The sequence below is a fragment of the Amblyomma maculatum genome, unplaced genomic scaffold, assembly GCF_055883805.1.
Source record: "Amblyomma maculatum isolate TAMU_Amacu unplaced genomic scaffold, ASM5588380v1 scaffold_42, whole genome shotgun sequence".
Classification (NCBI taxonomy): Eukaryota; Metazoa; Arthropoda; class Arachnida; order Ixodida; family Ixodidae; genus Amblyomma; species Amblyomma maculatum.
In genome coordinates, this window is record NW_028146767.1 from 97453 (window position 1) to 206312 (window position 108860).

General features: G+C 46.4%; 1 pseudogene; it reads left to right on the plus strand.

Moving 5' to 3' along the window:
- The first annotated feature begins 1301 nt into the window (after positions 1 to 1301).
- Positions 1302 to 105146, plus strand: LOC146170803 (uncharacterized; annotated as a pseudogene).
- The last annotated feature ends 3714 nt before the right edge of the window (positions 105147 to 108860 follow it).

Genomic DNA, 108860 nt, shown 5'->3' on the forward strand with positions numbered 1-108860 from the left:
CAACTTTCCATTTATTTTAAATAAGACTAGTTCGCTAGTTAGTTAGGTGGGGTATTATGGCACATAAGAAACTATGGCTCTGATACGCCAAACACATGGTTAGCTCGCTTATTATATGAAGTACCTAAAGTTAGGACACTCATATTCGATTCAAAACATTAGCCTTTTTTAAATATAAAAACAAGAGAAAAATAGACGAGTGCTTGTTCGGCTAACAGTAAAATATAGCAAAGTAATTTTCCTAAGCTCTTTAAGACGTGAGCACGACATTAAAATGTGATCCAATGTTAGCTGATCACGACATATTTCAGTTGGAGGTGTGTCTTCTTTTGTTAGCAGGACATTATGGGTGATGTGCGTGTGTGTCCTGTTTGTAGATGACTTAAAATTACTTAGAATAAAAGTTCCTGATGGCGGCATGATTTCCACTCTCCTAAAAACGGTTTTACAGAGCGAAGTTTATTGTTTGCTTCTTTTCCCCAAGCCGCCTGCCATTTGCTTCTCTGTTTTGAGTACGCTAATTTTTTTATTGTTTTTGGTGCGCTACAAGAAAATAGGCAGACACTGCTTGAACCCATAGCCAGCGGCTAGTAAAGGGTCCAATGGAAAAAGTACAGAGGTTGCAGGCACCCAGTTGTCAAAGTTAGAGACCTTTATGCAGTCTCTATGTTGCATGTGCACTGTGTTTCATTTTCATTCTTTTGTATCGTGCAGTGCAAGCATCTGCCCTCTCATCATCGTTGATCGCAACGCGACTGGAGAAACAGCAAAATTTCGTGGTACGTCGTTCTGTAGTGACATTTGCTTTTTTGTGTATGATGATTCCTATTAAGGGGTTGGCAGAAATTTAAGAGTTTAATGTGGAAGGTATACTCAAGGTGTATGTGTGAATGATGCATTTTCTTATGCTAGCCATTGTTTTTCTTTGACAGCGGTATAGATGGCATCACACTAAGTGGTGAAAACTGTTTCATGCTGAAGAGACTTTTATTTTTGTATTCGATTAGTGCGCATCTGACATGGTCTTCAGGTTTTACCCATCAGTGTAAAATGTCGTGTAATTCCTGTAATTTTCTTGTAGTGTGAGATATTCTTGTACTATATATACTCATGTTGTGTACGAGATTTTCTAAAATATGCTAATGTGAGGTCACACAGTGTGGAGAAATTGTGCTGCGGCGGTAACGGTTCATGACTTGAAGTAATACTTTCAATTTCATTCATACCTAAATCTTGGCATTTTTCTTCCAATCGTATGTGCAGTGGCTTAATCGTCTGGGGCTTGTTGAAAAGTACTCGTGATGGACAATCCGTGAGCGTAGAATAACTGAGGTGTTAGAGCTGCGAACGGAATTTGCGAACATATGTACAAGTTAGTGCACTGCATCGATCTCCCAAGGCAGGTTCATAGGTCTTTACTAAAGCTTGGCTACTGGCGATGTTCTATAGGCTCCTGACGATATCCGTAAACCAAGGTCATAAACTGGGTGTAATTGTTTCAAGTAAGGTGATCCTGCTGAATCGTATACTATGCAACCATACTTTATATTAAAGTACACAAGACAACAATAAATATGTAACAGGCATGCCATATAGGACCCCCAGAGTAATTTCGTGAGAGTAATTTCAGCCCATTGAAGGCTTGGGATGCTTTTTTCTTCAAGTTTTGTATGTGTGGTCGAATAGAGTTTTATCAAAAGTTACACCTAAAAATTTAGGGTCTTGTTTACCAGGTAATGGAGTCTGGTTGAGATGAAGTGAAGGGTAATTTTGCAAACAAGAATGAAACAGATACTGCTTTTTGTAGAAAGCACTTAAATCAATTTCACTTTGCTCAAGCGGACCATTTGTTTACAGTCATATGTATTCGTCTCTCGCAGGTTGACAAGTTGTAGGACGTGTACGCTATTTCGGCATCTCGGGATCACTTTTGCTGTGGAATTTATTTGAAGTATGCAAAGTGTAGTGCTTAAGACACAGCCCTAGAGAACACCGTTTTCCTGCAGGAAGTTCATTGAAAAAGTTGAGCCTAAGCGCACTTTGAATGTATGGTCAGTTAGGGAGTCGTTCAAGCATTCCAGCATCAGTAAGCGGATGTGAAACATCCACGCTGTATCGCAGGACTTGTCCAGGTCCAAGACGACTCGGATGCCTTGTTGCTTGTGGATGAATTCTTCTCAAATGATTTTTTCTATGCGGGTGAGGTGATCGGTGGCTGGACAGGCTTTTTTTAAGTCCGCATTGATGAAAGTCTAAATGTTGTCACGATTTTAGTAAACAGCCCAACATGATATTTTCAAAGCTGGTAAGTGTGTCGGTATCTGGCAGAACCCGTTGGTGAGAAGGGGTAATAAATCATTGTTTCCATGCTTTGAGTATCTTTCCATTTATCCATACCTTATTAACATTTCAGCACTGCCTCAAACGGCAGCTTCGTATAGATGGGTTGGCATGCCATAATAAATGTTATCTGGACCTGGTGATGTCTTTTGCCTAATGATAATACTCTATCTACTTCCTCTAGCATAATAAGCTTGTCTTAGTCATCATAAATGCCTATTCTAAGGGGTAACCTTAATTTTTCTGCTATCGCTTTATATTTCTGGAATGTATGTGCGTATCTAGATGAGATCGATACTTTGGCAAAGTGTTCGCCGAGTATGTTAGCTTGTTCCATTGTTATTGGCTTACCAGGAGGTGTTAACATTGGAAGTGCAAAAGTGGTGTAATACTTAGTGAATTTTCCGACTTCTTTCTACACTTTCTTCGATGTTATCGAACTATTTATATATTATGTTTACTTCTGCCGTAAGGTTATTTTTTCTTGATCGGTATTGAGTATAACGTACCGTGCTCTGGTTGTAGTCCTTTAAAACTCGAGTATATGTTCTTCAGTGGGGTACCTACGAAGGGTACTCCATGCTTTATTGTGCTGTTTTCTTGCATGTCTGCATTCATTTGTGAACCATACTTTTTGTTTCCCCTGTAGAAGTCCTAATGTTTCTGGAATGAATAATGCCACTGCTGATAAAATGCATTCACTAAATATCTGATTTATTTCATCTATGTCAATTTCTTCTTGGCATTCTTTTTTCTAATGCGGCATTTATTTTAAAAAGCAACCAATCAGTAAGAATAGTTTGTATCCTTGCGGCCTTATGAGCATGATTGGTGTAGACGACGAAAGCTTTAAACCAAGGTAGATGCTCACTGCCTCGAGGGTCATTTAAAACGTTCAATTTAATATCTATAAAATTGATTGTGATGTAAAAGCTAAATCGAGACAGCTGATTTTTTCTACGCTAGGGCAGGTGCAGATAGGTTTTCAGTACTCATGATGCATATATGACTACATAGCATAAAATATAAAATTCGACTTCTAGAATCTGCGCGATTGCTTCCCCAAAAGGAGTGTGCGTTAAAAACCCCAACTATCACACATGGCACTCGTAATTGTTGTATAGGGTCTTCGAAATAGTGGATGCTAATGGTGAGGTGGGAGTGTTGTATTTTGGCTCATCATGTGTATAGCTACTGCTTCAAAGTTTGTTTTTCATTATACCTCAGTAGCAGGGACTTCACTCTGTGTTACTACAATGACGCCTCCTGACAGTCTGCTAGCCTGCACACGATTATCTCAGAACGTATTCTGTTTTTTCGAGATATTTGTGCGCTGCAGCCTAAAGTTCGTTTCTTGAAGGCGCATTAAGGTGATTGTCACTGTTTTAAGCATGTTGTGATCCTTCCAAGGTTATTCGTCTTTCACGTATAAACACGATCATCATCTTCATCATCTCACGGAGCCACCAGGGGCACGCGCCTCGGTTGTCCATCGGAATAAACGCCAGACACGGCATTCCTTGACTTGCTGCCTCGACCTTGCCGTCTCGACCTGGCCTGCTTCCACAAGTGGTGGAGCTCAGACTTGATCCCCTTGCTGTTTTGTGCCCTGCCTATCACTGGAGATACATTCCGGTCGCTGTTTACCGCCTGCCACCATCGTTACATCTACCGAGAGTACCCACGAACCAGCAGGATCATCTACCTCGGCTGCACCACCCCCTACGACTGTGTCCACAACACAACGCGACCCGCCGCTGTTCGCTGTTCATCCCGATGAAGATGTCGATGACTGGCTGGACACCTATGAACGCTGCAGTAACTACAACCGGTGGGACAATGCTCTAAAATTTCTGAATGTTTCTTTCTACCTCATTCAGGTCGTCAGAACTTGGTTTATTAACCGTGAACCCCACTCCACTAAGCAACATTCAAGCAGCAGTTCTGCCAATACTTCGCGTACCCGGCAGTTTGGACTCAGATCGCGAAGAACAAGCTCGCTTCCCGCCTCCAAGGTCCCGATGAGTCATATGCGTCTTACATAGAGGTCATACTAGCACTTTGCCGGCTTGTTAGTCGCACCATGCCGGAACCTGAATGCGTACACCACATCTTGAAAGGGAATTATTCTGGGACCTGTAACACCCTAAATGCCCAGAATCCTTCAACTGGTGACGCCATTATTACGACCTGCCAGCGCATCGATCAGCTGCAGTCCTCCCGATTGCAGCCCGGTATCGCTATAGGCCCGACCTCTGCTGACCACGATCGGCGGGCTCTGATTCGAGCCATCATCCGCGAGGAGCTCCAAGCCCTCAAGCCTGTATATCGACACGGGCGCGATCATTCTTCCGTACCTTCTAATGACGCCGGTCTCCGCAGCATCGTTAAAAATGGGCTGGCTATAATCACCCAACCTTAGGCATCCGACCCTCCTGCATCCCACCCAGCACCGACTTACGCGCACGTCGCAGCATCCCCCTCTCCTTTGGTTCCGGCGCCCCGACTGGCACCGAGCTACAATCGCATCAATGCAATATAGACGGCTCAACCTGCACCACCCTATTACGCACCTTGGCGCCTCTCCCGACCAGTCTGCTACTACTGTGGCATTACAGGACACATATACCGCTTCTGTCGCCGTTGCCTTCAGAACAAGCGCCGAGGTTACGACGCCTTCGAAACTGATCTGCCTTCAACTTCATATTACAACGCCGGTCTATTCTCAGCCCGCCTCCTCGGTCCTCTCCGCCTGCAGTGTCCTCGTCTGAGCCTAATGGAGCCTATGTATCTCGACGCCGCTCCCCATCCCCATACCGCCGCTCGGCTTCTCCACTACGTCCCGCAACAACTCTCGCTGTCCGCCATTCGGAAAACTAAGTGATGCAGTTTCCAGAGATCAAACAGCACTCTGCGAACTTACTAAAAGTCCTCCTGATTGCCCGTACAATATGATTTGTGTTTTCGCTGAATGATTATTAGCCGAAGCTTTGATTGATACAGGGGCTGCAATTGCTGTTATTCATGCTGGTTTGTGCTACCGCTTACGAATACTGACGACACCATATGATGGACCTTAACTACGTGGAGCTAATGACGGTCCTCTGCGCCCTTCAGAAAAGTGCACTTTGCGAGTTGTTATCGACGGCGTCCGCCTCCATGTGCAATTTGCTGTGCGCTCACCTTCTGCGCATCTGATGATTTTTGGATGGGATTTTTTGTCAACTGCTTCAGCGTTATTTTCCTGTGGCGACCGTGTCATCCATACGACAGACTGTGATTTTGCACCTGATTTTTCTGAACGACTTGATCCCCTCATTGCCGCAGTTGATAATGTTTTGCCTCCTCAGTGCGAAAAACTACTTACCTTTTTTTCTGACGATATCACTGACGGAGACGTACTCATCGCACCATCTCATCGTCATCTTGCAGGCGGCATGGCCTTCCGATCAAGTCTTGTCCTGTTCCACAACGGCACCGCGACAGTAGCGGCCACTAACACTTCACGTTCGCTCGTGCTCCCAAAAGGAATTTCTCTGCCTTATGGTGGATGTTCAACCTTTGTCCCTGATGGCGCTCACTGCCCCTCTGCCTCAGCAGCGAGTTTTGACAGATGTCTTTTTTCCTGTTCTATCAAAGACTATTAATCCAAAACTCACGCCTAAAAAACCTCAAGAACTGCTGACTTTGCTTCGACATCACCAAGCTATTTTTGATGCCACTTCCCCACTACTGGGACGGACATGTGTTGCACATCACCGCATCTTTACTGAAGGTAACTCCATCGTTTCCCGACGGCCTTATCGGGTTTCTCTCTCTGAAAGAAAAGTTATTGAAGAAAATATAAATGGCATGCTCCTTCGCAATATCATTCGTCCCTCAACAAGCCCATGGTCATCTCCAGTAGTATTAGTTAAAAAAAAGGACGGGTCTGTTCGCTATTGTGTTGACTACCGTGCACTCAAGAAAATCACCCGCAAGGATGTATACCCGATGCCGCGAATCAATGACGCCCTTGACTCTCTCCAAGGCGCTGAATATGTCTCGCCCTTGGATCTCCGTTCTGGTTATTGGCAAATACCTATGCACTAAGATGACAAAGAAAAAACCGCTTTCGCAACTCCCGATGGACTTTAAAAATTTATTGCTATGCCCTTCGGCGTTTTGTAACGCACCAGCGACATTTGAAAGAATGATTGATACAGTACCTCGTGGACTAAAATGAAGAACCTGTTTATGTTACTTGGACGACATTTTTACCTTTTTGTCAACGTTTCACGACCATCTTACGGAGTTCTCACATGTCTCACTTCAGCAGGCCTTCAACTCAAAACCAAGAAGAGCCACTTTGCACAGAATGAAATTAAAATATTGGAACATCTAGGTAGTCATCACGGCATTCGTCCAGACCCTGAAAAAATTAGCTCGTCCTCAACGGACTGAAGATTTGCGAAGTTTTCTCGGCCTGGCATCCTATTTCCGCCGTTTTATTAGACATTTTGCAACTATTGCTGCTCCCCTTGATGAACTACTTAAAGCACGCAGCGATTTCGTGTGGACTGAACAGTGCGAAACTGCATTCAAGAACCTCAAGCATGCTCTGGCATCGGATCCTGTTCTTGGCCACTTTAGCGACACCGCTCCAATCGTGCACACTGATGCCAGTGGTCGCGATCTCGGCGCTGTATTTCTACAGCGCGACGCAACTTCCCGTGAGAAAGTGATTGCCTTCGCCAGCCGCACTATGACTCCAGCTGAGAAAAATTATGCCATTACCGAGCAAGAATGTCTTGCGGTCGTCTGGGCGGTTCACAAATTTTGTCCTTATCTATATGGTCGCCACTTCACAGTTGTGACTGGTCACCATGCTCTTTGCTGGTTGTCTTCGCTAAAACATTTGACAGGTCGACTTAGTCGTTGGATTCTACGCCTACAAGGGTACCAGTTTGACGTCGATTATAAATCGGGTGGCCACCACCAAGATACCGACGCGCTTTCTGGCTGCCCACTTTCGGCACCAACCTGGAGGAGGTTTTCTACGAAATGTGTTACCTCCTCTCTCAAGAGCCGATTTTCTTTACCTCCAACGCATATCAGAGCAGTTTCGTTTGACGCCTCTGACAACAAACACGCTCTCCGGTCGCAGCAACTAGCCTACGCCTAATGGACGCCGGGTCGAATCCCGGCCTTGGCGGTCGCTTTTCGCTGGAGGCGAACAGCAAGGCGCCCATGGGCTTTGCGATGTCAGTGCACGTTAAAGAACCCCAGATGGTCGAAATTTCCGGAGTCCTCCACTACGGCGTCTCTCATAGCCTGAGTCGCTTTTGGACGTTAGACCCCACAAACCAAACCAACCAAGCCTACGCCTACTGCCGTCCCATCATCGACCACCTTAACGGCGCTTTGAACCCACCCAATGCTATGCTCCGCCGACAGTTGCGCAACTTCAACCTCGAAGATGGCATCCTACTCCGCTACGTGTATTGCCCTGAAGGAAAGCATTGGATCGCAGTCCTCCCGCGTATGCTTCGCCCAAGTACCATAGCGGCTCTACACGATGACGTTATAGCAGGTCACCTAGGTTTTCACAAAACGTACGACCGCGTGAAGAGACGGTTCTGGCCTGGCCTGTCCTCCAGTGTGGCTAAATACGTCGCTTCCTTCCTCCTGTGCCACCGTCGCAAACAGCGGACTTCACCTGCTGGCCTCCTACAACCCCTTTCCTGTCCAGCCACACCATTCGAAGTAGTCGGCATCAACTTATATGGTCCCTTGCCTCTCTCTCTGATCGGGGTAACTATTGGATCATCACGGCTGTGAATCACCTTACGCGCTACGCGGAGACAGCACCTGTGCCCACTCGCTGGGCTCAAGAGGTTGCAGATTTTTTTTTTGCGATATAATGTATTGCGGCATGACACTCCACGGGTGCTCCTAAGTGACCGCGAAACGACCATCTTATCAACAGTTGTTGCCGAAGTTCTCCACGCATCATCCACCCTTCATAAGACCACTTCAAGCTACCAGCCTCAGACTAACGGTCTGACGGAACGATTTCATCGCACTTTATTGTATATGATCTTAATGTACATCACACCGCATCATCGAATTGGGACACTATTTTACCAGTCGTCACATTCGCCTATAATAAAGCAGTACAGCACACTACCGGTTAGTCTCCATTTTTCCTCGTTTATGACCACCATCCCATCACAGTTATCGACAGTTCATTGTTCTCTACGTCCGACTGTTTCTCCACGTCAGTACCTGCCCAGTTCGTATCCCGTGTGGCCAGATGCCGTCACCTTGCTCGCCTCAACAGAGAAGCCTACCAGGAAGTTCGCAAGATTTGCTACGATTCTACTTATCATGAGGTCTCCTTCCGTCCTGGTGACGAAGTACTACTTTACGCACCTGTCCGCACCCCTGGCCTTAGTGATAAATTTCATCACCGCTACCTTGGTTCATACACGGTCATCACCCAAACTTTCTCAGCGAACTAAAAAGTGACACCTATTCATTCCCCAGCCGATCGACATCACCATGGCACTGAGATATTTCATATGTCTAGTTTGAAGCCATTTGTGCGCCGCTATGCAGCAGTTGCTTCAGAGCAGCTAGGCTGGCCGCTTCCCACCTCCCGGGGTAATTGCGTGAGCCTTCCAAGAATCTTTTTCGTCACGTGTACATGCCATCATCATCTTTATCATCCCGCGGCGTCACAGGGGGCTCGCGCCTCGGTTGTCCATCGGAATAAATGCCAGACACGGCATTCCTTGCCTTGCCGTCTCGACCTTGGCGTCTCGGTCTGGCCTTCTTCCACAATATCTGTAATGTCTGAGTAATTTTTGTGTAAACCTCCACAGTTCCATTATATTCAGTAAACCAATCTAATTGCTGGGGATTGGAGAATTTAATCTCGGGAGGGGTGATTCATGGTTTTTCTCTATGTTCCAGGGAGTCTCCCCACCAGTGCAGCCGCGGTGAGCTGGGAGATGAGTACATTGCAACTGTTGTGGCACTGGACTTTCGCGGAGGTCCCGTGGATGTGGGCGTTTTGGATGCCGGCAGGATGTCGCTGACATACCTTTCCTCCACAGTAGACGTGGAAGATGTTTGTCGTGTTGACCTGTGGCCTTCGCAGGTGCCTTTTTTGTTAGCAAAAGTGTATCAGGCTCCGCTCCAGTGGCATAACTTCTTTGGACAGTTGTCTTCTTTGGTGTTTCGGAAGACAGACCCATTTCAATAGTACTCTCCTCGGATCTTGATGCTGGGGAGCTCGCCACCAAAGGTAGTGTTTGGCGGCATCCAGCACAGATCGCGTGATCTTTTAGATATTTTTTAGACACATGGTATGTGCCTGTAGCTTGTGTGAACGGAGTGGGACCTAGATATGGACACCAAATCTATCGAATCAACCGGTGCGCCGACTGACACTGAAGGCGGTTCTGGTCTCCTGTCACCAACGCAGAGTACATGCCCTTTTTTTTCAGGCAGATATGTAACGTTTTCTCGCCTCAGGTTATAAGAAATTTTCACTGGGTTTAAAGCTGCATATTTCTTTTTCCATTTTCCATATTGGGCACGACCTCGAGTATGGACCATGTAGGCCGCTCCAGTTCACGCATATTTCCGTGCACTAACATTTGTCTTCGTTTTGTTTGTCCTTTGCGCAGGTTACAAATGTGTCTTTGTCACGGCATGCCAAGTAGCTGTGTCCGAAGCACTGGCACTTAAAACACAGCCTTGGGTTAGGATTCAAAGGGCAGACTTTATAGTTTAGCTAAGCTGCATGGATGGATTCTGATAGACTTGACCTGTTGAAGGTGAAGACTTTGTGATTTGTCTTTATCTCTATGTTATTTCTCCTAATTCTTCAAGTTCTTTAATTCTTCAAATTCTTCAAGTTCTCTGTCAGTACTTTGTAGAAAATATATCAGAGATATATACTACACTTTGGCATAGTTTAGGGTGCGGTGAGAAGTCACCTTCACGCCCATTTCTCCAAGAGTTTGAAGGGATTGAAGTTTAGTGCTCTTTTACTTTGTTGGTCTAAATTTCGGTTTATTGACTTTGAAGCTTTGGCTAACACACATTTTGATGCCTCTGGCAATGATGAAGGCAGACAGGTTTTCTATTCGTTGGTCTGTCAAGGAAAGGACAATAAAAAATTCGGCAAATGCTTCTGGCTTTTATGGCATGAGTAGCTTAGATTCGGTGCGACCCTTTTCAGAAGCCGATGATTTTTTTTAGCAGATTTTTAGACATGGCATGTAATGGCTAAGGGTTCCTAAAGTACGTAGCCTCTGTTTCAGCCTTGCATGCAGAGGAAGGTTCCGAAGCCCCTCCCCGATAAACAGACGAGGCTTCAACATGACCTCGACCGCCACAATTCGTAGTTTCTTCTCTCCATCCTTCAACCTGTCGCCACGGTACGGATGACAACTTTGGTATGGGGGCTAAGGGTCCGTGCTGGCGCCAAGCATCAACACCTTATGGCACAAGGTGCCCTTTCGGGGCATTTGATAGGACATAAAAGTGCACTTAAAAAAACATGATGCTTCGAAGATACACTTACAAGTGTCTCTTCTATATCTATATCTATCATAACGACATAGGACCGATGCGGGTTCTATAGCGCAAGCCAGCCGCACTTGGGCTTGCCCACATTATTGTCCTAGGGGTCCGTCGCAGGTAATTGATGGGAAGCCCTAGTCCAAGTTCGCCCAATCAATATTTATGAACATGATTGAGAATTTATTTTATACATGTCCGCCCTTTATAAACAGCCACAATATAAATTTTACAAAAATTTATAACGTTAATCTAGCCTAAATAATTTCATGTACGTACAGCCTCGTACACTTATAGCTAGAACACGGTCACTGCTTTCAAGGTGTCATTGCATCCAACCCGGCCACGCAGTAATCTAAAGTGGCTGGCCATGTGAAGCAGCACATCCGTGTCTCTGTGTGCTTGCATCGCTTTGCATCGATATCTGCCTGCGTCAGATACAATGTTGCTTTAAAAGTAGTGACCGTGTTCTAGATAGAAGTGGACGACCCTGTACATTTGTTCACGATATGGAGGTCTGTGTTCTGAGCGATAATATTGTGCTAAGAGATGCACGCTGTCCTTAGCAACGAAATCAGAAGCAACAGTTAGCAATGCCTATGTTTTAGTATTTTTAGCGGAATCTGCTTGAGCGCGAGAACTTAAACCATGTAATATTTCTATTCGACTAAAAACAGCAACAAACTGTTTTTACAAATTATCTAAACATTGTAAATTAGGGCAACATCTAATACCAATAAAGGTTGGAAAGAATCATTACACAATTGCACACACACCTTCTAGCCATTTATGATCGATGTGGGACCTACAGTGGTTTTGTGTGGGAAGCCGCAATTGGGATGTGTGTTGTTTTTGAGCCTAAAGTCCACTGGCTGTTGCACATGCCTTCAAATTTTCCACAAGGGACCGATTTTGGTATCATGTGGGCCCGCCCGCCTTCCAGCCCCAATACGGCCTATGTGGGATATAAAGCAGTTTTGTGTGGGCAGCCCCAATTGGGCTAGGTGTTCTTTTTGAACCTAGAGCCCACCTGCCGTGGCACCTGCCTTCGAATTCCTCAAAAGGGACCGATTTTGGTACCATGCGGGCACGCCCACCTTCTAGCCTTATTACAGCCGATGCGGGACCTAAAGCGGTTTAGCTACCGTGCCTCAATTGGGCTTCAAGAGGGCTTGCCCAAATTGAGCTTTTATTCATATTTCACCAGCACTCAAGTAACCTACAAAGGGCCGATTGGGGCAGCATGTGGGCATGTCCGTTTTTTTGCCCCACTACGGTCGATGTAGGTCCCCCAAAGATTTATTGGGGGTGGCCTCAATTCCGTTCTATGACTGTTTTCCGATAAAAAGCCCACATTTATGTTGGATTGCCCTCAAATATCCGACAAGTGGCCGTTGTGGTCGGGATGCAGGAATGTGATCTGTATTAGCCCGAGCAACGCCAGGATGGGTCCTATGCAGCAGGAGCAGAGACAAGCCCAAATGGAGCTTTCCCTCCATTGCCCCCTCGGGGACCGATGCAGTTTTATGATGGTTGCCCTAGCCCCACTTGCCTACGTCGGAACTACTGGCACGCCACATCCTGTGCTACCTGGCAACACCTACATTTTTTTGTGCCCAGAAAACTGAATATTTACGCATGTATCCTCTTATGGGTAAGAGAGTTGCTTCGTTACAAATTTGAGTTCGATACTGCTAATTACGCCGATCCATGAGATTCTCCTGCGATTCAGATGTTCTGCAAAATGAAATTGTAGATATAATAAGTTGAGAGTCTAATCACTGCACTAGCAGGCGTTTCGCAGAAGATTCAATTTCCTAAGTAATCACATCTATTTCAAAGTTATTGACACTGCACACTGACATAACTACCACCCCCTATTGGCCCTTAAAGTAGAGAACAGCTTCAATAAAATATAATTACACCAGTACATCTCTATGCCTATCGGGCGAAGAAGGCATATTCCACGAAAAGTAATTCTGAAGCCGTCGATTGCAACACCACCTGCAGTAACTTTGTCGCCTACATTCAAATCAAGCCTCTCCCTGATTAAGCTATTAGTTCATATTTATTAATGTCACAAATTTTCGCAAAGCTTTCCTCTATCTCATTGGCTTTTAGCCTGCTTGGTATGTATGCCATAAATGTTTGGTTTGAACTGATATGTAAGGTAAGAGCAGCTTGAAATAGAATTTAAGCAGAAGAACACGATTTTGACAAAATAAAATGTATCACAACCCAATGAACAAAAGTGAAATACAGTGTGAAAAGTTGCAATACATTTCTAATCAATACATGATGGCGGATAGGCTAAAGCAGGCCGGGTCGACAAGAAAAATAATTGTTTACAAGTCAGTGCACGGGGCTGATTTTTCATTTGCTGCAATAGTCGATTAGTGCTTCTCTAAATTTAGTAGCGTCACGCTTGTTACAATTTGCTGTTCACTAACTCCAATTTTCTATTGGAATAAGTAGAAATTATTTATTGAAGGCTTTTGTACGACCATGTAAATGCTGAACACTCAGGGAATTGGAGAGGTTCGTTGTACTGTGCGTAGACCACCTGGTGCGCGTGCTTCTTTTCTAGTCTGGTAGCACATCGGATGGTTGTTCCTTGGAAGTGGTTTGATTGTGAGAGCCGTGTCAATGTTCTGGCGAGTGTCATATGTCGTTCTGAGGCCTCTTATGGGGTGAGTACCTTGATCTCGCGTCTACTCTTAAGGCGATGCTTAAGCGCCCTCCGAAAGTTCGTTGTCATAGTTTTGCTTAGCCCCTGCAAATGTTTTACGGCAAGCCTATGACGCAGCTTGTGCGGAGAATGGGGTATGCTTCGGCGTTTCCTCAGAACCTAATTGTTTTCCACGAGGCTTGCTAAACAGAGGTGCTTAAAGAATTTACTTAAAGGGGAAAGGGTGTTAAATCTTTAGCACCGCTCTACTTTCCGCGCCAACTAGGAGGAAAAAGTTACCGAGCCAGCGGGAGGAAAAAGACGAAAATATGGCGTCAGCTCGTGAGCGAGGACCTGGTTGAGTCGCCATATTGAGAATGCGAACGCATTAAATGCAGTATTTATAGACACCGTCCCAGACCTCAGTCTTTTGGTGTATGCTCGTGGCTCATTTTTGAACATTTTGGTGCCGAAACCCGGGACCTTTACATGGGCCTTGCGAAGACCCTCGAGTGCTCCTTCCTCATGGATAGGCTGAGATCTAAACGGACGGCTCGACGGGCTCAGAACACGCGACTTATCAATGAGGCAAGTTCTCTTTTATCATCCGATGTAACGACGCTTAGCGAACTGACGATCCTCTGCCAACGACTCAAGGCTAATAATGACGAGCTGAAGAAGATTATTGGCGAGCTCGAAGAGCACATCAGTGATGGCCCATGCTTCGAAGCAGAGTACGCGATGGTCATAGCGTATGAATACAGCGCGACGCGCACGCTGATAGACCTTCTGAGTCGTCGCAGTAATTTGATGTCCACGATGACCTCGCCACCGGACGCAGCAGATCGAGTCATAGCTCCCTCTTCCGAAAGATCCGGTGTCAAGCTACCTAAGCTCACTATAACACCTTTCTCGGGGACCCTGAGCCGCTGCACAGAGTTTTCGGAGCAGTTTGATCCCCTTCTTCATCGCAACAATGGTCTCACTGTGACAGACAAATTTCACTATTTGCGACTATTCTTGAGAGGTGACGCGGCTTTAGCCATCGCGGCCCTTCCGACAACAGAGGCGTGCTACATGGACGCCATATCTATGCTTACGAAGAGGTTCGGCGATAAAGCACGCTTGGAACAAGAATAATTCTCCAGTGTTAGGACGCTGCTAACCATACGTTCTCCAACAGACACCACGGCTCTCCGAAAGCTCTATGAGCAAAGAGCAAGTACTCAGCAATATCAGAGGTTTGGAGTTCTTGGCCGTTAGCAGGACGTCGTTTTCTACGATGCTTTGCGACAGACACCTACAAACGCTCTCACGTGCTCCCGTCATCCATTACCACCGTTCTCAAGCAACTGATGCCGCAGCCGAAGTCCACGATAACGCAGCAAGTGGATCGGAGTTAGATCGCTTACTGGCGTTCTTGGCGATTGAAGTCGAGAGTTTGGAGAACACCAACTACAAAGCCCGTGGGGACCCGGTAATACAGTCATAGACCAGGACGCAATACCATAATAAGCAATGTAAGACCACGACTGCGCAACAACCGACGTCGTCAATTCTTCATGCTCACTCTACAAAGATAGCCAAGGTCTGCGTTTTCTGCTCGTCTAGTGACAATTAACTTCTTCGTGCCGTGCAAATCTGCCGCTGTCAGACAAGAAGAAGCTCCTGTCACGGAGCGTGTGGGGCTTTCGTTGTACGACCGAAGGACATCGTGCGCGAGACTGCCGTTGCAAGATTACATGCTCCAACGGCGGGGGTCGACACGCCATTAGCATATGCAAAGCGGAAGCGATGCGGGGAGCTCAAGGAGAGGATAGAATGACCACCGACACAACCGTATGTACCTCCCTTGAATCGTCTTCTCGTACTCTGCTGCAAACATTCCGGGCCTGGGTAGTGAGTGCCGCCCCCTACTGCTATGTTCGGGACGTCTTTGATGGAGGCAGTCAGCGCATGTTTATTATAGAATCGTTGGCAAGATAACTGCAGGCGAAGTTCGTGGAATTGATAAAGATTGCCTTTAATACCTTTGCAAACGTTTCCGACCAAGCGGCCAGAAACGGCGCATTGTAGAGCTGCACCTAAAGAGCTAGTTTTTGGATGATGATATCATTTTGCACGCTATTGTGATTCCTTACATATGCAAGGACATCGAGGAGACGCCCATGAATTTTTCGTTTGTGGTGTCCCTTAAGCAGCGTGGCCGACATATTGCAGATGAATTGTTGTAATAATGTTGGCAACTGCAGTGGGATCAGCATCCTAATTGGGTCGGATCAGATGTGGACAGTTTTGACGGGGCTGGTCCGTAGATGCGACACGATGCCATCACTCATCGCTTTGGAGTCCAAGCTGGGATGGACCTTTCAAGGTGTGACAGCTTGCTTGAGAACGAAAAAGTCGACATCAGGAACGATGGTTTGCGTGCTGAGAACGAACACAACATACAGCGATGTATGACTCCTCTCCTTTTGGGAACTTGAAAATAGGAACAATGTCCACAAACAGTCCACTGATCTGCGCCGCAGTGTACCCTATCGACTCAGCAGGCAAACAGCCAGAGCACTTCCAAAGGCCTTCTTCAGGGCCTGTTATATTTCAATGACATTCTTCGAACACGTTCTGGTCGAGTCAATCAGATGGCCACAAAGACTCCTCTATTTAGACACCTGGACTGCCCCTGAGTGGCACTGTACCCAGTAAACTGTAAGCAAAACCCTGTGAATCCCTGCGCCGACCTTTATGACCACGAATGTAGGCACAAATAGAGCGGAAGCGAGTATCCGTTCGACACGCAGTCTTACTGCCACCTCGTTGTGCCAACCACGGTTGTGAAGCTACGCCGCTATTTTAATCGTACCTCTAGCCGCAGCTCAACGACAAGACGAAGGAACGATTTCTCCACCAGGTATCGAACCCGTGCGTGGACTGCATCATCGAGTACAAAGGGACGAACGATAGGCAGAACTTGCAGGGTGCCATGCGCGACATCTGCCTGCTGGAGGCCAGCCATGAGGAGAACCTTACTAGCCCACTGGGTTACCTTGACAGGGAACTGCGAGTCTTTCCCTTTGTCAGAAGCGCTCCAGCGCCCAACAGGCCGCGAGTGCAGGTCATGACAGCAGCTACACTGCTGAAAGCATGCTTCTTGTCGGGAGAGCGGCCTTCCGATGAAGGCTACAGAAGAGTCGTGGCTCGAGTTCTGGGACTCCCAAGGCCTGACGTCGGCATGCAAAGGCACGCTCAGAACGTGCACTACTACGAGTGCAAGCCGGAGAAATCCTTCGTGGGGCTCGTGCGGGCTCACAAACAGCAGACAGAGCATACCTTTTCTGAATGCCTGGGAAAAATACCACTCTTTCTGGAAACGGGACCAGTACTTCGCCGTTCTCCTGCGGAATCGAAGAGACTTTCGCATCTCCAAGCTGATTGTCAGACCCTCGGAGATACTTCCACGGCTTTCCACAGTGACAGGGGAGACTTATACATGCGCTATCGTCGACTACCTCTGCTACCGCTTTTTGACTTTCGTGGAGCCATTCCTCTCTGATAAGCTTCAGTTCCTTCTTCCCTTGGGCCACACCCACCACCAATACAATGTTCCATCCAGGCCACTTGTCTGCCTACACTCGACTGAGAGCATCTACCCTCCGGAATGTGGTTCTTTGATTCATTGGCCAACCAGGACAGCGTTGGAACCCAACTCAGGGACAAACTACAAAATATATTACTTGACTTGGCCTTAAATAGCAAGAAAATAAAAAATGATCTAATAACAGAAGACTGGATGTTGCCAGCCGGACTTGTACACATTACCGACGAACGCCGGCATCCGCACTGAGTACCAGCTAGAAGCTGAGATGATAGTCCTCATATGCTACTCCACACGGATGGCCATGCCACTGGGAAGTCATTCAACGTTTCAAGCATTTCTAATGATGCAACAGTCTAGCAGCGAGCTGTATTGGATGTCCAGCGAGGGGCAGCCCGATTTTGACGCAAGAGTGAGTGTGAGCAGCCTGGTGCTTGGATAAATGTCCCAGGAGTACCACGAAAGCGTTTGGATAAATCTTCCTACCCTAGGGCTATTCAGCGCCAACATGACACAAATATTTCGGATACCATATTCGCTAACCTACGTTATTTTGGGCTTGATGGTGCCCATCTACTCGCCTTCTACAACTGGAGGCTTCACGAGGCACCACCAAAAAATTACGAAGTTTACCAGAAGAAGGCTTCAGTAAGGTCACGTTTGGCTACGGATTTGTCACTACGTGAGCAATGCAGAAGCCTACGCCCTTGATGATCAACACCTAACATTTCGCGGCCGGGAGTGTGCTAAATCTTTAGCACCGCTCTTCTTTCCGTGCCAACGAGGAGGAAAAAGATACCGAGTCAGCGGCAGGAAAAAGAAGAAAAAGAAAGCGTGAGCTCGTGAGCGAGAACATATGGTTTAGTCGCCATATTGAGAGCGCGAACGCATTAAATGCAGTCTTTCTATGCACCGTCCCAGACCTCAGTCCTTGGGTGCGTGCTCGCTGCCCAGTTTTGAACACAGGGAACCAAAATAAGGCTCTGCAGAGAATGAGCAAAGTTGATAAGTAAGAAATACATTATGGTTCGTTCTTGTCGGGCTTCATAAATCAGTATCGTATGCTCCCAACAGGTATAGCCTTTGTCAAAAGTGTACAGATCAGAGGATCTGCTTCTGAGCTGTACAGTAGCGTTGGTTTAGCATTAGTGGAGGTATTTCCTATTGTAAAGGGTAGGACAAAAGTCTTATCAACAAAGTCAGAACACTGGATGTGCATTACAACCTGCCTTGGTAGTTCAGTAATGCATGCCCAACGACTGTGCGTTTCTAAGGATGGGAACGAAGAGACGTCCGTGTACTGTGCAATGTCAGTCCACGTTAATGATCCCCAGATGGTCGAAATTACTCCTGATACCTCCACTACGGCACCCCTTTCTCTCTCTTTACTTTCACTCCAATCTTCCTTCCTTCCTTTGGGGCGCTAATCAGGTGTCAACAGAGAGGGGTGTCATATACTACGCCTTTCACCCCAGCGGGGTAGCGCAGTGGTTACGGTACTCGACTACCATTCCCAAGGACGCGGGATCGAATCCCGGCCTCGGCGGCAGCTTTTCGCTGGGGGCGAAAAGCAAGGCGCCTGGCCCGTGTGCTGCACAGTGTCAGTGCACGTTAAAGACCCCAGGTGGTAGAAATTTCCGGCGTCCTCCACTACGGCATCTCTCATAGCCTAAGTCGCTTTGGGACGTTAAACCCCACAAATCGAATTAGGTATATGCATTAATAAGTAATAATGTGAAAGACATTTCAACATGGCAAAAGGAAAAGAAGAAAGCTTTTATCGTCTCATCTAACCTACAGTGCTCCATATTCTAAAGCACTGTATCTAAACATCTTGAACCATACACATCTTCTACATGCATTTTATGACCGTCTTAATAATTAGTATATAGGTGGGAATATTCTGATTTAACCATCCGTCAAGTTAGAAATGTTGAGTTTGCTGTTAATTACCTCCTGTTGTTTGCAGTTTGTACCCCTGTACAATGTTATGTCTATACGTACCTGAAAAACATGCTGTAACTGCGTTCGTCTGCGGAGAGCCAAAGGAATTTTTTTTAAACGTATTCTCGTGTTTGTTGCCAATTCTTATAAAACGTTACAATGCTGACTGGTGTTTCTTTATTCAGCATAGCTGAAAAAACGTGCTGGATACAACTTGCTTATTTGAGCTCTCAGACAACATGCATCCTCCAATTTGGTGGACTACTGAATAAACGGACGTTTCAATTTCTCCGGAATTCGCTAATTTGCAATTATAGCTACAAAACATTTTGGCAATCGCGTTTATGCCTTGTCCTTGATTATAGCAAACCTCACCCACATTAAATGCAAGCAATAATTATTGCTGCCATAAGCTTGTCATGTTGTATAATTTTCTTCCTTCATATAAATTATATTAGGTGACAATGTGTCCACACGTTTACAATGAATAAAATTAAGAACTGGCTCAGGCGTTTCACACTGAGCGATTGCCCCAGTTCTCCAGTGACACACCGTCTTTGCCAAAAGTAACCAGGCTACGGGTTTCGCTTCTAGGTCAGGTAGTGGAGAATTCGTACAACATCTGAAGCTGTAAATCTGTGCAACGTAAAAGAGAGCTCCTACCCTCACTTGTTCACAAATTGTGATCGTCTGGGAAGCCATGTTGGCTTTAGAATACAAGCGAGAAGCAAAACATGCAGCCTGGTTACTTTTGGCAAAGACGGTACATGGGAGTAGCAGGCAATGGCACACGGATGCGCTAATCACGTGCAAAGTGGCTTGCAGACCGTTCATTTGCACATAGAGCACCTTAGGGTGTTCGCAAACGCCCTCTCAAGATTGTTTTGGCCGGAGTTACGCTAGCGTCTATCTTATATGATGTCGCGGTTGACGCCTTTGGGCGTCCAATAAATCAAACATATTTCACACTTTAAAGAAAATGTCACCTTCGCCTGTTGTGTAAACAACAAAAGATCATGGTGACAAATGCCGCTTTGAGACGTCGCGCACCTTTAAACAGAAAGTGTCAGGACTGCTAAGTGCACCAATGCGCTAACCTGCTAAAATACAACCTTCATTGAGACCACAGCGCCGCACATACATGCGGCTCTGCCATACGATGTTTTTGGTTGGCGAAGTGGCAGATATTGTGAACATTTCTAGCTCATTCTTGCGGCCACTTTACAATCTATATTCTTCTGATTGTTCAACATTCAGCATAAAAAGCATATTTATGCTATTCTTGTTCGGTCCGGCTGGTTCTCTCTTAACACGCCAGCCAAAGCGTTCCTATATGTTGCAAAACGATAAACCGGACTTCTATAACTGTCGTATTTGCGCCTGCATGCATAGAAAGATGGGAAATTTAAATCTGTGTCCTTGCCAATAATCTAAAAGGGGACTAGGGGTCGAGAGATATTCATAATATATCCTTCCGATGCAGATTTTCCTGACTTATGTATGATGGCCCCTTTTAGAAGTCCTAAGAAATATCTTTGATGGAAAGCTATTTACGCGAATGCGAACTTTTCATATACAACTTTTATGGATTGTTTTTTTTTTTGGTGCAGAAGTGTCCGATGGGCACGCTTGTGGATACTGCCGTGGAATCTTTGAAAAACACACTGCCAGAAGTACTTCATGCTACGTTGGTGGTGTCAGTGTTAAAAGCCTGCTGACAGCCAATTTTCAAATAGTCCTCTCCCGGCCTACGTCAGGAATGACGTATCGGAGGAGGGGCGAAGGGGGCTGCCGCCACGGTGTTTGGCCTATTGGAAAAACATTCGGGTGCTGGTGGTGTAGCGCGGGGGATTGGTCTCATCTGGTGACAACTCGCTGTGTGTTTCTCAATGTCGTCAAGCGGTCATGTGGTTTGATGCGATATTCGGTCGAAGATGACTAGCGGCGTGTTTTTCTTTCTTTCGAGAAGCGCCCAAATGCGTTTTTCAGTTGTGCAAAAAGCGAAGCGGCAAACGTCATGCGCTAGCAGGCTCGATTTTGTAGTTGAGAATAAGCACATTTTTCTGGTATATTCGTGAGTTCACGTATTTCTGGGAGAACGCACAGGCTAGTTTGCTTTACTGCCCGAACGAATAGTAGTGAATGCTGACCGATCGCGCTCTACAAGCATGCAGATGGCATGCGATCCATGGCAGTGCTTTGAGAGATTCTTTCTCGGCATTGAATTTATTCAAGTTCAGCAAGTCATGTTGAAGGAGCTAGCTCTTTCACAAAATAGCTCCCATTGCAATGTCATGCCAGCGGTATGACCGCTTAGCACAGCCTCATCCCTAAACGGAATAATAGTATAGCGCGTTTAAAGGCTGCCCTGTCCTAATCGAAAAGTGGTTTTATTGGAATCATTTAAGGGCACTAATGAATATATATATATATACATATATATATATATATATATATATATATATATATATATATATATATATATATATATATATATATATATATATATATATATATATATATACATATATATATATATATATATATATATATATATATATATATATATATATATATATGTATATGCCTTGCACGACTACTATCATGTGGTAAGAAACGCGCTTTGTTACTTTCTGTACCGCGCGGGACCCATTCGCGTGATATTGATATCTGCGGGGAAAAGTCACGCTCCCTCATAACACAGCTTAAGTGACTGAATTATTCGAGAAGGCGGAAATAATTTTTCCCGCACACTCAACGACTATACCAATGATATATTTTGTTTGTCTCGACGAACATAACACAAACTAAAAATCACTGTACTTGGGAAAGTAATCACCCAGACAAGCACAAGTTGTCTTGTGCGTGCGCTGCTGTTTCCGCTCACAATTTTCCACGCTTTGTGGGGCCCAGGAGTCGGGTTTTGTGAAGGACATATTAAAAAAAACCTGATGCCTGCAATAGACCTGCATTGCTCCCTTTTCCAGCATGTTTAGGTCCTATCCGTTTCAAGCGTTTGGAAGGACTTCAGGTCGCCTGCAACGGGCCACGCCAGATCATGGAGCAGAAAAATAATTGCATACTTGCAATAATAATTGCAAATTGCTAATGGGTACGTATACTAAATAGTGTGGCATAATCTGCCAGATCTGAATATTGCTAACGGAAAATTTGAGGCAAAACTGCCCAGTAATGGGCAATTCCCCGACGCTCTTTGCAGCTGGGAGACCCGGCTGGAAAGGAGGTTTTTGCCCACCAAGCCGATTTTCCTTCGGCGCCTCACCTCGTCACGTGCCTCCGTGACCGCAAAATGTTTACAAACAGGGAGAGGTCTATGGTACGTCTCGCCTTTCGTACAGTCAATAAGTAAAATGCAGGTTCTCAAGGCTCACTGGCGTGAGGGGGGCATCTGCGACGCTCGCAACAGAAGGGACAATGATGCACGCGCATATCCATGCATGGTGTGCCTGAAAGACGCACTTAAAATAAAATATCTACACTAGGTATCGGGTGACCAACAGCCCTCTGTTTACCTTGCAGGAGCATGAAAACTACACATGTAGCACAGAATGTGGGACCCCAGCAGACTTGTCATAGGCAAGTAGGGCTGGGGCAACCATCAGAAAACATGCACCGGTCCCCGATGGGGCAAAAGTGGCCAAGCCCCATTTTGGCTTGCCCCTGTTACTGCTACCTGGGTCCTATAGGGTCGTTGCTCGTGCTAATGCAGAGCACATTTCTGCATCCAGACAAAAAGGTCTCCTGTCAGATATTTGAGAGCAATCCAACCTAAATGTGGGCTCTTTATGGGCAAGCTTCATAGATCCAAAATGAAGCTGTCCACATTAAATCACTGCGGAACCTACATCAGCCGTAGTTGGCTACAAAATCGGCATGACCACATGCTGCCCAAATCGGCCGCTTGTAGGTTACTGGAGGGCAGGTCTAATTTGAATGAGCGCTGCATTTGGACAAGCCCTCGTGAAACCCAAATAAGGCAGCCGTAACTAAACATCTTTAGGTCCCACATCGGCCGTAATAGAGCTGGAGGGCGGGCGAGCCCGCATGTTACCGAAATCTGTTTCGTATGGAGAATTTGAAGGCACGTGCAATGACCACCCGGGCTCAAGGTTCAAAAACAACACCAAGCACAATAGGGGCTTCCCACACAAGACCGCTTTAAGACCCCTATTCGCCGTAATGGGGCTGGGAGGCGGGCGTGCCCGCATGATACCACAATCGGTTCCTTGTGGAGATTAGGGAATGTGTTTGTATTTTTCTCCAGTCTATAGCGTCCGAGGAAGGAAGGTGTTTGTGTGGTGGTGAGAAAATTCTTCTTTCTAACCGTAGGCGTTCCAGCCTGTCGCCGTAGGGTCCTAGGAGAGGGGTGAGGTAGGGATGGGGATCCGCCCGGTTTGTGAGAGCTCGGGCTAGATCATTCGCTACCTCATTTACTTTATTTTATTTATTTTATTTTATTTTAAATAAGATAAGCCCAACAAAATACACGAGTTACTGTCCTTGGTGCGGTGCAAGCCCCACACTCTTTCACATCTCTTGGGAATGCCAGGACAAACCTGACCCAACGTTAATAGTGCCATGCCCGACACACGAGCAGTGGGAGGCGGCCGTGACCAGCGAAAACCTGGACCAGCAAGCCTGGATTATCCAGCTAGTCCGCAAGTTAGCTGCTGCCAGCGGAGCCCTGGACTAGGGGCACGGACCACCCAGCTCCTGCGAATATTTACTGATTATATGCTCATTAAAAGTTTTCTCTCTCTCTCTCCTTGTGGAGAATTTAAAGCGCGTGGAAAAACAAGTTGCATCTAGGTAAAAAGAAAAACACCCAGTCCAACTGCAGCTGCTGCCCAGACAAAATTGCTGCAGCTTCCAGATTTGCCTTGGTGGGCACTTCAGCCCAGACAGCATTTGCCGACTGCCGACCTATGGCAGGTCATCGGCAGCTGGTTGTAGCCGACCTGCCGGCATTCGGTGCTCAGTTGAATGACGGCCCATGGTTGGCCATGTACCAGGTAGGGCGGAAGTCGGCCATCAACCAAGGCCCAAGCTCGGGCACCCGACTTAACGCCGACCAATTCGGGCATGGTAGCTCGGCCATTGGGCGGGCCATGGTCGGCTATGTACTAGGTTGGGCAGAAGTCGGCCAGCATCCATAGCCCGAGCTTGTAACCCCGACTGAAAGCCGACCTGTTTGGCAATGGTTGCTCGGGCATTTAGCTGCCCACGGTGGGCCGCGTGCCATGTTGACTAGGAAGGCGGCTAGCACTCACGACCCAATAAGCCTGTCGTGGACGCCGATTACATCCATGGATCTACTTAACCTCTAGTACAAATACAGTTGTCAGTGAGAACGTGCATACAAAACAAAACCGTGTGGTCATAGCATGATCATGCGACATTAAATTAGTGTTTAGAAGGTAGCTTTTCTACTGCCGAGAAAGAAAACGTTGCCTCAAATTGATCGAACAAATGTCCGTTTTCTCAGCCGTTTTTTTTTTGGTCCTAGTGCTTTTTTTTCATAGGAAACTACGCACAGCAGTGTCTGTTTACCTGGGGAAAGGACCGAATACGATGTGTGTACTTTCTAGACGCAATCCCTGGAAAATCAAAAGCCGGAATTAAGACTCTCGAGTTTGCCATTTTAGTTTTCAGCATTCCCACGGTGGTAAAAAATAAAAAATGGCAGTTTTAGTGCAGACTGCGAGCATGACAAGCCCCGGTACATTTATATGGCGCACAACATATATATCAGCAATAAAAAACAAATTAGTTTATTCCGTTCATTAGTTTAGAGTCCAATCATTCCAACTGCGCTAGGCGGTGGCAAAGGAATAAATATTAGTTGAATGTTTCCACGTAAGATAAAAAAAGATTGTCGGTCGACCTTTTATATTAATTTCAAAACTTTATATAATACTGTCAGATGACTGGAAAGAAGAGATCTGCAATTGTTTTTGCTGTCAAAGGATTTTCCTGGCCACACGAAATTAATAATGAAGAGACGGAGTTTTGCGATTATCTTCTCTGCTCTTTTGGACAACTTTTGTTATGAATTACGCAAAATATCTTACAGGTAATTGAAAATTGTCGGACTAAATATATGCACGTGTAAAGAAGACAAAGAACGAAAAACGCTGCGGCATCGCCATCACCATCGCTTGTCTCCTGCGCCCATCTCTCGTGCTGAAGCTGCGCCCTGCAGCTGGCAATTCGACCCTGCTGTGCCTGAATTACTGACAGCGCTAGACGTTCAAACCAACTATTAAATCCACATTTCGCAGGCTACCGGTGAACAGCAGGGAGGCGAGAGAGGCTGACAGAGGCAAGAACCTCCTTCGGTTTCAAGTTCCAGCCATAGTACGCAGCATTGAGCCAACACGTACAGCTTAGAGCAAACCACTACGATTGCTTTTTTTATTTTATATAAAACGATGCGCCAGACAAAATTATTGGGCAAGATGCAAAGTACATTTAGAAAAGTACCTTAAACAGAAATAACCGCTGCATCGTCAGAAAAAGCGGACGTGCAGACCTTTCAAAGTGCGTGGTCTCTCCACTTTTTCTCGCAGGTGTGCGTAGCTCGCTAACACAGGTCTCAAAAGGAAGGTCGTTTTCGTCGGCCTGTGACCAGAAAAGTCTCGTAAATTGCCTCTGCCCAACTTTTCTTTATTGCCTATGCTAGTTGGTCCGTCACTTCCAGAGTGAGGCCTTTGAGCCTTAGGAAGAACGTCGAGAAATTCAGCCTATGCATGCGCGCTATCGCTTTCGGGACCCATCATAAGTAGAACATTCGCCCACAATCCACAAGGATTCCGCGACATGCCTACAAAATTGATATCCGAATCTGAAGCGTATAAGGCGTGATGACTCAGTGGTTGCGCTCCAGTTCTGAATACAAGTGCGAAGGTACTTGAATTCAGCCAAGGAGCCAGGCAATGAGTTCGACGCACTTCTTTTTTTATTCTTCCAAAAACGAGCCCGCCACTTCGTACTCATCATCCCCCCAGGCAGCACAAAGCATTGGGTTAATGTTGTAAGTATGAGGGCAAACAATGGCCCTACATTGCGCCAGCCTAACCACCATGCTCCCAACGTAGGACATGCCAGTCAACACCATGTCCAACAATAGCCCAGTCTAGCCAATGCTCTCCCGGTGTTGGCTCTGCCAGTTGCCAACACTGGCTATCTTGGGCCAAGATGTACAGTGAGTTCTCGATGTTGGCACTGCCGCACATACAGAATGTCTATATTGGACCGAGATTGCCGTTGTTCCTCTAATAATGATCGCACCGGGTTTTAAAACTGGCTATAACGGGCCAAGCTGTCCTGCGTTCATCCGCTGTTGGGTTTTCCGTTTTTTAAAACTGGCTACAATGGACCAAGTTATCCAGTGTTTTTCCGACATTGAAGGTTCCGGTTTTTAAACATGGCTTCAATGGACAATGTTATCCTCTGTACTTCTAGTATTGGATGTTCAGTTTTTTAAAGCTGGCTACAATGGACCAAGTTGTCCTGTGTTCTGCCATCGCTGGCCGTTCCTCTTTTAAAACTGGCTACAATGGACCATGTTGTCCTGTGTTCTTCCGGCGTTGCCGGTTCAGTTTTTAAAACTGGGTACAATGAACCAAGGTGTCCTGTGTTCTTCCGACGTTGACCGTTCCGTTTTTTTTACACTGGCTGTAATGGACTAATTTGTCTTGTGTTTTTCCAATATTAGCTATCCCTGTATGGAAACTGCCCCGATGAACCACTTTGTCCCCTGAAATCCCGATTGTCATTGCCATCCTAAGAACGCAGCTTTAATGGGCTGCCGAAGTGAATATTTTCCGTTGACCATTCAATCAAAACAAATTCTACATTTTTATGGTTGAATACACGTGCGCTGGACGCGAAATCGCGGCATTTAATTCTGACAACATTTCAGCCGATCGTTCGGACCTCACAGAGTACCACGTACGAGACGACAATTACTATAACCCATTCAAGCACGTACCGCTGCAGCTGTCTGGATTCGTCTTTTTGGTGCACTCATATGCGGCGCACTTTTGGGGATCAGCTATATGTGTTTACGGTTTTAGGCTATTGGCATGCATGCAGATTTCGTCGCAGGCGCATACGTTTGTCGCACAATGATATCTGATGATAGCACGACAATGCGACCACATATGTATACCCCAGACCGGCTAGCACTCATGACCCAATATGCCTGTATTGGACGCTGATTACATCCCGGCATCTACTTAACCTCTAGTACAAATCCAGTTGCCAGTGAGAACGCGCATACAAAACGAAATCGTGTCGCCATAGCATGATCATGTGGCATTAAATTAGTGATTATAAGGTAAGTTTTTCATTGCCTAGAAGGAAAACGTTGCCTCAAGTTGACGGAACAAATGTCCATGTTCTCAGCGATGTTTTTGTTCTAGTGCCTTTGTATTATCCATAAGGAACTACACGCAGCATCGTCTGTTTACCTGGAGAAAGCACCGAATACGGTGTGTGTACTTTCTAGACGCAATCACTGAAAAATGAAAAGCTGAAAGACTCGCGGAGTTACCATTTTAGTTTTGGGCATTCACATGGTGGTAAAACAAATGACAGTTTTTCGCGCAGACTGCGAGCATGAAGGCCCCGATACATTTATATGGCGCACGACATATATATCGGCAACAAAGAACAAAGATAGTTTGTTGCGCCTATTAGTTTAGAGTTTGACCATTCCAACCACGCTATAGGCGGTGGCGAAGGAATAAAAAAAACCTGTACAGGAATGAAAATAATGTGCGCTGTCGAGTCATTCGAAAAAACGAATGCAGCCCAGAAACACTGTTTTAATGAGGCAGTTTTCCATGCCATTTCCAATTCTTTCATTCTACTAAAATGATTTGGAATACGTTGCTTGCTCATTGAACGTTATCGTCTTTTTGTGCAATCCGCGTTAAGGTGAAGGTGCTTGCGAAAAATGTCTGTGTGTTGCCTGATGCCACAGTGCATCAGGACCTCGACGCGCACAAAATTGATTCCGAATCATTCATTGCTGTCTGTCACCGTCGATTTGCGAAGTCGAGACAAAACATGACCGAAGAAATATTGTTTGTGGAAGATAAAAAAAAGTACATCGAACGGGGGGCCCTCGTAGCCTGGCTCCTTGGCTGTTCCTCAATCTATATATCTTTATTCCTCTTTTGTAAATATATTTCTCCCTGTTACAAAATTATATGCCAAAATTTAAAAACCTTGAACAATTCACAAATTCCGTAGAATCTTCAGAACTGCGCGTGCGCTATAATTGGACAAAGGCTTTCTCTATGTGGCCATAATTATTTATTTGTTATTTATTTGATCATACTGCAGACCCAGTGAAGGATCCTGGCAGGAGGGGCAACAATTCCAAAAGAAAACAGAAAAGCATAAAGTGCAAAAACATGAACATAAAATTTACACAAGTACAAGCAAGACAGCAAATCAATACACGGCCTTTTCTAAGGAATCAAAGTCCTGAAGGGATGATAATAGCAGGTTATTCCATTCGGTTATGGTGCTTGGAAAAAAGAAAATTTGAAAATGTTAGTTCTGGCAAAGTAAGGTGTTAGTGATTCGGTGTGCGTATTTCTTGTTGCCCTAGACGATGCCGGTTCAGGATACAAGTCAGGAGCCATTGATAATTTATTATTTTTTAGTAGAAAGAGGAGTTTTAGCCTCTGTATTCTGTGTCGAGAGTCAAGGGACTGTATGTTATGTTTAAGCATTAGGGTAGATGGTGAGTCAGTGCTGCGATATTTAGAAAATATAAACCGAACAGCCTTGCGTTGAATTCTTTCGAGAACATTTATGTTAGTTTTAGTGTGTGGATCCCAAACAGTGCACGCGTACTCAAGTTTAGGTCTAATCATGGTGTTATATGCTAGCTGTGTGACGTCTGAAGGAGCTTGTTTTAACTTATGTCTAAGAGAACAAAGGTTACGGAAAGAAGATGAGTATACAGTGTCAATATGTTTGTTCCAGCTATGTTTATTCGTTAGTGTTACACCGAGGTATCTGAAATCTTCGACTTCTGAAAGGTATGACATGATAGAAAAACAGCGCAAAAGACGTGCACGGATGTGAAGAACGGACAGGACGGGCGCTGACTCACAACTGAAGTTTATTGAAAAAAACACACAGATATATAACCCAGCCAAGCAGCACCAAACCGCACATTAAACAAGAGAATCATGATAACCCCCCACACACACCAGGTTCAAGAAACTCAACTTCATTATCTGTTAACGGGTGGGAAGACTGTATGAAAAAGAATGGCGGTTCTTTTTGTTCGTCATCCGCATAAGTACTGTCTTATCAGCATTTAATTTCATTCCCCATTCATTACACCATTCGCTAATACTATATAAGTTAGAATTAAGTAAAATCTGGTCGCCTGGAACATTAATTTCATTATACAAAGCACAATCATCGGCAAACAATCTATTTTGAACAGGGTGAGTAATGACGTCGGTAATATCACTAATATAGATAAGAAAGAGTAGTGGCCCAAGGACACTGCCCTGCGGGACACCGGAGGTTACTGGAAGTTGGCTGGAACAGTGACCATCGATACTGACATATTGAAATCGGTCGGATAAATAAGCGGAAACCCAGTTAATAATAAATGAAAGGAGACCAATTGTTTCTAGTTTATGGATAAGTTTACTGTGCGGAACTAAATCAAAGGCTTTCTGAAAATCTAGAAATATGACGTCTACTTGGCCGGAATGGTCTAGAACCTGAGCAAAATCGTGAATGACAGATGTAAGCTGGGTGACTGTGGAAAAGCCTTTCCGAAATCCATGCTGGAATGGCGATAATATGTTGTTGTCGCCAAGAAAGTTTTTTAGTAATTAGCTATAATATGTTCAAGATGTTTGCAGCATGAAGAGGTCAACGATATGGGGCGATAATTATTAAACAATGCGGCATCACCTTTCTTATGTATGGGTACTACACGGGCAAAAGAGAGAAGCTCGAAAAATGATCGTAAGAAAGTGAGAAATCATTTCAGCATAACGATGTAAAAAAGAATTAGGTAAATTATCAGGGCCAGGACTTGTTTTGTTTTAAGATTCAACAACATTGCAAACACACCAGGTTGAGACACAAGATCATGTATGGGCAGTGAACAAGAAACAGGAGTTACAAAATTATCTGCAGGTGTGGAAAACACGCTGTGAAAATGTAAATTAAACTTTTCAGCAATATCTGTCTTGTTGCTGAGCAGCGCCCCCTCGTGCCGCATCGAAGGTAGGGATTTCTCTGTTTGCTGAGAAAATTTCAGAATTTCTGAGGGGCATTATGTATAAACTTCGGCAAAATAGTTTGAAAATAATGGCGCTTAGCCGCTGCTACTGCTTTAGTCAAGGAAACCTTCTTCATTTCGATGGTGCTGCGGGGAACCCGTGCTCTTCTTAAGCGTTTGAGTCTTCTTTTTCGATGCAAGATATCCCGCGTAATCCAGGGATTAGATTTGCCAGTTCTCTTTATTCTTGACGGAATAAATTGATTGATACAATGTGTGGCCATGTGTTTAAATTTAGACCGCAGAACAGACGGGTCACTGCTTTCAAAGCTGCTAAGACACAGATCTAAATAATCTAGCACGCTCTCATCCCTGGCACGCGAGAAATCTTTTACAAGTACGGTTTTCAACTTGCGCAACAAAATTATGCAAGGTGTTTTTAATGGTTTTGAAAGCTGAGGTAGTGCAGAATAGGTGAAAAAAGTTTAAATAATGTTAAAACTGTTTTTTTCCTAAAAATTTGCAATGTTCGCTGTTGTAAATTAGCGCGATCGTATCTCTGTATTCAAATGTCATAAAAATATGAGCTTTAGCTGTTCGCGGATAATCATGCTGAGAACATATTGCGGAATTATTGCTGCTCTACCATGAACCTTTTCTGAAAAAACGGCCTGCAAATTAGGAAATTTTTCGTTTCCTGGGCCGAAGTTGAGAATTTTTATAAAAACATCTACTCATACCCGAAAAGCGAACATTAACTGAATACAAATAAAAACATGTATATATTTAGTCAGATAATATTCAGCTAGCTAACTTGAACATAGTTTCTTTAATCTATAACCAAAGTTGGCCAGAATAGAAGAGAAGCTCGGAACTCCGCCTCTTCGAAATTATTCATCAGTCATCACGCAACAATATATAATATTTTGAAGTAAATATAAAAGGTCGAACAATCATCCTTTGTTCAATCATAGGTGGCGAACTGGAGGGAAAAGATGACGCGCGCATTTGTCGATGCACCAACTTTATGGATTTACGCAAGAATGTGGATGGTAGATGGGGAGGCTTTCTATTTTTTTAGAAAATGTTATGGCCATGGTTGGCTTGAAGAAACAATGCGTTTGCGAATGCACAAAACAAAACTATTTATTAGAACTCGGCTCGAGCGGTGCGCGCTGGCGGCCGCTCATCGGCACAGTCCGAAGTCCCGGCTGGCCGGTGCAAGCAGAAGAGGGCTGGGTAAAGGAGGAATGGAATGTTGGTTTGGTTAGGTTTGTGGGGTTTAACGTCCCAAAGCAACTCAGGCTATGAGAGACGCCGTAGTGGAGGACTACGGAAATTTCTACCACCTGGGGTTCTTGGTCGTTGGTCCTTCGTTCCCACGCGCAGCCCTTGCGAACACAACACCGCGGCGGGAATCGCTCACTTGTTGAGGGGTTCGTTGTTCCCCCTCGCCTACGCGTCTACGTGCAAGACACAACAGAAAGCATCCACAGCTGCGCTGCTGTGCGGCCTCCTCCCGAAGCGTTCATTTCAAAGACGCTACAAGACTTGTGACAGCTTCTTAAACCTTTCTTTAATTTCTTCCCTCATTAATTTTCTTTTTCATTGTGCTGTGCATAATTTTCCCTTGCGCCTATACATGTCCATGTGCTCCGGTTTGTGCTTGCTACATATCAGTGAATAGCTGAGCTGTGAAATGTCGCCGGAGTACGGATTACAGCAACGGCGGGATACCATCGGCATTATCGGACTCAGTGAACGCCGTCATCTTAGACCGATAGTATATATCTTTGCAGCATGCCATTGCTTCATAATTGGTTCTATATAATCTCCTACCAGTCCCAAATGTTCTCTTTCCGTATTCTCCTCGAAACAACTGCGCGAAGCATGACTTCAAGAACTAAGCGAATTTTCGTCCGGGTTACATGCAAGCAAGTGCGTGGACTTATTTGCTGGCTGCGATATGGATAGCATTTGCGCCGAAAATAGAGGAGCCGTGCGTAACAGGTATGTGTGCCACCAACGCGCGACAGAACACTGCAGGCAGCCATTTGCGCAGTTTTTGACTGTGCAGCGCGCCGCAATCAATTATTAACCAGATACTATGCGCCCGGCTTTGTACATATATTTTGTACAGCCTCTCTTCTGCGCGCAGGAAGTCATGTTCGCTCAGTCTTTGGATTTTGTGAAGAGTTAAGGGTTTTCAGATGTACAGACGAAGTTTTGAAAACTGTTCGTGCCGCCTGTGCAGGCGAATTTTACAGTGGGGCGGACATTATGTGCGTGATGCCGCTTGATGATTAGGCTATAATTAGGTCATAGTGAACCTCCACTTTTATAATGGTTAATTTCATATTGAGAAATTGAAAGCCGTGAACAGCGCAAGTGAGCCCCTTTTCAAAGTTTTCTTAATCGACGCCCCCCTTCTGAGCACGCGCCTTCAGTTGAGGGTGTTATCAGACAGCGGCGACAATAGGAGAGCGATTTCGCAGACGCACTTCGAAGGCGGGAGAAAATAACAATACAATCAAAAAGGCACATAAGCCGTGTGTGCACTGCATGCCTGTCACTGCAAAGTAAACAACGTGCACGCGGGACACATAGTACAAAACATTGACGGCTGGTATGAGGCGACCATATTGTCTGAAATATATTGCTTGCGAAGCGCTCGATCAGGGCGCGCACTTTCAGGCGAAATGGGACAGGACGTCAGGTCCGCCTGTTCGGCAATTACAGCTCTTTGTACCTCACATACCGTACCGTATGCACGAAGTGCACGCCATAGCCATCGTGCAAAAATGTTGAAAACGAAGCAGCGATCCACGTATTCTAATTCTATAGGAAATCATTTGGGAGTGGAAAAGAGCAACTTAATATGATGTGCATGGTTCTTTAATGAACGATATGCATAAATGGATGGTTGAATAGTTACAGTAATGGAGTATTCCGATAGAATTGTTCACGGCCGTGACCGCAATAAATATTACTCATATTGTTCTTAGCTTTAAGCTCTGGAATTTATAAGCCTATCTAAAGAACCGACTGGCAGTGACAGATTGTTTGCAGCTCTTGATCAAAAGGTAGGCCACCATGCTATTATTGCAGGCATATTTGCTCCTTTTTGTACCTCTGTTTACTAAAACTTAATTTTGTTCCCCATTCCTAGGGACGCTAAACCTCTTACAATACTCACTGTTCAGTTGCTTTTATTCAAGGTACAAAAAGGAGGAAATGCGCATGCACTCATAGGATAGCCTGTCTTTTCGTCAACAGCTGCAAATAACACGCCACTGCTCCTCGGTACCTTGGATGAGGTTTTCAATGGGATTACCTGAGATGCCTAGCAATTGCTGTAATATTTATACCAAACACTGCAGTGAAAAAGAAAGGTAACACTGCATCACTTTAACTGCTGCATGCACCTTTAAACGAGCCTTAATTTTATTGCATATTCCTATAGGCGCAGGACCTCTTGCTATAGGCTTTGTTCTGTAAGCAACCGTCTTACATTGCTTCTATTTCTATCTCTCCACCATTTTTTGGTTGCTCTGGGTGTGATCATATGATTTAATTGATCAAATCATATTGTTTTATCATGTGTGAATGATTTAGCCTACACATACATGCTTTCATTTTTTTAGATGCGCATCGGCGGCGTTTTCTACGTAGAAATGGATCGATTGAGTTGTATCACTGGTGCGAAAACCGACAACCCCCAGAAGATATGTGTCCTGTGGTTGGAAGGGCAATAAAGAAGAGGAAAATCAGCGGAGAAGCCTGCCTAAAAAAAGGTAGCACAGCATCACTGTAACTGCTGCATGCACCTTTAAACATGCCTTATTTTTATTGCCTATTCTTATAGACGGTGGACCTTTTGCTATTGGCTTTTTGCAGAAAGTAACCGCCTTTCATTGCTTCAATTCCTCTCTCCATCACTTTTTTGTTACTTCGAGTGTGATCCTTTGATTTTATTGTTCAAATCATATTGTTACGAAGCGGCAATTACAGCTCTTTGTACCTCACGTACCGTACCGTATGCATGAAGTGCACGCCATAGCCATCGGGCAAAAATGTTGAAACCGAAGCAGCGATCCACGTATTCTAATCCGCGTAAGAAGCGGGCAGTGGCGCGGGCAGGAGCGCTCGCGCTAGGCCCGCGAACATTGCCCGCTTCTTCTTCCTTGTCGTTCGTAACAATATTATTAAATCGCCGGCGAATGATTTCGCCTACACATCTATGCTTTTATTTTTTTTTAGGTGCGCATCGAGGCTGTTTTCTACGTAGAAATGGATCGATTAAGTTGTATCACTGGTGCGAAAACCAACAGGTCGGTACCCCCAGAAGATTTGTGTCCTGTGGGGTGGCAGGGGTATAAAGAAGAGAATAATCAGTGGAAAAGCTGCCTAAAAACTTACAAAGATGGCGCAAAAGCGAAATGCTGATAAGGGTTAGAGTCTGATTACTTCTATTATCCTATTTCACTTGCTAGGTGATGTGACATATATGAAGCACCTTATATATATTTTGTGGTATACTCACTGAAAATTGTGTAGACATTAAATTTTTTCTTGTTCAATTATTTTGAGTGACGCACGAATTGGAATAAAACGAAGTAATCCACACATCTAATGCCCATAGACATTAGATGCGCGGATGAGCTCATTAATTGTGTTCCTATGTGAACATGCAATAGTTTGTCGAATATATTGATATGTTAAAAGTTGATTTTTTTACTGTTAACCGGAGTAATACATATGCTCCATATCATAGCATTATTCGCCTGTAGTTTGTATCTGCTCTTTCCTAAATTGTATTCTACAAAGCATACGTGTGTCATCTCGTACGTCTATTTAGCTAGCGAACAATTTGCAATCGAATCCCTTTTGGGATGTTGTTTCAGCTACAAATAACGGATGAGAGTTGTGACAATATAGGTGGCTTTAGGTATAACGTATAGCGCGAAAATCTTTAATATATGTGATGATATTTTTATTCACCGCATTGGCTAAACCAGCCTGTTTGAAGAGACGAAATGAAAACAAATATGGATGTCTTCGGACAGGAAGAGTAATCGTGGTGCCATGACCATTTTTTTTTTCAATTAAATTTTCATATGTCGTGGGCTAATGTCTCGACACAAAGGAATGATCCTTAGGTTTACAAGATGCGGCGTAGTATTCTCGAAAAAAAAAAAATGCCTATCACTAAAGCTGGAAAACGCCGTTTTTGTCGTTTCAAAACGTTGCAAGTTTGGAGGCCGGCTGGTTGCGTAAAATTTTGTCATCCATTGTCTTTTACTCACCGCATTTGCGTAACGTTTACTTGTATAAGAAGTATTAAAAGTGTGTTTCATTGATGCAGTTGATTTAGTAAAAAATCGCGAACTTTGCTTCAAGAACAACGCGCTACAAAAATGTTAATGTTCAACCCTACATACTGGCGTGATGCGTTACGTTGTTTGCACTAAAACACTCTGTGTTTATTACGCAGGTCATATTGTTAATTTAAGGCAGAATTTGGAGCTGTAAGCTGCTATGTGTGTGCTCTGTAACGCCACCAAAATTACTATGCTGGAAAGCGATTTGATATGATTGTAATTATAAAAATCAAGCATAAAAAAATCATCTTCAAAAATATAGTATTGTTAGTTGTGGTCAAAGCTGAGAAATGGAATAATATATTAATAAACTAGATTGAATACTATTGCACCTAGCAATAAAAAAGAATGCAGGACAGAGAAAAAGTTCAGCCTTCACTTGCGTTCTGCCATAAAATTGACATAAATAGTGAAATAATACCATTTTAAGCTTTATTAAGTATTTGCTCAGAAGCAGAAAAAGGGTGTATAAGCGCTGACGAGGCTTTAAATTTTACTTCAGGTAAAATTTAACTCAATTCAACAAATACTAAATTGAAGTTTTGATGCCTACTCCATAAGGGGGAGCCATATAAGCATATCTATAGAACAAAAACAGGCATTTTTATATTTCTAATATTACATTTTGCAGAATTCAATACTATATTTACTGACTCATAATAACAAAGTACTTTGCATTGTTTCCACAGATTTTGATAAAAATTGATGTTGCTGCCGTTTCTTCAATTCTAATCAGTTTTCCTTATTTTAATATTTTATTACTTTCGTCCAATTTCAAAATAATATGCAGAAACACACACAAATCAAGAGCTTCAAATTTTTTCAGAAATAAAGAATGGAACCTAGATAATGTAGAGAAACAGTTTCTGTGCCAAGATATTATTGGATTTTGCAAGAATGCAGACTAAATTTGGCCATTATCAGCAAAAGCACTCGGTTTAATATTTAATGTTATATTTTTAACCAGTATAACGCAACACTTTTTAGTCCGTGATATTTTTGAGGTACTGAAGATTTTTGAGAGGGATTTGAATGAAAATCGAAGATGATCTTTTTTTTAATTGCAGCAAATTTGCCCTTTACTGCTGTTTTCGAATTTGAGCAATTTTGATGCGTTGTGGAGAACACACCTAGTGGTCTGGAGCTCCAGATACTGCCTGGAATTAAGAACATGCGTCAGGAAGTGAAAACATATTTAGTGCAACCAACCTAATGCACCATATGCCAGTACATAAGGTTAAAAATGAATATTTTTGCAGCTTATCGCTCCTGAAGCAAAGTTTGCGATTTTTTAATAACTCAACTGCACAAACAAAACAGGTTTCTAATAGTGTTTGTAAATGTAAAACCTGGATATATTTAGTGAGTAAAAAATAGTAGATGACAAAATCATGGTATCCAAACTTGCAACATTTTGAAATGGCAAAAACAGCGTTTTCTACCTATTGAGATATATCATACAATTTTTTTTCGAGGAAACTACGCGTATCTTGAAAAACTAAGGTTAATTCATTTTTGTCTAGAAATTCGACCACCACATATAAGAATTTCATTGGAAACGAAAGATGGCCATGGGACCTCCATTATGTTTCTTATCTAAGGCATCCATAATACGCTGTGAGAAAGCCAATATCAAGGGCTTTTCTTAATGTTCCGTATTTAGAACGGTTGTGCCATCTAAGAAAATTTGAAAGCTAGGCACACCTTAGGTGTCGCCAGCCCTCACTTTCTGTTACAGCTGCCCTTGCTAAGCTGAATTAATACGTTGAGTACTTTATTTTAGCCAGAAATATAGCGCTACTACGTGTCAATTTTAAAGAAAGGCCGCAGTGACGCGATTCCCGTAGAATTTGTAAGTGAAATCTGTAAACCTTACAAATCTACCCATATATATGATCTCTTGCAGGTTTTATTCAAGCTACATTACACCTGCTGCGCCCCATAGCTTGAGCCAAGGGTTATAAATAAACCATTAGAAACAGACGATGGAAACCAGTGGCGCATTGCTGGAAGCCACTTAGGACAACGCAGAAAATTTTTATTTTGTACGTAGGGAAGTACTAACTATTCACTTTAGACAATAAATAGGACTTACAGAGTCGGTGAGCACGTTCGGAAACGCCTGTTTCAATATTTGCGGTTAGAAACCTCATGTCCACCTTTTTTTCCAGCTGCAGATAAATTCCGGGTTATGTAGATACCGAAACCGTTACCAGCCCATTCGCGCACTTCAATTGTGCTGCTCACAACATGATTTTGAGCGGACAAAACAACCTGCCGCTATGATAGCCCCATGCATGAGTCAGAGTGATATGCTGGCGATGGTTGCTTCGCGTCGGCCCTTTGGCGCACATGAAGGCTCGAGTTACAATGAGCGCGCCGAACTTTGCAATGCGGATAATGACGACAAAGCGGTAAGGATACAAATGGGTGGAACAGTATTTTTCAGCTGTAAAATACACATACAGTCTTGTTGGACGAATGTGCTGGCGCGGACGAAGAAACCATAGGCAACTTGTAGCTCTAACGCTACACAGGGCTGTCGAGCCAAGCCAAGTCCTCAATTGTATTGTCCGGTAATCTGATTTTTGTATTTTTGTGGTTTTCTATTGTATCTGGCGTTCACAATGCAGACGTGAGGGTTCTTTATCGCAAATAATCAAACGTGGTTTGTGCCGGCACTCTTCAAAGTAGCAACACCATTTATTGTGTAAGTCATTAATCAGTAATTTAAGTAAATCATGTCAATTAAGGATTCCAAACAAAACCTTTTCTGTGGCGCTCAAGGTAGCTTCCAGCAATATGTATCTGGTTTCCTTTGCCTGCCTCCGAAATGTTTTTTTTTATTCCTTGGATTAAATTGCTTGGACAAGCAGTATATGCGTCAAAATGGTGCACCTCATATTTAAATTGACTTCAGATATCATCCGATGACTAAATCACCACTGATCCCACTGAAGGTCCTTATAATTGCTTCAATGACAGCTTTTTATCACTTTAACAGGCTAGAAAAATCATATGAATACGGAATGAAAGCTGATATTTTCTTTCGTATACTTTCTAGGATGCCTTAGGACAGGCAGCGCGTACCTCGTTGACGTCCTCTCCAGGAAGACCGCGGCAGCCATGAAGTGATGGCTCGTGACAGTGAAGTAATAGGACGGCGGGCACAACGAGCGGGAAAACGTGACATCTTCAACTCAGCCTAGAAGCTGAAAGCCGGAATAAATTGCTGTGAGGGCTCACAACCTTAGTAAGCTGTAAGTGCCACTTTTTATTAGGAGGGTTTTGAGCCTCTTTTGAATATTTAAGAAAAAACTAAACAAAGTGCTGTTTAAAACTACATTTGTGGATGCGCAGGCTTTTTTAGGCTGCATACGTTGGGGTGCTTTTCACCTGCCCGGAGAACACCATTGCTGATGCCAAAAAGTTGGAGCCCGCTTGGAGGAGCATATGCGCATCTCAAAATACTGCCGCAGCGCTAACGTCCATGCACAATCGAACTGCAGACGTTTTAATGGGTAAACCATAGGCCATGGATCAGTAGACTCCTAATCATACCTGGATAAACCACCGGGTAGCGTATACCGCCGAAGTGGTTGGGCCATGTGAGGGTAAGCCATGGCCCATGCATGACCCTAGCGCGGCAGTAGGCTGATAAAGTCGGCCATACTCGTCGGCCCGGGGTCGATTGCCGATAATTGGCCGTTCTTAGGCCATTTTCAATTCCCGACTTCGGGCTGAGGTGGGTGGCTTAGGTCGGCCCGATGAGTTTTAGTCGGTCATATTGGCAAGAGCCGAGCGCTGGCCGACTATGCGCTTGCCGCTTGGGACTGCCGTGAGACAGCTGTAGGTATATTCTGGCTAGCGATGACACAACAATCAAATATTGTTCGAGCGTACGCACCCGGCCGCAGCCATTCTCGGCAAACTGGCAGCGGAGCGATAAGCATTGACTTCAATAGCTGCAGTGTGTTTTATGAACTTCAGCGAAATTATAATAAATTGTAATGCTTAAGCACTCAAGAGCTGTAAATAAACGCTTATGCGTGACAAGTATGCAGACAGAGCTAGTGATTTCGGCGTGTCTGGAAAGCGACATTCACCAGTTTAGGTGAGATACCCACAAAATCAGCCGAAAGCGTATATCAGCTAACCAGCGGCCAGTGCAGCAGCCATTGGCTTAGATCGCTTGTGTATAATATATCTAGCCATTTAAAAAAATGCAAATGGTCGCCGAACATTTTCTTGGTAACGATATTTAGTATAAACTGTTTACACATCGTAGAAAGCGTAGGAGCGGCCAAAAACTAGTGCGCCAGTCATATGCGGAGACAGCCGACAATCAAGCACGGATTCCTTGACTGGGATGAAACACTGGCTGTCTCAGCCGTATTGCTATGGAGGCGATCAAAATTCAACAGGGCACATGCTATGCAATGTATGTGCGTGCGTCTTTCATCCTAGTAAACCAAGGCAGCTGAAACTAATCTGGAACTCATCAGTATAGTGTTTCTCATTGACCATGAATTTCGGTACATGAATCCTGGAATTTTCTACATCTTCCTAAAATAATGCGCGCGATTTTATATGCCTCGTAATAGTGTTGTAAATTTTTTTCCTGATTGTTTTTGTGCAGGTGCCATTTGCGAAAAAGTTGGGTTGGACGCTTTGGAGGCACACGCATTTATTCGCAGATGGCTGCCTGGTTCCTGTGACAGAGGGGGTGGAAGAAAAAGGCGTTATGCTGAAACCTCCCCAGCGAACCAGGAATGCCACCTGTGAATGCATTTGCAGGGTTAGCCCCCTCACTACGCCTTCGAGTGTGTCCCTGGCCCCTTCCATTTCCCGAGAGCTCGCCCTGCCCTGCCCAACCCTGCCACTGCCCTGCACGCCCCTGCTGCCGCTCACTGCCCCGCCAGCTGCGGCTGTGTGTGCCCTCAGCGCTGGCTAGTAACAACGGCCGTCTAGTATTAATTGCAATAAATATCTTTTTGTGAACCCTGGCCTTGTTTTGTGAATATCTACTGGTTGCTCATGAGCGGCAATTTGAATTATTATGGCCACTCCTATTTGAAAGGCCATTATTGTCCCAGCAAGTTCGATGTGCTGTCACGAATATGACTTGAATGAAAAAGGCTGCATTTTATGGCCTGCACCGGCAGTGCCACAAAATGTGTCATCTTGACATCTTCAATGGTACATAAATGGAGTAGCCGGTGTACTCATGAACCATTGAATGAATATTGGTATCGACAATATGCGGCATGAATTGAGTAGCCAGTGCAACTGCAATGGCTAACCATTGGTATGTTATTGGCATTGACAATGGGTCATCAATGGAATAGCTGGTTTTAAACAAATATTGGTAATACAATGATGGTATAATGCTGGACAGTATTGGCAAGAATCATGGGGCATGAATGGAAAGTCTAATATTATGCCTACATTGGTGGCTCCAGCTTGGTTGAACACTTGACCGGTCTTGGAACGAAAGATGGGCCAAAAATGGAGAATGTAGTAAAATGCCCAAATGCCAATATCAATCCAATATTGATGCCATTCTTTTCCAGTGATGAGCCATTGTTGGACCAATGCTGGTGTTCTGCTTGGGTTGTAATCTCTACCAGCCATCCAAGCATAGTATCACACACCACAATATTACGCGTGGTCCACACATCGCAGCTCGTCCGCGCCGCCTCTCCGGTGAGCATCTGGCGACTGCTAAACGGGAATTCGACCACATGATCCAGCTGGGTATTATTCACCCTTCGTACAACACTTGAGCTTCACCGCTCCATCTGGTGCCAAAAAAGAACCGGGTGACTTGAGTCTGTGCGACGACTACAGGGCTCTCAACGCCCACATAGCTCACAGCTATCCCTTTCCATACATCCAAGACTTCACTGAACATCTGGACGCTGCAAGATCTTTATTGAAGTGGACCTTGTAAAAGAGCGCCATGAAATATTTGTTGAACCGGATGTTATCTCTAAGGAGGCCATCACTACACCATTGGCCTATTTGACGTGCGTATGGCCTTTGGGCTACACAAGGCAGCTCAAACCTTTCAGAGCTTCATTGCTGAAGTGACTCGTGGAGTCCCAGTTGTGTTTGCCTACATAGACGACATCCTCGTCACAAGTCGTACAACACAAGATTGCGAGCGTCACCTCCGAGAACTTTTTCAACGCCTCCAAAAATTTGGCTTGGTCGTCAACGCCTAGAAATGTGAGACCACATAAATTCCCTACAGATTAATTAGGGAGTAGTGATTGGGTACTAGTGAATGAAAGCAGCCTTCCGTAAAAATTGTCGTGTGTGTGCCGCTGACTTTGAAGACATGTGAAGGGCTGTGATTGGTACTACTATGATGAGACTGTGTTACTTGCTACAAGATTCGTGTAATGTGTAATTACACATTACACGAATAGCCCAGTGCTTCATTTGAGGATGTGTCTTTTCATTGTAGTGCTAATCGTCGACCAAGGAGAAGTGTACACGGATGCCCTGAATGCGGAGAATAACGCTCCAAATAGGCCTTTCGACGGATCAATCGAAGAAGAAATTCCATGGTACAAATGTTTTAAATGCAAACAAACTACCGTCTCCTAAGCCAGCAAATTACCTGTGATCCTAAGCGCAGGGATGAAGCCGACCTGGTTCGTAAGGCGTAGATGCCGAAGTGAAACGTGAGCATCAAAGTAGACGTTACGCGTACTAGCATCCCAGTAACAACAAACAAAGCGCTAAGTGCTCTAACTATTACGTCTACATCTGTTGTGAATCATATTGTTCTCGTAATTTCAATTTCAGTCTTTGACTTTCATTCTTCCTCAAACGCTCAGCTAGCTTCTGCCGTGGCGCCTATGAGCACGGTACAATGTATGAAGTCTCGTCTTCAGCGCTAGCCACTAAGCGCGACCTGTCTGAAGCAACACCGTTTAATGAAGAGTGTGCGACCGCTATCCATGGACATTCGTAGCCATCCCATTCTCAGCTGTTATCTCACGCTGAAGTAATCAGACGGTTACAACCACTTCGCCTCTCTAATAAACCAACAGACACGCGGCCACAATGTGCCTCTTTTTTACTAAAGAATTTTTGCCTTCACTGCAGGAGGCAACCCTTCTCCACCATGCTGACAAGAGGTCATCTTCCGGAAACACTCGCCATTAGCGGGATAAAGGTCAATTACAGCCGATGTATGCAAGGAAAACCGCTAAATGCTAAACTTACAATTGAAAAGAGATGAATGTTATCGCACTGAAATAAAGGACAATGTTGAATGCTGTATGTGCGACTTTAAGTTTATTGTAGTACATGAAATTGTTGCCAGCATGATTTTGAAATCTTGATTATGATTAAGAACATGGTGGCATAGCTGTGAGCAGGGTGCGTAAGTCGGGAACCAAGGGTCCCGGAAGGCTCCGTTCAAAAGTTAAAATGACAACTTAAATGAGAACGCCGAGTTTGCAACATCTACTAGCGTGAGCATCTAATGTGGTCCTGTGAATTCAGTCCACCCGGTGACTATTGCTTGCATTACCACGTCACCTTAGAACTGATGCCAGCCAAGGCAAGCTCCTGATTTCTTCCTCAAAATACGCATGTCAAAATATTTAAAGAAAATGGTCTTTAAAAGTTGAAGCACAGCGGCATTCGATTGTCCACGAAATTAGTACAGCTATACGTACAGCCTTTGTCAAAAGTGCGGGGCCCAGGGGCCCGGTGCTCTTCCGTATAGTGGCGCTGATCTAGCATTAGTGGAGGTCCTTTCCCTTTGAAAGGGTAGGACCAAATATATTTTTACCATTGAGGGACTTGGAACACTGGAACTACCTCACAAGCCTCACGAAAGGGCTCAAAAGCAGACTCCCTGGGCTCAACATTTTTGACAAAGGCTGTACCTTAAAACAGAATTATTTAGCTGCAATATCCTGGCGAAGCACCAGAGAAATGACAATTGGCCATCGATTACTGCTGTTCGAAAAGGGGCGGTGCGGTTCAGTGCCTCACACGCCTATTCTTGTGTCTAAGTTCATGTGTATAACCAGAATATTTAGAGGCGTTCGTTACGTTAAGGACTTATTAGAGAAATACGTTAGGGAAGTAATTTCAGCAATCATCAAAGACTGCGAGCAAGATTGTGTTCTTGCTGCATCTTCACACCTAAAAGGTATTGCGACTAAATACATGTAAACTTATTGCTTAACACCGGGGAACTGTTCATGAGAACACTGTAAGAAAAGCAGTCACATCTGTGTAGAGAACCCTCCAGAGTGTTTCCCGTCACGATATTCCTCAAAACGGCCATGCATGCTTGCCGATGACGCCTCACCATGAAATTTCGTCTTTTTCAATTGATGATCCCAATTCTTCTTTAGTTCCCGTATGTTCCACACCCACAATTCATTGTGCACCCTTGGCAGCTTAATAAGCGGAGCATTAGCTAGGAAGCCCCCCCCCCCCCCCATGCTTGTTTTCAAATAGTCATAACTATTTGAGTGCACTGAGGATAGAAGCATGCGCAACTACCATTATGCTCTATCTCAGAACTTATTTGCAGTAGTATAGTTACGGCAGTGTTATGCTCTAGTGAAGGCTGTAGGAGTAATGCAAGCCGTTCTCAGGTGCTTAGGCTCATTAATGACAGTTTTTACAATATTGTAGTATTTGTAATAAGAAGCTTGCCTACTTTATTGGCAGATGCAACGACGCTTCATTCAATGATTAACTTAGCACAACGACAACGCGAACACAGCACTGCAGAGACCTACAGCAATGTGTGCCGTCATTCGTAAATAAATTCACGCTGTAGGCTGACTTAATCTTGTTGCGGCAGCTGCGCACATAATCTGTCAACTTTCAGGGACCGAGCAATTATCATGGGGCGACATGCATTCAGCCACATATTTATAAATGATATTCTTCATTTTAGTTGGCTGAGATATTTGTGGACGCTATTTCACTGCGCAATACAGCGAACCAGTTTTTGTATGAAATGCAAATGCATCTGCTCCGCATTTTTCTAGTCCTGCTCGGTGCTACCACATAATGATCACCTCCTATCTGGTGGCCTTTGCCAAGCCATGAAATCTCTCTCAGAAGGCTCTCTAGTTCTCTCCTTGCAAGCTTTCCTTCCTGTCCTCCATCAGGTTGAGGAGCGAAGCTAACGAAAAGGTTAATACGGTGAGATGGTCTCGTTGGCACATATTTTCCAGAAAAAGCAGCGCAAGATGTGGTGGACAAACACGAGGCGATGTCAGCGTCCGTTTGCCGTCTCGTCGTTGTCCACGTCTTTTCATGCTGCTTTACTGAAAATCTTACGAAAGACCTCCATTCAATCGCGAAATGCAGGTAGTCGAGAGGTAAGCATAGAATTAAAGTATCAATATATCTTTGTACCACTATTTCAGATAAAGATTTGGAATTTGGAGAGCACTGGAAGATACTCACTTTTTTCAAAAGGCAAGTGGAACACCCTTCCTTAAACAGACAACAAAGCATTCATATGTGAACAATTACAAATGTGGCGACATCTGGCGACATGACATATTAGGCACAGTTCCTTGCGAAGTATAATATTGTATCTGATTTGGTCGTATATTCTCTTTACGGGATCCCGCATTACAAAAATTATCGTCCTGTAATTTATGCGGGTACGTCTGCACGAAAGACATCTAGCCTTTCTAATCATTCCTTCAGATATTTTTCAATGCAGTGCGTGCTACAAACAACTAGTCTTCTGGACAATATTTGTATTAATTGCTTCTATCTGAGGCGAACAAACGCTTCAGCGGCAGTTTATCTACTCCAGCTTTTGCACAGCTTTCTGAAAGTACCCTTGTACATCACGTGAGCAATGAGCTTACAGGCCCGTTTTGTGTCAAGAAATTGCAAACATACGAGTTTGGGTACTTACTTCTAGCGATAACTGCTGCATCAATGATTCAAAACTAATAGCTTGAAAATGCTGTGAAATAATGTATCTGAATACAGGCCAAAATTTTCCGGCTATAGACTAAATATGAAGAATTTATGTATATTATATAGACTGTCTTATTACACCCAGCATTAAACTTTTAATTGGTATAGCCGAACAACAATATCTTACTAAATATTATACTAATGAAAGTATACAGCCTTTGTGACAATTTTGTAGACCTTACAAAAGTTCTACATACTAAATAATGAATTGTCACACAATAAAAGTAAGACAAAAGTTGGTTCCTGTGAGAATATTCGCTCTTGTTCGCCTATAAAAATTCAAATAATTTTTTTCGGGCTCCTATTATCCTGGAATAAACTAATTATGTTCTATTTCTGTTTATAGGGATCAATAAAGAGGTATGCCCGCGACGGATCAGAGCACACATTTAGAGCAGAGCTTAAGGCATCTGCAATTTTCTGATAGATAAAATCTTTTGAATGATCAAAATGAGGTTTATTGCATAATAGCCAGAACCTAGTGTTCGAGGTGTTTTAAGATACCAAGCGCATGCCTATGAAATTGTTCATCAGGTTAGGTTTATATAGGAAATATTGAACCAAGTAAATAACATTTTACCTAAGCCCTCATAAATGCTACCAGTCCTAGATGCTGGCAAGTTCCACTGCTAGCCGAACAAGTATTGTCCTGCTCCATTTTTGCATTACATGTGAGCAGTGAGCATTGCATACATGTTTATGTTCTAGCCTTTAGTAGCCGCTGTTTCGTGGCTTCTCACTACTATCAGTACCGCGTGACTTTGCCTTAGCACTGCCAAACCGACAGTTAACGTGTAAAAGATGAACGCGACGAGTGAAAGTATCTCTACGTAAAACCGCATAGAGAACGCACTGTAGCGGCTGTCGGCAGACACAAACTATGAAAGGTATATGATGACTAAACAGTTGTATCTGAAGAGCCAATGGGTTAAATCATAATTCGAGGGCTTTTGAGCACCAAATTACAATAATCAACATCACGAATGAACTCTGATCAACGTAGAAAGGCCACCGTGATTTCGTACGAAAAGTCTCGTCCTTAGAGACTCCATTTTCTCCAGGTACAAAAACCAGTGCGGACACAAAGGGCTCGCAAGTGCTAGCGAAATTTGACAGTCGTGTTATGTAGCCAGAAATATCTTAAAATGCCGTTTGTAAATATTCCCTTTGGATGGCTAAGCTATCACTTCATCATGATAATTTCTTTACCGCCATTGCTCTTGCTGTTACGTATAGTTCAGCACAGGTGTTTACCATTAGGTCTGGGCCTCGAATTTTAGAGCTCGAAAGGTGGAGGTACTATGCTTTACCATGAGAGGTAATTGATAAATGCTATTCGTCAGTGAGACTTACAGTCTACTGCCTTCCGCAAGTGTAATATTTCCTTCCTGATACACTCGTTTGGCCGGGATGTGGATTAACTACCAAGGCTGAGTAGACGAATTCCTATACTGGTTGGTGAGCTTTAGTCAATGTTTTTACATATTTGTTTACAGAGGAAAACTAACCTTCGCTTGTTACTTGGGCCTGTTAGCAAAATACAAAAATAAAAACTATAAAACAGCCAACTAGGGAGGGTTTGGAGGCGGCCCTGTCCAGCTCGGAGTTGGAGACCCAGCGTGTCCTGGTCCAGAGAGCTCGGGCAGCGGCTGCTGCCAATGGCATCCCGGAGTAGGGTCTCCCACTCAGCTCCACAAACATACGCACCTCCTTTCCCAAATCAATTCATTGTACATGAATGTTTTCTCCTCCTCTTTTGTGCGAAGGTGACGAGCTTCTAATTTCAGGTTCCCTACCTCTTAAGTATCTCTCTAAAGCCACGTAACACTTCTTTTTTGCAGACGAAAGCATTGGGCCAGTTGTCAGGGTTCTGAGCGCGACAGTGCTTTTTTCGTGCGATATTCGAAGCATGATTTTCGCAAGCGGCGCTCTTCTGGAGACTGACGATGCACCGTATATTTATGGTCATTAATCCGAATGAGCACAATATTTGGCCTGCATAGTGCGACAACAGCATCGTGAACAAACAACGCTTGAAGAGATGCGCAAACAGCCACACTACGTCCTAAGGAAAGCAGCAAACATCCTTGTGGCAGCGGTAGTAGCACTGCTTAGAGAGAGGTCCTGCGAGGCCAGAGTGCGTAACATTCGAGTGTACGAGCTTTTTCAGTTCGGGGAGAAGTCCAAGCTTGAGGTATCAGAGAAACAAAGTGGACATCCCGGAAGTGTGGAAAAATACTTTGACGGTTAAGCCACTCCCCCAAAACATGAATTGGGAGTATAATCAGGGAAGGCGGGAAGCCAGGGCAAAATTTATACAAAATAACTATGGCAGTAAGATAGGCACATATTACGTGGATTCAGCGAGTTCTACTGAGGTCGGCATCTGCACCATTGCGACTGTGCACGAAGGAAAGCAGGTTAACCGGCTCTCAGTAAAACCTAACGACACGTTAATGTTGGAGGAAGTGGCGGTTGCAGTGGCCGCCACCCACTGCGACGCACCTAATCCTACATGATGTCCAACTCGCAACAGGCCTGCCGGAATTACGTGCGCGGTAGGATAGCGCCACTCGCCCGCAGAATATTATTCGCACATACGAAAAATTCAGATTCGGCAATTAGTAAAACACAGGCTATATGGGCGCCCGGTCAACAGGGGGTGGAGGGGAACAAGACCGCTCACGCGGCTGCCCGAGCGTTCCTCCTCTGGGTTTCCGCTCAATCCTCCGGTTCTACCGACGCAATCATAAAAATCTCGCTCATAACGTATACGTACCATACAAATTATTTACGCCTCTGCAGGAGGGCGCTTCCGGAACCCGCGAAAGGTCTCGACAGATATGAGGAGTCTTTAGACGGCTCTAAACCGGGTGTTTTCTACATCCCGCCATCCACTGTTTTACATTCTAAAACACATAGACCCCGCATTCACAGGTAGATGCAAATTCTGCGGGGAGTATGCTCACCTATACCAAATAATGTGGGCCTGCCAGCAAAATACAAGAAGAAAAGTTATAAAACAGCCACTAGGGAGGGCTGGGAGGCGGCCCTATCGAGCTCAGACCTGGAGGCCCAGCGAGCCCTTGTTTATGGCGTCCCGGAATAGGGTCTGCCACAATCATACGCACATTCCTTTCCAAATAATTTCATTATCAATAAATGTTTTCTCGGTCTTTCTCTCCCTCTTCTTTTTTCTTCTCTATTTTCTCTTCTGTCCGCACGAGGCAGCGGAGGTGGCTCAGCTACAGAGCCAGTATATAGTGCCTAGCCAGTAGCAGGCCCGTGCATTTTCTTTTTCTTCTTCTACAGACACAACAACAATAAATGTTTTCTCATCCTCCTTCTTCAAATCTGCAGAGGATGCTGCAGACACCTCCGTTTCGAGAGAGCACGGTAAAGTGGTGTCTAGACAACTATGACGCTGGCACTTATGCAGAACGAAACGTGGGAGTTGAACAGCTGTTCCATGTCGCGATTGATTGATTGATTGAAAACTTTATTTAAGTGCATGGGAGTTCTCGGAGTTGAGTGGTCCACCTATTCCGGCAGCCCAGTGGCCTGCGCCGCAGCGTGGGCCCTGCGAACCAGTCCTCGTTGTTGGTCGTGGTCCTCGCTGTGCAGAATGGCCTCCCACTGCTCCAAATTGGGATTAGGAAGTTTATCGATAAAGGGATTTAATTGGCATGCCCACACCATGTGAAAACCCGTAGCTATTTCTCCACAGTGAGGGCACTCTGGTGTGTAAAGTGAGGGGTACCATTGGTGGAGTTTAAATGGTGTAACGAGAGCGTGTGTATGTAGCCGCCGGAGGGTGTGCTCTTCTGCCTTGTTTGGAGTTTTGTGAGGTGTGGGGTATGCCTGTCTGGCCTGTCTGTAGGCCTGTAGGAGTTCAGCAAAGGTGATTATAGGCTGTGTGATATGTTCCTCATCGGCTAAGGGGGGATCCCGGTGTAAGAGAGCTCGGGCGTGCCGGTGGGCGGCGTCATTCCCTCCTGTGTGTTCCTGTTACGACCGTGCATCATCCGCACTTGCGCGCTCTATTGTTCGCCTGTGGGCATGGATAAGTGCTGTGGATATGTGGTGTTGGTACAATGGCTCTAAGTGAGCCTGTTTCCAGGAATCCTGTTTTGTAAGCCTGTTTTGCTTTGTGGACACCCTGCAAATGCCAAATTGACCCTGTCAAGAGAGCGTCTAGAAAAACACAAAGAATCGTCCCCCTGCGGGAAATAGCCGGTAGTGCTTTCTTTTGTTCACCCTTCCAGTCGAGAAGCGCCATCGTCCAGTGAGGAATGCCTACTATCTAAAGGAGACGACAGAGTGACATGTCCGCTGACTTGCAGGACAAGAAAGGAGCATGACGCATACGGCCATTAGATGATTTCCCGGGAATGCAGGAAAGATTTGCAATTGCCGGAAAGGGACAATGCTGGAAGCGTATGCGGCGCGCACGTGCACTTGGGTTTCTGAGAAGTAAATCCACTTGCCGGAACCAGCCTATCGATTCTTGGCTGAAGAATAGAAATGTACCTCCTCGCCGTTCCCAAGCTTTTCCCGCCAACAAGTGACCAGGCTCAACGAAACAATGCCGGGCCAGTCAGTGCTTCAGACCAACATTGCAGTGATGTGTTCGATTGGATGCCGATATCTGAGGGGCGTGCCCTGGATTTGGTTGGTCAGCATCTTCAGAGAGGGGCTGGACATAGGGGGTTTTAAGGACGCTGCAGAGCACGAAATGTCGCTTTGAGCCCTGGGTAAACGGCTCATCCAGTCGCTTCTCGCTATGAACTCTTAACGCTTGCCTTTTTGCTGATGTACCCTTCTTCTTCATGTAAATAATCATGTAAATAAGTTTTCTCAAAGTGCCATTAAACCTGCTTGTACATATTTCACCAACTTCGAAGATTCAACCCTTCTTCAACCCCGAGTCTCTGCACGCTACCAAGTGAAGGCCGGGTCGACTTAGTCCCAGCGTCACGACAGTTCCGTGTGTCCCGGAAACCATATGATTGAAGCCCGATTAGGGGGGTGTTTTGCTAATAGTGTCAGGCATGATTGATGGATGCGTCCGCTGGTAATATTCCTGCACGAATTTTGGGAGTCGGTGAGTACAATAGCGTTTGGGTTGGTAGCCAGCGCTAGTGCAATGGCTGCCTCATCAGCATGAGTGGGGTTGCATGTGCGGACTGATGCGCAGTTGACTAATTTGCCCTCGGGATTCGTTATAGCGATGGTCATCCGCCCTTGGAATGGACCGGCTGCATCCACATAGAGCGTGTCCAGGTGGCCATCCCGTTTCTTGCGAAGGCTTTAAGCTCTGGCATTTCTTCGCTCCGTGTTAAATGTCGGATGCATGTATTTGGGTATTTGATGGACATAGATGTTCTTGCCGATTGATAGAGGAAGTTCCGTCTTTGGTCCACTGTGTCGGGGTACTTTGAGGTGTATCTTGTTAAGAAGGATTTGGCCTGTTCGAGTGATGGCTAGGCGGTTGAGCTGTGACAGTCGTTGCGCCTCCCAGATTTCTTGGATTGTGTTGTGGATGCCGAGAGACATGAGGCGCGATGTTGATGTGGTCTTCGGCAGACCCAGTGCCGTTTTATAGGCCGCCCGTATTTCTTGCGAGGTGAGGTGGAGGTAGGCAGTCCCGTACATTATTCGTGAGACAACAAAAGCTTGTAGAAGGCGAATTGCGTCCCTTTCTTTTAAGCCGTGGTGCTTGTTGCAAATGCGGCTGAGCATCCTTGTTATCTGCTGCGTTGTTGTTGCGAGTTTTTTGACGGTCGTAGTATTTTGGCGGCCTTGTGGTATGTACTGGCCAAGGATTTTAATTTCGGATGGCGTGGGGATTTCGTGTCGATCGATGCTGACTGAGATGTTTTGAGCTAGAGGTTGTCTTGGGTTTTTGAGTATGAGCAGTTCCGACTTTTCTAGGGCGCATTGTAGACCTAGAGATTTTGCGTACTGGTGGACCACGTCGGCTGCAGCCTGAAGTCGTTGTTCCACCTCTGCGCCGTTCCCAGTGCGGCACCAGATCGTAATGTCATCTGCGTATAAGGCGTGTTGTATGCCTTCAATTTTCTGAAGCTGGGATGGTAGGTCCTTCATCGCCAGGTTGAATAGCAGGGGTGAAAGGACCGCCCCCTGTGAGGTTCCTCACTTGCCAAGTGTGATGGGCTGTGATCGGAAGGATCCCAGATTGAGGATAGCCTGTCTCGATGTAAGGAAATCTTTGATGTAGTTGTAGATCTTGGGACCGCAGTTGACATCTGAAAGGCCGAGCAGAATTCTGGAGTGGAAAATGTTGTCAAATGCGCCTTTTAAATCAAGTGCTAAAATGGCCGTGGTTTGGGTTTTTGGAGGTTTCTCGAGAATGTCTTTGTATATGTATAGTAGAACGTCTTGCGTTGACAGATGCGGTCGGAATCCGAACTGCGTTGGCAGCTGCAGGTTAGTGCTCTCCAAGTACCGGGTAAGCCGGGTGGTGACCCTTTCAAAGAGTTTTCCCAAGCATGACGTGAGGGAAATCGGGCGGAGGTTGTCTAATAGCAAGGGTTTGTTAAGTTTTGGTATGAAGCGTATGTCAGCCATCTTCAAGGATGATGGCAGTTGTCCTGTATCCCAGTGCTTCTCATTGAAATATTGGACTAATGATGTAATTTGGTCGTCGCGGAGATTGTATAGAAGCTGGGCCGTCACCTTGTCTGGCCCTGCAGTGGTGTTTTTTCTCATACCAGCGAGTTCGGCCCTGACCTCTGCCTCCGTAACTGGGGCATCAAGGGCATCGTTCAGTAGGCCAGTATGCTGATGATGGGGTATGTGCGGGCTTACGCATAAGTACCTGTCCTGCAACTGATTTAGAATTTCTTCATTGGTGCCCGGTGTGGAGTGAATTATCTTATTCATCCGATCACAAGTTTCGGATTTCCTTTTGCTAGGGTCGATGAGTGGCGTTAATAAGTGCCACGTTTTAGACACTCCGAGATTGCCTTGGATATTATCGCAGAGCGAATTCCAGTTCTGTCGGGCAAGGGTACACGCGTACCTTTCAGCTTGGGTGTTGATCTGCTCAATGCGGAGCCGTAACTTGCGATTATGTCGCTGTTTTCTCCATCTCTTAGTGAGAAAACGCCGCGCCTCCCATAGGTGTAGGAGATGTGGGTCGACCGCCGGACAGTCTTCGGTTGTTGGACCTTTTTTTGTAAACTTAGTTAAGCTGTTCCTGACGTCCCGAGTCCAGTCGTCTGTCGGCCATGGGACTGCTCGAAGGGGGGCGGGATTCCCTCCATTTGTCCCAGTCCCTGAGTCGCGCAGCTCCAATCTTCTTTTTGTATCTGCCGGTAGTCAGGCTGGTGGAGAGGATACAATGGTCGCTGCCCAGGTGCTGGTCTGTATTACTCCAATTTGGATTAGCTGCGTTTTTTAGAGGCACAAGGTGTGGGCAGGTATCTCGGGAGACGCTGTTGCCCAATCTGGTTAGGAACGCAGGGTCTGTTAGGAGCGTAAGTCTCTCTTGGGTAATTATTTCGGCCAATTTGCGATCCTTGGGTGTTGCCTTCGGGTATCCCCACAAAGGGTGCGGGGCGTTGAAGTCCCCCCCAATCACGCACGGAGCTTTGCCCGCCAGCGCTAGGGACCTTTTAACAAGATGGCCTAGCCTAGGGTGTCGGTCTTTAGGTGGGCTGTAGTCGCTTAATGTGTGTATGGCTTCCTCACATCTCCTTAGCGGCAGGAGAGTGATGTAGCAATGTGATATTTCCTCGATTATCTCTTCGTGCAATGCGGCTGTGTAAGATTTGCGAACTAGTATCGCAGAGAATTTGTCATGCTGGTACGCTTTGTAGCTTATTAGCTTCAACCCTGTTGCAAGGGGTTCCTGCAGCAAGATCACTGCCGGGGGCTCTTTTGCTTGCGTGATGTACATGCTAAGGGCTGCTTGTTTCCGCTTGAATCGCCGGCAGTTCCACTGCCACAGCGTTACTCTTGAGTCGGCGGACATGTTTGCTCACTGTCTGATGGATCGTCCAAGATCACAGGTCTAATGATTCGAGATTTGTGCTTTTTTCAGGCGGTTCGTCACGAATGGCTGCAATTGCGGTTTCCATGTAGTGTTTGGTGTTTACTATGCTTTCGCATTTTTCAGCCGTTTGATGTTCTACATACTGTTGGTAGGCTCGGGATTCTTCTCTGAAGGATCTGAGCTCCTGAATAATTTGCTGATATATCTCCACTAGGACGGGTTGGGTTGCGGGTGCGTTTTGAACTCCGGAATTGGGTTGTGGTTTCGGGCTTGTGTTTGTGTGCATGTTGTGCAGTTTTTGTTCTGTCTGAGTGACTCTATAATGTTGTCTTTCTGTGAGGGAGGTGAGGAAGTGGGGAGGGGAGGCCATTCTCCCCAGTTCATCTTTGTATCCGTAGCTCGGGTGATGGGCAGCTGGGACTGGTCTCTGGAATCGAGAGGCTGGCCCGTGGACGTCTTGTTTTTGATGCTCCCGTGGTGCTGCCGCTGTTGCTCGTCCTGGCGTTCTCGGCCCCCCTCTGCGTCTCGTGACCTCGAGTTAGATTGCATTCTGTTTGAGGAGCGGGAGCGGGTGCGTCTCCTTTCCGAAGTCTGCTCTTTTGTCCGTGGCCTCCCTCGCGGATATTGATTGTGGTCTTCCAGGTCTTGGCTGGGGTGCTCAAGGTGGGCTGTGGTGGTTGATAAGTTGTGAGTTTGGTTTTGAGAGAGTAAAAACTTCTCTCCACCGTCTTTGGAATAGGTCTTGTGGGGACCCTTGCACAGGACGCACATGGGCTTACACTCGTGTGTTTACTCGGTGAGCTGGTTACCGCACAGTTGGCATAGTGGTTTTCTGGGTTGAGGGCAGACGTCGATTCTATGCCCTGCGTGCCGCAGTTGAGACATCCTGGCCTGGTCTTGCGGTAGATGTCGCAACGGCGCTCGGACCAGCCATAGTTGATAGTGAATGGGACTCGGTGACCAGCAAATACTACTACCACCGAGGATGATTTTCTGAATCGTAGTGCACCTAGAATAGAGTGGCCGGGAGAATACAGGGCTTGAAAGATGGAGTCATCACTCACGTCGGGCCTGATGTTGGTAATCACCCCTTTGCAGACCTCTTCGGGGAGGGTGATGTAAGCAGTAATTGCGAGAGCTTTGTCGTTCAACCGGATGTGAGTAAGTGCGGCAAGGCGGTGCGCGTCTGTCTCGTTGTTTGTGCAAACAATGATGATATTCTGCTTGCTGAGGATTCTAAGCATCGGCCGCTCTTGTAGCTGAGTGGTGAGAGTTGCCTGCATGCCCTCTTCAAGGTTGAAGGAGCGAGCAGCAATTGCTAGTAGGTCAAAAGTCATTCGAGGCTTCATCACTATCTTGTAAGTGAAGTTACTCAGGTTGGGTAGCCGGGGAGCCTGGGCGCCCGGGTAGCAGGTGCCTGCTGTTGCGAGGCTGGTTCTTGAATCGGTGATGGTGGTGGTCGCGTAGCATCGGCGAGCTTCTTGCGGATTTGGGTATTCAATCCAGAGGTTGATGGTTCCCCGGGAGTGACTTGTGGAGGCGGCTGCATTTGAGCTGGCGCAATGATGGTGTAATTCATTGCCGCGGGGTCATATCCTCTCACTGTTAATGCTTGCGTGGCGTTATTAGCCATGGCGAGGCTGGCGGCTACGTGGCGAAGCGAACGCTACCATTCGAACGTAGCTGCTCCGAAGCAGCGGCGGCCCGGCGGAGCAGCGTCTCCGCCGCGAAGGTGCTAGGCTTAGCTCCCTGCCTCGGGCGTTGAGCAGTTAAGCGGGCGAAAAAGTGGCAATTCCGGACTCACCGGCCCACCAGTGGTGTCAGTCGATGCAGGGACTCGAGGTAAACCCGTTGATGGTAAACTCTTGACGATTTGAAGCAGGAATTCCGTAATACTGGGAATTAAAGGCAGACCCCATATAGCGTGCGTCCGCTCGCGGTGAACGCTAGCAGCGCCCCCTCTCCATGTCGCGAGGTGTTAAAGGAATAGGCAATGAAGGAAAGCATGTCGGCTCTGTTCTTTTAACGAGAGTTGGCATAGATAATAATAATTTGTTCACGGGAATGGACATGCGCAGTATCTGCCAGACTTGTTTCTGTGGACACCTGACCAGCGCCATAATTTAAGGGGAAGGAAAGTAGACAGGCAGAAAGCGTATACTGTTTGGTTTTGTTTGGTTTGTGGGGTTTAACGTCCCAAAGTGACTCAGACTATGAGAGACACCGTATTGGAGGACACCGGAAATTTCGACCACCTGGGGTTCTTTAACGTGCACTGACATCGCGAAGAACACGGGCGCCTTGCTTTGTACTGGAGGGCTCCGGAGTAATTTCTACCCCGCGAGTATCTTTAACGTGCACTGACATCACACAGCAGAAGGACGCCTCTGTTTCGCCCCGTAGAAAGGAAACCGTTCCCGACTATTGTGCCCTGCCGCGTGTGGTGCAGTGGTAAGACGCCTGACTACTCTACGGAGTTCACGGGTTCGAACGCGACCACGGCGGCTGCGTTTCGATGGAGGCAAAACGAAGTGGCATCCGTGTGCTGTGCGATGTTAGCGCACGTAATGATCTCCAGGTGGTCGAAATTACTCCGCAGCCCTCCACTATGGCTCCCCTTTTTCTCTCCGCTTTCACTCCCTCCCTCATCCCTTCCCTTACGGCGCGGTTCCGGAGTCTATAGATTAAGTGTGACAGATACTACGTCTCTCCCTTCCTGTGAACCAATTATTATTATTCCCGACTACTGTGCCGGAGTACCCGGATTCGATCCCGTCTACCGGCGGCTGCGTTTCGATGGAGGCGAAAGGAAGAGGCGTCCGTGAAGGAAGGAAGGAAGGAAAAACTTTATTTAGCCGTATATTACTGGGCGGGTTTTGGGAGGTCTTCAGAGATGACTGCTTGTTGAATCCACACGAGCCTTCTTCGTCGACCTCGTCCACTTCTGCACAATGGTCGGTTGCCCTCAGTTTAGGGCTCCGCTGGCTACTGCCGCCTGTTGGGCTCGCTGTATCCGACCTTGCTGGTCTTCGCAGCGGTCGCTGTACAGCAGTCTCCCATTGCTCCGCACTCGGATTTCGAATTTTGGGGACCACATCTATGTTTTGACAGGCCAATGTGATGTGATATAGTGTTGGTTTTTCATCGCACCACGGACACCTGTCCGCGTGCATTTTGTTTAGTATGTGTAGGGTTGGGTAAAACCATCGCACCACGGACACCTGTCCGCGTGCATTTTGTTTAGTATGTGTAGGCTTGTGTATGAGCCCGTCTATAATTGTCTACATATGACAGCTTCCTCTCTGGTGAGAGATCTGTGCGGTGGGGGATATCGCATTCTTCTTCGTCTAGTTTTCTAGTATGACTGAGTATGTTTCTGATGCTGGCAAAAGTTCCGCGGACTGGTCGGATGCTCGGAAAGTAGTGTATGCTCGAGCTATCCTGTCGGCTTCTTGGTTCCCTGCCACCCCCATGTGCGCCGGTACCCACATAATTTTGTGTCTGGTCTTATTTTCTTCGTGGTTTTTAGTTCTGTCGCTCGCTTCGAGGAGTGTACGGACCGCGTGGTGACCAATCCTACCATTCCAGAAATTTCGACAGGCTGCTTGAGAGTCCGTGAGTATCGTTAGCGACCGCCCAGTTCTATAGCCCTCCGCCACCGCTAGAGCAACGGCTATTTCATCGGCCTCTACTACTGTTGGTTGGTTGGTTGGTTCACAGGAAGGGAAAGGCGCAGTATCTGTCACACTTGCTCTGTGGACACCTGAACCGCGCCGTAAGGGAAGGGAGAAAGGTGGGAGTGAAAGTGGAAATAGAGAAAGGGGAGCCGTAGTGGAAGGCTACGGAGTAATTTCGACCACCTGGGGATCTTTAACGTGCGCTGACATCGCACAGCACACGGACGCCACTTCGTTTCGCCTCCTCTACTACTGTACAGTGTCGGATTTCTCTCATCAGCTCACAGTGTCCGAGTCTCTGTAAGAGCGATCTTCCAGTCGTTGTCTGCAGCAGCCTGAGTTTTTGCGACTCAAGCTGCGCCCCTCACGATACCAAGGAACTTATCGCGGAGCCGAAAACGAGACTCGACCGCCCAATAACTGTGGAAGAAGTTTACACGGCCATACGGAATATGACCAGAAACAGGGCAGCAGAAGCCGACAGAATTGACAGCGCCCTGATCCGAAACCTGAGTGACTACCTCACACAAGAGCTCGTAAGCGTTCTAAACAGCTGGGCAATGTCAGCGCATGTTAAAGATCCCCAAGTGGTAAAATTACATCGTAGCCCTCCACTACGACTCCCCTTTTCAATCTCCTCTTTCACTACCACGTTCCTCCCTTCCCTTACGGCGCAGTTTAGGTGTCCACAGACTCAAGTGTGAGAGATACTGCGTCTTTCCTTTCCTGTGAACCAATTAATAATATTATTATTCATGGCTTCGATCGCGAACGCAAGCGGCTGCAGTTTGATGGGGCGAAACGAAGAGGCGTCCGCGTTCTGGGCAATGTCCGTGCATTTTAAAGATACCCATGGGGTCGAACGTAGCTTGCAATTCTCCTCTATGGCTCCTCTTTCTTTCATTCCACCTTACCTTACAGCGCGGAACAGTTATTATTAATTGGTTCACAGGAAGGGAAAGGCGCTGTATCTGTCACACTTGCTTTGTGGACACCTAACCATGCAGCAAGGGATTGGAGGAAGGTGGCAGTGAGGGGAGCCGTAGTGGAGGGCTACGGAGTAATTTCGACCGCCTGGGGATCTTAACGTTGGCTGACATCGCACAGCACACGGGCGCCATTTCGTTTCGCCTCCATCGAAACGCAGCCGCTGTGGTCGGGTTCGAACCCGTGAACTGCGGCACAGTAGTCGGGCGTCTTACCACTGCACCACACCGGCGGGAATAGATCTCCACAGAAGAAAGTGTGACAGATGCTGCCCCTTGCCCTTCATATAAATCATTGGTTGTTCAACTTTTAATTCCATCGGAAACGGGGAGTCGTGCGCTCGCGGATTAGAGGTTGGCAGGTAGCCCTTGGCTTGTTGCGGCCACTTCCGCCAGATGTACGATGCGGTGCTGGATCGCAAGGTCCGCGCTTCGCAGCAGGGTATCCTAGGCTTCTCTACTTGTTATATTTTGTCCTATCCTGGAGATTGTGGGCACTCCTAAATTATGTGGTCGAGGGTCCCTCTCGCACCACAGTGTTAGCAGAGATCATTGTCCCTAATGTCTGGTAGCGCGTGAAACGCCCAGACCAGGTTCATGAACGTATTAGTTTGTAGCCGCCTCCGCGCGACAGCTTCTCTATTATTTAGTCTAACATCTGTGGGGGATGCCAGTCTACGTCCCAATTTATAATGGTTGATGATTTCCCCGTAATTTTGCAGACGCTCGTTGTATGCACAGTGTTCGTGGGGCTCGACGGCTACCCCGAAATAGAGAGCTCGGGCTAGCTCGTGAGCTGCCTCGTAACCAGGGACGGCAGCGTGAGTGGGTGTCCAAAATAACTGAATTTTCCTATTTATCGTTCTTTGGGTGAGGAATTTGGCCGCCTCCGGCGATAACTTCCCCTTCCCAAAATTTTAAATGGCAGTTTTGCTGTCGCTATTTATGAACTTGGCTTCCGTTCCAACGCAAGCTAGCGCTATCGCAACTTCCTCCGCAGTTTCGGTGTTGCGGCCTCTGATGGCTGCGCGGATACCGGTGCCCCTCGGCCATCGACTACCGAAGATACCGCCACACCTTTTCTGCCACTTGCCGCATCGACCCACCGCCGGCCACCCACCGGTAAAATGGGTACAATCGTCCCCCGGCCCGGCGCCCGGCTCTCTCAGGGGTGTGCGTTTGGAAGAGGCTCTGATAATCCTGCTGTGCTCCTTGGAGGGCTTAAAGGTCCCCTGAAAGGGGTCACTAAGAAGGGTAAACAACGCCATAACACTGATAGATATTGAACCACCCATCATTCTCCCGCAAAAATTTTCGATCTAGCTTCTGCAACACCAGAGATATCGGCGATTAAAAATGACCCTTCCAAGTTTCCCTCTCAACTCGTACGCCGAAGGGAGCCATAAAATAAAGAATACAAGCAAGCTCAAGGCTCCGCCCAGAAAACGTCACTTCGACGAACTTCCGGGTGCCGCGCGCTCGCTCCCTGGCATACTCGCGTCAACCCGTCTCGCTCGCACACGCCTGAGGAGTTCGCCAGTTCGCGCAGCGACGGTTAGTGTAACCGCGAACCCGTGGTTAGCCTATGTTACACGGCGGACCAAACCATGGTTACACCACTAAACGCGGTTATAGCAAACCGAGCTTGGCGACCTCGGTTTGCCGAGTTCACCGAGGTTATTACGGCGTCTATTGACGGAGGCTACTCGTCGGCACCCGAGTGCGCGAAACGTACGAGCGGGTCTGCTTCACAAAGTTATTCATTTGCCCACTGTATCACGTTTAAAGATCGATGTATAGAATATGGTGCCGCCCGACGTCTTCGATTACGGCCGACAGCGCAGCGACTACGTGCTGAAACCTTATCTTGCTTGAAGTATCGTTAGAACGGCTTGTTGCTGAGCAGAACGTCAAAAAATGCGCGGCCTTAGCTATGAAAATACACGAGTTTGCAACGCTTTCAGCACGGGATGCCGTGAGCATGCTGAGGTATGTTACACAATTACTGCGGGGGTGGGGCTCGCGAGCGCGGCGAACGACGGCGCCGTGCGTGACCGTCCCTAGTCGTCACTAGGCCTAAATTGTTTCGCTTCGAAGCCGCGGCGGTCGACGCTTTGGAACTGATCAACGCTGTCGTAAATCGTCTACTTATGAAACTGCCTTATAGTGAATCCTACCCTGCCATAGTAAAATAATTATAGGATTAACTCTGCGGACGCATTAATCGCACAGCTAGTACGAGCAGATCGGATCAGCCGAAATGCACCAGAGACCGCTGGCTTGAGCAGAAACTTGCTTGTATCACGGCTATCGCTCTAACCAGCAATTTGCTGCTGGTCAGCGATCCTCACGATGGATTCATACTTGATATTCGGCTCAGTATCCGAGACGCCAACAAATTTTAGCACGCTTTTATTTCGGACATCGGTGCTAACGATCCGCCGTGTCGTTCGCGAATGGTATACGGGAGGAGGGGCCACGGCGACGGTGATTACGGCGGTCGAGGAGGTGCTGCCATCGTGCGGTGCTTGACCGTGCTGTTGACGCCTCGTCGGACGACGCTCCGGTACTCCTGAAACCACGTTATATAAATAAGATATTTGTAAATGCAGCTTCGCTCTGCCGATCACTGCGTCGCTTCGGTTTTGTACTTGATGGGCAATGGTTAGGCGGCCGATAAAGGCGGCGAGCTGTGCAACAGCCCGCACAGAGTTCGAGCAGCCCACGAGCAGACGCCTTTCGCAGCTACCGGAAGTGTGTCCGTGACGTCATGGCTGCAGTGGCCGCAGCGAATGGCAGCTTCTAGCAAGCCTTGTCATGTTGTTGTTGTTGTTGAAAACTTTTATTGTCCAACAGAGAAGGACCACACCGCTTGGGCCGCTCTGTCTCACCCCCCTGTAAGGGGGAGGGGACTTAGCGGCCCAGCCGCACGGGATGGTCGCATTAGATGCTGGCCGGTTTGGTTTCGCCGGCGGCCTCTGCTGCCAGTTGTACGGCGGTGTTGGAGCTCAGGGTCCGAGCTTCGCATTAAGGTTTCCCAGGCTTCCCTACTGCTAATGTTTTGCGCCCTGCCTGGGGAGTAAGCGCACTCCCAAATTATATGGTCGAGGGTTCCTCTCGCCCCACACTTTTTACATTTATCATCCTCGCAGTCCGATCGGATATGTTTATTTAGTACTGGGTTTGGGTATACTCCAGTCTGCAGGCGTCTCCACGCCATTGCCTGACCTCTATTTAACGCCGTGTTTGGTGGGGGGAAACGCCTCCGGCATTGCCTGTAGTGTTCTGTAATGTCTTGATACGAGATTAATCGCCCTTCTCTATTATGTTCTGCCTGAGCCGAGCCATCCTGTACAGCTCGGAGGTAGAGATCTCGAGCTGCACTGTGGGCCGCCTCGTTACCGCTGACAGATTCGTGCGCCGGGGTCCAGATAATGTTGATCGTCCTATCAATCACTCCTTGTGTTAAAATTTTGGTGGTGAGGGGGTTTACCCTCCCCCTACTGAAATTTTGGATTGCAGTTTTACTGTCGCTAATAATATATCTAGCTTTGGTGCCAACGCAAGCGATCGCTATCGCAGCTTCCTCCCCTATCTCGGTTTCTTTCCCTAGTATGGTAGCCACCGTGATGAGGGTGCCTCCCCCATCTACCGCCGCTATGGTCATGTATCGACTGTGTCTGTTTCCTGCCGCATCTACGTAGGCAACTTCATTTGGGGGTTTGCTCCGATAAATTGTTTCTATCGCTTCCGCCCTTTTCTGTCGCCTTTCCCTATTAAACTCAGGGTGCATGTTTTTGGGTAGGGAAGGGACTCTTAGGTGCGCCCTGATTTTCCTGTCAATGTCAACCCTTTCCTTTTGCCCCCTGTCTGTGGCTATTCCAAGGTTACTTAGCGTAGCTCTGCCCACTCGCGTAGTGCTGAGTCTTTCAAGTTGCGAGGTTTTAACCGTTTCCGTGATTTCTGAAATCGTATTGTGCAGTCCTAGGGCCAGTAGCTGCTCCGTCGATGTACATGTTGGGAGGCCTAGGGCCTTTTTAACGCATTTTCTGATGAGCGCGTCGATATTTCTCCTCTCATCTGCCTTTAGGTTCAGATATGGCGTGGCGTAGCCCACTCTGCTAATGATGAAGGCTTGTACCAATCTCAGGAGGTTTTTTTCCTTGAGGCCGCCTCCGTTACGTGAGACCCTCCTGATGGGGTTTAATGTCTGGGTCGCGTGGTTTTCTAACTTTTTAATGGTGATCGTGTTCCTTCCGTGTGTTTGTAAGTGGAGTCCCAATATTCGTATTGTCTCTACTTTTCGTATCTCCCTTCCTTCGTCCCGGCCTAGAAGACATGAGCAGTTTTCAATGTAAATCTCCTGGGATGGTTGGGGTTTGGAATGTTTAACATCCCAAAGCGACTCAGGCTATAAGAGATACCAGAGTCTGGAGGTCGAAGGCGCTTTCGCGCACCTGCTGTTCTTTAACGTGCACTGACATGGCACAGTACACGGAGAGCACTCCACTTCACCTCCATCGAAACGTATCTGCCTGCAGTCGGTTTCGAACTTCGGTACTCCAGTACACTATTCGGGCGTCTTGATCATTGGACCAACGCGGCGATTCGGAGTTTCTCTGTAAGAGAGGGGGCCCTTGTCACGTATAAGTTGGCAAAAAGAAGTGATGTCTATAAGTTGTAGGTTAAAGATGACGAGGGAGATATATTAGGCGAAATGGCAAGTGTCTATTCATGGAGAGGAGACAATAATGATGTATATATGAACGCAGACAATATAAAAGCTTGTAGAATGGTGGCACAGGAAACGGAACGAGAATCATAGACTCCTGGAGGTCAGGGACACCTCGGCTGTTGGAGCAATGCCAGTTTCAGCTCTGGTGATCTCATCTTCTGCAGCTCTGCGCTCCAGACTCCGCGTTGTTCCTTGGTTTCCAACAGATTTCCAGTGGCCAACAGACGCAATGCTTTCCACTTGTATCTCCCTGGTGGTCCACCTCAATGCCATCAATTGGATGTCGCGTCTTCCAGCACTCCAGTGGGAGGTCATCAGACACCACCAACAAGGCCATCTTTTCGATCATCGAACCCCACCTTAGCGCGATGCTCTGGACCCACGCAAAGTGTCAATGCCATCAAACTGTGAACGTGCTGCAAACACTTGTACCCTATTATTGCTGTCATACCGTTGATACCGTCATACCGTAGTTAGCTTTTGTATATGAGATGTTGTGGCTTAGCGAGTGTGTGGTGTGGGGTGTATTAAATTAGCCTACATGTGTAGGCTGATCCTGGCAACGTTTAACGTTAGAAGCCTAGCTAGTGAAGGTAGCTTAGCAATGCTGTTAGAGGAACTAGAAGGTATGAAATGGGATGTCATAGGGCTTAGTGAGGTTAGGAGGCCGAAGGAATCATATACTGTACTGAAGGATGGGCATCTACTGTGTTATCGAGGCTTACCAGAGAGGCGACAACTAGGAGTAGGTTTCCTTGTCAATACGTATATAGCGGGTAATATAGATGAATTCTATAGTATTAATGAGAGGGTGGCAGTCATCGTAATTAGGCTTATAAGCGGTATAAACTGAAGGTTGTACAGGCCTATGCACCTACAGGTAGTTATGATGACCAGGCAGTTGAAAGCTTCTATGAAGATATAGAATAGGCAATGCGAAAAATAAAGACGCAGTATACTGCACTAATGGGCGACTTCAATGCCAAGGTAGGGAAAAAGCAGGCAGGAGACCAGGCCGTAGGTGACTATGGCATCGCTTCTAGGAATAACAGGGGGGAGTTACTAGTTGAGTTTACAGAGCGCAATAACTTAAGAATCATAAATACCTTCTTCAGCAAACGCAGGAACCGGAAATGGACAAGGAAAAGTCCTAACGGGGAGACTAAAAATGAAATCGACTTCATCATGTGTTCAACCCCCGCCATGTTGCAAGATGTAGAAGTAATCGGGAAAGTGCGATGCAGTGACCACAGGATGGTGAGGTCCCGAATTAGCCTAAATCTGAGGAAGGAACGCAACATATTAGTAAGGAAGAAACCCATCAACGAATTAGCGGTGAGTGGGAGGGCAGAAGAATTCAGAATCTCGCTACAGAACAGATATTCAGCTCTACCCGAGGATGGCGACATTACCCTAGAAGCAATGAACAATAATTTCAGAGATATCATTACTGAGTGCGCGGTAGAAGTAGGCGGTAGGATAGTTAGAAAGGATACTGGTTAGCTGTCTAGAGACGAAAGATTTGATTAAGAAACGCCAGAGCATGAAAGCTTCCAATCGAACAGACCAGATCGAATTGGCCGAGATATCAAAGCTAATCAATAAGCGCAAGGTGGCTGATATCAGGAAGTATAACATAGAGAAAATTGAACATGCTGTAAAGAACGGGGTAGACCTTAAAGCAGTAAAGAAGAAATTGGGCATAGGCAAAAACCAGATGTATGCGATAAGGGACAAGGCGGGCAACTTCATCACGAATATGGACAAGATAGTCAAAGTAGCCGAGGAGTTCTATACAGATCTCTAAAAGTAGTCAGGATCGTAACGAGATTGGCGGCAGGGAAAAACAGTCAGACGTTCCACCAGGGACGAAGGACGAGGTCAAGAAAGCATTAGAAACTATGAAAACTGGGAAATCAGCTGGAGAGGATCAGATAACTGCAGATTTGCTAAAGGACGGGGGGGATATCGTGCAAGAGAAACTGGCCACCCTATATACGTAGTGCCTGGTGTAATCGACGGTACCGGAACCATGGAAGAATGCAAACATTATCCTCGTTCATAAGAAAGGGGACTCTAAGGACCTTAAAAATAACAGACCAATCAGCTTACTGTCTGTTACATATAAGGTATTTACTAAGGTAATCGCTAATAGAATCAGGGCAACCTTAGACTGCAATCAGGAAAAGGATCAAGCAGGGTTTTCGGAAACGGTATACTACTATCGATCATATCCATACCATCAATCAGGTGATAGAAAAATGCTCGGAATATAATTAGCCTTTAACATAGCATTGATTACGAAAAAGCATTTGACTCAGTTGAAACATCGGCGGTGATCCAGGCATTGCGAAACCAGGGGGTAGACGAGCCATACGTGAAAGTGCTGGAAGATATATATAGTGGCTGCACGGCAACCATAGTTCTGCATAAAGAAAGTAACAAAATTCCCATAAAGAAAGGTGTTAGGCAAGGAGGCACAATCTCCCCAGTACTATTCATAGCTTGCTTAGAAGAGGTATTCAGAGATTCGGAATGGGAGCAGTTAGGGATAATGCTGGATGGAGAATACCTCAGTAATTTGCGTTTTGCTGATGACATTGCCTTGCTAAGCAACTCGGGGGATGAACTGCAAATAATGATTGATGACCTAGACAGGAAAAGTAGAAAGGTAGGCTTGAAAATCAATATGCAGACGACTATGGTAATGTTCAACAGCCCCGGGAAGGAACAGCAGTTTACATTAGGTAGCGAAGTACTGGAAGTAGTAGGCGATTATGTCTACTTAGGGCAGGTAGTAACCGCAGATCCGGACCATGAAAAGGAAATAACAAGAAGAATAAAATTAGGATGGAGCGCATTTGGCAAGCACTCGCAGATTATGACTAGCAGCTTACCGGTATCGGTCAAGAGGAAAGTATACAACAGTTGCATCATACCTGTACTCACCTATGGGGCTGAAACGTAGAGGCTAACCAAGAAAGTTCTACTTAAGTTGAGGACAACCCAGAGGGCTATGGAACGAAAAATGGTAGGGGTAACATTAAGAGATAGGAAGCGTGCAGAGTGGGTCAGAGAAATAACTCAAGTTAGCGACATTCTAGTAGAAATTAAGAAGAAGAAATGGGCATGGGCAGGACATGTAGTGCGAAGAGAGGATAACCGATGGTCGCTTAGGGCAACAAACTGGATTCCAAGAGAAGGAAAGCGTAGCAGGGGGCGGCAGAGTTAGGTGGGTAGATGAGGTTAAGAAGTTGGCGGGGGTCAAGTGGATGCAGCTAGCACAGAACCGGGTTAAGTGGAGAAATATAGGAGAGGCCTTCGCCCCGCAGTGGGTATAGTCAGGCTATTGATGATGATGATGATGTGTGTGTACAGCTGACATTTGGTCCGTTCAGCCTAATGTTCTGCTGAGATCCATGTCATGCATAAAACACGAGTATTTGTTCTATTTACCCAAACATGCTCCAAAAGAAGCCCGTGTGGGCAATGTTCGGCACGCTCTGGTCCGCCGCGGCTGAAGCGAAACTTCTTCGGTCTTTCAACCAGCAGTCCCGTCTTTTCTGATAAAGTCCAGAGTTATGTCTGAACTTCGCTCAAGTCACCCACAAGGGACCCATGTGGGTAAATAGAGAGTATGCTTCATGTGGAACCTATTGGGCTGTCGGTTGGGCATGCCATTTAGGTTAGCTCTGTCTTTTAAACAAATTCCATATTTGGTTTTCATCTGCCTGAAAGTTCTCTACGAGAGACTGTTGAGGGCCTGATGCAAAAAATTGTGCTTAGGTAGAACTTGCCACACATATACAACATCCAAATGGAATATTATTGGCAGGCCTAAATTTAACTTGCCAGTTTAAAGCTAAAGCATGACATCATGGGTTTTATAGTGGTTACCATAGCTCACCATATCCATATCGGCCCCTTAGGAATCAAGTAATCGTCACTTGTTCACAGGCAATATACTGCACAGGAATGCACACCCCTTAAAACACCACCGTCGCGTACACGATGGTGCCGGTACTGCCCCTAAGGCAGTCGGAGCCACCTGTACACATTCTAAACATTTATTGTCGCCCTAAACTTAAGAATGTTACGTTACGCGACATTTTTACACAAGCTAAACAGGTAGCGGGAAAGGACCCACTTCTGATTGTCGATGATTTTAATGCTCAGTGCAGGCTCTGGGGGTATCCCCGGGAGCACATACGGGGGAGGGAGCTTGCGGAACTTTTCTCTACACTCGGACTCACCCTCCACACTGACCCCACCAACCCAACACCTGTATAAAATTCGAGTCAACGCGACACTTGCCCAGACCTCACATTTACATGCAACATACGCCATGCCGACTGGCTGATCACAGACGAAACTCTTGGTAGCGATCAGAGTATAATCTACAGAACCATCTACACGCGTCCACTGAAACGACCACAAACACAAGCTTATGTCCCGGACTGGACCAAATTCCGCACCTCTCTGTCTATCGTAGACCCACTCCGGTCGGGATATGACACCTGGTACCAATCACTCACGTCTGCACTGAAACAGCACGAAATGCAGATACAGCTCACAGAAACACAAATTGACGTAGACAACCACCTCCTACATCTTTGGGAGGCCCGCCGCAGCCTTACCAAATAATGGAAAAAACCGAAACATAACAAACGCCTCAAAAAACGCATCCTCGAACTCGCACATCAAGCCGCGGAATATGCTGCTCAGCTATCCGACACTAACTAGGTAGACAGGTGCACCTCCATCTGTAGTGTTAGATGGGAAATAAACTTTAACACGGCTGCGCGCCAGGTGTCTGGTCGTAATACGTGGCACCTTTTCCGCGCGCTCATCGATCCAACACAAACATGCATGGAAACCCAACGCCACTTACATAAAGTCATGCACACCTTTACAGGAACGACAACACAGCTAGCGCACACGCTCAGGGACTGATACCTGTGCACCACCAAGGACCCCCGGGCGGTTGCCTACTCGTATACAGGCAGAAAGGACACGGAGCTGGACATTTCGTTCCAGCTCCACGAACTCCATGCGGCCGTAAGCAAGATGAAACGCGGCATTTCACCCGGGCTTGACAAGGTTACGGTCCAGCTTTTGGCCAACCTTCCCGATGCAGCATATGTCGTGCTTCTCAAGTACATCAATAGTATTTGGGACGGAGACACTAGTCTCCCTCTCGATTGGGTGTGGCTCTCGTCACCTTTATCCCGAAAACCGGCAAACCTATTGATGTGGAGAACCTTCACCCCATCTCTCACACGTCTTGTGTCGGCTAACTGATGGAGACAATGGTGCGCGACACTCTCCGTATTTCTCGAAACACAGCACATTTTCGCGGACACCATGTTCAGTTTCCGCCCTCAAAAATCAGCACAGGATATACTCCTTCAGCTCCCCCAGAACATATTAAATACTGTCGAATGTCCTCATAATGACAAGGTGGTCCTGGTCTTGGACCTTAAAGGCGCATTTGACAATGTGAAGCACGAAGTAAATCTCGATCACCTCAGTCACACCAACTGTGGTCACAAAACATTAAATTACATAAAACAATTCCTTATAGACCGCCAAGCCTACACACGCATGCAAGATGCGGAATACGGGCCATACACCATCGGCTCGAGGGGAACACCTCAACGCACTGTATCGTCTACCCTCCTCTTGAGTTTAGCCATGCTTCATCTTCCTTCCAAATTGGCTTCTCTTCCAGGGATACATCACGCACTTTACGCCGATGATATCAAAATCTGGGCCACGCAAGGTAACCTGGGCCACATGGAGTGCTGCCTGCAGGCAGCGGCGACCGTAGTCGAAGACTACACGACCTACTGCAGAATCCAGTGCGTCCTTGCTAAATCTGAATTTGGGCACGTATGTCCATCCCCTCTAGACACAACTCAGCTTCGCATCAGTCTCCCCTCGGGACCGATCCGGGAGGCCACAGAGATCCGCGTCCTTGGCCTCTTCATATACCATCAACGCAGCGTTGACGCTAGTCTGGCCAAACTTCGCATGGTGGGAGACCAGGTGGGCAGTATGGTCCGCCGGGTCTTCAACAAGCGGGGAGATTACGAAACAAGGATGCACTGCGGCTTGCCTATGCTTTTGTAACGAGCAGAATCCTTTACTAGATAGCCTACTTGCACCTGCATAAATACGATGATGATCAATTGGAGGCCATCCCGCGGAAAGTCATCAAGCGGGCTCTCGACCTTCCGGTCAGCACGTCCAACCAGAGAGTTAGGGCTCTGGGCGTGGTGAACACCTTCCGTGAGCTACGAGAAGCCCACTTACTAGGCCAATCCACGCGTCTTACACAGACCACGTCCGATCGCCGCCTCTTGGACCGACTACACATCAAACATGATTACCACATTGAGGAAAGAGTAGGAGTGCCAGATCTCTGGAGACAAACACGATTACCACACTGAGGAAAGGGTGAGAGTGCCAGAACTTTGGAGACGCCCACTCCCTTCCCCGCAACATGTCCAAAGAAGACCATAACGATCGTCGCCAGGCGCGCGCGGAAGCGTTGGAGCGATAGTATGGTCACCAGCAGCACATGTTTTATCTGGATGTTGCCGGCCCTTACCACGGGGAGTGGTATACGGCTGCATTCGTACACAACACAAGCATGGTTAACGGGCTAACTTTCAAAGCCTACAGCGCAACTTACGCGGACGAGATTGCTATCGCTCTGGCTCTCAGTATTCCCAAGTCGAAACAACTCATCACCGACTCGCAAGGGGCCTGTCGGAATTATAGGCTGTGATGGGCTCCCCCGCTTGCCCGACGTATACTGCAATCTAGCTGTCGATACATAGACCCAACTCCGCATAACCTCATTTGGGCACCCGGTTACCAGGGACTCAAGGGGAACGAACAGGCCGATCAGGCCTCCCGCGCACTCTCTCCCCGGGCTATCACCTTGTCCTTGGAACCTACTCCCAATCAGACAATGTGACCCTTACATTCAAAGACATCACCGATTTCTACAAGGAGGAGCACAGGCGCTACCCGGCCCCTCGTAAGGGACTCTGACGAACGCCTCCTTATCAGAATTTTTACCAATACTGTACTGTGCCCGGCGGTGCTTAAACACTTCAACCCGTCCTTTGATGGTGCGTGCGAGTACTATGGGTAGGTGGCTGACACCTTCCCCATGGTCTGAGCATGCCAGTCAAACACATCCATTCCCCCAACCCCAATCAAACTAGAGAGGACTGGGAGGCGGCCCTGCTCGGCTGTCAAGACCTCAAGGCTCAAAAGACCTTGGTTCAATGGACGCGGGCGGAGTTGCTTGCCAATGGGTCCCCGGAATAGGGGCTCCACCTAATATTGTCAGGGGAGGAGACAGATATGTCACTAACCCAAACGCCTCTCTGTAACCATTTAATTGTTATTTATAAATGTTTTAACCACCACCACCGGTATTCTCAGAGGCTCCCAATTCCAATTCGCTACTAGACGTTGCTGGGTGGCGGGCACGCGAGGAGCGGGCACACGAGGAGAGACAGGAGATTACTATCGTCTCTGACGCAATTCTCCTCCCTAAGATTTTTTTCTGCTTGCCGGCGGGCTCCGAACCACTTGCCTCGTAGCGCATGCAGCTCCGGAAATTATTCTAACGTCGCTGGGTAGCCTTATAGCAATGGAGTGCTCTGAGAGTTGGGTGAGGGAACAGTGGTGCTGCAGGCACCTCCTCCGGCGGCGCTCAGTGCGCACAGTCTTCCCTCACTGAATTGGTAGATCCATTTACAGTTTTCTTTTCAAGCACGCTCGATGCTGTTCTTGAAGCAGCACGGTAGTTTCATTCCGGTATCTATCGAGCTCCAGCTCCAAACACAGCTACTTCTCCGTTTGAAACTCCCTCCAATCGAGTTCATTTAACATAGGCTCCATTTAAAGAGATTGAACTCGACGCAACGCTTAAGTCCTTCCAATGAAGTCAAAGCCAAGGTTCTGATTGCCTTACAACTGGGTTTTATTTCCAGTTTGGGGAGAAGCTCGAGAAGCCTTTCACCGCCCTTGTGAACAGGCTGGTAGATGAGGCGATTCTTCCAGATACTCGAAGGGAAGGGCTGATCACTTTCCATTGTAAGGATGCGTCGAGGCGCAATGACCTACGAGCCTGGCGTCGACTCACCCTCCTAGACACCAGCTACAAGCTCACAGCTAAATACCTGTCCTCTAGGTTAACTTCGTTCCTTTCAGATATTATAGGTACTTATCAGGTTTGTTGTGTCCAGGGTCGCTCCACCCAAATCCACCGGTTCACCCTCAGGGATCTTTTTCTTTGGGCGCAGCATAGAAGTCGTTAGGGCATTCTCTGTTCTTTTCATCAGGAAGCGGCATTAGATGTGGTCAGTCATCCATAAATATTTCGAATCCTAAAGGCAGCTGGTATAGACACTTATTTTTTAGTGCATGATCAGAGTTCTATATTGCAGGCCAGTTTCAGCTAACACTGTGTTAGGTATTTCCTCTCAGGCTTTCGATGTGGACCTTAGAGTTCTGCACGGATGTACCAATCCAACAGACCAGATCGAATTGGCCGAGATATCAAAGCTAATCAATAAGCGCAAGGTGGCCGATATAAGAAAGTATAACATGCAGAAAATTGAGCATGCTGTAAAGAACGCGGGAAGCCTTAAAGCTATAAAGAAGAAATTGGGCATAGGAAAAAACGAGATGTATGCGATAAGGGACAAGGCGGGCAATGTCATCACGAATATGGACATGATAATCAAAGTAGCCGAGGAGTTCTATACAGATCTCTACAGTAGCCAAAGTAGTCTGGACTGTAACGAGATTAGCGGCAGGGAAAAACAGTCAGACGTTCCACCAGTGACGAAGGACGAGGTCAAGAAAGCATTAGAAACTATGAAAAGGGGGAAATCGGCTACAGAGGATCAGCAACAACAGATTTGCTAAAGGACGGGGGGGATATCGTGCTAGAAAAATTGGCCATCCTGTATACGCAGTACCTGGTGTGATTGACGTTACCGGAACCATGGAAGAATGCAAGCATTATTCTCATTCATAAGAAAGGGGACTCTAAGGACCTTAAAAATTACAGACCAATCAGCCTACTGTTTGTTATGTATCAGGTATTTATTAAGGTAATCGCTAATAGAATCAGGAGAACCCGAGACTGCAATCAAGCAAAATATCAAGCAGGTTTTCGGAAACGGTATTCTACTATCGATCATATCCATACCATCAATCAGGTGATAGAAAATGCTCGGAATATAACCAGCCCTTATACATAGCATTCATTGATTACAAAAAGCATTTGACTCAGTTGAAACATCGGCGGTGATGCAGGCATTGCGAAATCAGGAAGTAGACGAGCCGTGCGTGAAAATTCTGGAAGGTATATATAGTGGCTGCACAGCAACCATAATACTGCATAAGGAAACAAAATTAAAAAAAAAAGATGTTAGGCAAGGAGATACATTCTCCCAGAACTATTCACAGCTTGCTTAGAGAAAGTATTCAGAGACTCGGAATGGGAGCAGTTAGGAATAAGTGTAGATGGAGGATACCTCAGTAATCTGCGATTTGCTGATGACATTGCCTTGCTAAGCCACTCGGGGGATGAACTGCAAATAATGATTGATGACCTAGACAGGAAAAGTAGAAAGGTAGGATTGAAAATGTATATGCAGAAGACTATGGTAACTTTCAACAGCCTGGGGAAGCAACAGCAGGTCACATTAGGTAGCGAAGAACTGGAAGTAGTAGGCGAATATGTCTACTTAGGACAGGTAGTAACTGCATATCCGGACCATGAAAAGGAAATAACAAGAAGAATAAGATTGGGATAGAGCGCATTTGGCAAGCACTCGCAGAGTCTGACTAGCAGCTTATCGGTATCGCTCAAGAGGAAAGTATACATACACGTGGAGGCTAACCAAGAGATTTCTACTTAAGTTGAGGACAACCCAGAGATCCCTGGAACGAAAAATGGTAGGGGTAACATTAAGAGATAGGAAGCGTGCAGAGAGGGTCAGATAAATAACTGAAGTTACCGACATTCTAGCGGAAATTAAGAAGAAATGGACATGGGCAGGACATGTAGGGTGAAGCGAGGATAACCGATAGTCGCTTAGGGTAACAAACTGATATCCAAGGAAGGAAAACGTAGCAGGGGGCGGCAGAAAGTTAGGTGGGCAGATGAGGTTAAGAAGTTTCCAGGGTTCAAGTGGATGCAGCTACACAGAACCGGGTTAAGTGGAGAAATATGGGAGCGGCCTTCGCCCTTCGGTGGGTATAGTCAGGCTGATGATGATGATGATGATGTCCCCTATTACCTGCTCTCTACGTGCTTGCGTTTGACCCTCTTCTACAACGGCTCTTTCAGGACAGTCGGATTGCTCGGTTTCCTTTGCCACCAGGTTTTCTGCAAGCAAACATCTTTGCTACGCAGATGATCCAGCCATGGGGCGTCTTTCTCCTTTGTTTATGGATGTTATGGAGGTTTAAGGGGAGTAGGGCTAAATTCAATATGTCGAAGAGTGCCGCCCTCTTTTTCGGCTGCGCACCATCCAGTCTTCAGCCTGCTCACGGTCTAACCATAAAGTTAAAGTCGGCCTCCTTGGTTTTCGGTTCAATCAGGAAGGCCTTTCAGGTATAATTTTGTCTGTGGCTCAAGAAAAGATTGAATCTAGGGCAAGAGATTACGAGAAGCTTTTCTGGCCGCCCATGGCTTTGGCCACTATCACACGGTGGTCCCTTCTGTACATGGTGTTGGCCTATGTAGCTGGTAAAACACCTCTATCGACATGGACGAAGCTCTTCTTGAAGCGGATCCTTTTCCCTTTCGTTTGGGGCGCAGTTCCGGACAAGGTCAAAAGGCGTGTGGTGCAGCTGCCTTGGGATAGGGAGGCATCAGTGCCCTTGACCTGGTATCGTAGCGCCGGCCTTGCACGTCAGGTGCACCCAGGTGGCTCTGTGCTCGGACATGCCTCTCACTCGAAACCTGACTTCGTACTTTGTGAGCAGTTGACTCCGCCTATTCGCTCTGAGCAGGCATTCTCATGCGTACCACGTTCGGGCTCTTTGCACTTTTTCGCCCAGGCAGCCACCTGCCTCTAGCGTCTTTGCAAGGCAGAGGTTGAGATGGTTCCCCACATCTGTATTGAACAGATTATCGAAAGTCTACAAGTTCAGCAGCGGTCGACCTAGAATTATGCCTAAAAATCCGAGAGTCATTTTCTGAGTGGCTATCAGCTCGACTGCAGCGAATGCCTGTGCTGACATGCATCTCTTAGTGTAGACGTGAAAATAATATATGATATTCTAACTAGATGTGCGCCAGAAAGTGGTTTGAGACCACTGAGTGGCCCCATGGAGTTATGTACACCGTACGTTTATCCATCACACATCATGTTTGGACTGGATGAGAAGGTACTGTTGGTAGTTGCGATTGATGGCAGCTGAGCACACTTAAGAAATTGCAGTCCGGCATCTAGTCAAGAATCTTCATCAGTGTGTGCTGAGGTTTCGTGCAAGTGCTCGTAACTACCCACGAAGTGGTTTCGGTGACAAGTATATCGATACTGGGCGAGAATGTGCCACTTGAATTGTGCCTTTGCAAGAGGTGCATTTGGGACACCCAATGCATATCTTCAGAGTCTGCGCTTGCACGCTGGTTAAAGTTCGCAAGCAGGAAATGACTATATAAGAGAGTACTGAGAAACGTTACCGGATGTATCTTGCGAAGAATCTCGTAAAGCTGTGGTAAGGAGCGTTCAGTTAGACCCCATGTTATGCCTGCTATGAAGCGAAGAGCATGGCAAAATTTGATACGCCGTTTCTTTGCCATATTAATAAGCTTTCACCAAAATGATCGGCGGCTGTTTACTCCCAGGCGTCTGATATCGCAGACATGCGGTATCACAACTCCATCAAGAGCATTCAGGTAGCGACTGACACATTTTAACATGAATGTGGTCACTCCGTATTGCCTCCATTAAGCGCAAATCTTTACTCCATAGGTACATCGATGTTGATGGCAGAGCTGGTCGCAATCTCCAAGTAGAGGTGGGTGCGTCGAACCAGAAGCCCAGAAGCAGATATCGCCAGCATACGTAGTTTGGAGTTCACTCACTAGGCCAATTATCGCAACGTAAAATAATGCTGGGCCTAGGACTCCTGCCTGTGGAGCTCGATGACTGCCTGATGGCGGGTAGTACCTGAAAGTGGAGAAAGGCGTAGACGTGCAAACAGTGCGATTGTTGAGATAGCTCAATATTCATTGGTACAGCCGGCCACCAAATCCCAAGTATTCAAGTCCATCAAGGATAGCATCATGGAGAATGGTGTCATAAGCCAGCTTTATATCTAATTTTCTACTGTCTCAACAAGGTCGCCGACGCTGCCTATGGAAAAGCGTCGCCGACAAAATCCATTCATCATATTCGTATGTGGAACATTACTTTCTAGGAACCACACAGGTTTCGCCAGCTCCATTCGTCCTTAACATTTCCAACACAGCTTGCTAGGACAACTGACCAGAATGAGGTAGATTCAAACGGAGGCTATCCAGGGCAAAAAAGAGAGCTACCAGGCAGCTAATCTTCCAGTGTTCGGAAACAGTAGTATAAGTGCATATGTCAATGAATTCAGCAGCGAAGGGCGACCAACCTTGCCTTGGTTAGACGAATTTGAATAAGAAATCCTGTCAGGAGAAGGTGCAGATGACTGCCGGCAAGATGCAAAAGAGGCACTTAATTCAGGCATTGAAAACTGCAAGTCGTATTGGTCATACGCGAAGGTGGCACAAAAACATCTAAAATTGGTGTCTGTGTCAAGTTTGGGGTCAAAACCATTTTATAGAACGTTTCTGTTACATGAACTTCATGGAGGCGTGGAAGAAAGGCAAGCGAACGGAAAGGGTGCCTTTCTTGTGGAGGTGAGCGCAGGCTTCTCGCGATATTGGAGACGATACTGTGCTGCTAGCTTAGGGTCTTGAAGAATTGCAAACTCTATGTATTGCGGAGACGAAGGGGACGCTCTAGGCTTCAGTTTTAGCGCCGTTAAATCAGGTCTGCTATTTTAAATAGCTCAACTGATCAGGGTCTTGAAATACAAGGCCGTGAATTACGCAGAGTAGCAGAAAATAAATATTTGGGGGTATGGGGTAAACGAAGGATTGGCATACATTGGAAAGCATGGGCAATCACTTAACCTCAAAAGGCGAAGAAATGCCGGGATAATGAAGCATAGGGCATTGTGGGTATACAACAGATATGAGGTCTTGAGGGGTATTTGGAAAGGAATTATGATGCCCGGACTTACTCTCGGAAATGCGAGTTTGTACCTAAAATCACAGGTACAGTCGACATTAGAAATAAATCAGAGAGCCGTTGGACGATTAGCACTAGGTGCCCACGGCAAAACCACAAGTGAGGCGGTGCAGGGAGATATAGGCTGGGCATCTTTCGAAGTACGGGAAGCTCAGAGTAAAACATTTTATGAGGAACGCCTGAGGAAATTGAACAGTAATAGATGGGCAGATAAAGTATTTAGATACCTGTACTTAAAAAGCGTTGACTCACAATGGAGGAAAAGAACTAGGAAACTAACTAGTAAGTATGCTAGTCACAAGGACGGAGAAATAAAGAGCAATAAGCAACAGGTGGAAAACACAGAAGGTAAAAATTGGATAAATTCTATGGAAAAGAAACAGAGTGTGGAATTATACCGAAAGTAGAAAATGCAGATCAGGAAGGAAGCTTTCTCTGATAACTCAAGAGGCTCAAGTTTACCTACTTATTCCGGGAGTAAAAAAGAAAACGGGTGTACCAATGCCTGCCTTGAAGCAAATGACGTTGGGTCACCTGTATTTTATGCACAGTAATCGTGAACACGTCTACACCGATGGCTCAGTTGCTTCAACAAGCTCCGCGGGGTCCGTAGTGATACCGTCGAGGTCCATCGTGCTGAGGACCAAGACGACGTACCCCACCTCTTCAACTGGTGCGGAACTGGCTGCCTTACGTGCAGCTATTGAATACATCGGCCAGGAACTTCCAGGTGTCTGGTCCATTTTTACGGACTCGAAAGGAGCGCTTCAAGGCGTTCAAGCTGCGCTACGTCGTGGATCACATGAACAACTAACTGCAGAGATCCGCGTGCTATACCACGACGCTACATCAAAAGGTCATGATATAACTTTCCAGTGGCTACCTGGACATGGCGGTATTGAGGAAAACCACCAGGCAGACCAAGTTGCCCGTTCTGCACACAACGATGGAACTACAGTGAGCATTCCTATATCTAGAGTTGACGCAGCTTGTCGACTTCGTTCCTTAGCGGCGGAGCTATACGCTTTCAGCCTGGAACCAAGGAGAATTTTCTAATCGACGCCTCTGGGAACTAGACCCTGGGCTGCGCCTTCGTGTTCCCCCTAACAAAGGGCGGCGCGAAAGAACACTGATGTGTCGTATCTGGCTCGGCGTTGCATTCACCAAAAAATACGCTGCGTTCGGCTCTGGACCATCTTGACAGCCGTCCTTTCACAGAGCAGAAAATCCTCGGCCCATGGCCACAAAAGCCGTCTAACGGCAAAGCCTTCAAAGCACGTATGTGTTTTATAAGAGACACAAACTTGATTGAGAAACTGTGACTGTGCTCCTCGCCGCCTAACTTTCATATCATTCTCTTCTATCTTTCTCCTTTAAACTCCTCATTCCCCTTCTCCAGTGCAGGGTAGCAAACCGGAAGCTTTCCTGGTTAACCTCTCGGCCTTCTCTCTCTCTCTCTCTCTCTCTCTCTCTCTCTCTCTCTCAAGAGGAGTGCCCTACTTTTTGAAGCTAGATCAGGGTGCCTCAGAACACGCAGCTACGAAAAGAAATTTCACAATGAAGATGACACATGTGCTGTATGTGGTAACTCCAGTCAAACAATTGACCATATTGTCACGTGTTGGTGACAAGGTCGATGACACAAATGAAATGTCGATGGTTGCACTGAAGAAACTCTTTATTGGGCTGACTTGCGCCCTCAAAAGAACTAAACAACTCGGCGGTGGCGATAGCAACAAACATGCGCGTCGATCGTCGAATAAAGAGATGTCCGTCGCTCTCGTCGACGCTCAATTTAAAGGCTACTCAGAACAATCTAGATAACGTCTCAAACTGCTACTAGCACAGCCTGGAACATTGTAGAAACATAAGCAGGTGATCGGAATCTTCGAGACAGATCTCGGCGCATCGTTCGCAACAAAGAAAACGATAACTCGTCGTATCGCGACAACGGGCATGAACAAACACGGGATGCAGAATTGATACGCGCGCTCAGAATAACCATGATAAGACCGCATGCCAGCGGCTTTCAAACATGAAGAAATAAAGATTTAAACCGTTTGCGGCAATATTATACTCGAATGTAAAGGTATCCATCCGGAAGTCGATAAAGGCGCAGTCAGTCTTCCTGAAGCACCGGGTTTAGAGATACCAGCGCTCGGGTGAATAAACCGGTGGTGGAGCGTGTTGTCATTCCCTGAAAACTGCAGGAACGGAAGTGCCGGGTGGCGTTACTAAAAAATAAAACACAAAAAAAGGAAGTCAATAAAGCTATATGTTTTTTTATTATACATTGCAGTGCATAAACTAAAATGCATACACAATAAAATAGTTTGCATGATTAAAATTGCTTGTTCAATTACTGTAGGTACAATTTTTTATTTTTTTTAATCGCAACATTTAAAAAAATGCTACCATATATCCTGGCGTACGTTTCCTTTTAGGTTGCATAATACCAAGTTTTTGTTCCTAAAAGCAGCAAAACCAGCCGCGAACGCAGCCAGGATGTGAAGGCATGGCAGCGGTTACACTGAACAATTACCTTCACCGTAATCAATTCCTGTCTTCAGTGAGTGTATGTTACCTTTAGGCTGCGTTCGCAGACGCTCTGAGCAACTACCGCCTTTTAACATGCTTTAAACTCTTTTTACAGAATTACGCTGCACCGATTCTCAAGTTAACTTATTTAACGTCGGAAAGATGGCGCGACGGACGCCACCGATGCATTGCGCTCTTTACACTAAGTAATTTCAGTCCATAAAACTATTTTATAAATATTGCACTTCAGTTTCCGTACTGCGCTTCATGCTGGAACAAAACGTAAGGTTGCGTTTTATTTTTGAGTGACGTACCCGGAACTTCTACTGCTGGAATTTTTGGGGAAAGGCAACACCGGGCGGTGGAAGCTAGCAAAAAACGACTGGAAGATTGGTGGCTTGAAAGCAGAAAAGCAACATAATGCTAGTAATATAGAAACAAAAATTCAATATATAGAATGATGGTATAGTTAACCTAATCTAAAACAATAATTAAGATATATGGAGAAACATGAGCATGATAGCTACTGCTAACACCCCGTTTCAAAGGGGACGCTCCTATATTCCATCCATCCATGCATCGTTAGAGGAATCACGCTCCAGAGCGTCGTCTGCTCGACTGCTCCTACGGGTATGGTTTCGTACTAAGCCGCCCCGTGACTGTCGTAAAGAAGACGAGCGTATGTCGAAAGGCGCAGAAAAAGAAGACAGCGCAAGAGACTGGCTTGCTAGTTGAACGTTCGACCGGAACATCGACCTGAGATTGAACGTACCCTTACAGTTCTAACAATAAGAAGATGAGCCAACTGAAAATTTTATCAAAATAGGTGAAACAGCTCGAAAGCTGAAGCGTTAGCCCTAACTGCCCCCTAAAGAGTGGTTGCAAACGTGTAGGGATGTCCTCTAAGAGTACCGGGGACCACGTGGTCTGCTTGAGTAACATGTGCGGTCGGCACAGTTGGTGCAGCACTTTAAACAGCTTATTGTTGCGCGAAAGAAGACACACCCACGACAGGGCACAGGACGAGCGCAAACAATCAACTGTTCATTGGAAGGAAAAAGGGGACGTATTTAACTCTCGGCCACTCAGATGTTCATAGATTAATCGCTCTGTACGATCGTTCACGGGAACATACCTTATCATTACCAACAGGGCAAGGGTCTAATTTGGCTAAGCATTGCGTGTCCTGCTCGGGTTGTCAACCTCGGCTCTATGAGATTAGGATTCTCTGAAAGAGCCGCAATTCACTCGCACGTGAGACAATGGAAGCGTATTTTATAAAGACAAGAGGGAGGTGTCAGCGAGTCTTCGATTGTGCTGTACAACAGTGAGGTATCACATCTCGATAAAACGATCTGAATTGAGAGACCCAGTCTCTACTGATTGTAACTTGCATCTGTTTACCTGTCTTTAGTGGTATGTGATTGTATATTTTACCTTGTGTAACGTTTTAGTTTTTAACTTCTTTTGATTCGCATACCTGACACTGCCTTTGCTACCAGTGATTAACTGCTATTGCTAGTTTTTTTTGGAAGGGGGGGGGGGGGGGGGGGGAGAGATTGGGTTTGACTGCTTTTGCTTCGTTTACGTGACACTGCTTTTGCAACGAGTGATTGACTGCTATTGCTACAATGTTTTGTTAGTTAACTATGGTTTTTCCCTTTTTGTTTTTGCTTGCTTTTACGTTTTCGGTTTTGACTGCTTTTTCTGCGTTTACGTGACTGTGCTTTTGCTGCGTGGGGTTGCCTGCTATTGCTACAATTTTTTGTTAGTTACCTTAGGATGTTTTTTCTTGTTGTTTTGTTATGTTTTCGGGTTTAACTGCTTTTGCATTGAATACTTGACACTGCTTTGCTACGTTTGACTGCTGTTGCTAAGTTCCGTACCGTTTACATTTATTATTAACCAGTCGCGCAATTCGAAAAAAAAAATATTTCTTTGTGTGGTACAACCTCCTACTACCACTCTGTTTCTGATTCAGTAGCTTCGACTCTGGACCAGCCTGAAAAATTTTATGATAAAATTTATAGAGCTACTCGCACTGCGTCGGTAAAGCAGAGCCGGCGGGACGGAAAAACAGAAGTGGTAAATAAAGGATAATGAGAGCGCCATTCTCGGCGCTTCTGTGCTGCAAAATAGTAGCGCGGGATTTCTAAATGCGAAGACGTGAATTCCACTCCGGTTATTGTTCGAATTTTTTGTTTTTGCATTTCTGTACCTAATATTGTGATGGCGCAAAACAATTTCGTGCTACTCTTAAACTTCGCTTTTATTGGAGGAACATGAGAGCAGCAAATTATCTCTCAGGATGCACACGCTGCTGTTCGCCTGAGACATGTGCGTAGCGACTCAGCATGGCATGTTTCGCAGGACGAGAAAAACCTTGCCACCTAAATTGGCCAGTTCCAAATGTGTTCTGGTGGCAACATCGATCACCCTACCCCCTATGAACTTCCGTTTAGGCTTGCGCTGTTGCTGATCGCAACGCCTCTGAAATCAGGAGCGGGCGACTAAGAGTGGAGCTCTATAAAGATTCAGCCAGGAACGTGAACAGGTGTTAATAAGAAAAGTAGGGTTTTAATTGATTAGGCTTAACTGAGTTGCACGTGGGAAAGCACAGTATAATTCGGTTTAGCTGTTGCTAGGTGTTAGTATTTGTTTGCTTCAGGTTTCGATTTAGTCACGCTCTAGGATATGCACATATTAGGCAACTTTTTCACGTTTACGTCGTCTTCTCTATACCGTTCCAACTTAGCCTGCCGAACGTGGCGCGCTTTTGCCGATACAGTAGAAGCACCCGGCTCACTCACCACTGGCGTGGTCTGACGTGCCATTTCAATTGCGCGGTGCTCCTATGCAGGCATCTATGCCGCACAGCAAGTGTTCTAAGCAACGTACGTTGCTTTAAAGGAGAAAGCCAGGCTCATGGAACGGAATCCCGAGCGCGAGATTTGTGCGCGAGATATCACATTCTGTGAGGTATTTTCTTCCCTACACTTTTCCCCGCCGGGATGGCGCAGTGGTTACGGCGCTCGACTACTGTTCCCAAGGACGCAGGATCGAATCCCGGCCTCGGCGGCCGCTTTTCGGTGGCGGCGAAAAGCAAGACGCCCGTGTGCTGCGCGATGTCAGTGCACGTTAAAGAACCCCAGGCGGTCGAAATTTCCGGAGTCCTCCACTACGGCGTCTCCCATAGCCTTAGTTGCTTTGGGTAGTTAAACCCCACAAACCAAACCAAACCAAACATCCTGCCATCGCAATCCCACACTTGAACGCGCACCAATGAACATCGCGCGACAGGAGCGATGGTGCACCGCTCAAACACACTTGCCGGAAAAAGTGTGTCAGATACAGCGCCTTTCCTTTCCTCTAAACCAATCGTAGTTATATGTAGCACTACAACGAGCGCTGATAAAAGGCAAACGGTGAGCGGCAAATGATAGGAGAAAAATGGTAGGCTTCATCATTCTCTTCTTAAGAATATTCTGAGACACCCTATAATTTTTTGTTTTGTTTTTGTGTATATTTCTTATTACCTTTTGGGTTTATTTTATTATTTTGTCGCACTAATTATTATGAATTATTCGTTTATTATTATTTGATAAAATGCCATCATCACTATTTATTAGTTTTACACATCCTACTAATGTATTATTTAGTCATTCGCTTACACGATAGGAAAGACGTATCTGTGACGTGCATTCGGAAGGTGCAGTTAGATCTCGTGAAATTGTGAATTCGCATTAAAATGTCTAACATTGACAACCTCGGTACGCAATCAAGAGCAACGCGTTCTTAAAGTACCCGAACTTTCGCTTTTCAACTTTGCTCCGGTTATTCAGTGTGAGATGAGGTCATTAGCGAGTTATCCCTAGAAGGGGCGTCGACAAAACTCTTTTTAAAGTAGAACAATGAGCCAACCATTATTATTACTATTATTGTTATTATTATTGTTATTATTATTATTATTATTATTATTATTGCAAAATTGCAGTGGCCCCTAATTTTGACATCTATTATTAAAACGCCTGAGGTCTTCGGGCTAAGGGATCTGAATTTTTTTTCTAGCGTCTTGTCCTCTTGTTATACCGCTCTTGTGGTTACCGAAACCTGACTGTCAAGTGACATTCCTTCCAATGATTTCTTTCCAAATAACTACTCTGTTTTTTGTTGCGACCGCCCTGAAAAAGGTCCCAAATCAAGAGGAGGTGGAGTGCTCATTGCTATTGACAGTTTTGTGAAGTGTGTTCGACGTTCCGATCTGGAAACTGTTGAAGAATGTGTGTGGCTCGAGCTCACTTTAAATCGACATGCAAAACTTTTACTTGCAGCTTTCTACATTCCTCCGAATCTTCCTCCTCCAGCCTATGATGATGTTCTGCTCTCAATCGAACATGTTATAACCCGTCATAGCAAACACAAACTTCTTAATTTAGGCGATTTTAATACTCCTGGTATCAACTGGAACTCATTTATTTCTTCTCACAACAATCATTACATATTAACTAAGTGTAGCGCTCTACTTGATTTTATAGCCTTTAACTCTTTGCAGCAACACAATTTCATTGAAAACTGCTGTGGTAATATTCCTGACATCTGTCTATCGAATTTTGAAAGTGTTCGAGACTCGAGTTCAGACATACCGCTGACTCGCTGTGACAAATTTCACCCTCCCCTTCTAGTTACTACTTTTGTCTCTGCCTCACCTTCAACTAATTCAGATCGGGTGAGGAATTCGCCCCGTTTCGCGTATGCACGTGGTGATTATGTCGGTTTTTTCAATTTCTTATCTTCCGTCGACTGGTCCCTTTTAAATGACATTAATGACTCAGATGGACAAGTCAGTCGCTTTACAGAAATAGTTCTTGATGGTATGCGTCGGTACATCCCTTTGGATACTCCTACGCGTAGGAAGTTCCCTTCCTGGTTTTCAAGGGAACTAATAACGGCGTTAAAACTCAAGGAACGGGCCCATCGTAAAGCGAAACGCACTGGATTTCACAATTGGGCAGATGAGTTTCGCCGTGTGCATTCTCTTTGCAAACGCTTATACAAGCGGGCCTACGACTCCTATCTTGAGTCTTTAGAGAGGAGTGCCTCAAATCGTCCTAGTCAGTTCTGGCGTTACGCTCGCAAGCGTTCCACTAAATCAGATTTCAGTATCAGCTTAGTTGACTCTCATGGTTCGGAAATTCGGGATGTTGCCGACAGTTTCGCCCAACATTTTTCCTCCGTTTACAAACATCCACATTGTGATTCCGTTTGCCTCCCATCTGGTGCACTATCTAATACCATTCTCTTTGACGAGGAGTTGATAACTGAGAGTCTTAAGCATCTGAGACCATCTTTGTCTCCTGGACCTGATGGCATTCCAGCCGCCATAATAAAAGCCTTCAGTTTTATCTTTGTACCAGTATTGACTGCCATATTTAATAACTGTATAAAAATGCTGAGTTTCCTCGCGTGTGGAAAATGGCATGCGTGTTTCCTGTCTTCAAGTCTGGAAACAAATATGATGTTTCCAATTATCGTCCGATTTCTCTTCTATATGCAACCTCTAAGCGTTTCGAATTAGCTCTGCACAACGTACTTTCCTTCCATCTCAAACATATCATAGTACCGCTTTAACATGGCTTCATGTCGGGTCGCTCTACTTCTACCAACCTAGTCACGTTTATGACGTATGCCTCTGCAGCAGTCCTTCGGAGGGGTCAGCTGGACACTGTGTACTGTGATATGAGCAAAGCGTTCGACGTTGTTACTCACTCATTACTTCTTCAAAAGCTTCTACTCTCTGGCGTCGAAGTCTCACTCGTAGCCTTCTACGCAACTATCTCCTTGATCGCTTCTGCTTTGTTAGTGTCAATGGACAGACTTCTTTCGTTTACCCTGCAACGAGTGGAGTTCCTCAAGGTTCAGTACTAGGCCCGCTTCCTTTTCCGTTTTTATTAATGATGTTTCCTCGGCGATATAGAACTCCTCGCTTCTTCTTTATGCTGACGACATAAAAATATTCAAGCTAATACATTTTTTTCAAGATTGCTTGTTGTTGCAATCGGACATATCTGCTTTTTCTGAATGGTGTGCGAAGAATTGACTTACCCTCAATTCTTCCAAAACTAGGGTTGTCTCATTACCCGTAAAACACATAGCTTTCTCTACCATTATTCTGTGAGTTTTGTGCTGTTGGACAGGGTTGGTGAAATTAATGACCCTGGTGTACTTTCTGACCGCACACTCAGCTTCTCCTCTCATACTAAACGCATTGCTCAGCGGGCTATGCGCACACTCGGATTCGTTTGCAGACTTTCGAGAGAGTTCCGTACTCCACTTCCGTTCCTAAAACTGTACCTGTCCATATGCTTGCCGCTCTTGGAGTACGAGTCGGTTGTTTGGAATGGCACTTGCAAATCGAACGTGGACAAGGTTGACGGAGTACAAAAAAAATTTTTACGGACATTTCATTATCGCTGTCCTTGCGCAACTTCCTCCTCTCGCTCCACCAGGAGCGCCCAACTGAATCTTTCTTCTCTTCACTGCCGTCGTATCAGAGTTCATATCACTTTTCTGTACAAACACCTTCATGGCCACATGATTGCCCTCAGCTCTTAGAGTACATCCTACTGCGTGTTCCGCGAAAGAGCATGTGGGATTTCAGACCATTTTAAGTTTCTCCGTCTCTTCATTCCAATTCCCCTCTGGACAGATTGCAGTGGTTATGTAACTCTTTTTGTCCTCACCTAGAAATCTTTCAAAACTCGCTCTGTTCATTTATATTGGATGTTCATAGCGTTGTATTCTAAATAGTAATTTATCACATATAACTCCCACTTTCTAGCCTAAAATATTGTATTTACTTCACTTTTTGCTTTTTGTCCTGTTCAATGCTGTCTGTATCTTGAACTGCTTTTTATCTGTTTCTTATATTTCAACTTTAAACTTTATATTCGAATCTTACTGTACTGTGTTCAACTCTATTTCTTTATTGTATTATCCTGTATTTCTAGCCTGTGTTTTAAGTACCACGCACTTGTTGCGCCTGGAATGGTTATTTCTTTTATGTATATTTCTATATCAATATAATCAATGTCAGTTATTTGTTGTTGTTTTTTTCTCTCTATCTACCGTTCTTTTTTTTTCTTTCGTGATGTGCTCAACAATTCTCTGACTGTGTATATAAGTGACGCTACTCATTGATTGCTTTCTTTCCGTGATATTTGTTGTCTCAATTTCATTTCATGTGTTATTTCTTCTTTTGTGTTCTCTGTGTGTGTAAACATATTTGTACATTTTCATTTTTGTTTCTTTTGTTTTGTGCTAAAGCAAGAAGACCACATGGTTGTTCCTGCGCACATTAAATAAAGATTGATTATTATTATTATTATTATTATTATTATTATTATTATTATTATTATTATTATTATTATTATTATTATTATTATTATTATTATTATTATTATTATTATTATTATTATTATTATTGTCACGTAGTGGCGACGAGGTCGACGACACATATGAAGGGGTCGATGATTGCACTAAAGAAACTATTTGGGCTGACTTGCGCCTGCAAAAGAACTAAGCAACTCGGCGGCGGCGATAGCAACAAACACGCTCGTCGGTCGTCGGACAAAGAATGCTTGTCACACTCGGCAACGCTCAATTTTAAGGCTGCACAGAACAATCTAGACAACGTCGCAAACAGCTACCAGCACGGGCTCGAACATTGTGGAAAGACACCCGAGTGGCCGGCACCTTCGAGACAGATCTCGGTGCATCTTGCGCTACAACAAAACTGATAAAGGTGTGACTGGCGACATCGAGCATTAACAAACAAAGATTACGGAACTGATACGCGGTCCAGAATCAGAGTGATAAGCCTTTATGCCGGCGTCTGTTAAAAAACAACAAATACTGTTTTGAAGGTTTCGCGGCATTACTCCCCCCTTAAAAAAACATCGCCTCGATGTTCCAAAACAAAGAAACTCAAGCATAAACGATGCAAAGTTTAAACACCACATATTCTATAACGCGCGTAATATGGCTTCAGTCGTACAATACAACATGTACAATTTCTGGGCGGCGCGTCACCGTTGTGATGCTGACGTTCCGTCGGGAATGACTTCATAGTCCAGTGGTCCGACGCGGCAAAGGATTTTGTATGGCCCAAAGTATCGACGCAACAACTTTTCACTTAATCCGCGACGGCGAATTGGTGTCCAAACTCACACTTGGTCTCCTGGATTGTACTCTGCGTGGCGTCGTCGTAAATTGTATTGTCGGCTGTCGGTGCGCTGTTGGTCTTTAATACGCAGCCGTGCGAGTCGTCGGGCTTCCTCTGCACGCTGCAGGTAGTCGGCGACGTCAAGATTGTCTTCGCTGGTTACGTGCGGTAGCATTGCGTCGAGCGTCGTCGTGGGCTTCCTGCCGTACACAAGCTTAAACGCGGTCGCTCTGGTTGTCTCCTGGACTGCCATGTTATACGCGAAGATTACGTACGGCAAGATGGCGTCCCAGGTCTTGTGTTCAGCGTCGAAGTACGTAGCGATCATGTCCGCGATCGTTTTGTTCAGGCCATTGGTTCTGGGGATGGTACGCAGTTGTTCGTTGATGGCTTGTGTGACTGTATTCCAGGATGGCTTGCGTCAACTCCGCCGTAAACGCCGTTCCCCTGTCCGTGATGAGCACTTCTGGGGCGCCGTGTCGCAAAAGAATTTGTTCCACAAAAAAATTTGGCGACTTCTGCCGCGGTACCATTTGGTAGTGCTCTTGCTTCGGCGTAACGGGTAGGTAGTCAGTGGCCACGATGATCCACTTGTTACCCATAGACGAAGATGAAAAGGGACCGAGGAGATCCATCCCAATTTGATGTAAGGGCAGGATTGGGGGCGGAATCGGGCTTAGTAGTCCTGCTGGTCTGATCGGCGGCGTCTTGCGTCGTTGGCACTCATGACACGTCTTCACGTGGTGGGCAACGTCAGCAGGCAGTCGCGGCCAGTAATACTTCTCCTGGATTCGACGCAACGTGCGCGCAAATCCGAGGTGGCCTGCTGTGGGTTCATCGTGTAACGCCTGCAGAATCTCTAGCCGAAGGGTTTTAGGCACTACGAGAAGCTGCGCGGTCTTGTTGGGTGCGAAGTTCTTCTTCACGAGGAGGCCATTGCTTAACGCGAAGGATGATAAATGTCGCCTGAACACACCAGGAGGGGAAGCGGTCTTTCCTTCCAAGTAATCGGCTAGCGCTTTCAGCTCAGGGTCTGATCGCTGTTGTTCTCCGAAACTGCTGGCGCTTACCGGTCCCAAAAAGGCGTCGTCGTCATCGTCCTTCGGGGGAGCACCGACGGGAGCGCGGGATAAGCAGTCTGCGTCGGAATGCTTCCGGCCCGACTTATAGACTACAGTCATGTCAAATTCTTGAAGTCGTAGGCTCCACCTGGCAAGGCGACCGGAAGGATCTTTCAAATTAGCCAGCCAGCAGAGCGCGTGATGGTCGCTTACCACCTTGAATGGTCGGCCGTATAGGTATGGACGAAACTTAGAAGTGACCCAGATGATTGCAAGGCACTCCTTCTCGGTCGTCTAGTAATTGACTTCGGCTTTTGTGAGGGACCTGCTAGCGTAGGCGATTACTTTCTCCTGTCCGGTGCTCTTCTGGACGAGAACGGCTCCTAGGCCTACACTGCTCGCGTCGGTGTGAATTTCGGTCTCGGCGTTTTCATCAATGTGGCCAAGTATAGGAGGGCATTTCAGGCGGCGCTTAATTTCGTCGAAGGCTTCTCCTTGCGGCGCTTCCCTTTTAAAAGGTACGTCAGCCTTTGTAAGCTGCGTCAACGGTTCGGCGATCCGCGACACGTTTCTGACAAATCGTCGATAATAAGCGCACAGCCCATGGAATCGGCGCACAGCTTTCTTGTCGGCAGGCGGTGGGAATTGTGCGATTGCAGCTGTTTTCTCCGGGACTGGGCGAATACCGTCCTTGAACCGGAGATCTTCGTAGGGGAAGTGACACTTCTCTGCTTTTATTTTTAGTCCCGATGACTTGATTGCTTCCAGCACTGTCTGTAGTCGTTTTATGTGGTCTTCAAAGTTTGACGAGAAGACAACAACGTCGTCCAAATATACCAAACAAATTTGCCACTTCAAGCCTGCCAGGACGGTGTCCATTACTCGTTCAAACGTGGCTGGTGCGGAGCAGAGGCCAAATGGCATCACCTTGAACTCATAAATATCGTCCGGTGTGATGAATGCGGTCTTCTCGCGATCTCTTTCGTCGACCTCAATTTGCCAATGTCCGCAATTGAGGTCCGTCGATGAGAAGTACCTTGCATTGCAGAGCCGGTCGAGAGTGTCGTCGATGCGGGGAAGCGGGTAGACATCCTTCTTCGTTATGCGATTCAAGCGGCGGTAATCAACGCAGAAGCGAAGTGTGCTGTCTTTCTTCTTGACCAAAACGACTGGTGCCGCCCAGGGGCTGTTCGATGGCTGGATTACGTCCTCACGCAGCATTTCCTCAACTTGATCGCGATTGGCCTGGCGTTCTCGCGGCGATACACGATAAGGGCTTTGGCGCAGAGGTCGGTCGTGTTCGTCCGTTATAATACGGTGCTTGGCCAGTGGTGTTTGTCGTACCTTCGATGATGACGAGAAGCACTCCCTGTAGTTTCGAAGAAGATTGCGAATCTGGTTTTTCCTGCTGTGGGTCAATACTGGGTTGATGTCAAATGTGGGCAGACGGAAATGGTTCCGGTGCGTCTTCTAGTGGTTGGTCGTGGAGGGCGAATATGTCTTTGAGGCCCGCTAATTCGTCAAGAAAAGCGATGGTCGTGCCCTTGTTGAGATGCCGGTATTCTTCAGTGAAGTTTGTTACCAGCACCTGAGCTTGTCCTCTCCGGAATTTCGCGATGCATCATGCGATGCCGATACCTCGTTCCAAGAGCAATTGGATATTTCCTTCGACGGTGCCTTCAGCGGTTTCGATGTCCGTGCTACCTACGCTGACGGCGACGCTTGATCGGGGCGGCACGGTCAATTCTCCGTCGAGGACGTTTAGAGCGACTATGTTGCGTCGAAGTCGTCGTAGCAGGTATGGCTTTGTCTGCAGAGAGCTTGATGAGCTTGGATCGGAGGTCGATGATAGCCCTATTTTCATTTAGGAAGTCCATGCCTAAAATCACGTCGCGGGAGCACTGCTGCAAGACCACCAAGCTGGTGGGGTAAGTACGCCCATTTACGGTTATTCTTGCAGTGCATCATCCCGATGGAGTAATCAGGTTGCCACCTGCAGTGCGAATGAGCGGGCCATCCCAAGCGGTGGTAACTTTTCTGAGATGGGAGGCTAACGGTCCACTGATGACTGAATAGTCAGCTCCGGTGTCTACAAGGGCAGTGATTCTGCGACCGTCGATATCAACTTCAAGGTCACTTGTTCGCGTCCTCGCAATGCACGTGGGTCTTAGTATCCGATCTCGGCTCCGTCGTTTCTTCAGGTCATGGGCGGGCATACCGTTGTTACTTCACTGGGCGGCTGTGTCTGCTTGCACTCTGGTCGTGTTGTCGTCGATGTCGTCGTGTGGAGCGGCGATGAAACGGTTGCGTCATCGTTAGTGGTCGTCGGCGGCGGAGGATCTTCGTTTTTTCGCCGTTGAGCAACCTCACCTCCAAAGGTTGCTGCCTTTAGTTTCCCCTAAGGGGCTAGGAGACCGTCCTTGCACGTAATCGCGGCCCTGCGACGCAAATCGGGCATTGTACGGCGATGGGGAGCGTGATAGCCGCATTGGCGACGTGTGCTCTCCGCTGCGCAGGAAGTCGTTGATTTCCTGTAATCGCTCGCCAGGACAGGGACGTGGGGCGTCGACAGCGAAACCACGGAGGCCGATCCGCCTGTACGGGCAGTGCCGCAGAATATGGCCGGCCTCACCGCAGTGGAAGCATAATGGCCGGTTGTTCGCTGTCCTCCATGCATCGCACTTCCTGGGGCTTGTTGGTCGTTGGTGGGCTTGGCGGGCGGGGGCCAAAGGGCGGTTTTCAGGAACAGGACGGTAGCGGCGAGGGCTCGGAAAATCATCACGTCGGGGCGGAGGGCAACGTAATGCACCAGCGTAGTTCATCGCTGTTGCCTCTTGTGCTGGAACAGTCGCAGCCGTCGCTTGAGGAACGCCCAGCGCCTGCTGGACTTCTTCACGGACGACGTCCGCGAGCGTCGCCACCTGCGGTTGTTGCGATGATGGCATCAGTCGGCGGAGTTACTCTCGCACGATCTCACGGATGAGGTCCCGAAGGTTTTCTCCGCTTCTAGATGCGCTGGGGTAGTGGATTGAGCAGTCCGGCTGAAGTGGTCTCTCGTAGTGGCGCATCCGTGTGGTCAACGTCTTCTCGATGGTCGATGCTTCACTTTCAAATTCTTGCACAGTTCTCGGCGCGTTCCGGACAAGCCCCGTAAAAAGCGACTCTTTAACGCCTCGCATTAGGAATTTCACTCTGTCACCTTCGGTCATGTTAGGGTCGGCGCGGCGAAACAGGCGTTTCATCTCCTCTACGTAGGCCAGGACGGGCTCGTTTGGTAGTTGGATTCTTGATTGGAGGAGAGCCTGAGCTCTTTCTTTTCGGACAGAACTTGTAAAGGCCATCAAGAACTGTGCTTTGAATATCTCCCAATCCTTGAAAGAAGTCTCGTGAATTTCAAAACAAATTCAGACATGTCCTTGAAGAACAAATTAGACCTGCCTAAGTTTCGCAGCGTCGTTCCAGCCGTTGAAATCTGCCACACGGTCGAAAAGGTCCATCCAATCTCCCGCACCTTCATCCGGTAGTCCATGGAAGCAGGGGGGTTCACGGGGTTGGACGAAAACAACCGGTGCTCTAGGCTGGGCCATTGTCAGCATCGATGCCTTCCGAGATCGAACGGGGTCAGGCAGCAGACCGTGTTCCGGTTGTAGGCCTTGAAGTCGGCGGCTGGCTCGGTGACCTGTAGGCTGGTCTTCCAGGACGACAGAAACACGGCTTGGGTCTTCGCTTGAAGGATCAAAGGCAGCACCTCCACCAGATGTCACGTAGTGGTGACGAGGTCGACGACACAAATGAAGGGGTCGATGATTGCACTAAAGAAACTCTTTATTTGGGCTGACTTGCGCCCGCAAAAGAACTAAGCAACTCGGCGGCGGCGATAGCAACAAACGCGCGCGTGGGTCGTCGGACAAAGAATGCTTGTCACACTCGGCAACGCTAAATTTAAAGGCTGCACAGAACAATCTAGATAACGTCGCAAACAGCTACCAGCACAGGCTGGAACATTGTGGAAAGACACCCGAGTGGCCGGAACCTTCGAGACAGATATCGGTGCATCTTGCGCTACAACAAAACTGATAAAGGTGTGACTGGCGACATCGAGCATTAACAAACAAAGATTACGGAACTGATACGCGGTCCAGAATCAGAGTGATAAGCCTGTATGCCGGCGGCTGTTAAAAAGCAACAAATACTGTTTTGAAGGTTTCGCGGCATTATTATTATTATTATTATTATTATTCAAGAATTGGGTGACATCGCTTAAGCGGGGATTCACATGCTGAAGCCAATATACGCATTATTACAGCTTAATGTTGCTTTCTTTAAGTTCACTTCAGCATGCTCCGCTATATTTAGCTCCTCATGCAATGGGTATTTTAGGTATTCAGTGGGATGAAGGATACCTAATTAACATCTTCAGTGCACCTTTGGAACAGAATACAAGACGAAAAATTTCAAGAAGTATACTTCTAGGCTTGCAGACCTTGACTGGAAATTATTTAAGGCGATTAGGTTTATTGAATTTAAGGTCCCAAAGCGACTAAACAATTGAGAGACCTCGTATTTGAAAATTCCAGGAATGTCGACCACCGTATAGTTCAACAAGCTGTGGTATTGCGCAGTACTCGGGCGCCTTGCTTTTCATCTGCCCCGAAAACCGGCTGTCGTGGCCAAGATCCTGCATCCTTCGGTATAGTATTCGACTGCATTCAGCACTAATCCACAGGAGCGGAGCGCTAGAGATTTGTGCCTCTCCGTTTTTGCAGCTGTAGATTCAAATCCATAATTTGCAGCATGGTACCATTCGTTTGCGCCAACGATGTGATTTAAAATTGCATGATTGCTTATTTTAAACCACTACTCTCGAGAAGTAGCAAAATAACAAAGCCTTTAGATGCGCGTTGTGTTGGACAGGTTTAAAAACCAATAGCTCGAAATGAACGCGTCTTGGTGTTTCTAAGACTTTCTAATTGTCTTATGCTCATTCTCCCTTACAAGTTGGAGATGTTAACAAAAAGGGAGTACTATTCGGATCTATGAACTGCGCACGCTGACTGTTACAGCCAAAGTAAGGCGCTGATGTGAATTGATTGCCCAGTCACATCGACTGCTCGCGTAAGAAAGGAAAAATGATTGATTTATAGGAAGGGAAAGGCGCGGTAATTGTCTCACTTGTTTTCTGTGGACATCTCAACCGCGCCGTAAAGGGAGGGAGGAATGTTGGAGTGAAAGTGGAAAGAGAGAAAGCGCAGCCGTAGTGGAGGACTACTTTAAGGGACAATGACAAACTGTGCTTTTGAAGGTACACCAATGGTTCCTGAATGAAATTATTTGCTCAAAAGGAATTTTTGAAAAAGTATTCGCTCAAAAAGAATTTTTCGTAGTATAAGACCGAAAGAAAAGAATGAATCCATACGTACAAAGTGATGTGATTTAGTTTTTTCGCCCTTAACGAAAGGACCCTTAATATTTGTTTTATAATGAGGGGGGGGGGGGCAATCCTCCTGGAGTCTCCATCTGCGTTTGTAAACTAAGCAGACTGGGTCTATATTATATGAATCGTTGCTCGAGATAGCGCAATTTTGTGCACGGGAATGCTGTGGAGAGTGCAGAGGTAGAGTGTCGTCTCTGTCTTGCTTTGTTTAATAGCGCAATTTTGTGCACGGGAATGCTGCGGAGAGTGCAGAGGTAGAGTGTCGTCTCTGTCTTGCTTTGTTTAATCGTTTAGGTTAGATGTTCTCAATAAACGTGTCCGCAAGGCAGCGCTCGCTTTTTGTGCACCGCGATATCTTTAGCGTACGTGTTTTCGTAGAGAACGCTGAGTTCATTTTCACCACCAGCGAAACTGAGGCGGATGGCGTCTGCCCTGAACAAGTAAATTGAGACGTAGAGTAGTAGAGAAGCATGAATAAGAGCACACAATTTCAACGGCTGATAGTGCCGAATCAGCACCGTTCAAATCATGCAGATAAGATTTAAAAAATTGGCAGTGGATTAGATCTGCTATGCTTGTATATACGTAGCGTAAAGCATAAGCACCCACGGCAGTGCGCTCTGGGAAGTTTCAGTCTTCCGGGCCTCTATAGCGGCCGCCTTGGGTAAGCGCTTTGTCGCGATGGTACATCGCACGCCCCTTGTCTAACACAACCAGCATTTCCTTGATCGCATTAAAGTTGACCGGCGTTCTATAATTTTTCTACAGGAAACGAAAGGCACAGTATCTGTCACTCGCAGAACCTCGCTATCATTCTCACTGTAGAAAAAGGGAATTATGAAGAGCGTTTCCAGATTTTGAAATGACAGCTGCAGGTTTTGCGGCCAGACGGGCAGCCTGAACCCTATAACATGGGAGTGTTTGCATTCTCCAGGCAGGACAAACAAAACTGAGAGTAGAGAAGCCTGAGATACTTTGCCTGAAAGCGCAACCCCGGAACACCAGCTACTAACTGTTTGACTGGCTGAAGAGGCCGCCGAGATCCAGGGGATTTTGGCCAGAATTTGAAGCGGATTCTCACCGGCCCCAAAGACTTCGAGGGGAGGATCTGGGAAAGGAAAGCGCTTTTTCTGTCGGACAATAAAGTTTATTCACTCTCTCACTCACTCACGATCCGGGGCGCGCGCACATGAATGAATGAATGAATGAATGTCATGATCAGCCAGTGTTAGACTGGCCTCGTCGCTTTAAAACTCCCGCAGCGACAACAAAGACTCTACCCTTGAGAGCCATTCGGGAGGTTCTGCAGCCACTTTTTGAATGCCAATAAACGGCTGTATACTCTCTCAAAAATAAATTAGAGCAGGTAATGTTTCGATCGGAGTTTCATTTCGTTGTATGCAGTGTACCAAAGCTAGGCAATCAATAAAAAATGGCTGAGGCTTAGCTTGGTTAAGCCTGGTCAGATGCGAAGCATATTGATTAATCAACTCGGATTTCCATGGTTACACTTGGCTAAACTTTCTTTCCTTGGCTATACCACGTGGTCCGCATAGCGTGCAACCGCAGCCGACGGCGCGAGCCGGTCCCCGTCTCTCCTCTGTCGTGACGTAAGCGTATCACGTGGTGTGACTTCAACATACCACGTGGTCCGCAGGGCGTGCAACCGCAGCCGATGGCACGAGCCGATCCCCCGTCTCTCCTCTGTCGTGACGTCAGCGTATCACGTGGTGTGACGTCACCGTATCACCTGGTCCGCACGGCGTGCAACCGCAGCCGACGGCGCGAGCTGGACCCCCGTCTCTCCTCTGTCGTGACGTCAGCGTATCACGTGGTGTGACGTAGCATTCTACATCCTTTTCACGGCGTGTAACCGTCACGAAGGGCTGTGGTTTACCTCTATCAATATGCTTCGGATAAAAATATAATCCCGGGCGTGGCGCAGTGGTGAAGCTTGGACAAGGGATGCAAGGAAGGCAGGTTCGATTCCCCGCTGTAAGATAAGGCTCATAATTTATGGTTTAAGTGTCCATTATTTGGTGATTGGACATAAATATTCTGATTGGCCGCTTCGAATTTGGTGGCTCTCGCGCGTGCACATAACTGGCGACGCACACTCACGCGAAACTCGGCTCTGACGCGAGTAACGTAGCTTTACGCTAGAAAAGACGAGGAAATAAGAAAAGCGCGACGTCTTCCCCGCGTATTTCCTCTTTGGAAAGAAAAGTAATTCTTTGTCTCTACATTTTTTGGGACAAATGAGAGGAGGTTTAAAAGAAAACACGTCAGGCCTGACTGTTAAAGAGTATTTTGATGCATAGAACATCCATTACGTCTTTTTTCTTTTCCTCATCGTGCAAGTTGTGGACGGTTTCGCAGCGAACATTTACGAAGACTCCTAGCTATTAGTCTTACTGCCTCTATGGCTAATGTATTGAAGACTCAGTCGCTGCAGTGATAGTGGATTCATGCACTCTGGTTATTTGCGAAAATGCACTTGACAGATTTTTGGTCTTAGTAGTTTTTGCGCCGTAAAATTGAGAGCAGTGGAAGCATTTTACCAGCGCTATTTTTTCATCTAAGGCAGCTAAACTACAAATGATGCTTTTCCTTTGTACTCTCCAAATTTTTGCTTTACTCCTGAACAACCTGCACTACTCTAATTACAGAGTGCAGAATTTATTTACAGCTTTATAAAAACTGCAGTACAACTTCTCTGTCAAGGTGCGGCCTCTGTTATCGGCACCCAAAACCAGTCGCTCCTTTTCTTGCGTCCATCGGCTTCGGCTTGCTTCAAGGTCGCTCTCTCCCTCGAAGTAGTCCTCGCCAGGCCCCTGGGGCACCCCCTTCCTCAGTTGATTCGCGCAGCTGTTCGTGGTAGATGCAACGTCTGAAACCACCATTACAACCCTTGACTGCCAGCGTACTTCAAAATCTCAGAAAATGACTCGCTCGAATGACCTGTGGGATGGTTGTTACAGGATTGGGTGTCCATTCTGGAGCGGAGCTTTTCTGCCGCCGACATTATTCTTCTTCTGGCCGTCCGTACGTCGCCTACCAGCAGAGCTCCTCACAAGTTGGAACCGTTCAGAGAGAGGAGGTGTTTTCCACGGGTTTTCGCGCACGTATAAAAACTTAAATTAACATACGCACACATGTAACCGTCGTTTCGACCGTTTGCCTTGCCTGCGATCAGGCCGTACAACCGCGCACTTAACACCTCCACCGCCACTGTAATGCGCGACTTCTTGGAACGCATCACATCTCCCACAACAACTGTGCGCGGCTGATGTCCGTGATCCTCTTTCGGCGCACCACTCTGCGGCCGTGATGTAGTGGTTAAGATGCCCGACAACTGTGCCGGACTACCCGGATTCTATACCTCCGGCTAGCGGCCGTATTTAGATGGAGTTGAAACGGAGTGGCGTTCGCGTGCTGTATGTTGTTAGTGTGCGTTAAAGAACACCAGTTGGTAGACATTTCTGCCATCCTCCAATACGACGTCTCATAGCGTGAGTCGCTTCAGGACGTTATACCTTACCCACCAAAGCAAATCAAATGTAAAACAAAACGGCCCTCGCTCTCCAGAAATTAAACTAGCGCTACAAGCTTCATCTGCGCGTGAGACCAGGCAAGGTATGCCTCCGACCCCCTGCAGCTGACAGCGGTCAGTCGGTTCAACGTGTCCTGCATTAATCACCTTTATATTTGCATCCTATCATCTGTATCCGCTTGACAGAAATTTTCTCCATCACCCTTTGCCTGGCCGTTCTCTCCGTGCAATGATCTCTGTCCACACACCGGACTTCATCCATCGTTCGGAAAGACTCATCGAAGCTCATTTTTTCCTTCGTTGCATTCTGTCGAGGTGGAGCTGCGCTTCATGCCTTCACGTTATGTCTGTCATCCTAGTGACTAGTCCTATGTAGTCATATGACAACTACCCCATTTTTACCCAGTACGACTGCCGCAGTGCACGCCGTACCGGGTACCGTACAGTGCCGCAGGCCCTTAGCACTTATGTGTTTTATGAGAGACACAAACTTGATTGAGAAACTGTGACTGTGCTCCTCGCCGCCTTATCTTTCCTATCATTCTCTTCTATCTTTCTCCTTGAAACTCTTTATTCCCCTTCCCCAGTGCAGGGTAGCAAACCGGAATTTTTCCTGGTTAACCTCTCTGCCTTCTCTCTCTTTCTCTCTCTCTCTAGGAGGCCCTTAACAATGTTAATTGACAACATGAATGTCTTTGGGGATACTTCTGTTGTAGTGTTTACTTGGCAGAGCCGTGCTTATGACGTACAGCTGGACAGCATCTTTTTCGGTGACGAATTTGAAGTCAATAGTTCCACTCGGAGACACAGCGCGTGCTCCTTGAGCCGCTTAGTCTTCAGAGCTACCGGCAGATGACGTACTGGGGTGTTCGAGGCAGCGCAACAGTCTACATTCCCTCCTGGAGACAGGGGGAAAGCCATTGTTCTTGTGCCCATACGTTGTCATAAAGACTGCAGGAACGCTAGGCAAGGAAAAAGAAGAGATGTTTCTCTCCTGCCTCGAAGTGCGAAGGCGACAATATTAACTCAGCCGGCTACTCTCTGAGAATTACCTACGGATAGGAGCGGTTCAGGAAACAAATGCTGAAATGCCGGAAGCGACAAATAGACAAGTGTTCGCTTTTCGTGCGTACTGTGACGTTTGTGTGTGCAATTCTGTTGAGCATTATTGGGCTATCCTAATTTTAATAAAACAATAAGGTATAACAGCGCATTTGCTACTTTCTTGTGAAAGGGGTAACCTTCTGGTCGCCCATTTCTTGTATTGTGACCTATCTTTTCTAGTCATTTGTGTCTATGCGCCGAATGTAAAACAAGAACGCCAATCCTTTTCTTACTGGCTTGAGATGTTTTTGAAATACGACAAGATTGTCCTGTTCTTAGAGGATATGAACTGTGTATGCAGGGCTGTCGATCGGGTCAGGCTCTCACCTTTACGCGCCAATAGTGCTGGATTCTTGAATGCTGTGGTTCATTAACAAAATTTAGAAGATATAGGCAGAGTTCGCACAAATGGCGTGTGTCCTATACACACACTCTAAAAAAAAAAACAGCCAAACTCAGCTGGACCGGATATATGCGTCTACTGATTGTCCCTTTGTGTACTTCGTACGAAGTCAAACCGGTGCAGTTCAGCGACCATTGTCTAGTGTCTGCAATATTTGGCAACACTTCCTCCAAAAAAAATGGTTTAATTGCGACTTGAGAAAATTCAATGCAAAATTGTGGCAGCAAGAGGGTTCCGTCATCGCAGCGGGAAAAGCGTTAGAAAAGCTGACCACAGCGCGATCGCGAGATTGCGCTGTACAATGGGACAAACTTCAGGAGTTGGGCAAAATTAAAGAAGTTGAATCAGGTAGCATTATAAAGTGTGAAGAAAAACAAAAATGAATACCGCTGAGTGAGCAACTCGAGTTGCTTACCAGTGCAGAAGTAACCAACCTTAACATTCTATAAAAGAATGAAGGATTCCAAAGTGCTTTTAAACAAGCCGTAGTTATAAACAATACAGAGCAGTGGTTGTCTGCGAAGGCGATACAAATTGTGGATCGGGGAATCGCCATTTAAAGCGAGTATTAAGCGATCAGAAACAGTATCATGCAGTCCAAAAATAAATACGCCAGGTACGGAACAGACACGAGGTGGTCAGCGACAGCAGCGTTATCAAGTGTGACGTCACTATCGTGTTCAGCGGCTTAGTGCATCACATGCCAAGGGCTTAGGGTGGTTTTGGTAGCGAATTATTGTCCTTCATGTCAAATATCGACGACGATGCAAACGCTCATCTTGAACAGTCAATCTCTCCTAAAGAATTAGAGAATGCTGTACAGAAACTGCCTTCAGGCAAAGCGCCCGAACTGCATGGTTTAAGACCAGCAGTTCACGAACATTTCAAGCCAGCTTTAACACATCAGCAACATTTCATAGTTCAGATTTTATTGAAAGTTCTTCGAGAAGCTCAAGAGAAAAACCAAACAGCATTGTCTTTAACAACTTTATATATATTGCATTGATATCAAAATTGACAACACAGGAAATCTCTGTTGGTTGACTGTTATAGCCGATACGCCTCATCAGCATTGACTATAAGGTATTATAAAGAAAGTAACAAAATTCCCATAAAGAAAGGTGCTAGGCAAGGAGACACAATCTCCCCAGTACTATTCACAGCTTGTTTAGATGAATTATTTAGAGACGAGCAGTTAGAGATAAGGGTATATGGAGAATACCTCAGTAATCTGAGATTTGCTGATGACATTGCCTTGCTAAGCAATTCGGGGGATGAACTGCAAATAATGATCGATGACCTAGACACAAAAAGTAGAAAGGTAGTCTTGAAAATCTATATGCAGAAGACTAAGGTAATGTTCAACAGCCTCGGGAAGGAACAGCAGTTTACATTAGGTAGCGAAATACTGGAAGTAGTAGGCAAATATGTGTACTTAGGACAGGTAATAACCGCATATCCGGACCATGAAAAGGAAATAACAAGAAGAATAAGATTGGGATTGAGCGCATTTGGCAAGCGCTCGCAGATTATGACTAGCAGCTTACCGGTATCGCTCAAGAGGAAAGTATACAACAGTTGCATCTTGCCTGTGCTCACCTATGGGGTGAAACGTGGAGGCTAACCAAGAGAGTTCTACTTAAGTTGAGGACAACCCAGGGGGCTATGGAACGCAAAATGGTAGGGGTAACATTAGGAGATAGAAAGCGTGCAGAGTGGGTCAGAGAAATAACTCAAGTTACCGACCTTCTAGTGGAAATTGAGAAGAGGAACTGGACATGGCCAGGACATGTAGTGCGAAGAGAGCATAACCGATGGTCGCTGAGGGTAACAAACTGGATTCCAAGCGAAGGAAAGAGTAGCAGGGGGTGGCAGAAAGTTAGGTGGGCGGATGAGATTAAGAAGTTCGCAGGGGTCAAGTGGATGCAGCTAGCACAGAACCGGGTTAAGTGGGGAAATATGGGAGAGGCCTTCACCCTGCAGTGGGTATAATCAGGCTGATGGTGATGATGATGATTCTTGAAGGTCCTGGGAAAACGAATGCAGGCCCGTAAACGGTTGATAATAGGTAGCCATCAACTTGTGGCATCAAGGTTCGGAGCATTACGAATGATATAAAGATAGCTCGAAGCGTACTTGAAGGCTGCCGAGCACTGCTTGACAAGGTGACAATGCTGCAATACTACCTTGCAAAGGCATTCGTGCCGATACTTTTTCACCTTGCTGGATCATACTAATGCGGGTAGCGTAATAATCGAGGGAGTTCAAATGGCATACGCGTATTGTCCAGTGCCTATCATTGTTAATTGAGACATCACTGAAACCCTCTATGTGCAATTCTCAGTGAGGCAGGGATGTCCATTGTCGCTCATATTGTATTTCTCTCTACCTCAAGCCTGTGTATTTGGCTATTATGAATTCTGATCGAATAACGGGCTTCTGTTGTGGCCATATCACGATAACGCCCCGACTACTAACACGTGACGTCTACGTCACCCATTCCAAGTGTACTTATATCGCTCCTTCCCATGAATAAACGTTTTTTTTTTTTACCGGACCGCCGGCCTGCTTACATGGTGGCAGCGGTGCCCAGTTGAGATGTCGACGACACCGTCCCCGCCTACGACGCTGCCAGCGCCATCGACTCTCCTGCCGGTGCCGAAACCCCTGGATACGTCAGACGACGCCTGGCTTGGTTGGAGAACATGGAAGAGTGAGTTAGAACTCTTTGCCGCTGCTACTCAATTGACCAAGCAGCCAACCGATGTGCAGGCAGCAACATTTCTCGTGAGCATAGGCGAAGAAGGCAGGAAAGCATTCAGCACCTTCAAGTTTGAGGCGGACGAGGACAGAAATGACGTCAAAATTTTGATCAAGAAATTCGAGGACTACTACAGGCCAGCAAACATCTTAACCCTCCACGAATACCGCTTTGGTTCGAGGAACCAGAAAGGCGAATCATATAATGACTGGTTAATCGAGTTGAAAATTTTAGCCAAGAACTGTGAATTTGGACTTCTAGAAGACCGCATGCTACGTAGCCGTATCGTTCTAGGTGTCCGAGACAAACGTTTGTAGCAGAAACTGTTAGCAAAAAACGGTAGATATTTGCCGCATTGAAGAAGGGCAGCAGCCCTTCCAAGAGGTAAGCGCAGCAACGGGCGGACCGCACAGTGCGATAGTGAACTCGGTTGCGACAGGAAGGAAGCTGTGGAGTTAGTGCGGCTACTGGACGCATCCTGATGGAAATTGTCCAGCGAGAGGAAAGAATTGCAGGAAGTGCGGGGCGCAGAACCATTTTGCCCAGGTTTGCAAATCAGTTTGTGCCACGCATAACGCAAGCCGTCAAGGAAAAGAGCTGCGAGAGGTACGGGCCGAGACGGACGATTTTTTTCGTGCGGCACTAGCGATAAACTCGCTTGAAGTTGATAAATGGACAGCAGCGGTTTAAATTGAAAGCCAAACTTTCACGTGCAAACTGGACACCGGAGCCAGCTTGCGTTATCTCCAAAAACGAGCTGGAAAGATTACCTGCTAAGCCAAAGGAAGCCTGTAAGGTGACTCTAACAACATTGTTTGTCACAAGACCACAGCACAGGCAAAAATCAAGCTTATGCTTCACGCTAACGACAAAAAATGCGAAGAACAATTTTCTGTCGTTCCGCACGATGTTACAATCACGCTCAGCGGGGCAGTTGCAGAACGCCTGGGGTTCATATACCCCACACAGGCAGTCGCCAGTGAAGAACTATATCCCCCAGCCTAACCTTTCGCAGATGTTTTCAGTGAGCTAGGACAACTGAAGGGCGTGGAGTACTCGATGAAGCTGAAACCCGGCAGCGCGGGAACCGTCGTGCCTCCTAGGAGGGTCCCCGTGGCACTGCAAGACAATGTTCTGGCAGAACTGCAGCGCATAGAGCAGCTGGGCATCATTACAAAGGTGACTGAACAAACCGAATGGTCTAGTCACATGGTGACCGTGGTGAAAAAAGATAAAGTGCGTATCTGCCTCGATCCAACCGCTCTGAACAAACAGTTGCTTCGAGAAAATTACCCCATGCCAACTTTAGAGGACATAGTTCCGCGGCTGTCTGAAGCAAGATTTTTTTCTGCGCTTGATGCAGCATCCGGATTTTGGCAGATTAAGCTAACGGAAGCAAGTTCAAAAATCTGCACTATCAACACGCCATACGTGAGCTATATCGCTTCCTCCGAATGCCCTTTGGAATATCGGCAGCCCCAGAAATTTTGAAGCTTCAATGCATCGCTTGTTAGACGGTCTACGCGGTGTAGCAGTTGTAATGGATGATATACTACTCTGGGGCACGAATAAAGATGAGCATGGCTGCAACCTGACACTGTTGCTGACACGCTGCCGTGAGTACAATCTGCGACTTAACCTTAAAAAACGCACCTTCCTGCAGACGGAGGTTCGCTACTTGGGACACATCCTGACTACCCAAGGCCTTCGCATTGACCCGGAGCGTATCCAGCACCATTCTAGAAATACCCGAGCCTAAAACCAGTAGCAACTGCAAATTTTTCTCTGCACAATGAACTATGTAGAGCGTTTCATTCCAAACATGTCGGTCCAGACGGAACCGCGGAGGGAACTACTGCGAAAAGATAACGCATGTGTTTGGGCAGAAAAACAGGCCAGTTTTGATGCACTGCGCCAGGCACTGATAACAGCGCCGGTTCTTTCCTACTTCGACCCGAAGAAGGCAGTCACGCTTTCAGTCGATGCTAGCCAGTCCGGTGTAGGGGCTGTTTTGATGCAAGACGAACATCCCGTAGCCTTTTCGTCCAGATCACTAACAGAAGCGCAACAGCGTTATGCGCACATTGAAAAAGAAACGCTTGCGATAGTACATGGGTGCACGAAGTTCAATGATTACATTTTCGGCCAAGCAGACGTCATCGTCCAAACAGATTACCGGCCTTTGATACCGATCTTCACCAAGCTCCTGCATCAGTGCCCGCTTCGTTTGCAGCGAATGCGCCTCAGCTTGCAGCGTTACGCAATAACTTTGCAATACAAACCGGGTAGAGAGCTATTCCTTGCGGACGCGTTATCAAGGTTTCTTAATAAAAAGGCACTGCAAGAAGAAACCGAGCCGCTTCAAGTGAATGTGCTTGACTACGTTTCAACGTCGGAACACCGCTTGAAAACCTTGCGGGATGCTACAAACGAGGATCCGGCACCTTATCATCATTCGTGAATACGCAGAGACTGCGTGGCCGAACCACAAGCAGGGAGTCTCAGAGCCGGGAAGGCCATACTGGACCTACAGGGAAGAAGTGCACGAACAAGATGGGCTAGTCTTCCGAAGCAACAAGGTAATTATACCGAAATCGAAACGAGCAGAGATCATGCAGCTCCTTCACACAGCGCATGCTGGAGCCGATAAGATGAAAGCGAGGGCCAGCAGTGTCATGTTTTGTCCAAATATGTCCGCAGATATTAAACAATTTTGCAAGACCTGCAAGGTATGCCAAATGCACCAGGCAGGAAACCAGAAAATGCCCCTTTTGAGCCATGATGTTCCGACCCTGCCATGGGAGCCCGTAGGCGTGGATCGGTTTCATTATGGCGGCCGGGAGTTCGCCGTCATGGTTGACGAGAGTTTCGCCACACCACGTCTCATGCGCTCAAGACTTGGTGTGCACAAGCTTTTCGGTGCATAGGCTGCCACAGAAATTGTATAGTGACAACGGAGCCCCTTCAGTAGCTCAGATTTCAAAAATTTCTTAAGAAAACTAGACATTATCCATGTCACGTCAAGTCCATATCACCCCCGTTCTAATGGAATGGCGGAAAGAGTTGTTAAGGAGGTTAAGAAACTGCTCAAGAAGTGCTCCTTTCGCACACCAGATTTTGAAATTGCTCTGCTTGAGTGGCGTAATACCTCCAAGGACCCGGTTCTCAAGTCTCCGGTGCAGAAGCTCATGGGGCGGCAGACCCAGACCCTCCTGCCAGTACCAACAACTCACCTGGAGCCGGAGGTCATACCCAGCAAGGATGTTCACGACCGTCTCCAAGTGATCCGGCGTCGGCAAAAGATCCACTACAACCGCAGCTCCAGGGAACTTTCCCCGCTGACGCCGCGACAACGCGTAATGACGTACGACACTCTTCAGAGAACCTGGACCGGCTTGCACGATAAAGCCCGAGCTAAGTCCAGACTTAAATGGTGTCTTTAAAAAGACCAAGCTTATTTAAGACGGCTCGTGTTCCAAACGTCGAACGCTTCGGGTTCATGTTCATGTTCACCAGAGTGGCTTCCCAGAACGGCCTCAGCAACCACTTGAGGCATTTTTCCTCGTAACACAATCTTAAGCCGCAACAAGCAATGGCACGGGTTTTACACAACGCAAAATTGACGGAATGTGTACACCTTATAGCAGGGACAGTGCCAGCGCATCGCTGTATTTCCCTAATTTCTCTACATAGACACCTGGCGTCCTTGTGTCTTAACCAAGACAGCACTATAGTCGTAATCATACAAGCGACTTATTAAAGTCAGGACTGAAGCCCAGTCTTGACTCCAGTCTTAAGCGGCCATGCTAGTGGCCTATTCTTTAGACTCCAGTTAAGTCTAGACTTAGCTAAGACAGTCTTAAGATTGCGGGCCCTGGTCTCCAGCTATTGTTCTAAAGCCAGCCACAACGCCAAGGACTACGATTGTGAAGACTGAAGACGGCCGTGAAATCCATCGCACAAGAGAGTACCTACGGGAGGCAGCACCCCAACCGGAACCAGAACCAAACTCGCAGGGGCCATCAGAAGCCGACCTCCAGCCTGGACAACAGCAGTTACGCAGGAGCACGAGATTGCGTCGGGAACCCTGTCGATACCCGTTGCCCGATGAAACTTCTGCACTTTCTCATCGTTAAAGGGGAGATGTGGCCATATCACGCTGTCATCCTGATAGCGCCCCGACTGCTAACACGTGACGTCTACGTCACCCATTCCAAGTGTACTTATATCGCTCCTTCCCATGAATAAACGGCTTTTGTTATCAGACCGCCGGCCTGCTTACATCTGGGTTATTCGACCTCTGCCCACGTGAAAATATGGCTTACGTTCACGACGTCGCTGCTTCTTGCTGAAATCGGAAGGCTTTGGGAGGCCACTGCAACAGTCGAAAAGTTTCCCAAGTGCACGGGGGCACTTGCGAAAATAGAGCAAGGGTTTATGTGTTCTGCATGCCGACCGGCATGAGACGCCAATTACTACTGCCAGCTTCGGTGGTCCACGGAACCAAGTACATGCCTTCGGCATTTCCACTGGACTCTTGTACCAGTCTGGATCCAAACTGGAAAGAACGAGTAGCAAAGTAAAAGAAAATACGATTTGCGGCAATTGTCGATGTCCTCGAGCGCAATTGCGTGTAACCTATTCCTCGTTTCCAGGATATGGTATTTCGTGAAGGTGCATGTTGTGCGCATCGCGTATAAATATTGAACTTATACACCATGTCGTCGCTGTATTTATTTTGGCATCAACATAATGTCCAACTGTGCAAGCTCGTTTTCCCCATAAAGATGGTCCTGGTCTTACGCAATTATTTGTTTATGGTTCTTCGCGCTCAGAAACTTATTTTCTTCGGAAAGTACGCAAGTTAGCTTATGTACATTCTTTCCAGGATTTATTGTGTTATTGGTAGATGAAATGCGCGGTTTCTTAAGAAATTATTTGCGTGAACTGTGCCGTTGTGCAGGATGCTGCAGGCACAAGATTCTATGGTGTATCTCATCAATGACATTAAAAAAACTGCACAAAATTTAGTAGAAATAATGATCCCTGTACCATTTACCGGTTCTCAAGCTCTGGTGGCCCAAGAGCGATGTGCTCAGAACTAATAAAAGAAAACCAATACAGCCATCTGCGAATACATTTATTTTTTACATAGGTGTACTGCCAGTTAAAACGTGGTTACATTATGAATCCATGGCTTACCCTTGGGCGGCAAACTGCTCTTTGTGTAATCAACCTGATACCATGGATCACGTGCTTTTATACTTCTAGAAAGCAATTATCTTTTGGGTTGTACTTAAAAGGACATCAAACAAGATATACCATTGAATCCCCATGACATACCTTTTTTACTGTAGGAAAACAAGAATTCCCATCTTACACTATTCCTCTTCTTGCCCCCCATAGGTTATGGAAAACATGAACACAATTCGTGTGCGTGAGTAATTTATTCAGGGTGTCGAAGACCTGAGGGAAGAATTTCGGGCGCCACATGGCAGCCTACATGGATAAATCTTGATGAGCTCGTAAGATGAAAAAATTATAATACGCAGTGTTAGTGAAAGTGTTCCTGATACGTTTTATGTCCTTTGTCCCTCGTGAAAAAACAATAAAGAGAACGCCCGACTTGGCATTGTTAGCACATGCGGCTGGTGATTGGAGAGATTGGAGTTCGATTCCCTGTAGAGGGTGCTTTTTCTAAAGAAGAATGTATATACTGTATTTGCTTTGGATTGGATAATGCACTAATGGATTGGAGCATGGGCTCTTTTCGTGACTGATTTATGACCTAACGGATTGGATGATAGACTGTTCATGTAGTTATGGATAATCCAATTCACTATAGAAGTGGATTCTGCTCTGGTTTGTTACCCGACTTGTTTTGAATTGCCTGTGGATCTGCATGAGCTGGCGGACACCTCCTGTGGACGTCACAAGAAGGGCTTTCCTCCTAAATTGCGAGAACACCGAGCCCGGAAATACCCGCGTGGTAGCTCAGTGGTTAAGACACTCGGCCACTGAAGTGGATTGCTTGATTGATTCATTCATTGAAAAAACCGCCACCGGAAAACGTCGATTACCCCGCCGCCGACACACAGGCCCGGGAGACAGAGGCCACAGCTTTATAAGCTAGCTTGCGCGCCTTGACCTCTAGCAGTCTCTTCCGCCTGGTAGTCAATGTTCCGCTGGAGTACAGGGTCCGGGCATCAAATCAGGACCGCCCAGTTCTCTCCACTAGGCATATTTTTCCCACCCAGGAGAGTGTGGCCATTCCAATGATCTGGGGCATTCCCACAATGAATAAACCTGTCATGCTCTCTTATCTCGGGTTATATACAGTACGCAATGGCTGGATTCATATACGGACACCGTATATGAATCTTTTGCAAACCCCGCCAAGCAGCAGCTTCTTTCTTACTCAATTATGGGTTGGGCGGCGGCATCAGCCTACGTGCCAATCGATGATTATTGATGATTTTTATAATTTAACAATTGTTCCTCATTACCCCAGTCATCGGAGGTCTCACAGGTGGCCGGAAGTAGGGTACTCGAGCTAGCTCTTCGGCCACCTCCTTGGCAGGGGCGGCACTGTGCGCGGGTGTTCAGAGAACCTGAAGTTTCCTGTTCAGATCTTGTTTGTTAAGGAGCTTTGCCGCCTACGGCGAAATCCTGCCTGTTCAAAATTTGAATTGCAGTCTTACTGTCACTTATGATGAATTTTGAGCTTCCGGTTTTGAACCTGGACGCAGCGGTCGCGTTTCGATAGAGGCAAAACGCAAAGGCTTCCGTGCGATACACGATGTCATAGCCAGAGACACTGCACCACTTTCTCCCTTTCATCTTTAACTTCCTCTCCCGTTTGCTTATGGCGCGGTCTAGGGGAACGCCGAGAAGTGTGACAGTGCCTTTTCTTTCCTTTATAAGCCATGTGACATTTATTTACAAGCATGGAAATCTGCCAGAGGGAGCAGCACGTTGTAGAAGATGCGAACATGATGCTCAGAAGTATAGTATTATAGAAATATACTATACGATATTAAGAACTGTATATTCATAAAGATGGCAAATCGTATGTTATCTTGGTCTGTTGCACTTTCTAGTGTTTATGAAGCTCACACCAAGGCTCTTATTGAGCTGAAAAGCCGTTGTTTTTTTTTTCAGTGCGTTTGTGTGTTCAACTGCTGTTTCGCGCGAAAGTACACTGAATTAAAACTTCATGGGAATGAGTAGGTTTCAAAGCGATGCCGG